A 144179-nucleotide genomic window follows, 5' to 3' on the forward strand; every position below is an offset into this window, starting at 1 on the left:
AGGGTTGGCTGACTGACCACCTGTTCTGAGCTACCGGCACGTTACAAGCTACAGAGGCTCCCTGCAACTGCTCTGCTGACCTGTTGCCTCGACCTGCACCAAGACTTGCAACTGGACCTTCCTGAGCCCTGCTGGCCTCTGGTGGAGTGAGTTACTGACCCCCAAAATGTACCTTCTGTGATGCCTGACAGGTTCTTCTCATTACAACGATGACCGTCCACGACACCCAACCTGCTCTTCATGCTACATTGATGACCATCCACAAAACTCTCCGTGCTCTTCGCGGGCCCTTCCAATGCAAACAAAACTCTTGGAGCTGGACTTTGAAGGTAACTCTTTCAGCTAGACTAACCTGGTCCCTGTATTCAGCCCGCACTCCATCGTCGGCCTGAACTTGTAACCCTCAACTGGTCTCAACCAGAAAACCACAAGTGACGCTTTGTTCTTTTTGGTGCTACACTTACCTGAAATCTTTAAAATTCCTTATCTCCAGTTCTACTGATTGTTTTGTTTTTGTTATTTTCATCTCAAACAATTTATTAGATTTAATTATATTTTTCTTCATTGGTGTGGAATTGTTCTGGTGTTTTTTCACTTTATTACTATTCACAGAGTTTCACATATATTTTACACATTGCCTCTAAGTTAAGCCTGACTACTTTAGGCCAAGCTACAAGAGGGTTAAGCACAGTTAGTTTTGGGTTTGCATGTAACTTCGCCTTCAAAGGATTTGTGGTTTCTGCTTGGATAGGGTTTCACCCCTCCTCAACCAGTAACCCAATTTCCAATAAAAGGTATCACAGCTTAAATGAATTCATTATTGATTTAGCGCTTTTAATGCATTTACCCACCGGGGTGTAAATTATGACTGTGCTGAGAATGATGCAAGCCTTATGTAAACAAGACTTGGAGACACTCTTTGCCAAGCACAGGTTTGAACCAACTTGATAATTATTGGCAGAATAGAATGACAAGTTACAATCCATGTGTCTGCTTCAAATTACCTGGGGATAACGCCTATTGGGTATGTAATAATGCTAGAGACTGTCAGGCATGTTTATTTATCAAGTTTTAGCAGGTTTTCGTCAAAACTGCACATAAGATTTTTATTGGCCTTTATTTTCAAACAAATTTTATTGCAGAATGAATGAAACAAAATAATTGCAGAAATCAATACAACAGTACCAAAAGCATAAGTGAAAAAGTAAATAGTATGAAACTATTCAACATATTAGGGTGCATTTATACTAATTAAAGCGTTCAGTTTGAGAAAAATGTGCCTTCTGACATTGACGAATGGTAGGAGAAGTAATGTGAGAACTCCTTTAAATACTCATGTGCATGTGTAAAGCTTTCGCCTAACCACCGACTTCGAAAATGAATACATACATATGCGAACAAAAAACTCAAGAAATTAAATGCACGTTGTTTTTTGGTAATAAAATAAATGCATCAGTAATTGCAAATGAAAAAAGATTTATATAGCTAAATGAAATTAACAAATGTACAAAATAGGGCGAACCATAAAAGACACAATTGCTTTGCTTGAATAGGCGAATGAAGTCTGAGCTATAACTAAAAGCCTTGTACATCCAGGGCTGGGGATGAGGAAGACCAAGGAGTCACATTCATCAAGGTTACAAGTAAGGGCCCACACTCACTTTCTCTCCACATAGTCCCAGGTCTTTATTCTAGGTTGAGTGCTGCTCCAGCAGGACAGGTGAACTGCACTTCTTTGTTCATGACTCATTTTAGTTGATCTATCAACCACAACAGTGCATTGTAGGCCCTCAGAGAATTGTGGGGGAAAAGTAGGATTTTAGGACTCCAGTGTGTAGTGTCTTCACGCATGACCCCTATTGTGAAGTACATCATTGCGCTCTAAGGTCACGGCAGGGAGGAGAGGCCGGGTTGAAGGAGGAGCAGACAGAGCCTCACTGCACAGAGGAGAAAGATGGGGCTCTACACAGCTCTTGTTTTAGGATCAGCTGTGAGAGTCTTTCGCTAAATTCACTCACAGGCCAACTTAAAGATAGAAATGTCTAAGTAAAATGTTTTTTTTCAATGCAACCCAAGATACAGCTTGAATGCTTTTGATTAACCTACAGGAGTTTACACACTGCACCATCTTTCTCTTGAATATCCTCTGATGTAGCACAAATTTGAGGATGTTGTCTTTTGTGGATGCCTTAAAACAAAATGATTGTTATTATGAACATATGAGTGGCAATGGACTGCCCAAATAGATTTGTAATTCATTGATAAATGTGGTCTACTTAAGATCATGGATCGATAGTTGTGATGTAGAAGAACACACAGTGTGCCAGTGTTCCATAAATCTAGAATTTTAAGGCATGCTATATTGTCTTAACCGTACAGGTTGTCCAGTATGCGTATTGACTGTTATTTGGGCATAGAAGAGTGCAGAGGGGAGAACTCTAGCACAGAGTGTATTCCATGTATATTTCACGCCCAACTAATTTGACGGTCATACCACACACACACAACTGCTGCACAACACCTTTGGCTTAAACTGCTTCCTGCATTTGGCTCTGCTTTTGGTTTAGGCCTTTTTGCATGTAGGTCGCCTGGTGGACTGGCTTCCCTTGCGATTTGATAACCTAACATTTCTTTATGTGGCACCTTGGCAGCCAGCTTAGGCTAGCTGGTGCCGTCTCAGTACTCTCCACCCTAGCTACTGCATGCAGTGTCTGTAGTGCCAATTCTATCCTTGCCATATTTTTGGCCACTTACTGGGTGTCTTACAAATAGTGAAATTCATCCTTGCTCACGGCTGGCGTCATTCCGGCATCCTGAACTACTGGTCCTATAACCGCTCCCGATGACAATGTATGCACTCTTCTTTTCATCCGACCTAGTCCTGTTTGGAGGTGTCTCTATTGACTGTCCCTCGGTTGCTTTTTCTTAGACCCTGTCCTGATGATGGCCCTGGTCAAGTTAGCCTTTGGAGCCGAAACATGTTAATTCAATGACCAATTTGTGGACTGTTTGGTCTTTTAATAAGATGTATTGCATGTAGTAGTGTGTCAAAGCTTCTACCAACTACTGGCATAAGATAACCTTTTTTTTACATACACCCTATTGCATTTAAAAAACATTATTTAATATGAATATATTGTATTGCTTTGCACCTTATTTGCATATTAACACACTGTTAGGAGATTTTCTTAGGAGATTTTCTTTCCTTTTGTGTGTTCTTAAATATATAATGACTTTCCAGCTAAGAATGTTTGTTTGTGTTGTTGGTTCTTCTCTCCTAGGTGGCTCACCTCTGCAATTGCTGAATATATTCACACCTTCACTTTGGGGCAAAAGGAATCTGAGAGATGTATAACTGTGTTACTTAAATTATGCTTCCATGTAACCTCCTTCCGAGTGAGCCATTGTTTTGTTGCATAAAAAGTACTACACGTTTAATGCAGAACAAGGTCTAGGAGCTCCAATGTGTCGTTGAGTTATTGGTGAGTACTCTCAGTCAGGCTGACTTTAGCCTAAATTACTTGTGCATAAAACAATTAAACGTAGAATGCATGGAAGGTTAAAACAGATTTTTGAGAAGCCTTTTTTCCTGTCGTGTGTGGCAAATAAGGGAAACCGAATATGAAGTTGATTGCATCGTCTTACCAGACATACGTTTCCTAAATTGTTAATCGTAATAATGATTTGCTTGTAGAAGGCCTGATTAACGATAATAGTCTGCCTGCCCAATTGCAACCAATTGTAATCTAGGTGTGAAAATATATGCATTTACTGGAAAACTGTTTTGTTACCAATTCACAGGACCTGGTGGAATTTTGTGCTTCTGAACAGGATTCTATCAAACATAATTTCTGCCAGTTCAGTGGTATTTGACGATAAGGACATCTGATGTTAAAGATGCGACACATGGCCCAAACCTGCAAGTTAACATGTATTGACCAACGTTTTGTGATTAGTTTTCAACTCAAATTACCCTTGTAGTTTTATTGTTGTCACCTGTAAGGGTGTCCACAGTTGCCAACTTGGCTATGTCATAGCTTGTATAATTGTTAGTAACATCTTTGTAAACGTATTGAAGTACACGGCCTATGGAGAATAAAACTGGAGGCAAATTGCTGCTCTGGACAAGGGGTGATCTGGGTCCGATGTGCAGCAATTCTAGCAAAGTCCAGTTTTAGTTCTCTCACAGTTCTTTGACGCTTGTAGGTGAGAGCTGGTCGCAATGTTCGGTGTTAATTCAGATGTGAAAAACTGAGTCTGTTCCTCAGTCACTTTGTTGATAAAAGTATGGGTCAGGTATACGAATATGATCACTATTTGTGTGCCGAATTTTAGCGAATCCAGTGTTTTGAGAACCAGCCTATGTACTTCGGGTCGCAAAATATGAATCTTAGTGAAGTGCAATTCATTAATATTAATGGAGTAGGTTGAATTGCGACCTGATATGATTTGCTGCCATCACATTGATGGTGGCCTGTTAAGGTCAGCAGACCTCCATGTCTGTGATTGCTTTTAAGACTAAGCAACTTTTTTTAGATGCATCCCTTTTACCTTAAAGGAAAACGGAATGTGTTTTTAAAAAAAAAAAAAGAAATTAATAACGTTTATGAACTTTTCTAAGACTAGGCTACACCTAAAAAATGTTTTTGACCATTCACAAAGGGGAAGGAGTCACTGTGGAATCCTTTCCCGTTTGTGATTGGGTTACCAGTATCTTCATGTAGTCAGTAAAACAGTATTGTTTTGCGACTGGATTTCAATCACAAAACCTCAATACAACTCATTGTGAATAGCTATTTGAAAAGGATGCCCTAAGTGCACTCCTTCCAAATAGAGATTTGGAATGTACTCCCTATCCCAAATTACGATTCTGTAACATGTTACCGAATAGCAATCTGAGTTTTGTACATGCCAAAAGGTAATTTTGCACTTGCTAAGGGTCCGATTTTTCTAATCGTACCCTTTGTAATCGCAAAATCTGTTCGCACATCTGGCTCCCATATGTTTTGTGCTTGCACGGTTCAACACATTAAAGCTAGACCTATTTGCTTTGCAATGCTTGGTTTGTGTATAGACCTCAAACAAAGGTGTCAAATACTAGTCTGTGAGGGCGGGAGCCATGGAAGATTTTAAAGATCTCAACGTGAGGTAAGGTAAGATATTACAGGGCACTGAGCTCTTTATGCCAAAGTCTTTCATACGATTGATTCAACTGCTGATACTTCTGAGTCAGATAAACCAAGTACAAATTTCAACTGAGTGATAATATTTGTGTAAATAACATTTTCATTGCAATGTATTTCGGTGAATCCTCTATATAAGCAACATCTTATTATTGTTAGAATATATATTAAATTAAAATGGGAATCATTTACATTCAGTGGTTATCATGAAAAAATATGATGATAGCACAGCAGCAAGACAAACACCAAACATACCCAAAAATAGCTCATACCAAATTAAGTTTTTTAGTATAAGCTACATTTGAAAAATTGTGGTTACAGAACAATAGGTCTTTGCAAACAGCTCTTGAAGATAAAATAATTGTTTAAGGTTTTTCCAATCAAGTGCTCACTGGTAATTGCAGCTGGTGCCCAACCTCTTGTATTTTCCTGTAAGGAAAGTTTTAGTGAAGGCCTATTTCATTTAATGCTTTGAGGAAGAGTGGGATCTAGTGAGTGTGTCCACAGTGGGACTTCAGGCTCTGATGTCACCAGGAAGTTCATTTCTAATTGTCTTCACAGTCCAAAAACAGTGTAGTATGTTTTACATGCTTGGGGAAGCCAGTTGGAAGCAACGCTGGTTCACCGTGGACTTATTTAGTGAAACATTAATACATATGGTGACATGTCTAACTCATTCGCAAGTGGGCAAATCATCAACGTACAGAAAAGCCTGGCCAATATTTGTATATTACCTACACATACTTTAAAAGGTTGTTCAAAAATATGTATTCATTCATTCACTTAGCAACAATATAGTCCTCATAGAGAAGTAATCATACAGTGCAGGAAACATGATAATGTGATGTATGTATTCAAATACAACAGATCACCCTAGACTGGAAAATTCATAAATAAACATCGCCATCTGAGTCTAAGGGCCTCATTAAAACCGCCAGGGTCGCGGTGGCGGTCTGACCACCACTAGAACAGTGGTCCGACCGCTTTGGCAATGGTCTGACCACCACATTAAGACTGTGGCGGTTGCGCCACGGTAGGACCGCCAGTTTACCTCCACAGGGAGAGCTGGTGGTCGTAATCCCCAGGGTGGCACTGCTTGCACCGCCATGCGAAGGCTGGGGGAGATGGATTGTATGGGGCCCCAGGTGGGTGCCTGCACTACCTATGCACCTTGCATGGGCAGTAGAGGGGCCTCCATGGCCAGCCTGTCACGCTGTTTATTGTCTGCATTGCAGGCAGTGAACAGCACAACTGGTGCTGGTGCACCCTACGCACTGCAACATTGCCGCCGGCTCAATTATGAGCTGGCGTCAATGTTGTAGGCTGTTCCCTGCTGGGCCAGCGTGCAGAAACACCGTTTCCACCTGCTGACCCAGCAGGGAACTCATATTGGGGCCCGCGGTAAGGTGGCCGCACTGGATGCAACATGACTGCGGGAGTTTGGCGGACGGCCTTTTCCATCCGCCAAACTCATAATGACCCCCTAAGTGTATATTAGACAGTGTTTGGACCTCTGCATGTATTTAAAGGCTTGTAATTGGCCTTAAGGGTAGAATTTAGACCTCTGCTTCTTTGGCTGAGGGACAAGGCTGATACCACCACCTTCATGCAATTAATGCCAGGAAGGAGGGCACTAGACGAGGAGGGTCTCCAGGAGAAGGATGAACAGTGCATCTGCCCAGATGATCAGTGAAAAGGCCAGGACTGAATCCAGTTTTAAAATGTAATTGTCATGTGTTGTGGGGAGATAAACATTTCATGCTGTGCAAGTTTTTCCAGATGCTGGTGGCAGTAGATTCGATCTATGTGGGCATGAAATAACTTTTCCCCTAGAGATCATAACACTTGTGGATACACAGGACTTCCACCTTATTTATTATTCCTTTAGTAAATAAGTACCCAGTGAACCACTATCACTTGAACCGAAGTTAAATACTCTTGTTTCCTGACTGACACACTGTGTATCCCTTGTGTTCATTTACCAGCAGAAGCCAGGGCATTGTCCCCCATTCATGGAGAAATTATCATATTAATGAGGAGTTAGTCCTTAAAATATTCCTGAAATCAGCATTACAATCCGAGCATGAGGTGCTTGCATTCCATTAAAGGCTGCCTTTTGGAAGTTTCATTATATACATCACTGCCTGAGTGTTTACAATCTTCGGATAACATATCATACCAGGAAATGGAAGTTAAGCATTGTGATTCTCATGATCAATGCAACTCAGTTAGTTGACTTTTGAAAAAAGTACCAAGTATAATACCTCTGATAGGCTTCACAAGTAGTTTTTAAGTGTATACCATGGAAACATTCATGGACAACACTTCTTGCTGCACAGAGACCACGGTTATTAATCTTCACAGGTCATCCCGAAAAGTGCATAATGTGTGTAAATCTGTGTCTAAATGTTTTCAATGTTCCTTTTTTACTGCACTGTTTTTTCCTGTTTGTGCTGCCACTATATCTGTACACACGGCATTTGGCTTGTCTTAAAAAATATATATTTTGTATTTTCCTCCATCTTCTGAGAGGTCTATTGGACAAACTGATGGACCGCTGTTTTATTTAGAGTCACTGCTGTTGGTGGACCACTCTCATGGTGTTTGTGGTAGAAAGGTTCCAAATATTGAGCTGTTGTTTTTAAACTGTTCAATGCCTCTGATTAAGGATGGACTGTACTTCCACAGAATTGTGTCCCTAATTAAGGATTCTTTTGGTAACTCGGGTTTCATAGCTTGTCTGCAATGATGGGTAAATGCAAACTCACTAGGCACCACCAACCGATGTCCGTATCCTTTTAAAACAGTGTGAACTGAAATCTGTATCACTTTCCTGGGATTGACTATCATTTTCTCATGATAAGGGGTCGCTGGTTCCCTGTATACATGTTGCAAGAGGTTAAATCCTGGTATTGCTCTCCATGCTGAGACATTCAAAGTTGAGTCTACCACGTTGTTGGGGAAGACGCGGTTTTGAAAGAAGAAGATACCGGTACTTGGATATTGCTTCTTGAGATCATCCATCATGTCTGCCCAATTAGTGTGCTTTTTGGGGACAATAATTTCATCCAAGTCATTGATTACCACATACTTGCTGCTATACATATTTCTGTAGACACAGTCATTAAGGGTTGCCAGTTGTCCGTAATAACCCAAATCTCTTGGGTAAGGCTCCATTCTAAAGTGCCAGTTTGAAGAGACATCAAGATATAAGTCAATCGGCCAAGGAATCACCTCAACAGTACCTTCAGAGATATAATACTGTAAGACCCTGTCTACCAGTAAGCTGCAGCTATGTTTATATATCATCACTTTCTGGGCACCAAGCACTTTGTACATCTCTATGGCTTGAACGAGTTGTAAAACGTTGGTTGAATTTCCAAACATAGTGGAAATACACACCGTGAAGTCTGCAGACATTGTATTGGGTGCGCGGTTTCTTATCTTAAATACAGGCAGCTTGGCAATGTCGCTTTTGTTAGACCAGTGAATTGACACATATTCTGGGGTGCAATTGATGACATCTGGGCAAAGCAAATGCGCAATGACATAAGGGTATCCAAAATCATGGGCAATAAAATCGATCACTGCCTTGTTTACGGTCATGTAGCCCTTAATTGTACTGCAGTTGATCCAACAGTAGAGTTCTTTTACATCCTGCCGATGAACAATGCTGATCAATCGTACCAGGTTTTTTTCTCGGTTATCGTAATAAGCTCCCATTATGAAGGTTCGGTTGTTACTCAGGGGTGTAATACTTGCACTGGAATGTTCTTGTTCTTTATTTTTTGTAAGGATGGAAACTTTTTGTAGCACATGGTGCATCACAGATGTCACTAGTATGACACCCAGTAAAATGCACACCCACCATTTTGTTAGCGAAAACATTTCCAAATGGTTTACTTCTCTTGTACAGCAGTGTCCATATACCTGTAAATGAAATAAAGGCACATGGTTTAATGAAAAAATAAAAAGTATTGTTAACTCAAAGGTGTTGGACCTGACATCCTTGTTGTGGTTTCTGCCCTACTTTTTGGCTTTCAGCCTCCTGTTTTTGCTGACCTTGTTTAGCTGCCCTTAGGATTCTGCACATAATACCACTGCTAAATAGCGCTAACGTTTTTGTACTCACTCCTTTAAACAGGGTAACATTGGCTTACACCCAATTGGCATATTTAAGTTGCTTAGACCCTAGTAAAGTGGTACTACATGTACTCTGGACCTTTAAATTAAATCCTACTAGTGGGCCTGCAGCACTTTTTGTGCCACCCATTGAAGTACTTCTTTAAACTGTCTCAGGCTTGCCACTTCAATCTCTGTGTGCAGTTTTAAACCGAGATTTTGATTTGGCTTGGTAGGAGGTGTACCTTGCCAATCTCCCTTTTTATTACATATAGGTCGCCCTTAGTTTAGGCCCTAAATAGCCCAGAGAGCAGGGTGCAATGTATTTAAAAGTTGGACATGTACTTTTAAGTTTTACATGTCCTGGTATTTAAAAACTCCTAAATTATATTTTACCACTAAGAGGGCCTATCTCTCCCATAGGATAACATTGGGTTAACTTATTACACATAATAATTGATAACCTCAGTCAATAGCAGATAGGAATGCCATGTTTGGAATCTGAGAAATTGTAATTAAAATCCTCATTAATGTAAAGTTGGATTTAAAGTTCGAATTTTGAAAATGTCACTTTTAGAAAGTGCCTGCCTCCTGTTTCAGGGTCACATGACTGGGTGTAGTTGACAGTTGAAATTGGTTATTCCTCCCAGAGAGCCACACAATAGAGAGATTAGGTGTGCCTGGATGGGCCATCAACTGGTAGGATGAGAGGCACAGCAGTACACAACCTCACATTTGCAAATGAATAGGCTGTTCCTGCTCTCACACAAACTACTTGTCGCCACTGCATTGTTCATGCAGTCAGCTAGGATGGGGGAGGCAGGAACCTTCAAGGACTTCAAAGGGAAAACTCCAGATGCTTTTCCTACTGCAAAGTGAGCACCGTATATAAATATTGGACCCTCAGACACAACTCTGCAGTACATTACTGGACCTGTGGGTACTACAGAAATAGGACTGCTGTGCTGCTTTTCTGCCAGAAGGACTGCCACTCTGCTGCCTGCTGCTTTGCTGCCTGCTGCCCTGCGTGCTGAAAAGGAAGACTGGGACTGCACCCTTCAGGCTAAAGTGACTCCAAGGGTTGGCTGACTGACCACCTGTTCTGAGCTACCGGGACGTTACAAGTTACAGAGGCTCCCTGCAACTGCTCTGCTGACCTGTTGCCTCGACCTGCACCTGGACTTGCAACTGGACCTTCCTGAGCCCTGCTGGCCTCTGCTGGAGTGAGTTACTGACCCCCAAAATGTACCTTCTGTGATGCCTGACAGCGTCTTCTCATTACAACGATGACCGTACAGGACACCCAACCTGCTCTTCATGCTACATTGATGACCATCCACAAAACTCTCCCTGCTCTTCGTGGGCCCTTCCAATGCAAACAAAACTCTTGGAGCTGGACTTTGAAGGTAACTCTTTCAGCTAGACTAATCTGGTCCCTGTATTCAGTCCGCACTCCATCGTCGGCCTGAACTTGTAACCTTCAACTGGTCTCAACCAGAACACCACAAGTGACGCTTTGTTCTTTTTGGTGCTACACTTACCTGAAATCTTTAAAATTCCTTTTCTTCAGTTCTACTGATTGGTTTTTTTTGTTATTTTCATCTCAAATAATTTATTAGATTTAATTATATTTTTCTTAATTGGTGTGGAATTGTTCTGGTGTTTTTTCACTTTATTACTATTCACAGAGTTGCACATATATTTTACACATTGCCTCTAAGTTAAGCCTGACTACTTTAGGCCAAGCTACGAGAGGGTTAAGCACAGTTAGTTTTTGGTTTGCATGTAACTTCGCCTTCAAAGGATTTGTGGTTTCTGCTTGGATAGGGCTTCGCCCTTCCTCAACCAGTAACCCAATTTCCAATAAAAGGTATCACAGCTTAAATGTATTCATTATTGATTTAGCGCTTTTAATGCATTTATCCACCGGGGTGTAAATTATGACTATGCTGAGAATGATGCAAGCCTTATGTAAACACGACTTGGAGACACTCTTTGCCAAGCACAGGTTTGAACCAACTTGATAATTATTGGCAGAATAGAAAGAGAAGTTAAAATCCATGTCTCTGCTTCAAATTACCTGGGGATGAAGCCTATTGGGTATGTAATAATGCTAGAGACTGTCAGGCATGTTTATTTATCAAGTTTTAGCAGGTTTTCGTCAAAACTGCACATAAGATTTTTATAGGCCTTTATTTTCAAACAAATTTTATTGCAGGATGAGTGAAACAAAATAATTGCAGAAATCAATACAACAGTACCAAAAGCATAAGTGAAAAAGTAAATAGTATGAAACAATTCAACATATTAGGGTGCATTTATCCTAATTAAAGCTTTCATTTTGAGAAAAATATGCCTTCTGACATTGACGAATGGTAAGAGAAGTAATGTGAGAACTCCTTTAAATACTCATGTGTAAAGCTAAACGTTCGCTTAAGCACCGACTTCGAAAATGAATACATACATATGTGAACAAAAAACTCAAGAAATTGAATGCACGTTGTTTTTTTGGTAATAAAATAAATGCATCAGTAATTGCAAATGAAAAAAGATTTATAAAGCTAAATGAAATGAACAAATGTAAAAATAGGGCGAACCATAAAAGACTCAATTGCTTTGCTTGAATAGGCGAATGAAGTCTGAGCTATAACTAAAAGTCTTGTACATCCAGGGCTGGGGATGAGGAAGAGCAAGGAGTCACATTCATCAAGGTTACAAGTAAGGGCCCACACACTTTCTCTCCACATAGTCCCAGGTCTTTATTCTAGGTTGAGTGCTGCTCCAGCAGGACAGGTGAACTACACTTCTTTGTTTATGACTCATTTTAGTTGATCTATCAACCACAACAGTGCATTGTAGGCCCTCAGAGAATTGTGGGAAAAAAGTAGGATTTTAAGACTCCAGTGTGTAGTGTCTTCACGCATGACCCCTATTGTGAAGTACATCATTGCGCTCTAAGGTCACGGCAGGGAGGAGAGGCCGGGTTGAAGGAGGAGCAGGCAGAGCCTCACTGTACAGAGGAGAAAGATGGGGCTCTGCACAGCTCTTGTTTTAGGATCAGCTGTGAGAGTCTTTCGCTAAATTCACTCACAGGCCAACTTAAAGATAGAAATGTCTAAGTAAAATGTTTTTTTCCAATGCAACCCAAGATACAGCTTGAATGCATTTGATTAACCTACAGGAGTTTACACACTGCACCATCTTTCTCTTGAATATCCTCTGATGTAGCACAAATTTGAGGATTTGGTCTTTTGTGGATGCCTTAAAACAAAATGATTGTTATTATGAACATATGAGTGGCAATGGACTGCCCAAATAGATTTGTAATTCATTGATAAATGTGGTCTACTTAAGATCATGGATCGATAGTTGTGATATAGAAGAACACACAGTGTGCCAGTGATCCATAAATCTAGAATTTTAAGGCATGCTATATTGTCTTAACCGTACAGGTTGTCCAGTATGCGTATTGACTGTTGTTTGGGAATAGAAGAGTGCAGAGGGGAGAACTGTAGCACAGAGTGTATTCCATGTATATTTCACGCCCAACCAATTTGACGGTCATACCACACACACAACTGCTGCACAACACCTTTGGCTTAAACTGCTTCCTGCATTTGGCTCTGCTTTTGGTTTAGGCCTTTTTGCATGTAGGTCGCCTGGTGGACTGGCTTCCCTTGCGCTTCGATAACCTAACAGTTCTTTATGTGGCACCTTGGCTGCCAGCTTAGGCTAGCTGGTGCCGTCTCAGTACTCTCCACCCTAGCTACTGCATGCAGTGTTTGCAGTGCCAGTTCTATCCTTGCCATATTTTTGGCCACTTACTGGGTGTCTTACAAATAGTGAAATTCATTCTTGCTCACGGCTGGCGTCATTCCGGCATCCTGAACTACTGGTCCTATAACCGCTCCCGATGACAATGTATGCACTCTTCTTTTCATCTGACCTATTCCTGTTTGGAGGTGTCTCTATTGACTGTCCCTCAGTTGCTTTTTCTTAGACCCTGTCCTGATGATGGCCCTGGTCAAGTTAGCCTTTGGAGCCGAAACATGTTAATTCAATGACCAATTTGTGGACTGTTTGGTCTTTTAATAAGATGTATTGCATGTAGTAGTGTGTCAAAGCTTCTACCAACTACTGGCATAAGATAACCTTTTTTTTACATACACCCTATTGCATTTAAAAAATATTATTTAATATGAATATATTGTATTGCTTTGCACCTTATTTGCATATTAACACACTGTTAGGAGATTTTCTTAGGAGATTTTCTTTCCTTTTGTGTCTTCTTAAATATATAATGACTTTCCAGCTAAGAATGTTCGTTTGTGTTGTTGTTTCTTCTCTCCTAGGTGGCTCACCTCTGCAATTGCTGAATATATTCACACCTTCACTTTGGGGCAAAAGGAATCTGAGAGATGTATTACTGTGTTACTTAAATTATGCTTCCATGTAACCTCCTTCCGAGTGAGCCATTGTTTTGTTGCATAAAAAGTACTACACGTTTAATGCAGAACAAGGTCTAGGAGCTCCAATGTGTCGTTGAGTTATTGGTGAGTACTCTCAGTCAGGCTGACTTTAGCCTAAATTACTTGTGCATAAAACAATTAAACGTGGAATGCATGGAAGGTTAAAACAGATTTTTGAGAAGCCTTTTTTTCCTGTCGTGTGTGGCAAATAATGGAAACCGAATATGAAGTTGGTCGCATCGTCTTACCAGACATACGTTTCCTAAATTGTTAATCGTAATAATGATTTGCTTGTAGAAGGCCTGATTAACGATAATAGTCTGCCTGCCCAACTGCAACCAATTGTAACCTAGGTGTGAACATATATGCATTTACTGGAAAACTGTTTTGTTACCAATTCACAGGACCTGGTGGAATTTTGTGCTTCTGAACAGGATTCTATCAAACATAATTTCTGCCAGTTCAGTGGTATTTGACATAAAGACATCTGATGTTAAAGATGCGACACATGGGCCAAACCTGCAAGTTAATATGTATTGACCAACGTTTTGTGATTAGTTTCAACTCAAATTACTCTTGTAGTTTTATTGTTGTCACCTGTAAGGGTGTCCACAGTTGCCAACTTGGTTATGTCATAGCTTGTATAATTTTTAGTAACATCTTTGTAAACGTAGTGAAGTACACGGCCTATGAAGAATAAAACTGGAGGCAAATTGCTTCTCTGGACAAGGGGTGACCTGGGTCCGATGTGCAACAATTCTAGCAAAGTCCAGTTTTAGTTCTCTGACAGTTCTTTGACGCTTGTAGGTGAGAGCTGGTCGCAATGTTCGGTATCTGGTGGGCTCTTTTCAATCTCTTTGCTACTAAATTGATGTCTAACCTTTGTGATTTATCTGTGCATTATACCTCTACATATTTGGCAATGAGTTGATGGTGGCCAGAGGTGCAAGAGGGCCTGCCACTCGGCCCAAGGACCCAACCATGCTCTAGGTCCCCGGGGCAGCTGTCTGCAAGGGGAGATGATGTATCTACAGCCCAGGGGAACAGGGAGGCGGGACTTGAGAGAGGGATGTGGATAGAATACTCAGGACAGAGTGAATACAGTTTGTATTGACTTGCAAGGCATGAAATACAGGATACTGTTCACCTCCGTTGTTGTTGTCTTGTTTTTAGGCTGCAGAAATGGGGACATGATAGCTGGCGACGAGGCAGCCTGACCCACCAGAAGGCCCAGCTGGCCCTGCTCCATACTACACGTGGTCGGCCCCTCCATCCAGGGCACAGGCACCCGCAGCTTGGACCACAGCTCGCCAAGGTGCCACAGAGTTTCCAAAGCATGGGCCCACCACTGCAGCTTCACCTCAGTTAACAGGCCGCCACTCAGCACCTGCCGAACCCGCTGTGTATACATGCAACAAGTTGGCCAGCAGCCTCACTAACACCGTCAAACAGCACTGCATGTTAGCCCCACCCAGAACAAGCAAGGGTTTTGACCCTGCAATAAAACCCTAACAGACCGGTGAAATCTCCTAAAGGTCGCCTGAGACCAAATCCAATCAGCAGCCGCCATTTCAGATTGGGGAAGTATGTTATGTTATTTGACTTATATAGCACCTAACTACCCAAAGGCCTCGTAGCGATAAAAGGACAACAACATAAGCCGTGGGCGGGGACAGTAATGCCTAAAAGAGCCAGGTTTTAATGGCCTTTCAGAAGTCAAGTTCATGGCTAAGTAGCCGGATCCTGAGAGGGAGAGAGAATTCCACAGTTTTGCCCCTAAATATCCCATCGTAGTGCTGCCCCATCAGGCTTTTTAAAAAAGTTTTAGGCAGTATGGCCAAAGCTGATGTGGCGGATCTAAGGACTCTATTGGGCTTATAGAAAGTGGCCAGGCTTTTTAACAAATGAGGACCCCCTATTGTGTAGTGATCTATGGATGAAGCATAAGGTTTTAAATGTTATATGTTGCTCCACAGGAAGCCAGTGGAGGGAGGCCAAAGCCAGTTTTGCCGAAGTTTACCTTGGAATGTCTAGTAAAAGGCGTGCTGTGGCATTCTGGACTACCTGCAATTTCCTAATCACAAATTTGGGGAAACCAAGGAACAAACTATTGCTATAGTCAAGTTTCGACATGATAATTGCTTGAATAGTAAGCCTTTTCACGAGAGGAGTGAGTATTCCAAAAACCTTTCTTATAAGTCTTAGTGATCCAAAGCAGGCACCAGAGACTTTCTTGGCGTGATGTTCTAGGGTGAGAATGGGATCTAACCAGATTCCCAGACTTTTAAGCTACTTCTTAGGAGCAGGCAATTCCTCCAGAAGGGAAGGAAGTAGAGGAATGTCAACTGGATCGGAGTAGTGGCCTAGGATTATTATTTCTGTTTTGTCCCCATTCAGTTGGAGCATACTGTTTGTCATCCAACCTGCAACTGCTCGTAGACATGAAGACAGAGAAGATCCTGTTGCCCCTCCATTTTTCGGAGAATGAAACCACTAGCTGGGTGCCATCTGCATAGAAAACCAATGAGAGACCAAAGGATTCCACTAGCTCCGCCAGGGGGGCCATGTAATTATTAAATAGCATAGCGCTAAGTGATGATCCCTGTGGCACCCCACAGCTCCTGTCCTCAAGAAATGAAGTAAGCCAGCTGAGTGCTAAACCTTTAATTACTATATCCCTCATCCTATGTGCGAGTGTGTGGTGCTCCACTGTGTCAAGCGCCACACTCAAGTCCAGGAGAATGACAGCTGTCACCTGACCCTGATCCATCCGCATCTTTGCATCTTCCATAACGGCTATCAAAGCTGACTCACTACTGTGAAGAGGCCTGAACCCCATCTGAGTGGGATGGAGGATATTGTTACTTTCCAAGAACGTGGATAATTGGGAGTTGATGTACTTATCCAATAATTTAGCCATTACAGGAAGTAATGATATGGGCCTATAGTTATTAAGATCAATGGCGTCCAGGTTGGATTTCTTCAACAAAGGCTTAGCTATAGCGTGTTTCCACTGTTCAGGGACAATACCGGGGCCCCACAGGATAATATGGAAGGGGAGCTGGATCAAGAAGGGAACCGTAATTCAATCCAGTCAGAAGAGAGACAGTCTGGTCTTGAGAAAGAGGGGGGAAATGAGATATAATAGCTTTACTATTCAGAGGTGGTTTAGTCTGTGCCACCAGCTTGGCCTTCTCCTTTGAGAGATTCGAATGGATGACACTAATTTTTTGTCGAAAGAACCTAGCTACGTTATTACTGTGTTCTTCTGAGGCTTCAACTAGATTACCCTCTAAAGGGGGATGAAGAATTTCTTTAAGCACCTGAAAGACCTCTTTAGGGGAGCCAGAGGCCTGCATAATTCTACTAGGACAGTAAGCCCCTTGTGCAGATCTTATTTCTGCATGATAAAGTCTGATTGATTTCCTATATTCCTACCTAGTCATTGGGTCTAAAAATTTCCTCCACCTTCCTTCAAGAGCCCTGCACTTTTTTTTAAGCGATAACAAATCAGGGGTAAACCACTGACCGCCAATTTTCTGACGAGAGCCAGTAATTGTCTTGTGTGGGAGAAGGGTGTCTAGACAGTTGGTAATCTAATCATTGAAAGGATCGGTATCTTTCTCATTTTCCTTAAAAAACAAAACGTTTTTCCCGCTGGCCAGAAGCCTAATCAATTTCTCTGTATTGAGGTTCTACCAAGGCCTGCAGGACCAAACTGTGGGTTGGGGGAGGACTCTTGCGGTAGAAATGGCTACCTTTAGTGGAATTAGGTAATGGTCAGACCATGCCAGAGGGAGGGAAGGACTAGAGGATAGAACAGCTAAATTACTAAAAACAAGGTCAATGGTATGCCCCTTTTCATGTGTCAGACCTTTGATCAACTGTCTTAAACCCAGAGCTTCCACATCTGCCAGAAGGCGTCTGGCCGGAGTCTGATCTACATTGTCTACCTGAATATTAAAATCGCCTAAGGTAGTCAAATGTGGTCTATTACATATTAAATTGGTAAGTTGGTCAGGGAGAGAATTTAGGAAGTTATCTGGGGGTCACGGAGACCGGTAAAGCAATACTCCTGTGAAAGTAAAGTGAGGATTAAGTATGTAGAGTGGCCATCTTAAATTGGGCTCCAGCCACCCAAAAGAGACACACACCAAATGGCACACCCAGAAACTCACTTCAGTGCTGCCACTTTGGGATTCTCAGTGGACCAACAATCATTATGACTGAGGACAGGAGAGCCACATATGATGCTAAAGTTTTCCTGAAACCACCACCCCCATTTGAAATTACAAAAATACACAACGTAGGCGCAAGATGGGCTGACTGGTTTAAAACGTTTGACAACTTTATTGAGGCACCAGAAGAACAAGATTATGCTAAAGTGATCTAGTACCTTAAGATGCTAGCAGGAGATGCCCTCAAAGAGACCCTGAAGAATATCCAGCAAGAGTATGCCACCAAGTACAAATGGTGAAAGACACACTTTCACTAAAGAAGTTTGACCCTGCTATGAAAGTGGACTATGAGAGATTCTAGTTCAACAAAGTCTGCCGGCAGCCAGCTAAAATGATGGACAAATTTGTTGAGCTCCACAATCCTCTCCTTAACAATTCAACAATGAAGAAGCCATGAGACTCAAGACCATCTACAGGTACCAGTAAAAGGCATTCCGAAGACGCATGCTTGGAGAAACTCTCTCACTTGAAATAAATGCTAGCCACAGCACTTGCGGAGGAACAGAGTGAGAAACAAGGGGCCACAATTGAAACAGGGATGACCCACTAAGAGACTGCACTGACCGTGAGGAGCAGTCACTGAACACACAAAGGCAAACACAAGGCCACGCCCAATGGGCCTGCATGAAGAGATTACAGATGTGACCTGTCTTACCTTCATGAGGCCATAACAGGTGTGCAAAGGGTGTGGGAAAGAAAACCACTTCAAATTTGCCTGTCAGGCTCAGGACAGGCTAAAAATGTCCGAACACTACAGACACAAGGAACAGCTGAACAGAGAGAGCAACCACCGCCGCAGGTCCAACGACAAAGCAAGGCAACATGTGCAGAACATGGAATCATCATCTAGACGTCCACCATTCACCAGCGCATCAATACATGTAATAGACATGCACAATCTTGCAAACCTACCAGTCCACCCACATCTGATTGAGACTCAGAAGAAGATCTTCTTGTGGGCTGAGGAAAACCACTGGACTGCCTAGGGAAGTTCACCACTGTCCTCAAGCACAAGAAACGAGAAGCAACTGTCAAATTCTAGGTACTGGAATGACAGACGTGTGCACCCAGAGTTCTGCGCTTGGCCACTGCCACTAACCTGGGGATCATCGTATACTCCTGGGGGTGCTACAAAACTGCCAGTGAAGCTCAAAGACTATTGTACAACAGAGAGTGAATAGCCACAACATATCAGTCATAATTGACAGCGGGCCTCCATCAATGTGATGCCCCTCGATCAAAGATTTCAAATCTCCAAGCCTAAAACAATCTGACATCTAAATCTACACATGGGCCACATTCAAACCCCGCACAGCCGAGGATCATTTACAACAACTGTGAAACATGGTGAGATAGCAATCCAAGTAACTGCAAGACAAAACAATAGGCGCCTGTCTCCTCATCCTGACCACAGTTGCAGAAATGGACCTGATCTCCATCAACTACCACGTACAGGTAAGAGATGGATTTCGAACAAACAATCCCTGTGCTCTGAAGCAGCCCAGGTAAACTGAAAGGTATGCATGTCAATCTCCACATTGAAAAGGACGTCTGCCCTATCGCACAAAGTTTCGGACGAGTGACGTTCCATCTGCTTTAAGCACTAAGAATCCATAGAGAAGGCAATCAAAAACCTCCTTCATCTAGACATCATCAAGCTGTCTACAGGCCCCATCCTGTGGGTGTCTCTGATCGTGGTAGTGCCAAAGAAAGACAGACTGGGAGATGTCAGGACTTGCGTTGTCATAAGCCTGCCTGATAACGCAATTGAGCGAGTAAGTCACTGAGGCCCACACATTGCGGACATGATTGCTCAGCTTAATGGTGCTAAAACCTTCTCTAACCTTGACCTAAATAAAGGGTATCACCAGATAGAACTTGAAGAATGTTGCTGATATATCACATCTTTCCCCACACACCTGGGCCTCTTCCGAGATACACGCCTAACCTTCAACATTTTGTCAGCAGCTGAGATCTTCCAAGATGTTATTCGCAGTGTTGTCCAACTGGTGACCAATGCACTGAACTACAGAGGCGACATTCTCCTATTAAGAACCATGCATGTGATACACGATGTGGCACTTGAGAAAACCTGTCAACCACTAAACCAAGCTTTCACCCTCGATTCCAAGAAATGCGATTTCCACAAAACCAAACTGAAGTTCTTTGGTCACATACTCCCAGACACAGACAAAGTTCTAGCCCTCGCGGTGCTAGCCTGCCACGAGATGCAAATATGCTATGATACTTCCTAGGGATGACAAGTTACTGTACCAGATACATATGCAATTATGCCACTATCGGGGCCCGCTCTGACACCCAACCAGAAAAAATGTGATCTTCCAATAGTCACCGGAATTTGAACAAAGCTTTCAACAGATAAGTACGGCAATTGCAAATGCAACCATTATGACATACTTTGGCCCCAAGCAGGCCACAGACTTCACTGTAAATGCCAGCCCGGCAGGGCTATAGGAGCCATCCTAGTGCAACACTCAGGGACCCGAAGTTCCAGAAATATATGGTAGCATATGCCAGCAGAAGCCTATTACACACTGAGAGAGCATACTCCCAATCTGAGAAAGAGTCTGACAGTAGTCTAGGCCTGTGAACATTTCCATATTTTTCTATTTGGAAAACAGTTCACCATTATAACCGATCACTAGGCCCTCCTAACAATTTTTGGGAATCCGGAGCCAAAAGGGCTTCTGGGATTGAAAGGTGGGGGATTTGCTTCCTAGAATGCGACTGTCATCATCCACAAGCCTGGAAAAGAACACAACTCTCAACTATTTCTCAAGGAACCCAATATATTAGTTGAGGCAGCGCACACCCATTACTGAAGAATACCTCCACTACATGGTCAACATAAGCATACCCCCAGCACTCACCCCCAGGTAGTCGTCGCCACAGAGGATGATGGGGACTTCACACTTGTCAAACATCTGAACAACACCCAAAAGTAGAAGTACTGAAAGTACAGCAAGGACTGGGGTTGTGCCTTTGAAGAAATCAAAGCCTTTCACAACATCAAGGAGGAACTTGCTGTATGATAAGAAGGACTTATTTTCGTACTCCCCGAGAGTCTATGCAGATGAGCCATCAAACTGGCACATGAATGACACTTGGTAGTAGTCACGGCCAAACAAGCCCTGAGAGAGTCAGCGGTGCCCTAAATCAGACACCTTTGTAGAGACCGAACTGCAAGCATGTCAAATGTGCGTGCACCTACCACCTGCTACGAGATAATTACAACTAGAGATGTCCAAACTACCGAACAGCATGTGGGATGCGATCTTGTGGTTGTTGACTTCTTTGGCCCGCTGACCACCGCAAGTACCTCCTAGTGGTGGTAGATGAATATTCATGATTCCCTGTGGCCAAAATGATCTAATGACCTAGTGCTGTCAAGTTAACCTGTATACCAGAAGACATCTTCGCAACATGGAGGCTCCCGAAAGTCCTGAAGTCAGACAATGGGACCCTTTTTAGCAGGGAGGATTCAAAGACTACCTGGACTTGTTGGTCATCAAGCACCACAGGATAACCCTGCTGTGGCCCCAAGCCAATGGAGTAGTGAAATGATTCTTGAGCACACTCAAAGAACCACGCGGAGGGGTACCGGAGCAGGGCATAGCCCTTGAGAAAGCACTGTGCCAAGTTCAGCGCACTTATCGCACCACCCCTCCTTCGACAGGAGAAAGTCCTGCCACACTCATTCAAGTTCAGGCTATCTGTCAGAATCAAACTCCCACAATGGATGTCGTCTTGCCCTGATGACGCCAACAAGATCAGGGTCAATGACAGGGTGAAGAAGCAGAAAATGAAGCTATGTGCTGACGCCATACAACAAACATACAATGCCATCCCTGAAACATTGTGGGTGGTATGCAAACAAAAACAGAGGAGAAAAGCAGACACCCTAAGCGATATCTACCCTCTTCAAGACGGTCGCCCCTTTGCTCAAGGAAGACAAGCAGGTCTGAGAAATAATGAACCAAGAACGGACCACAAACCCTCCTGTGAACCGTCAACAGAAGAGCAACCTTCTCAAAGACTACCATTCATTAGAACAGCCCGGTGACTCAATCCTGACAACGAATTGAGGAGATTTAAGCTCAAAAGGAACTGTGGTCTGTTTTTAAAATAGGGAGGTGTAGAGTCAGAATCTAGGACCCTGGGGCTGCTTGCTGTAACAGGAGATGATGCATCTGTAGCCTGAGGAAAAAGGGAGGCGGGACCTGACGGAGAGGAGGGGATAGAATATGAAGGACGGGGAGAATACAAATAAAAGGTACCATTAAAATAAAAGGTACCAGTTCCTGGTGGGGAAATGGAGTCACAACACCTGCTTGGAGCATCTAGGGTTACCACCTTTCCCAGAGAAAAATACCAGCCTACTGTTCACAGTTTAAGTTTCTGCAAAGGGCCATAAATTATTTTTAGGTAGAACTTAATATGAAGTCCTCTGTATTCATTTTTATCATAGTCTTTCTGCCTTTGTTTACTGCAATTAACAGTCAGCAGTCAATAGGGCAGCAGTAGAACACATTTCATAGTGTTTTCTTCTACAAGTACTGTTTGAAGTTTGTACTAAAAACGGAAAATTGCCTGCTTTAAATGATTTGTCTAATTTTTGAACCTGCAAGGGTATTAAGTACAGGCAATGGCGGTATTAATCCAGCCTGATGGTGACCCGAGGAGCTCCCAGGGAGTGGAAAGGTGGAACACCGCCGCTCAACTTGGAAAAAACATGGCCACTTTGAAAGAAGCAAACACAGTTACGATAGAAATTTGTGGATTTACTGACAGGCAGGAAAGGATCACCAGAGAGGGTCCCACCTTCGTCATGGGGGAACTGTGTGCCAATATTACAAGGGGCACAGCAGGAAGCTGTCTGTCTTAATGTCATGCAAGCAGCAGCTCGTCCATCCCACTAAATCTCAAGTGGGATTCCGTTAAACACTTTGCAATTATCCCTTAATGTACCTCAGCATAATTGTTAGCCCCCTCATCAATGCCCTGCCCTGCTCCCACCTTCTGACATCACACCGCAACAACTCCCTGCCCCCACAACAAACACCAAATTTTCTTAGCACCCAGGGTGCTGTCCTGGTCAATCCGAATTAGGGCCAGCCCTGCACCAGAGTGAGTCATATTTCAGGAAACAGGCTGCGGTTGCTGTACATCAATAGGAGAAATGCACACATCAGAAAGTCAGCAGTACAATGCACACACCATACCATGTGGTCGCTTAGAATTACATTCAACAATGATTGGTCACTAATGCAAGGAACTATAATGTAAGGGGATTACTCTTTTTGCATGTTCACCCACACATTTTTGGACTGATGCTGCTGGTTTTCTGACTCTGAGAGTGCAATGAGGCGTGTTAACCAGACCTCAGTGCCAGTGTTCTGACCTCATGCAAAGTATATGTTGAATTGCATGCACCCATTTGGCAAGACCTGACTTACTTATAAGTCCCTAGTATGGGGTACCCAGAGCATGTAAGGCAGCGTACCCAATCGGCTGCAGCACCGTTTGTGCCACCCTTTGAGTGTCACAAGGTACAGAATGGCTCCCAGCCTGCCACTGCAGGATGGTGTTTTCACTGTCAGTTCAACTTTGCCATTCAAATCAATGGCAAAGCCACCCTCCCCCTTAACATTATATACAAGTCTCCCCTAAGGAAGGCCTATTGAGCCCTTTGGCAAGAAACTGTATTTTTTTAATGGAGACACAGCAAGACATATATGTCTTGACACCAACACTTCCAAATTGTTATTTTGCTGTGGGTAAAGTTGGTAGCTCCTTTGGCTAACACAGGATTTCTAGATGGCACTATCACCCAACTAACTTTTGACTGGGACTACTGAACTGGGTCATATGAGGTATCCAATTAATAGTGATATTAAATGTGATCTGATGCTCAGGTCGAAATTAATGTTACTATTATTAGTTGGTTACTTTTTACAACCCCCACCCCCGACCACCTAGGGAGACATGTGAACGACTCCCAAGTCCAGAGACAAAGTCAGTGCCGCAGTGACGAGGTGTCTTCCTCCTCTGCCAGGATGATCACTCTGGAGATTAGCGCAGAGGCATGCTTCAAAGAGAAACCACATTTGATGGGCGGCTTGGCCCAACAACCCTTAGCATGATGCCTTTTGTCTTGTAGACAATGTGGAGACAGGGCCAGAGAGGGGAAGCTCACCCCCCAAACTGGTTTTACCAGGGGCATGTTGCTCCCAGGTAGCAACACCTTTAAGGTTAGTGCGACCTATCTTGCTCCTCACCACTAAGGAAGGGTTGTGCCATCTTGAAAGGGGCAAGAATGTGGCATTCTGGGACATCTAGATGTCACACATCACAGGAACTTCGTCACCCAGTAACCCATTGGCTAGTGACTGTGTGGTCCTCTCAGGGCACTTTCCTGGGATAAATATGGCACCCCTGGCATGCTGACTCTCAGTACTTGCTGGGAAAAGGATGAGAAGAAGACTACTCTGCACCCGTTGGAAGCACATAAAGAGAGGCTGCGATGCTGAAGGGACTGCACCTACTTCACTTTGGGCTAGTGCAGTTTGAACCCTGTGCCTTTTGGGGGAAAAGCTGGTTCCCAGTCCGAAACGGAGACTTACAGTGTCAGTTGGCTGACCCCCTAGAACAGCATTGGAAACATTAGAGCTGAAAGAGCCTAAGTCGCACCTCTGGCAGTCACCACAGAAGTCTTGCAGTTACTGTATGATGGGCACCCCCAAGCACCCATCGTCTGCTGGACTCATGAGTGTTGGTTGTGACCGGATTCATCACCCAAGAGGGACACCATCCTCTATGAAAGATTTGCACCATGACCACTGTGTTACTAAAGATCAGGGTCTGTACTTGCAGACCTTGGAACTCTGGAGAGAGGACTTCGTGGGACCCTGAAATCCATTGACAGAGTTGCTCCCACTCACCTGTAGACCGGGGAATCGACAGGATTTAATCCCTGTGGACTGCACAGCATCCCGAGCATCCTTGAGCATCTTTGGGCCTCCATACCTCAGCATCAGGACCACTCCATTATGGTCTGTGGCTGTCATCCTGTAAAGTTTGTATTTGCTCTAAAAACACTCTGGTGGCCAGAAACTGTCCAAAGTATCCTCTCTAGTGGCTCTGGACCTCTGTCCTGCTGGACTTGGCTGCTCAATTTGGTCCGGAGTTGCCAAACTAATTTTCCAAACGTTTCAAAAGTTTCAAAGTTTTTTGTTGACCAATGGTTGGTTGTGGTTGATGCTAAAGTTATTTATTCCTTTAAAAATCTCTATCTCTGGAACCCTCCGGTGGATTTTGATGATCAAGGTCTCTAGAGATTCATAAAATCTCTGAACTGTTTTTCTAACCTGGTGTCCCATTTCTTTTGTGTTGCGTGACTATTATTTTGTTCTTTGGTGTTGTCACGTGCTTTATACATTGTTCCTTTGCTAATTCTTACGGCTCGCAACCACAGCTACCAAGGGTTGAGCTTAATGTTTAGTAAATGTACATTACTGGACCCAAAATGGTATGTGTGTGTGTACTACACGGTAGGGATACCCAGCCATACCAAACAGTACTCCCCAAATCCTCACATGTAAGAAGTAAAAAAGTTAACCATTTCAGATATTATGACTAGTCATTTTTTTGGTTTTCAGCGCAATTTGTATATTGTGCCTTTGGTGCTATGACTAAAAAAATAGAGAAAATGAACATTTCATGCTCAAGCCACGTCAGCTGTTACTTGATGACATTGTGATTTTGGATTACCGAGTGTTCGTTTATAGGTGCATAAACTTTAAACACTATTCATGACTAAGCTGTGGAGTTGTCATTTAGTTATTAATTTAAGGATAGTATCACAAGTGGTAGTCATGTGCAGCAGTCAATGTATTATTTTGCAAAGCCCAGGACCCAGTAAAAAAATGGAGATAATACCATAGATTATTCCAGAATTATCTTGTAGCTATCAATAACATAAGGTACAAGCCAGAAAGAAAACTTGCTCAGCTGTTTAACTACCTGGGCAGGAAGGTGCAAAAAAGATTTGATCCACTATCTGCAGGGTTGGACTGGCCTAGAGGGCAATCAGACATTGCCGGATGGGCTTGTCTGGCAGATAAGTGTGTGGGCCGGATTATTAGCATTTGTGGACCAAGTTTAATGGCGGATCGGTTTTCACTATTGATTTCTCTTCTTTTACTACAAATATTGCCTGCAGTAAACACAAATGAATACAATATCCTATACCCATACAGTTCAAAACTGGCCTGGTAGGCAAATGTAGGCCACTTTTTTAGCTATCTAGTTCACTAATGAGGGCCACTTTTATTTTATTGCAGGGGTCAATTTTTTGTTTCATTCCAACCCTGCCTACATGTACTACAACCCACATAAGAAGATTTCTGCCAGTGGAAATTGTTGAAGCTGAAAAAAGGCTCTTCAAGACAAACCAAGTGTCGTAGTGGGAAGATTTAACTTTTATTCCATGCAGCTTATTTGTGAATATATCACAGTCTTCAAGCTACTGGCTTGCTCGAGTGACTTTCGAAAGAAGAATCCAAGCAAGAGGAGTCTTTTTCCATCATCCATAAGCACATGAAGTTGCATCACTGGATTTCCCCTCATCCATCTGTACAGCCACAGAGAGAATATGTAGCAGACATGTACTGCGGTTGCAAAATAGGTGCACCAAAGATGTGCCAGAGGCAGCTCTGTCTCCACCCTGTGCCATAGCCTCTTATCCTCCTACACACATCCCCCTGGCCCTTCTCCAATGTGATCCTCCTTGCCCTGAGCCAAGGGTGTGCGGGCAAAATATCAGAGAAAAGCTACTGTGTTCAAAATATCGTATCAACAATATCGAGGACAAAAATATCGTATCCATAGATAAGCAACGTTTTACTATGCATAGCTCCACATAAAGGTACCTTGATGTTGTATATCTTCAAGATAGGCAAATGTTTGGCTAAGAATAGTAAATCGATACTTAAGTATTTGCACTTATCTTCTTGATATATTGTTCTTGATATTTTTGGCACAATATTCTGCCCCATGATATTTGTGTTTCCTAAAATTCTGTTGGTGTTCTTAGCCTAGGTCACATCTTCCAGTGCTGCTATGCCTTACTATACAACACTGTCCGTGCTTTCTTCTGTGCCACTTGCAATTTTATATGTACCCTTCCTTACCACAACCAAAGATACTGAACGCACACATCCACACACACTTGACCCTCACTACAGTACACCGCTCCTTGTCCTTGATGCTCATCAACACTAGATTCCTCCATGAACCCACATATGTCCCTCAATGCATGCAAAGAACCTCAGAATAATAAACACCCAAGCATCATAACTGGCCAAGTGAACACAGTCTCCATCCCCTACCTACACACACTCAGGATGCTCAAAGAGATCTTTAAGTAGCTCCCCGCTAGCACCCACAGAACCACCACTCAAGACTTAATCACAAGCAAGCTGGTCAACTGCAACGTACTCTGTCAGGATCAACCCTCAATTGACCAGAAAATCCTAGACCATAAAGTGGCCAGAAGACTCCAGACCATAAACAAACTCAGCAACCAGGCTCACTCTCAAACTTTCGCCCCACACTCAGATCCACCTGCACCTCCAAGAGCTCCATTGGTCCAAATCCACAAACGAGCACTCTTCAAACTCCTCATGCACACATAGAAAGCCTTGTGCAGCATTGGCCCCACAAACCTCACTAGCCACATTAACGCCTCCACAAACTTACCAGCGAGTACCAGATATCTTCACTCAGGTGGATGCCTAGTTGCAGAGCTGTGTCCTGTGTTCTTGAATTCCAAAAGAAACTCAAGACATGACAGGAAAGCTGTATCTTATGGGGAGCATAAAAGGAAGACTTTAGGTTTTTTGGAGGATATTGTGGAATTGGTGGTATGGAAATATTTTCCAAGAATTATGCTGCCATTGGTCAAAGAGAAATTATGGATTGGCTTGACCAAGGAAGGTTGAAAGTAAATCTAAAACCAGAGAATAACACTCTTGTAATTCTTGCAGAAGAGCAGAGAATTAGAAAGTATTATGCAGAAGTATTATATTGTAGTTTGTGATAAAGTAGACAAAGTAAACATATTCAAGCATCAAGTTATATTGAAAAAAGTGTGATACCAGTGTAACACAAGGCCAGAGATGTGCCTTTAAGCATTAGAAAGGATTTGAAAAAACATTTAGAGCAATTTGTGCAAAGAAGAGGCATTAATAGAACATGTTAATGCATTACAATGGGTCAGTGCTGTGGTTATTGCTAAGACGAAAGGAGGCCAATTTTGATTAAGTGCTGTCCTGCGATCTTATTCCATGAGTATTGTGGTGAACTGCTGTCGCTCCAAAATATTCAGGAGATGTTCACAATAATTGGTAAGGACAAGTGCTTCACTACAAATTACTTAGGAGCTGCTTACCATCAAGAGAGATTAAAATTCATGAATACAAATTACCTTTTTTTACACCATTTGGTGATTTGGTGCATTTAAGCTTTTTCATTTACTATTCAGTCTGGCCTCTGCTGCAATCTTTTTCCAAAAGCTAATGTGCTGTTTAATTAAAGATGTTGCAGGGTTACAGGTCTTCACCTACAGATGAGAGCCCCAAACAAGCAATAAACACAATTCTTGTTACGGTGAACCCCAAAAGTCACTAAATAAACCTGTGTTTAACCCTCTTGTAGCTTGGCACACTATCATTCGGGCTTAACTGAAAGGGAATGTATAAAATATTTGTGCAGTACTCCAACTGTAATAATATAAAACCACAACAAAAGAATAACCTCAAACAAATTTAGAAAAATTGGATAATTTCAGACCAACTGGATTTATGTGTTTGCACAGATACAGCAATTTTCAAATAATTACATTTGCGATTATCCATCATCTGTTGCATAATCTTCAGATTTTCTCCCAAAAATTGTTTCTAGCTCAAATGGTTCAAAAGTTAGTAAAAACATGACACAAGTCGTCTGGTCACATTTCTGTAGTTTATTGATATATTTGCGTGTTAAACTGGTACTAGTGAGGTGCAACTAACGCCCAGTGCTAACAAGAAAATAATTAAGTAATACTATCACAAAACATGCTGCATGGTGCCTCATAATTTGCCTTTTCTTGTTGTACAATACTTAACCTTGCTGCATAATTGAACCCTCCCCTACCGCATAATTCCCGTGACCCTGGATAATTTTAATTTTAAAAAATGACAGCTAAAATCCAATAGGTAGAACCAAAGTTATTAATTTTTAAACTGTTATGCAAAAATAGCACTAAGAAGCACAAAGCCGAAATACCAGTTACCTGTTCAAGCTAGACCGGGTCAAAGCCTAAAGTTCAGGCCAACCACACTGGAGTGCAGGTCAAGTAAAGGGACCAGGTTCATCTAGTGGAAAGTTTACCTTTTCACGCAGTCCAGTTCCAAGCGAGGAGCCAGAGCTTTGCACTGGTGTGAGCCCAAGGAGTTCATTGTCAGCGCGAAGGGCAAGTTGTCATCGGAGCTTCGTGTTGTCGGGAGACATGGGTGGTGTTAGAAATTCGGGCCCTGATTTATACTTTTTGGTGCAAAACTGCACTAATGCAGTTTTGCACCAAAAAGTTTAGCACCGGTTTGCACCATTTCTGAGCAGCAGCCAGGTACCATATTTATGGAATGGTGCAAGCTGTTGCAAAGGGTAGGCTAGTGTAAAAAAAAATGATTTTAGCCGGGTGGTGCTGGTGGTATGGAAGAAGGGGGTTTTGCACCCAAAAATGATGTTAGGCAGGTTAGAGTAAAAAAAAATGACTAGTGTCATTTTCTGAAGCAAAACCATCCATACCACATGACCCCTGTCTTAGAAAAGACAGGAGTCATGCCCACCACCCCAATTGCACCCAGTACCATGTAGGGGGACCCACTTCAGGGCCCCAAATGGCACTTTAAAAAAATTAATACTTATCTGTACTTACCTATACTTACCTGGGATGGGGTCCCCCATCCTCCAATGTCCCTCTGGTGTGGGTGGGGGTATCCCTGGGGACTGGGGAGGGCACCTGTGGGCTTATTTCATGGTATTCAACCATGGAAATAGGCCCACAGGTCCCCTAAAGCCTGCCCTGACCCAGGTGTTAGATAATCGTGCAAAGGAAGCTTTGCACCATTTTTTGACCCCCTCCTCCCCCCATGCATGATTTTAGCATGGGGGGTAAATATGGCGCTAAGGCGTTAGTCACTTTTTACATAGGAACGCCTAATTTGATTCTCATTGACGCAATGTAGGTTTCCACATCCCAAAAATTATTTTAACCCTCCATAAATTTGGTGTTAGATGGGTCTAGCTCCAAAGTATAAATATGAAGTTAGTTTTTCACCGAGTTTGCGTTAAAAAAAATTATGCAAATTTGGCGCAAAACAAGTATAAATATGCCCCTTGGGCTCCAATTGGCAGAGGCATGCACCCTATCCAAGTAGGGACCACAAGCTTAGTCAGGGTAAGTAAGCAACACAACCTAAATCATCCTGTTCTCACCCTCTGGTACCTTGGCACAGAGCTGGCAGGCTTAACTTAGAATGCAATGTGTAAAGTTTTTGTGCAATAACTCATACAGTAACACAGCAAAAAAAACGACACACCAGTTTAGGAAAATAGATTTATCTGAATAAAATAAGACCAAAACGATATAAGTCCAATATGCACAAGTCAAGATATAACTTTTTAAAGGATTAAATGAATCTCAATCCTTAAGAATCAGTGGTTGTATGCTTTTAACACACTGTACTCGTTATGCATAAAAAAAGGCATAGCTGGGCCACAGAGGAGAGAAGATGCGTTCAAAAGTAAAGCAATGCGTCAATCTTTCTGGCACAGCAAAGTCAATCTGTTGTTCCATTCCATGCTGCAAGGTGATGTGTCGATTTCCAGGAAAGCAGCCTTGGTTCCTCACTGCAATGCAGGGATATTTTGATGCTCAGGGATGATGCATGGAAAACCCAGAATGTGTTGAGAAAAGGCAAAAGGTGCTGCATCGATCCGGCAGGTGATGCAGTGATTTTTCAGCTGCAAAGCAGGCGTCGTGTAGATCAGCAGGTGTTGCATTGAATTTTGCAGGCATTGTGTCTTTCCAGCAGAGTCAGGGGTCAACAGGCAGCAGGGAAACCGGCAGGCCAGCAATCTTTCCATCAAAGCAGTCCAGATGAGTCTTTGGACAGACCCTCTGACAGAGTCCAGTTATAGGTCTAGACGTGTCTAATTTGGTGGGATCACAGACTTAGTATATATACACCCAAAAGTGCTGGTCCCAGGATGCTTTTTTCTGGTCCAGGGAGGACCTGGTCTGGCAGTTCGGGCTGGACTTTTCCCATGAGGAACAGGGTCAAGACTGATATGCTTATGGCTGGGTCCAAACTGGAATGGCATGGTAAGCAAAAAAACTAGTGGATTAAACCCAGATCTGTTACTGGGGTTGAATGTTTGATTTGTTCTGCAATCCGTCCATCAACTGTTCTTTTTGCATTTGTCGCCCCAAGTGGGAAGGGTATGCCCAGATGTGGGTCCCATGCTCACTATGCCATCAGATTCAAACTAGACTAGCTGAAGAGGGGTGATACCCGGAAACCAGTCCCAGGATGCTTGTTTCTGGTCCAGGGAGGACCTGGTCTGGCAGTTCGGGCTGCAATGTTCCCATGGGGAGCAGGGTCAAGAATGATTTGCATATGGCTGGGTCCAAACTGGAATGGCATGTTGAGCAAAAAAACTGATGGATTAAACCCAGATCTGTGACTAGGGGTGAGTGATTTGTTCTGCATTCCATCCATCAACTGTTCTTTTTACTTTCAAAAAGTGGCATTTCTGAAATAGTAAAGTAGAATCCAACTTCACCAAGTAGGATTCCTTGCTACTATTCCAATCATACCAAATATGACAAGTCTATTCCTCTTAGATCAGAAATTATCATTTAAAATCATATAGGGGAATCTCTAATGCTAGCCCATGAGAGGAGCAGGCCTCACAGTAGTGAAAAACGACTTTTGGGTTTTTCACTAGCATGATATGTGAAGCTTGTAAGTACATGTCCTTCCTTTTACTTACATAGCACCCTGCCCTATGAGTTACCCAGGACCTACCTTAGGAGTGACGTATGTGTAATAAAAGGGGAATTTAAGGATTGACAAGTAGTTTAAAATGCCAAGCCGAAGTGGCAGTGAAACTGCACACACAGGCCTGGCAGTGACAAACCTGAGAGATGGTTAAGGGGCTACTTATGTGAGTGGCCCACTAGGAGCATTTAATTTACAGGCCCTGGGCACATCTAATACACTTTACTAGGGACTTGTTAAGTAAGTATGCCAATTGGGTATGAGTCAATGTTACCATGTTTTAGGGAGAGAGCACATGCACTTTAGCACTGGTTAGCAGTGGTAAAGTGCCCAGAGTCCTTAAGCCAATAAAAACGAGGCCAGAAAAAGAAGAGGAGGAAAGCAAAAGGTTTGGGGTGACCCTTCAGAGAGGGCCATTTTCCAACAGGTGGTCATTGCTAACGTGAAGAGGAGGTTCCCGTTGGATCTTCGCTTTGGCAGAAGTTGCAGAAGTCTTTAGGCATCGCAAAGAGCTAAAAATCCTGGATTTTCACTTGGAGACTAGTTGTTGCAGTTTGCAGGCTTAAAGAGGACATTCTGACACCAGCCAAGAGACCAGGACCTGGGGAGCCACCTTTTGGGGGTCAGGACTTAGTTCAGCAAATGCCAGCAGCAGGATTTAGGGAGATCCAGTTGTTGCTGGTCAGCTAGGCAGTTGAAGGGAAGGCCTCTAGAAGTTTGTTGTGACTCTAGCTTGAACAGGAATTCAGCCAACTGACTCTTTGAGTCACTTTTGGGTTCTTGGGTTCAAAGCAAGGAGGTCCATTCTTTATTTTCCAGAGAGCAGGGCAGTCCTTCTGAATCTTCACAGGTTCAGGAGTTTTTATGAGAGTTTCTGGAGGTGCCATGTTTTCAAAAAGAGCCAGCCTGTGTGTGGGGTCGCTCTCTTTGTTTAACTATAAACTGGTTCTGTTAATTTCTTCTTATTCTCCTGGCTTTGGCTCTAAACTGTCTCGGGCGACAAAGGGCAGGCTGGCCCAGGTGTGAATTGCATTTTCTAGTAACAGGACAGGCAGCTTCAGATGTCAGAAAAGGGGTGGGCACAACCCTCAATTTACTGTTTTAAGCTTAGGAAGGGGTGAGTAAAACCCCCGGGCCATCCTGCTCAGGACAAGAAAAATCCTTCTCACACCCAATGCCCCTTTGTCCCTTACCTGGTGGGAAACACATCACACACATGAGAGCCCTTATCAGCCCTGTAACCCTGGACACTGGCAGAAAGGCACATTTGGTTTAGGCAGAAAAATTCCAACTTTCTAAAAGTGGCTTTTTCAGAAGATCAGTTTGAAATCTGACTTTACCATGAAGAGGGAATTTAAATTACAATTCGTAGGATTGGAAAAGGTATTTATCTGTCTGTTCCGAAACTGAAGTTATCACTTATTAAGTCCAATAAGGTAACTCGGGCCTGATTTAGAGCTCGTTGGATGGGTTACTCTGTTACAATGTTGGTGGATATCCCGTCTACCAAAATCTAAATCCCATTATATTCTATGGAATTTAGATTTCAGCAGACAGGATATCCGTCACTGTTGTGATGAAGTAACCCATCCCCTGAGTCCTAGATCAAGCCCTTAGTGTTAGTCTCCATGAGAGTTAGCCTTCCTATTGTGAAAAAAATGAAATTAGGAGTTTTTCACTCTCAAGACATGTAAAACTTAAATGAATGTGTCCCGGTCTTTAAATACCATGCACCCTACCCCATGAGCTTTTAGGGCCTAAGTTAGGGCTGATTTAGAAGCATTAAAAAGGAAGGTTTAGGCCTGGATAAAAGTTAGTTTTCCCAAAGCAATATGGCACTTTAAAACTGCACTACAAGCTGCAATGGCATGCCTGAGACATGTTTTACACTCCTACTTTAGTGGGCTGTGCAATAATACTGCACTAGTAGCATTTAATTTACAGACTCTGGATACATTTAGAACCATATACTATGGATTTATAAGTAAATTAAGTAATACAATTGGGTCTATAGCAATTTTACCATGTTTGGGATATAAGGCACTTTACCACTGATAGCAGGAGTAAAGTGTAAAGAATCCTAAAAGCCAACAAAAAAATGCGTTCAGAAAACAAAGGCAAAAGTCTAGGATGGCCCTGAAGAGAGGGCTAGGTCCACCATGACACCCCTCCAGTAACAGGTTAGGGTAGACTAATCTATACCTTAATGGACTTTCCTAGCTTAGGTGATGGAGTGAATAGTTAGCCTCTTCTGTAGTGGCACTTGTCACTAGTCTTAGTTGAGCCCCTTTGGCAACATCATCCTAAGTCACTTGGCTGGCCAATGAGCACCCTTCTCCTTATCTGTGGACCCCATCTATGAGGCACCTGGGCTTAGTTTGCCCACAGAGGCATCTCAGGCAATCTGTGGTCAATTACGCCCCCTGGATCAGATGTTTGTCCCCCACCCAGAGAAAACTTTGCCCAAAAGGAAAACAGCCAAAAGAGGACAATGACTGCTGTCAGTGTCAAGACATAGAGGCCCTCATTCTGACCTTGGCGGGCGGCGGAGGCCGCCCGCCAAAGTCCCGCCGTCAGGTTACCGTTCCGCGGTCGAAAGACCGCGGCGGTAATTCTGACTTTCCCGCTGGGCTGGCGGGCGGTCGCCTTCAGGCCGCCCGCCAGCCCAGCGGGAAAGAGGCTTCCACGATGAAGCCGGCTCGGAATCGAGCCGGCGGAGTGGAAGCTGTGCGACGGGTGCAGTTGCACCCGTCGCGTATTTCACTGTCTGCGCAGCAGACAGTGAAATACATTTAGGGGCCCTCTTACGGGGGCCCCTGCAATACCCATGCCACTGGCATGGGCACTGCAGGGGCCCCCAGGGGCCCCGCAACCCCCCCTACCGCCATCCGGATCCCGGCGGTCGGACCGCCGGGATCTGGATGGCGGTAGGGGGGGTCGGAATCCCCTCGGCGGCGCAGCAAGCTGCGCCGCCTTGGAGGATTCAATGGGGCGGCGGTACACTGGCGGGAGCCCGCCAGTGTTGCCGGTCCGACCGCGGCTTTACCGCCGCGGTCGGAATCCCCATTGGAGCACCGCCGGCCTGTCGGCGGTGCTCCCGCGGTCCTCCGCCCTGGCGGTCTTTGACCGCCAGGGTCAGAATGACCGCCAGAGTCCTGATAATCCACTACCACATGGAGGTTCCAAACTGGGGCCTCAGGTAGGCCTTACTGCCAGATTTGGAGCTGCCGAGGAGCCCCTCCACTTGCTCTTGAGGTTTCCTTGACCTCTAAGGTTTCTTAGAGTGGGAAGCAATAGCTCCAATGATAGGCACCATACTGCCACTTCCTCCCCTGCCATCTCAGTGATGGTATCCTGAGACTGTCCTATCCATGCCTGTGGTCTGTACCCTGTGATTAAACAAGTGCCTGGCAAGCCAGTACTTCTAGGGGGGGTGACACCCTCAGTCTGTGTCATGCAGGGGTCTACCTGATGCAGAGCTCCTCTCTCTTTTCTCTGGGACACCTCCAGTTCAGAAGTGGCCTCACCATGGCCAGTCTTAGGGTTCTTTTCTCTCAGAGCACGTAAAACCCACATCCCCTGTTCCTCCCACTGTGGATTGTCTTCACCTCCTAATGACTCACACCCTAAGGAATCACAAGCTTACTATATGAGCCTACCTCCCAACTAAGAGGCACTAGCGCATATTCTACTCTGCTCCTGGGGATTACCTTCTCCCAAGGCCACACTGGACATGCCTGTAGAGTTCCCACGAATGAATGGTCTCTTGTTACAGATATGGTCTACTTGCTAGTGCCCAAACTGAAAACAGTCAAAGCACTTAGGTTTAAAAAAGAACACCTTGGCCCCGGCCAATCAGAATCTCCACCCCTTTTTCAGAACATCCCCCAAACCCCCTCCTATTTTGAGAATTGGCATGTGAATCCTTCTCCCACAAGCTAGTTTGGGGCCTTTTTGTGACTTATCTGTTTTACCCTGGACCTCCTCATTGCACTGCTGGGGATGGTGGGGTGCTGAACCACCGATTTTGGGGTCACTCCCAGGTACCTTTTTGTTAACCCTAGTGCTGATCCAGAGGTCCGCTTCCTTGGCAAGCTTACTGGGTGCAATGAGTTTGAATTTAATAAGGTGTTGGAACAACTCCGTAAAGCAATTACTGAGCATGTGCCCTCTCAAAAGTAGAGTTTGCAGCTCATCACAACTACACACTTTATTGATGTTCACATTACTAGATTACTACATCACAAAATCTACCCAGGACTGGCTTGATAGCTTTTAGTTGTCCCTAAACGTCAACCTGCACTTCTCAGGAGTTAGACAATATTTCCTGAGAAGGGCTTTCTTCATGAGAGGAAAGAGAGGGCCAGTAGAGAAACCGTCCACTCAGGGGAAAAGGCTCCCCAATCCTCTTCATCTACCCTGTGCATCTCTAGAGCTACCTCATAGGTCTTAAACCAATTGTCTATATCATCCTCCACTTCAAAGCTAGGCATCAGGTCTTTGGGTATGTTGTCCTTTTTGTCTACTATGGACACTGAATTGTTGCTGCCACCATTGCTGCTGGACTCTGAGAACTATTTGGTTTTTATGTCCAGCTCCTTGTGACTCAGTTCATGAGCCAACATATTTTCTTTTCTGTCGAGGTTATTGTCCTTTCCTTCTAGGCCTTTGCAGCCTCACCCTTCTTTCTGCCAAAGCCCTTTCTACCTCCGTCTTTTTCTCATCTGCAGCTGCCTCAATGGCATAACAAAACATAAGCCCCCCCCCCTGCAAAGTACTTGGCAGGACCCTGCTCCGGGCTCACTTGGAGCTCTCAATCCACAGTTCTGTGCAGAGGGGGGCCTTTGTTACGCCACTGAGCTTCCTTCTTTTAATTTCTACCCAACTTCAGCTTGGCCAGCTTCAGCTCTCTTTCAGCTCCACTGCCATCCAGTTCCTCAGGGGTTACATTGTGGAAGGACACACTAGTCCTGGCCAGGGACTTGTGGGCAGGAACAGCTCTGAGCCTGTGGCCAGATCATCTCCTTCATCTTCCTCATCCTTCTCATCCACCTCTACTTTCTCAGGACCATCACCCTCCTTCACATTTGTTGCAGTGTGCATCTTCCAGGCATCTTCAAAGGCTCTTAAGGCTACTTGAAAGGCCACTTTTGTGCTTCCCTTTCCAAGGTTAGGCCTCTGTCCTTGCAGACCTTCCTCAAATCTGTTACCTTGAGGCTCGCACTACTGCTCCATTTTAGCACAATCGAAGGTGAATTTAAAATTTGAAAACAATGGAATTCAGGTAAAATCAGAAAAAATGGGCAATTAAAAAGTAAAGTGGAATAAGAAAAACATATTCTGATGTCAGATTATTAAGGGATTTTTGGTTCTACATAAATCACTAAGCGGCACTACACAAAACGAGTACTGGATCCCACCACTCAATACAAATGTAAAAATTGAGTTGTTAGTTGTGACGGGTGAGAGCCCCACTCAAGTAATAAACACAATCCTTGCCAGGATGAACCACAATAACATGAAAATACAGCACAAGAACAGTCCCAACCAAATTTAGACTAATAGAGTACATGTTCATAAATAAAATTACACTAAAACAACAAAAATCTAATAAGCAGACCCTGAGTTATGAATCTTTCAAGTTTTACGTACAAATAGCAGAAAGAAGCACAAAATGTCTATCAAGGTTATTTGATCTCGCTGGACCAGTAGAAAGTCAAAAGTTCAGGCCGATATCATGGGTTGGATACAGGGACGAGGTTTGTCCAGTTGGGGAATTTACCTTCTGAAACAGCTCCTGCTTCTGAGAATCTTAAGCCGGAGCTTTGCAAAGGCAGGAGCCACAAGGAGATCGTGTAACACAGCACTTAACTGCAGCCTCTGTTTTTTCAACAGCGGTCAGACAGCGACTCCGATTATCGGAGCGCCGTCCTCCATATTTCTGGATACCATTTTCAGCGCGTTTCAGGAAGCACAATTCATGCTCCCTGTTGCGTCGTCCTTACCTGTCTTTTTAACATTTCTTGCTGGTTGGTGGTGTGCTCCTCTTCTTTTCTTTTTCTTCTTTCCTTCTGTTTTCTTCTGTGCACTTTTTTCTTTCTCCTGGTATCCATGCTGACTTCTTGCTGGTTTCCATGTTGTCTTCTTTCTGATCCTTTTTCCCAGCATGCATTTTTCTTTTATACTGCTACTCTCCTCCCATTCTTTTCTATGGGCCTTTTCCAATCCAAGATGATGCTGTTTTCTCTTTCTGTGTTGTCACTTCCTGTCTTCCAGTATATAAGTCACTCAGTCCTTATCTGCTTTGAGTTGCAAACACTTCCTCTTCGTGGTGATCTTAGCTCCTGTTCGTCATGTTTTTCTCAAGTTCCTGTTGTTGTGATTGAGATTTTTCAATTTTTTCCATCTTTTTTAGGAGTTCCTGTTTTGAGGTTTTTCCCATATTTTTGGGATGTTTTCCCCTGGGACTCCTTCTGGAGGGTGCGGTCTGCTTAGGTGTTTTCCTGTCAAGCAGCACCGTGGCTACTAGAAAGGGTCACCCTTATCTTGGTCTATCCAGGACCAGCAGAAGACTGGGTGCTCTTTCAAATCCTTCAGTCAAAGGTGAGAAGCAATGCCAAAAGGATCCGCGTTGTGAGAAAACAACGGAAGGACCACAGGGAGATGTAGTAGAAAACGCAGAAGCCATGCTGCAGACAGTCCATCAACAAGCTCAGGAGTTACATCAATTGTGGGATGAAAATACTGCACTAAGACAAGTCCTGTCCTCCCGTTCAATGGATGTACCACCCATATCTGCTGCTACACCTCGATAATCTGGGGATCCTCAGAAGATAAAGGAGTTTCTAGACGCCCTAATGGTATTTTTTGACTTTCGTCCGCTGCAATTTTCTTCCGATAAGGCTAAGGTGGGTTATCTGATCAGTGCCTTGTCTGGCCCTGCATTAGCTTGGGCGACTCCCTTGGTCTCCGTGGAAGATCCCGTACTCGATAATTAACCTGCTTTCTTGAAACTTTTCAAGCAGATGTTTGAAAGGCCTGGGTTGGAAGCATCGCCAGAGGAGGCCTTATGTGATATACAGCAAGGCAATCAGGACGTTTTGCAATACATAACCCGCTTCAAACAGTTGGCAGCCGAAACTGCTTGGGTGGAACGCACTTTTGTAACCTTGATCCGCCGAGGACTACGTGAAGAAATCAAGGATGAGTTAGTGTGTTCTACTCCAACCCGTTCCTTGAAGGAATTAATGGACCAAGCCATGAACATAGAATATAGATTACGAGAGGGCAAGATGGAAAGAAGAAGAACTTGTGTACCATGTCAGCCTGGCATTAATCGTACCATCAGTCAGCGAACTGACAAAGTCCATTCTGAAGCTTCTCCATCTTCTACAGAAGAACCCATGCAGATTGGTCTCGTCCGTGGTCCGTTATCTGAGCCTGAAAAGGAGGATAGAAGACAAAAGGGTCTTTGCCTTTATTGTGGCAAGGCTGGTCATCTGATTCGTAGTTGTCCTGTTCGTCCTTCCAGACCTTCGGGAAACACCAGCTCCCATCCCCGGTAAGGAGGAAGGGGACTGGAGGAGCTGAGGTACCGTCAATATGTTCCTCCAGAGAAACTATGTCCACTTTGTTTATCCTTTCGGTCACATTACAATGTTGACAGGGTCAGGAAGAACAACTTTTTGCTCTTGTAGACTGTAGAACCAGTGGAATCTATTTAGATGAGACCTGGGCTAAGAAAAAGGGTGTTCCACATATTCCTAAGGAAAGCCCGGAGCAAGTACGTAGGGTAGATGGCTCCCCTTTAACCACTAGGCCTGTATTTGCTTCAACTCCTACACTCTGTTTGAATTTTGGAAGGCACCAAGAACATGTTGCTTTTGATCTTATATCCTCGCCTAACCACATGATGATTTTAGGAATACCTTGGTTAACCCGGCACAACCCCTATATCAATTGGGAAATAAGAACAATATCCTTAACATCTCAGTTTTGTCAGCAAAATTGCTATTCTACCAACTCATATTGGTCTCCCAAAGGATTTTATCAGTCCTCTAAAAATACAGACAACACTATATATACGAATCAAGGGGTACTGGATTGTTGCCAGGAATACTTTGACATCTTTCCGAAACCTAGTAGTCCCATCTTACCTCCTCATCGTATCTATGACTGCTATTCCTTTGGTTCCGAACGAAATAGTTCCATTTGTTTGAAAGTATTCTTTGACAGATTTAGAAAAGAAGGCACTCAAAGAATACTTTGATGACAACGTAAAGAATGGGTTAATTGCTCCTTCTTCTTCTTCTGCTGGGGCTCCTCTTTTCTTCATTCCCAAGAAGATGAAAGATCTGCGTCCATGTGTCGACTTTTGTAGACTCAATAAAATAACAATCAAAGATCGTTATCCTTTACCTTTATTTAGGGATATACTGGACGCCATCCAAGGAGCCAAGATGTTCACTAAATTAGATCTAAGAGGTGCCTATCATCTGTTGCGTATCAAGGAACAAGATGAATGGAAAACAGCCTTCCATACTCCATTCGGACACTATGAATATCGTGTCATGCCCTTTGGATTAACTAATGCACCTTCTGTTTTCCAATGTGTGAGAAAACAGGGCTGATTGCAGAGGCCCCATAACTTTTTGCCCCCATTTTCCACTTTTTGCTGGTGTTTTCCTGACTTTAAAGGTGCCCTGGGTACTGCTAACCAGTCCCAGGGCCTGTGCTCTGTGTAAAATGGATATGCAAATTAGGCTAATTATAAGTGGCTAAGTTAACCTACCTATAAGTCCCTAGTATATGGTAGGGCATGTAGGTTTAGGGACCACAGCATAAGTGGTGCACACCTAGGTGCATTGCTGAGGTGCCCAGTGTCATTTTAAAAGCAAGCCTGCCTTGCTGGCTGCTTTTAAATTAAAGTTATATGCAAATTCGACTTTGGAATTAAAGGTACTTCCAAAGTCCTAAACTACCTTATTTTTACATATAAGTCACCCCTAAGGTGTGCCCTATGTGCCCCTAGGGCTGGGTGCCATGTAACTATAAGCAGGGACTTTATAAAAATAGATTTATAAGCCCTGGTGAGGTAAAAACAGCCAAATTCGTTTTTCCCTCATTGAAGTAAATGGCCTCCATAGGCTAGAATGGGCAGACTTTATTTTAAATTTTAAAGTCTCCTTAAATGTTGCATACCAAGAATTTGGTATCAAATTAATTGTTGTAATAAATCCTACAACTTCCAGTTGTTGGATTTAATATAACTAGTTCAGGTAAAAAGTTTAGACTTTACCTAAAAAGTTGCCAATTTCAGCTCTGCATTGTTTTTGCTGCTGTGCTCTGATTGGCCAGCCTGCAGCAGCTTCTGCCAGGCTGCCTTGATGAGGTGTGAAGTGGCCAGGCTTCACACAAAGGAATGTGCTTGGGGGAGAGAATCTCCCCTCAGCAGATGGTGAGGCAGGAAGAGGGAGGGCTGCCAAACTGGTCTTCAAAGGCAGAGAAGGACATTTGCAGCACCCAGCAACACCCCCACATCCTGCAACCCCAGACAGCTAGGTGCCCCCTTGATTAGATTAGGAGAGGGCAGGAGAGGGGTGTGTTTATGATTTTTAGCCACACCAGTAGGTGGGCTCAGCCAGATGTAACCTCCAAAAATCAGATTCATCCATGTTGGATTTTTAGAGACTGTTGCCTTCTGGGATGGATTTTTGCCACACTTCCCAGGAAGTGGTCATCACAGGGGGACGACCCTGTCCCTGATTGGAGAACCAGGGCCCCCCTGCTTTTCACCCAGGAGCAAGGATAAAACTGGCAGACCTGCACCCACACCTCAGATCCCCTCCAGAATTCAACAAGAAAGGAACTAAAGAAGAAGAAGGACTGCCCTGCTGGACCCCTGGCCTGCACCTGGACCCTGCACTCAGAAGGACTGCACCAGCTGCACACTTGGGCTTCACCACAAGAAGGACTTTGCCTGGCTTCAACTGGTTCAAGGAGGGACTCCCTGTTTGCTACAGGTGAAAAATTGCTAAACCAGAGTCCCCTGCACCAACTCCTGAAGAAAGCGACCAGCTGACCACTGTCCAGTGGCCAAAAAGGAGTTTGCGCCAGGTGCATTCTGGGAGTTGAAGTCTGCACCCCCCAAGGACCATCACAGAACTTCTGGACCCTTGGGGTGAGCTGTGGACCCCAAAAGAACCTTAAAAGAACATCTGGGTGAAGCCCCAGAAGTTTTGAAAAGATTTGAGAATTTTTGGAAAAAAGCTCCAGAGAGGGACCGACCCGCCGCGGAAATTCTAGCCGGCTTGCCTCAACCGCGACCCGGCCTGACTTCGTGGTTCGTCCCGGTAAAGAAAAACATCCAGAAAAGAGACTAAGTCCGAACGTAAAAAGTTGACCGGGACCTCCCAGCCATCGTATCCGAGAAGGGCTCCATGGACGTCGGATCAAGATCCAGGTTTACCCCGGTCGAAGGATTTTCATCTCGAAAAAACGACTTAGTCCGAAGGTAAAAGTCTCCACCGAGGAAACCCACATCGCGTATCCGGACAAGGGCTCCAGGAGGTCGGATTCAACTGGCAGGTTCGTCCCGGTGAAGAAAAACTTCAAAATAAAGACTAAGTCAGAAGGTAACTTTTTAACCGAGGCCTCCCGCGACCTGTAGCCGAGCAGGGCTCCATCGCGGTCGGCCTGAAAGTTTGACTTTGCCCCGGTCGAGGTGCAACCAGATGACCCGATTGGCGCTTTTTGTTTCTAAGCGCTAGAAAAGTAATAATTCTTTAAAAATTCATATCTCCGGTTCCCCTGAACCGATTTTAATCGTTTTTGTGTCATTTTAAAGATAAAAATATAAACTATTTTTATAAATTGGTTTTGGATTTTTAAACTGTTTCCTGTGTTTTATTTAATTACTGTTTTGTGATATTTGAATGCTTTACACTTTGTCTCCTAAGTTAAGCCTTGACGCTCGTTGCCAAGCTACCAAGGGTTGAGCTGGGATTAATTTACTGAGACCTAACTGTACCTATGTGGAGGTTAGTGGCTTGTTGCTAGGTGTATGTACCTACCTGCCCTACCAATAACCCATTTTCCAACACAATGATTCCTGGTTTCTTTGTTTTCTGACTTGTTAAATCACACTGTAGTAATCTATCTGGACGATATCTGTTGAGACGGGGCCACTCACTTGAAAAGCAGGATGTCTGCAGGGGCGATGGTATGCCCCCTGACTTCCTGGAACACCTCTTGGCACATCCTGGTGGACACAGAAACCCAGGCAGGTGTCCCAAAAGGAAAGGGGGAGTGGAACAGAAAGAGACAAAACACTTCCACGTCTTGCAGGTCCAGCCAGGCTCCCTGTATCTTCGGGGGGCAGGTCGTTGTTGACAGAGTGCACTCAACTTCCTTGAAACTGAATCTCTCTATCTGATATGGGCACAGGAGCGGTAGAAGAACACCGGGATGCTCCAGCACTTTTCTTGGATAATAATAACTGTTGGCACAATTACTAACACTGCATTACCAAAAACCCAAACTGAGTACTATAACAATAAGCACTACGACACTGGGGCTGGATTCACAGAGATTCACTGTTGCACCCTACAATTAGAACTGTTGTTGCACTTATCATGCACAAGAAAGACAAACAAGGGCATTAATTATATCACATATAACTTTCCTGCATGCATAGGGTTAAACTAAAAGGAACAAAAACAATTCAAGAAATACAAATGTCCACTCTGGGTTCAAACAGTTAGGGTGGTACAGTTTGGTTTGGTTTCACTACGTGTGTGAAAAACCCTGCAAAAAGCAAATTCCTCAAACCTGAAAAAAGGCATGAATGACACAATTTAAATCCAAGAGTTACGCTATTAGAGAAAGAAAAGTCACGTAAATGCTCTTTTTAAATTGCACTGTCACTATTTGTAGTACTTGAGCTCAAACAGATTTCCTGAAGCACATTTAGGCACGTAACTACAAAAATAATGTAGAATGTTCAGAAATGCATTTGTCTCTTCAAGATAAGCACTCTGCCAAAATACGAGGTCTGAAATACACCAGCTGTTCTAGGAAAGCACAGCGCTCAAAGAGCAAACTCCATGAAGAATACTAGTCACTTAGCTGCAGTCTTTTCTGGAGTGCTGGAGGAATGCCTGGTATCAGCTGGTCAGGAACGAAGAAAATAATGTTCTCAAAAGTCCTGAATACGAGGATGACAGCAGGGGCTGAACTGCCAAATCAGATGTTGAGATCAGGAAGCAAAACAAAGCCAAGCAGGGAGGCATGCTTCACTCTGCTATTTATAGCCAATCAGGAAAGCAGTTGAGTTTCCACATGTGGATGAGTCACCACACCCAATTAGAAGCACATGTCTACATCACACCCAATTAGAAGCACATGTCTACACCTCCTCACTTTAACAAACAAGCACTGGTAAAACAAGCATTGATAAAACCAATTGTGTAACACAGCACATTATGTTTACTTAGAAACATGAAGGTTTAACCAAGAACAGAGATAAGATTTAACCCTAATCCCTGGGGATGCTGACAGATAATGCAGGAGGCACCTTGGGGATTCCTGACAATATCTTGATATATTCACATTATCATGAACAACATACTGCACATGTACTACAGGTTTTGGAAAGACTCAAAAGGAACCAATTATCTTGCAAACCAGAGAAAGGTGAATTTCACAAGACCGAAGTGATGTATTTGGCGTTCAGTATCAATCAAACAGGAATATCCATGGACCCAGACAAAGTAAGAGCCATCCTTGACTCTCTGTCTCCATCTTCTGTAAAGGAAACTCAATGTTTTCTTGGGCTTTCCAACCCTTATCGACAATTCATTCAGGATTTTGCCCCCAACAAAGTTTCATCACCCAGACTATTAAAAAAGAAAATTTGAAGAAGGGATTTGTGTGGACCGAAAGTACTGAACGGGCCTTTCAGGAGCTAAAGAAGTCCTTCACTCAAGCACCCATTTTGTGACATCCTGATACTACTAAGAAATTTATAGTAGTGACTGATGCGTCTGATAGAGCCATAGGAGAGGTTCTACTTCAAGAATAAGACGATGATGGATTGGAACACCCTACCTCCTATCTCTTTCACATTCTGACTGAAGCAGAACACAATTACTCAGTACTGGAACGGGAATTGCTTGCTCTCAAAGTAGCATGTAAAGAATGGAGACATTTCTTGATGGGCAGTAGAGAGCCTTTCGAGGCCAGGACTGACCACCACAATTTACAATGTCTTCGAAGCTTCCAGTGCCGTAATAGTCATTAAGCAAGATGGGCCTTCTTTTTTAGTCAGTATGATTTTGTGATAACTTACATACATGGGTCCCAGAATTTAGTGGCAGATGCATTATCCTATCGATATCCTGACATCGCCAATACCTCCTCTCCACACATCACTGATTCCAGTAGAATTAATCTGAGTACCAGTTCCTTCCACTTGAAGAGTGGAATAAAGTGACACCTCTCTTACGAAAAGATCAAGACTACTTCTATCATCCAAACACCCTTTTCTTACCTACTAAAATGTACAGACCAAGACATTACAAATGTGTCATGATTCTCCGGTAGCTGGGCATCGAGGAATCAAGAAGACCCAGGAACTGCTTCAACGATCTTTTTGGTGACCTTCCCTTAAGAAAGATATAGAAACCTATGTCTCAGCATCTCCTGTACGCGCCCAGACCAAGATACCCAGAACTAAACCAGCAGGTTTATTGATGCCTTTACCTGTTCCCTCAGCTCCTTGGTGTAACCTGTCCAGAGGTTTCATTTGTTCCCTACCGTCTTCTTCTGGTAATCATGTCATCATGGTAACTGTTGATTCCTTCACCAAGATGGTGCATTTCAAAGCCCTAAAGAAATTACCAACAGCCCCTGAAATGACTCGCATGTTCCTGTGAAACATTTTTCGCCTCCATGGTCTTCCGCAAGAGGTCATTTCTGATAGAGAGCCACAATATGTGTCACGATTTTGGAGAGCTTTTTGTGCCTTATTAAACATTGATGCGTCCTTGTCCTCTGGTTTTCATCCACAAACCAATGGTCAGACTGAACATGTGAATCAGGAACTTCAACAATACCTGAGATGTTACTGTAATGCCACTCAAAGTAATTGGTCGGATTTTCTTGCCCTTGCTGAAGTCTCCTATAACAATACAGTATATATTGCAACCGGAGGAACATCTTTTTATTGCACCTATGGTTACCATCCTAGGGCCATGTCCCTATTTCTTGTAAGACTTTGCTTGTTCCTGCAGTCACTTCTTTTGCACAATGAATCCGCCAAATCCAAACCCTAATACATACCACTCTTTTAGCTTCTAAACAAGCAATGAAACGGAAGGCGGCACCCTCATATCAAGCAGAACACAAGGTGTGGCTTTGCTCCAGATTTCTGCCCTCTCAGTTTTCTCTAAACAAATTCAAACCTCGTTTTTATGGACCCTTTCGGAACCTGCAAGTGTTGAATCCTGTTGCTGTTCGACTAAGGTTGCCTCCTACCTGGCGAGTTCATCCTGTTTTTCATGTGTCCCAGTTAAAACCTTTTATTCCCGATCTGTACAACCAACATTTTCAACGACCTCCTCCTCTTTCTGTGAATGGACATCCTGAATATGAATTGCAGGAAATCTGTGACTCTCTAGTCTCTCGGAACAAACTGCAGTTTTTGATTCACTGGAAGGGTTACCCCCTCAGTGACTGCTCTTGGGAGGATGCCTCCTCCCTCCATGCCCCCCAATTGGTTTGCCTTTTTTATTCCCGTTACCCTGACAAGCCTGGGCTCTCGGGAACGCAGCGCTTAACTGCTGCGTATCTCTTTTCAACAGCGGTCGGACAGTGACTCCGATTATCGGAGTGCCGTCCGCCGCGTTTCTGCATACCATTTTCAGAGCGTTTCATGAAGTACATTTCATGCTCCCTGTCGCGCCGTTCTTACCTGTCTTCTTAACATTTCTTGCTGATTGGTGGTGGTCTTCTCTTCTTTTCTTTTTTTCTGTTTTTTTCTGTGCATTTCGTCTTTTCCTTTCTCCTGGTATCCATGCTGTCTTCTTGTTGGTTTCCATGTTGTCTTCTTTCTGTTCCTTTTTCCCAGCATGCATTTTTCTTTATACTGCTACTCTTTTCCCATTCTTTTCTATGGGCCTTTTCCAATCCAAGATGGCGTTGTTTTCTCCTCCTGTGTTGTCACTCCCTGTCTTCCAGTATATAAGTCACTCAGTCCTGATCTGCTTTGCTTTGCAAACACTTCCTCTTGGTGGTGATCTTCGCTCCTGTTCGTCGTGTTTTTCTCCAGTTCCTGTTGCTCTGATTGAGATTTTTTAATTTTTTCAGTTTTTCACTCTTCTTTATTTTGTTTTTTTTTTCCTCTGGGACTCCTTCTGGAGGGTACGGTCTGCATAGGCATTTTAATGTTAAGCAGCACCGTGGCTACTAGAAAGGGTCGCCCTTATCTTGGTCTATCCAGAACCAGCAGAAGACCGGGTGCGCTTTCAAATCCTTCAGTCAAAGGTGAGAAGCATCGTGCAGATCGTGACAGATCGTTGTCAGCATGAACAGCAGGTCGTTATCAGAGCTTAAGGTGGTTATAAGATACGGGTAGTTGTTGCTGACATGAAGAGCAGGTCGCCATCGGAGCTTCAGGCTGGTGGGAGACAGGGTTGATCGTTTGTGGTCAATAGGAAACTAAAGCTTCTGGATTTTTACCTGGGGTCTAGTTCTTGCTGTCTGCAGGTTGGGTTGGAGGAATACATTCTGACACCAGCCAAGAGTCCAGGACCTAGGGAAGTACTTCTTTGGGATCAAAACTTATTCCAGCAGAGCCCAGCGGCAGGGTCCAGGCAGGTCCAGTTTGTGCTGGTCAGCCAGGTACTTGCAGTGAAGGCCTCAGGAAGCTTGACATGTTCCTGTGGCTCAAACAGGAGGTCATCCAGCTGACCCTTAGGATCTCTTCCTTCTGGGATCCTGTTTTCAAGGCAAGCAGGTCTAGTCTTCCTTTTTCAGACAGCAAGGTTGTCCTTCTGAATCTTCAGAAGTCCAGGAGTGTTCTGATGAGAGGTCCTTACGGTGCCACAAATTCCCAGCCAGTGTGGTGTCACTGTCTTAGTCTAAACTAAAACTGTAATGTTCAGTTCTTCCTTTTAACCCTTGGGTTTGGCTCCAAACTGTCTAGAAAAAGGGCAGGCAGGTTAAGGTGTTAGCTGCCTTTGCTAGTGCTAAGGAAGGCAGCTTCAGAAATCAGGAAGGGGGAAGGCACAGGCCTCAGTTTCCCCTTTGAAGCTCAGGAAGGGCTGTGTACAACCCTCCAGGCCATCGCCTCGGTAGAGCAGCACCCTTCTTCACATCCAAAGCCCTAGTGTCCCGTTTAACCCCTTCACTGCCAGGCCTTTTCCCCCTCCTATGCCAAACCTTTTTTTGTCTATTTGGGGCAGTTTGTGCTTAGGCCCTCATAACTTTTTGTCCACATAAGCCAGCCACACCAAATTTGCGTCCTTTTTTTTACAACATCCTAAGGTTTCTGGAGGTACCCAGAGTTTGTGGGTTCCCCTGGAGGAGACCAAGAAATTAGCCAAAATACAGCTAAAATGTTGTTTCTTTTTTCAAACAAATGGGAAAAAGGGCTGCAGTAGAAAGTTTGTGGTTTTTACCCTGAAAATAGCATCAACAAAGGGTTTGCTGTGCTAAAATCACCATCTTCCCAGCTTTCTGGAACAGGCAGACTTGAATCAGAAAACTACATTTTTCAACACAATTTTGGCATTTTACTGGGGCTTACCACATTTTTACTATTTTTTTGTGCTTTCAGTTAGTGACAGGAATGGGTGTGAAACCAATGCTGGATCCCGGACAGCTAAACATTTCTGAAAAGTAGATAAAATTCAAAATTCATCAAGGGTTCATTTGTGTAGACCCTTGATGGTTTTCATACAGAAACTAACAGCTAAAATAAAAAATATTGAAATTGAGGTGAAAAAAAAGCCGCTTCTGTTCACGTTTTCTTCTATAACTTTTTTCAGCTATGGCAGGTTTATAAAAGCAATATATCATTACATCTGCTGGACTCTTCTGGTTGCGGGGTTATATAGGGCTTGTAGGTTCATCAAGAACCCTTGGTACCCAGAACCAATAAAGGAGCTGCACCTTGCAATGGGGTTTCACTGTATACGGAGTACACAGCAATTCATTTGGTGAAATATAAAGAGTGAAAAATAGGTATCAAGGAAACCTTTGTATTTTCAAAATGGGCACAAGATAAAGTTTTGAGAAGCAGTGGTTATTTGCACATCTTCAAATTCCTGGGTCCCTATACTAGCATGTGAATTACAGGGCATTTCTCTAAGAAATGTAGAGCAAGACAAGGGGCAATAAGACTTCTTCTGTAAGTCTGTGTTCACCCTAGTCTCCCGATAAAAATGGTACCTCACTTGTGTGGGTAGGCCTAGTGCCCGAGGCAGGTAAAGCCCCAAAACACGACATGAACCCCACATTTTCCCAAAGAAAATTGACCAGTTTTTTGCAAAGTGCCTAGCTGTGAGATTTGGCCTCTAGCTCATCCGGCACCTAGAAAAACCTAGCAAACCTGGACATTTCTGAAAACTAGACACCTAGGGGAACCCAGGATGGGATTACTTGTGGCGCTCCCACCAGGTTCTGTTACCCAAAATCCTTAGCAAACCTCAACATTTGGCAAAAAAAACCACTTTTCCTCATGTTTCGAAGCTGCAGAGTTCTGGAGTCATAGGGGAGCCAGAAATGTCCCTCTACCCAGAATTCCCTTAAGTCTTATGATAAAAATGGTACCTCCCTTGTGTGGGTAGGCCTAGTGCCTGTGACAGGAAATGCCCCAAAACACAATGTGGATACATCAATACAAAACTACTTGTTTTTGCAAGGGGGTGGTGCACCTGTGATTTTGGTCCTGGGCTCAACAGCCATCTAGGGAAACTTACCAAACCCAGACACTTCTGAAAACTAGACACCTGAGGGTGACCAGGGAGGTCTGACTTGCATGGATCCCCCAGTGTTTTCTTACCCAGAATCCTCAGCAAACCTCAAATATAGCTGCAAAAATCAAATTTTCCCCACATTTCTGTGTGGGATCACCACAATTTTCTACCACCTAACGTTCCCCTCAGTCTCCTGATAAAAATGATACATCACTTTTGTAGGTGGGCCAAGTGCCTGTGACAGGGATGCGCCAAAAACCTGTTGAAATTGAGGGGGAACCAAAGCGGGTCCAAAAGGGCAGTTTGAAAAAAAAAAGGTTTTTAGGCTGACAGGGCAGTATTTTAAACAGTATAGATGCAACAATGCTGGGAGGTAGGAATTTTGTGGATTCCTGCAGGTTCCATCACAAAAATGTGGAAAAAATATGTGATTTCAAGCAAATTTGGAGGTTTACAGGGCATTGTGGGTAAGAAAATGGTGCCGGTGCATGTGAAGCACACCACCCTGGACACTCACAGATGTTTAGTTTTCAGATGTGTCTATGTCTCATAGATATTTCTAAATAGCAGCGTCCCAGAGTCCAAAAAATGCAGCCCTTACGATTCCATTTCGATTTTGAGAGTTAGACAAGCTCTCATGGGCCAAACGTAAAACCATAACCCAAAATAATCAACTGTCCTCTTGCTTGCCATTGGGATAAGATATTTTAATGTGCAGGGGGAAGAGCTGGAAGACTGTTACCCCCCTCAGTTGGGGTGGGGGCATAATCAAGTCCATACTGGTTGGTAGCCACCACCCCACTATTTTTTGTTTGTTTTTAAATTCCCTGGCATCTAGTAGGATTTCTACCCCCCACCCCGGTAGTGGATCAGTTAATTGCCCCATCTGCCCACAGGTGGGCAGAACAACTTTGTCCCCATTCATTTGGGGTAGAGGTATAGCTATATCCCCATCCTATTTTTTTGAAAAAAAAATCTTCCCTGGTCTCTGCTGGGCTTTCTGCCTTACAACAATAGGCCGATCTGCCCCCAAGGGGCTCAGAAATGGCCAGTAATGTACCCCCATGTGGAGCGACCATTGCCCAAAGGGCTGCCCCCCCAAACAAAAATCACACACTCCAATCCCTGGTGCATAAGTGGTTTCTGACCCCCCTGGAGACAGATCGTCCAAATAGAAATAGGATGATCTGCTCCCAAGGAGGGCAATAATGGTTTAAAATAAATTTGCCTCCCAGGGGAGCAACCCTTGCCTAAGGGATCGCTCCCCATCTGTAAAAATAAAAATAAAAAATCCCTGGGGCCTACTGGTTTCTGCCCACCTTTTGCGCAGATAGGCCTAATTAAAATAGGCTGAAATTTGTGCCATGGGGGTCGCTCCTCTTGGGGCAGATTGGCGTAAAAGGCCAATCTTCCCCCAAGTTGGGCAGAAATGGCCTGAAATAAAATTGCCCCCAAGGGAGCACCCCTTGCCTAAGGGGTCGATCCCCATCTGTAAAAAAAAAAAAATCACTGGTGCCTACTGCCTTTTATGCCCCCCCACCTCTATCAGACTAATTAAAATAGGCTGATCTGCCCCTGGGGGGGACAGAAAAGGCCTCATAAATAACTGCCCCCCCAGGAGTGCATCCCTTGCTCAAGGGGTCAGACTCCTTCATTGTTTGTGTAAAAAAAAAAAAAAAAAAATCCTGGTGTCTCTTGGCTTCTGCCTCCCCTGGGGGAATATCGTCCTAATTAAAATAGGGGGCAGAAATGGCCTAATGAAAAATTGCCCTCCAGGGAAATTATCATTGTTTATTTATTTTACTCCCTGGTGTCTAGTGGGCATTTCCAGAGCCCGATCGCTTTACGATCCGGCTGCAGAAATGCTCAGAAAGACATGAAAGGAAAGAAAAGGCCTTTCCTTTCCATTCATGTCTCTCTGCCCACCCCCCCTACCAAATCAGAAGAGAAATGCTTTAATTTCTCTTCCAGCGTGATGGCGGCGACCTCTGATGAGGTCAGCGGCAACTGCGTACTGACATCATCAGACGTCACTGGGTGGGTGAGGAGGTGGAAGGGGAAGTGATTTCCCCTTCCATCCCTGCCCTTAGGCCAATGGGGGAGCGCTAGCGCTCCCCCCATTATCCTGATGCAGGACTTAACAATTACTTTATGGGCAACTGAGTGGTGCTGCCGTGGACGTAACTGTTATGTCTGTGGTACCGCAGGGGTTAAAGGAAATACACATTACACCACAGGAGAGCCATTACAAGCCATGTGACTCTGGACACGTACAGAAAGGCATATTTAGTTTAGGCAGAAAAATGACAACTCTCTAAAAGTCTGTAGTATACAAAAAAAGTGATGGGTAGAATGCTTAATTAGTTTCAGCCACTGTTACTCACATGCATCTCAATATATTGGTATTTTGCACACCATACCGCCTCAGTTTGGGATCAACCATATGCATATGTGTCTTGACCCTGCTGCAAAGGGAACAGTCTTGCTTGAGCTGCTAGGCCAGATCCTCCCTGAACCAGAACACAAGCAACTCAGGACCTTTTCACCCTTTTTATGGCTCATCTGCCTATTATAGCTTGGTTCATGTGACACAGTCCGCATGCGACCCACATCTGGGCATACCAATCTCACTTAGACTGATACACTGAAGTAAACTAAAAGTGATAGATGGAAGTCTTAAAATAATCTCAGCTACTGGTAATCCCAAGGGCCTCATCTCAATCCATCGTAATTTTGCACACTATGACACCTCATTTTGGACCCAGCCATATGCAAATCAGTCTTGACCTTGCTCCAAAGGGAGCAGTTCAGTCTGAACTGCCAGGCCAGGTCTTCTCTGAACTAGAACGTAAGCAACCCAGGACCAGTTTCACACTTATCAGGGCTCCACAGCCAGGTATAGCTTGGCTCCTGTGGCACACTGTGCATGGGACAAGTGTGATAGTTTTGTGTATAATTTAAACTTCCTAAAAGTGACATTGTCAAAATAACAACTTAAATCTGACTTTACAATTAAAGTGGATTTTAAATTACCGTGGAAATGAGTGGAAGAAGAATTTCTATAGTTGCTTCAATACTAAACTTGGTAGTGTCAGGTTATGGGGAATTAGCCTTGCTACAGTAAAAAACAAATTTAGGAGTTTTTCACTGTGAAGACATGTAAGACTTAAATACACATGTCCTGCTCTTAAACTATTATGCACCCAATCCTGCAAGCCTTTAAGGCCTATCTGAGGGGTGATAGAAAATTATTTTTAAAGACTTTTTTTGCCAGGTTGAAATGAATGGCAGTTTAAAACTTCACTAGAGGCTCTAGTGGTATCCCTGAGATATGTTTTACAGTGCTTCTTTAGTGGGTGACTCAATGAGTGTGCAACTCACTGGTAGAATTTAATCTACGGGCCCTAGCCACAGGTAGTACCATAAACTGGGGAGGGAAAGAAAAGTACAATCAGGTGCATTCCAATTTTTCTACGTTTGAAGGGAGAGCACACACACTTTAAATATGGATCAAGAGTAAAGTGTGCAGAGTCCTAAAAGCCAACAAAAAGAGGCTAAGAAAAGGAAGGAAAAAATGTGGGGTGACCCTTCAGAAAGGGGCCAAGTTCAACAAACATGAACATAATTGTATCTTGGAAAGCGTTCTATTAATCCTTGTTGAATATGGTATGACTGTTATTCGTGATAACTGGAAGTTATTGAGAGTCTCAGTGGATTACCTTGGACACAGGATAACAGCAGAAGAGATCTGATCAAGGCCATCAAAGGATGCACCAGTACTTACAAGGAAAAGTCAGTTGATGTAATGTATTAGTCTGAGTGACTTGTTATTCTACATTTGTGGAGAGGTATGTGACACTAACGAGACCTTTGAAATGTTTATTGAAGAAGAAAGGAAAGTTGATCCGGACTGGAAGGGAGCAACCATTTTTGATAAAATTAAAATATTGTTGGCCAAGGAGCCTCCTTTGAAAGCTTACATTTCAGGTTATAATTATATCTGAACAGTAGCTGCCAGTGATTTGGGTATTGGTATTGTAATTTGTGATTGTGTTAGAAACATAAAAAACTATTAATTTCCCATTCAGGACCATTAAAGATGCTGAGGGTGTATTACCATTGAATGACAAGTTTCAGCTTGCACAAGTAGAAGTGGGAGATTCAAGGTTTATGTACTTTACTTCATATACCGACCACACACCATTAACATATTTGGTGGGCAAGAAAGATACAGGTAATGCTTACTTCAGATCCATCAGGATTTCATTGAAATTACAGGACTATAACTTTCCTCTTCACTATATTGTGCAAGGTGCAAGTGTACACGCAGACTGCTTGTCTAGGTTGCCATTGTATGATGAAAAATAAGAATGATAAGAATGAGGAATGTGTTGTGGCAATGCTGGATGTTGTGACCAGGAGTAGAGAAAGTATTGCTAATGTGATGAAATCTTTAAGAAGGTACATTAATATTTGCAAATTGATTGGTGTTGTACCTGGCCCTTTTTGCAGGGTCAGCCACAAACTTTTTGCCTCCTTCCTCCTATTTTTTCTGACCAGTTTGTGTTGGCTTTAGGACTCTGGGCACTTTACCACTGCTAACCAGTGCTAAAGTGTATATGTTGTCTGTGTAAATTGTATTGGTAATTGGCATTTCCATGACTGGCATATTTAGTTTACTAGTAAGTCCCTAGTAAAGTGCACTAGAGCTGCCCAGGGCCTGTAAATCAAATGCTAATAGTGGGCCTGCAGCACTGATTGTGTGACCTACGTGTGTAGCCCTGTAAACATGGCCCAGACCTGCCACTGCAGTGTCTGTGTGTGCAGTTTTAAACTGCCAATTCGACCTGGCAAGTGTACCCACTTTCCAGGCCCAAACCTTCCCTTTTTATACATGTAAGGCACCCCTAACGTGGGCCCTAGGTAGCCCCGTTGGCGGTGTGCAGTGTATGTTAGAGGTGGGACATGTACTGATAAGTTTTACATGTCCTAACAGTGAAATATTGCCAAATTCGGTTTCACTGTTGCAAGGCCTATCTCACTCATAGGTTAACATGGGGACTGCCTTTAAATAGCCTTAAAGTGCAGTTTCCCTTTAAGAGCAGATGGCAATGTGGAATTTGGGGTCTCTGAACTCATGATTTAAAAATCAAAAATTGTTTTTTAGATTGTTAGTTTGAAAATGCCCCTTTTAGAAAGTAGGCATTTTCTTACTTAAACTATTCTGTGACTCTGCCTGCTTGTGTATTCCCTGTCTGGGTCAGACTGACAGTCAGGTTGTTTGTGAATCCCCTCTAGACAGTGAAACAAAGGGAGGTGGGGTGTAGAAGGCATATCCTGATGAGCCATCTGAGCTAGAGTGGACGGAGGCGTAATCACACCTGAATGGGCAGTACCTGCCCTCACACAATGCAGTTCCAAACCCCTGGTGTGTGTCTGTAGCCAGGCCTGGGCAAGGCAGGCTCCTGTAAACAGAGACTTTTGTTGAAGTTGGGCAACTTCAAAGTCAGAAAGGGGTATACGTATTGGACCCAAAACCCCAGACTTTAAATTTTCTTCAAGATTTGCTTCTGGAACCAAGAGGAACCTCTGCCAAAGAGAAAAGCTGAGGACAAGTGATGCCCCTGACTGTGACTGTGCTTTGTCGGGCTATCCTACAATTGCTGCTTCTGCCTGTGAAAGGGCACAAAGGCTAGACTTGGTGGTATAGCCATGCTTGTGAAGAATCTCCAAGGGCTTGGACTAAGCATGCCTCCTGTTTTGAAGTCTCAGGGCCATCAAAGACTTCCTCTTCCAGCACCTGGACTCTCTGCTGAGACTCCTTCCATGCCAAGGGGTGCCCTATCCAGTCCCTGGGCCCTTGAAGGTGAAGCTGGTAGAACAACGACTGAAATCCAAGCACAGGAAGCCATGCAGGGAAAATTTTGACAATGCTGTAAAAATGACACGCCACCCGCTTCACGGCTGAAATCAACGCACCACCCACATCCCAGCTGGGAAATTGACCCATCACCTGCATCCCGGCTGGAGAAATGACGCAAAACCTGCTTGCAGCTGCTAAAAACGATGCAGTGCCCCACATAGCGTGTTTTTTCATCACCATGCAACCGAATTTCTCACGCATCACTGCTGGGCGTCAAAATTATCATGAACTTGCACGGATCCTAGGTACCCTGTCCCGAAATTGATGCGTTGTTCTCTTGCGGGAGAGAAAAAAATGCATTGTCTACCCAACTGAAGAGGGAACGAATCATGGCCTCACCTGCGAATAAGGAATTGATGCATCGCTGCTTTATTTTTGAGGCAAACCAGGCACTTTGTGTAGCAACAACGTTGCCATTGTTTTCTATTAGATAAGACTCTTTTTATTTTGAAAATTCATAGCTTCACTTATGTATGTTGGATTTTTATTGTTTTGTTCTTGTTTTATTTAGATAAATATTGCTTATTTTTGTAAACTGGTGTAGTGTTCATTTTGTAGTGTTTTCACTGTATTACTGTGTGTGTTGGTACAAATACTTTAAACATTGCCTTTGAGATAAGCCTGACTGCTTGTGCCAAACTACCAAAGGGATAAGCAGGGGTGTTTTAGGAGTGTTAACTCCCTTACCCTGAGTAGAGTGAGTGTCCCTGCTTTGACAGAGTGCAAACTGATTGCCAACTGGAGACCCCATTTCTAACGGTATCATTATGTGACACCTTGTTCCCTTCACCGCACAATCCAATTCATTATAACTCCACTTTCACATTTATATTAACTCCAGGTCATTTTGATAACTTTGAAAGCGAGATTGTGTTAGGGCATCTGATATGTTCCAAGGTGGAAAAACTCTCTCCTTTGATGCCTGCATGCACATCAACCAGTTAGATGAGGTTGAGCATTTTCATTATGTGCAGTTGAGGCACTTAGGGCATAATTCTGAGTTTGACAGATGGGAATGCGTGTGCGTCAAACTCCCGTCAGGGTGGCCGCTGCCGACGTGTCTACCTCCCCCCGGAGTCATTATGAGTTTCCCACTAGGTCGATGGGCGGAAACCTAAGTTTCCACCTGCCGGCCCAGCGGGAAAAAGGCTCCAACATTGTCTCTGGCTCGTAATCGAGCTGGCTGCAATGCTGTAACCAGCAGGGTGCACCAGCCCCTTCTCAATGTTCAACCTCTGCACAGTCCCCCTGTGGTCCCCTGCACCTGTTCTCTGTCAGCCTTTTCATAGCATTGTTACCACCATGAAAAGGCTGGTGGAGATCAAGGTCATAATCCATCTCCGCCAGGCCACTGGGATCCATGATTTTGGCGGTTCCCTGGTGGTCTAACCGCCAGGATTTTAATGTGGCAGTCAGACCTCCAGCGCGCGTGTAGCTGTCTTAAGACCGCCACACTCGTAATGATCCCTTTAGTCTTGAATCCCATTATTAACAAAGCACCTACCAGGAACTTAACTCCTTTGGGAAAATTTGTGAAGATGGCCAATGGATTAGAGGCTGTATATACATGCCTGCTAGATATTGATCAACCACACTACTGGCCTCATAGACGAGGAGGAGTGAAGGCTTTCAGGGATGAGATAAAGGAAATGTGATAGTCACACGTATGGTGAGTAGTAATACAAAACTGTGCCTCTCTTCTGCAATGAGAGGTACGCTCTAAAGTAGCATCTGAATGCTACCTATACCCAGACAAATTACACAAAATCTACCCATTTTCAATTAAATTTATTGAAGGCATGTGGTCTTCTAGGGAATTTTAAACATATCTGGAAGGACTCCCCCCACATCCAACCGTTCTAGATGGAGTTCCTTACAGCCATTAAAACAATACTGGACTAACACAGCTCTTGCTTCTGTCTGACTGGGATTTTGGTCCCTCAGCCTAGTCTACCAAGGTCGAGCTGACCACATACTCTTGTGGAATTGATCACCTGATAGGTCATCTTGGCGTCACATTGAAGGAAGAAAGTTTCATAACAATCACGCATTGGCATCTGAGGATGTGGGTCATGATGGAAAGACAGAGGCTATTGAGGGTTGTGGTGGACCAGTATAAGGACATTAAAGCATTATAGGGTCCACTTTTATCCTGCCTGTTAACAGGTCTCCTGAATCTTTCTTGTCCTTTTATACTTTTGACCCTGGAGCAGTTTATATATTGATGACTTAGTCAATGTGCACAACTGCTGATCTTCTAGTTGCTAGCTAATGAGACTGAGCCCATGCAACACACCCTAAACCTACTGCACAATTTGATACAGCCACACTTCTTGATAAGATTACTCATAACACGCAATACTGCCTGACATATTTATAGATGTTAATAATAATATGGGGAGGTAGGGCATAGAGGAAAATTGGTAAGAGTAATGTGTGGTATCTCCTAACTTTTCATCCATAGAACGTATCGCCCTTCAGGTTCCATGGAGTGTTAGTATTCATGGAACTCTGAGGGACAATGAGATTCTCTGCGAGGTCGGTGTAATCTTTGTATATGTGACAGTATCACGGAAAATTATATAAGGGTGTAAACCTGCTGCTACAACACTGATAATAATAGACACTATGTTGCACTGAGAGCTGGCAAACGCCTTGAAGAGATGGACTGTGTCACCCGTGAGTCAGCAAGACACTGGTGAGTTAGCGTGGCCCTGCTTGGAGTGATTTACTAAAAAATTAATTAGTGCTGTAGTGGGCTTATGCAAGGAGGCTTAAAACTTCAGTATTATTCCATTAGCCCTGTGACCCTCACTCGGGCAAGCCACGCGCAGCTTAATTTCAGGTACCTCCGCTTGCTATCTTAAGGCCTACCTACAGTGTCTTTTACATCGTAAGTTCCTGAATTCCATTATACGAGATGCCAGATCCCAAGATGCACCATGCCGCTAGCCATCCCTCTGGTGCCACAGTGCTCTCTTCAGATCCCAAGATGCCAGACAGTGATAGACACCTCTCTTGTGCCACAGTGCTCGTTTGACTTTCCCACGGATTCAAGGCATGTGTGACCACGTGACGGTCTTCACTAGACGCACTTCACTGACATGTGGCAGGGTTACCTGGCGTACTGTAAACAGTTTTGGAAGTGCAAGTATTGGGGCGTCTGTGGCCATGTGACACTCCATGGAGGATGCGTTTTCTTGAAGCCTGTTCGCAAGGGTTACCACAAATAATTATTTATATGTAGCAGTGCTTAAGTGATCAGTTCAATGCCGGACTCGGAGACACGTATTGATGCGTGTGTGATCACTTGTTGCCAGGATAACTCCAGGAATACAACAATTTTCTGTTGAACTTGTTTTCACAGGAAACAACGGTGGAACTGGTACTACCATTTTGAAGTGCACATAGGAATTGTTGGTGTACATTATAGAAAATGTAGGTGGTGCAAAATCTAATTTATTTTTTGTTACGAGTGAAGGTGTTATTCTAATTCCAACATTTGTTTTTTTATTGCACTTCATATAATAATTTGTTTACTACTCAGTTGGTTCACAATGCAGAATGTGACACCTCCACCATTTTTTCTGTTCAGTCCAGGTGAGCCTCATTTGAAATGAGTAAAGTGGAAACATGTGTTTAATCATTATGGAAGACTGTGTGGAACATCTTTGAGTGTGGACCGGAAAAACTCTTTATTGTTGCACTGCGTGGGACCTTAGGGACAAGAGGTTTAGGAACACATGCTGGATTTAATTCAGGAAGAAGCTTGTGACTTGAATGAGTATAAGATTTGTTTAAAAAATAGATGTGTCCCTGAAAGTTATCATTATGGTAAACGCATGCAGAGGTGTGGAGAATCTCTGGAAGAGTACATGCCTGTTTTCAGAAAACTAGCTCCACTTGTAATTTTAGGATGAACTTTGAGGAGCAGCTGAGAGATCAAATCATGTTCGGGTGCAGCTTAGAAAACGCCAAAGAGTTCTTTTGACAGAAGGACAATCCATCTCTGACAGAGGTGGTTATAGTAGCCAAGGCTTGTGAGCTTATTCAACCTTGTGTAGATGACATAAAAAAATGGTGTGCTAGTAACAGGATTGAAAGTGATGTAAATTTTGTGTGCTCTCTGAAGAAAAGTAATGAACAAGTTTCTCATCAAAAAGGTCGGAAGTAAACTGAAAAGGATAATAAGAAACTTCAAGGATGCTGTTTTACGTGTGGTGAATATGGACACTTTGCCAACAATAAAATCTGCAATGGTTGGAAAACCACTTGCAAAAAGTGTGGCAGAATGGGACATGTCAACATATGTTGTAGGACTGGGGATACAAAGAAGAGAGTTCAGGAAATAACCTGTGAGCAAGATCTAGATGGTGAACAGATAATTTTGTAAGTGAAGGATGGGGGAGTGGTCCGATGGAAATAGTTCAAATTGAAGATCTGTCGGTCTGCATGCTATTTTATTCTGGTGCACAGATAACTTTGATCCCATGGGAAGTTTATGAGAAAGAACTGAAGGGGAAAATTAAACTCCACAAACCAGATGTTTGTCCTAAGGGATAATAGTTGAACATATCAAACTGTTGGGTTATTTTAAAGGTTACTTAGACTTCAAGGGTAGATATACTGCTGGTAAAATCTATGTATCTTCTCTCATTAGCTGTTTTCACCAAAAAGATTCAATGATTTATCTTGATCCAAATGAGACCTCTTACATGAGGTTAAAGACAGTGTGCAGGTGAATAAAGCTGTCTTTGACAAGCTGACGTTTAGACAAGATTTCCTAGGGTTAGGCTGTCTCAGAGGCTACATTAATATAGAATCAAGATAAAAAGAGGTGCAAAACCTGTTGTCAGCAAAGTAAGGGGGTACCCATAATGGTCAGGATAAGATGTAAATGGCACTAGATAAATTAAAGGACTGTGGCATAGTTAAAGAGGTAGAAGCTAATGATTGGCTTGCGTCAGTGGTCTTGGCAGATAACGCATAAGGGGATGTAAGATGATATGTGGACTTGCGTGACTTGGATAAATGTGTTGTGGTTGATCATTATTCCAAATGTTCTCCATGTTGAGGGGGCCAAAATGTTTTTAATCCATGGATCTCACATCAGCATACCACCAAGTGAGATTGCATCATGAGTCCCAAGACTTGACAGCCTTTAGAATGCCTTTAGACTCATTTCGGCTGTAGCAGCATCCCAAGGATTGATGGAGAGAGTATTGTGTAGTCAGTATGGGTGTCAAAATATATCAGCAATATATATTGGTGTTTGGGGACAATGTTGCGGAGCCTACTCAACGTGCATGATTACTTCTCAATAGGTTAAAACAACATGGTTTTACTTTAAAAGACAGGAAGTGAAAGTTCAATTAGACTGAAATTGATTATTTGGGTCACAAAATCACTCAGTTAGGAATTGAGCCAAGGAGTGAGTTAATTCTCACACTTTACAATATGGCCACTCCAGTGTGTAAGGAAAAACTAGTCAAATTCTTGGGCATGACCAAATATTATTGTAAATGTGTTACAAATGTTGATCAAAAGACCAAGAATAAGAGACACCTGTTAAGGGGATGTTTTTTTGTGGAATTCTGAGTGTGAAAGAGAATTTGCTTTACTAAAGTTGTTAAATCTGGACATGTCATGGTGATTACATCTGATGCCAGTCCGAAGGGGTTAGGAGACATGAAGGTGTTGAATGCACTATTTTATTTATCTCTAGGTGTTTGAAAGGAGCAGATTTGAACTGGTTGGTTATAGAAAAAAGGGCTGTAATAGGACGATTCCTGTCCTGGGAAGATCTGTGTAATATTCTGGAGGTATACACATTGACGTTGCAGTGGGGATGTGAAACAAACTGATTAATTTTATTTCCCTCCAGAAGTTTAGATGTTTTGAGATTGCTTTTTATTTTTATACTCTATTAAGAGGTTTGGGTTTTTTAGTACAGGTCTTGGTCTTCTGTCCCCTGGTAACCTCTTTCCACTTTTTTTCCCCACAAGTACCAGATTCGCTGCTTATCAGCTCCCACGTCGCCAGCGGGAGAAGGAGAGAAGAGAAAACAAAAAGTCTCTATTAGATACATATTTTCACATCCACTTCTGGTCTTGTTCTATTTTTTCTTTAATGTTGTGCACTTTAAGATGGGGGTGCCTATTTTAGTGAGGGGGTAATAAAGGATAATAGTCAGCTGAGTCACTTCTTTGGTGTCCTTAGATGAGAAAAAGAAAAGGAAAAGAACAACAGTGCTCCCCTAAAGATAGGTGACTTACATCATGCTCATGTTTTGGCAGTAAACAGAGCGCAGTAATGGTCCAGACCATGAAGTAAAGCACCAGTGCTCCCCTAAAATGTGGTGTAGTTGTTTTTACTCTCAGAGGACCTGGCCCTCTTTCACTTTAGTGGTGTGCTTCCCAGTTGCCCATACCATCTCCCTGCTTCCCCTCAGAAGTCCCGACTAAGTTACAAAATGAACCATATAAATGTTCCCATACCTGCGAGAGCCACGTCCCTCTGGGAACGTGGCTGGCTCTTCCGCTCGCTCCCTTCTCTCCTGCTGGGTCTGGTCTCTTCCCTCTTCTTTCACATGATGTACCCGTCTTATTCCTGCTCTCCTAGGTTTCCGTTCCACGTCTCTCCTCCTGCTTTCAAGGTCCCTCTGACTCCTGCTCCTCCGCCTTCTCCCTCTTTCCTTCCAACTATCTGCTTTTTTCAGGCTTTCGGCCCCATGAGCCCCGCTGATGTCAGCACGCTCAGTCGTGCTTGACGGAAACCTGTTCCCGTCAGTCCCCCAGGGGAACTCAAGGATTGTCCCTGTCTTTGCCGGCTTTGGTGCCCTGGCACACCCGCTCTCCCCAGAGAGTGGCTGTTGGAGCCATGAGTCCGTAGGATAACTGGGCATATAATCAGCATTGCTCAGCAAAGAACCTGGTGTGTGTTTGACCTGAAACATAAAGGGTTGGAGGGATAAGAACCATCAGAGAACCCTTGCATTTGAATCTTTATGCTTGGCCAACCATGTCAAAGGAGCATGATCTGTGAGGAGGCCAAATGGCCTCCCTAACAAGTGATATTGGAGAGACTCAATAGCCCACTTGATAGCAATTTTTTTTTTTTTCAATGTTGGATAATTCTTCGCTCTAGGCAATAAATTCCTGCTAATATACACAATAAGATGTGTTTGTCCATCATCATCGTCTTGCGAAGTAGAGCCTCTAGACCTTGGTGTTTCTGAAAGTTGGGACATTGTAAAATGGGTTTGGTAGTGAGGAGGTTTTTTAGGATCAGATAAGTTTGAAATTGTTCATCAGATAAACTGTTTATCTTGATGGGACCGACTTCTTCTAAACAAGGTTAATGGGGCTGCTATGGTGGAAAAATCAGGAATGAATCGCCTATAATACCCAATAATTCCTAAGAAGGCTCTTATGTCTTTTTTGCATCTGGTACAGATGTCTGTTTTATAGCCTCGATCTTATCGACTTGGGGTTTAATACATCCGTGTTCAGTGACATAACCAAGAAATTTAATAGCAGTCTGTCCTATGTTACACTTCTTTGAATTTGCTGTTAACCTTGTTTCTCGTAAGGCCTGTAGGACTTTAGACACTTGATCTAAGTGTTGCGCCCAAGTGTTACTATAGAAACCAATGTCGTCTAGATATACTACTACATATTCTTGATGGGGTCTTAATACAATGTCCATTAATCTTTGAAATGTAGCAGGGGCTCTGTGTAATCCGAAGGGTAACACAGTAAATTGATATAGCCCCAAAGAGGTAGCAAAGACTGTTTTCTCTTTATCGGAAGGGTTTAGGGGAATTTGCCAGTACCCTTTCGTCAGGTCTAGCATAGTCAGAAACCGGGCCTGGCCTAGGCACTCAAGCAAATCATCAACTGGAGGCATTGTATAGGTATCAAATTGAGACAGGGAATTAAGCTGACAGAAATCGATACAAAATCTAACATTTCCATTTGGTTTGTGGACTAAAACCACTGGGGAACACCAAGGACTAGAGGACGGCACTATGATGCCTGCGTCTAGCATTTCCTTTACCTCTTTTTCGACTAGCTTTTGTCGAGCTTCAGGTAGTCAATAGGGATTTTGTCTAGAGACCTTTCCTTCAACAGTGCGAATATCATGTCGAATCAAATTGGTTTTACCTGAAGTTTAAAAAAAAAAACTCTCTATTGTTTTTCACTACCAGCTTCACATGGGTTTTCTGTACTTCGGTTAACTTTGGCCCATATGTAGGTTCAATCTGTGGGTCTTCTTCCTCCAGTGTGGGAAGAACAGGTATCTCTAAGGGCTGGGTCATTGTAATGAACAAGGTGGTATTGTTCGTAGGAGTAGGGGTCTCATTCTCTTTCCATTATTTTAGTAAATTTATATGGTAGACTTGACTTTTATTGGAACCTTCGGGTATCTCTATTCTATAAGTAACTGGGGTTATTTTGTCCATAACTCAGTAGGGACCTTGCCGTTTTGCTAGAAGTTTGTTTTCGGAGGTGGGCAACAGGATCAAAACTTTGTTACCTATAGTCAGTTCGCGTAGTTTCTTGCCTACATCATATTGCTTCTTCTGTCTTTCCTGACTCTCATTAAGATGGGAATGTACTTCATCCCAGACTGAGTTTAGGTTTTCCTTTAATTCCCTAGTATAAGTTAGAATGTCTCCAGCCTCTTTGTTGGTTTCTTTCACTGTTCTGCTGTCATGTTGAACAGAGTTTGTGGTTGCCTCACAAGTAACAGCTCAAAGGGGCTATGCCCGGTAGAGGTCTGGACATGGGTTCGGATAGCATATAGGACTAATGGTAGTTTTTTGTCCCAGTCTCTCCCTGTCTCATTTATGGTTTTTCGTAACAAATTCTTGGTGGTTTTATTGTATCTTTCGACAAGGCCATCTGATTGTAGATGATAGACAGATGTTCAAATCTGTCTGGTCCCTAGTAATTGACAGACGTTGGCCATTAATCAAGACATAAATGGGGTTCCTTGGTCCGTAAGAATTTCCATCGGAAACCCCACTCTAGAGAAGAACCCAATCATGGCCTGCGCTATGCTCTTGGTTGTCATACTGCTGAGGCGAATAGCCTCCGGAATTCTTGAGGCATAATCAACCAGGGCTAAGTTGTCTTGATAACCCCTAGAAGAAGCCAATGGTGGTCCCACTAAATCCCTACCTACTTTTGTGAAAGGAGTTTCTGTAATCAGCAAGGGACATAAAGGGGCCCCTGGCTCATTACTGGGGTTCACCAATTGGCACTTAGGACATTATTGACAGTGTCTCCTAATATCCCTGTATACCCCTTGCCAATAAGGCCGCCTTAAGATGTATTCTTCAGTTTTGTCTCAACCAAAATGTACTCAATAGAAAAGTGCGCAAGGATTTTCAGACGGCTCCATTCGGTTAGATGAAAACAAAGTCTATAACGCTCTTTGTCTGGGCCAATCCTTTCTAAAATTGCCTTTTTGATATCTGTATATGGGGTAACCCCACCAGGATTTACCGATTAATAAGCCGATTGCAAATTCCCAGTTAACAGAGGGGCGATATATTGTCCCCAATAATCCCGTGGCCAACTGGCGGAAGTGGCAACCCTCTCAAAGTTAGTAAGGAAAGAATGTGGGTCCTCCCCTTCCCGATATTTTTGTAAGACCGACCTAAGTACATTGGGATGTACTCTAGTAGTACCAATAGTCTCAGTGAGTTTTTCTAAAGCCGTTTCATGAACTAATTGATTACTTGCAATTATTGTGGCATGGTTTTGTAAGGTATTCTACAGAAGCGTCTCTATCAGAACGTGCCTCTTTCACTTGTTCCTCCCATAGGAGCTGTAAATGTCTCTGTCCCTGGGACAGCTGCGCTATCAAGTCCGCAAGGGTGGGCTTTACCGCCAGACAGGTTCCTGTCTGTAGAATGGGATATCCCACTTCTAACACCACTGTAATAGTATGATTCCTGTCCCGGGAAGATCTGTGTAATATTCTGGAGGTATGCACAAAGACGTTACACTGAGGTTGTGAAACAAACTGATTATTTTTATTTCCCACCAGAAGTTTAGATATTTAGCAATTGTTTTTTATTTCTATAGTCCATTAAGAGGTTCGGGGTTTTTAGTACAGGTCCTGGTCTTCTGTCCCCTGGTAACTTCTTTCCACTTTATTTTCCCCACAGGTACCAGCTTCACCGGTTAACAGCTCCCACGTCTCCAGCAAGAGAAGGAGAGGAGAGAAACCAAAAAGTCTCTATCAGGTACATATTTTTACATCCACTTCTGATCTTGTTTTATTATTTCTTTATTTAATGTTGTGCACTTTAAGATGGGAGTGCTTATTTTAGTGAGGGGAGTTAATAAAGGATAATAGTCAGCTGAGTCACTTCTTTGGTGTCCTTAGATGAGAAAAAGAAAAGAAAAAAAACAGTGCTCCCCTAAAGATAGGTGTGTCGCACCATGCACGCATTTTAGTGTTTGTTCCCAGACCCTTACATCCTGCTCATATGGGACATTTGATTTAGCAGTAAACAGAGCGCAGTAATGGTCCAGACCATGAAGTAGAGCACCAGTGCTCCCCCAAAACCTGGTGTAGTTGTTTTTCCTCTCAGGGGACCTGGCCCTCTTTCCCTTTAGTGGTGTGCTTCATAGTTGCCCATACCATCTCCCTGCTTCCCATCAGAAGGCCCCACTAAGTTATAAAATGAACCATATAAACGGTCCTGTACCTGCGAGAGCCACGACCCTCTGGGACGTGGCTGGGTCTTCCGCTCACTCACTTCTCTCCTGCTTGGTCTGGTCTCTTCCCTCTTCTGTTGCGCGGTGTACCCATCTTCTTCCTGCTCTCCTCAGTTGCTATTCCGCATCTCTCCTTCCGCTTCCAAGGTCCCTCCGGCTCCTGCTCCTCCGTTGTCTCCCTCTCCTCCTTCCTACTTCCTGATTCCTGCATTTTCCGGTCTCTTGGCCCCGTGACCCCTGATGATGTCAGCACGCTCCGTCATGCTTGATGGAAACCTGTTCCCGTCAGTCCCCCAGCACAGGGGCATTGGCTGTTAACTGGGCTGCACACAAGTTAAGAAAACCCATTTGGGGCAGAAGATTTGAGATAAAAAATGACCATAAGTCCTTAAAGGAAATTTCGGAGACAAAATGGTTGGATGCCATTTCAGAAAGAATAATACAGTGGTTGGTGTCTTTACATGAATTCCAGTTTGATCCAACATACATACCTGATATAAAGAATAACTTAGCTGTCTGCTGCTGTCAGCTTGTGAAAGCAGGTGGGAAAGAGGATGTTGTAGATGTGGATTATGTGGACGACTATGTAGATGTGTGTCTGATTATACATGGTATCATAAAAGAGGATGATTGGTTGGACAAATTAGAAAATGACTTAGTTTTGCAAAATGTGTTGACATAGCTCAAGGATGTTTGGGATGAGAGAGATAAATTGTAAGGCCATTTAAGTGGTTTTAGTAAAGTTAAAGAGGAACTAGCTATTCAGAGTGGGTTATTGGTGAGGGGGACCAGAATCTTTATAAGAAGATTTCATTTCCTTAGCTCATCACAGCCACCCAGACATTCAAAAAACAAAAGAGAGACCCAGACATATGTACTGGTGGCCAGGTATGGCCATTCAAGTTGAAATATCAGTTAATAATTGAGTGGAGTGGTTGAATAGCAATATGTCACTTAAATGCAGGATACCACTCATGTCTTTGAGAAGGCTACCTAAGGAACTTTGGGAGGACAGCATCTTAGATATTTTAGGTCCTATTGGGATTGCAAGTTCAGATAAGTATTTCATAGTTTTGATTGACATGTCTTCAAGGTTGCCAGAAGTAGAGATCACCAATTCAGTAGAAACACATGGAGTCATTGATTTTTCCTGATCATGTCTTTGAACATTTAGGTTTTCCTAGCACTATTCTGATGGATAATGGGTTGCAACTAGTGACCCGAAATATGGACAACTTCTTGGAAAACAGGATAATAAGCACAAAAAGGTCTTGTTGTACCATCCCAAGCCCAACAGCATAGTAAAAAGGTTCAACAGGATGTTGAAAGAAGCCTCACAGAGAGCATTAGCGAGTCAGGTGTGTTAGAAGAAAGAATTACTTAACAAAGGGAGGAATTACAGAATGACACCCCAAGCTATGAATGGAGTCATGCCATTTGAGTTATTTCGGAAACTATGGGCTAACACTTTTGTTAGTCCCTCATGTGTGAATACTAAAGCGGGAAATAATAAGGTTGATGGGCAGAATTCTATTGAGAAAAGAGTGAGAGAGTTTAAGAAAATGTCAGAAAGAAAAACTAGATTTGACGCTTGCAAGGGGGTGAAGAAAACTCTAGTGCAAAGCTTGAACTGGTGAAGATAAGAAATCTATGACTGGGGCTCTCTCAATCTCAATTCAAATTCTCAACAATTAAAGTTTTTTAAAATGCAGTAAGGGCAGAAGACCATAGAGTTCGGAATCTCAATAGAGTGGCTTAGGTGGCACAAGCTTCTACTCAAGCCTCCACTGCTTGAGGGGATGAGAGCTTATGTTGGAGTGATGACTTGGGCAAAAGTGAGAGCTTTAAAAGAGGGAGACCTAAAAGTGAGCTATCTTGCAAATGGCCAGGTTACTTAATGGACTATGTATGATGCTAACTTGCAAGAGACCAAGTCAATCAAAGGACCATATTTGATGGTGTTCCAATACATTGATCTGAGGCTCCCGTGATATGTATATTCTTTATATGTGTAAAGGGTAAATTTGCAATACGACGCACCATGGTGGTTGTTAGCACAATAGCATCAAAAGGTTTTCCGCTATTGTGGCTCTTTGCTGCACTAGAGCCAAAACGTTTGACGCTAGTGCAGCAAAGCACAGGGAGCCCCATTGAATATAATTGGTGTGTCATTTGAACTCCTGCTCTGAGCAGGCGCTAAAATGAAAGAAAAAATGGTGCAGTGAATGGTGCAGTGAAATGTTGTAAATTTCACTGTGCCATTTTTTTGGTCCTCCCTGCACCAAAACGTCGTTCTTGCATACATTTTGCCTGAGGGAGGAATTTCGAGGTGCAATGGGTTTCAAAGTGGTGCAATGCAAGCATTGCACCACTTTGTAAATATTGTGCAGCAGAAAAGCCACCTTAGTCCTGCCTTAGCACCAAAGAAATGAGGCTATCTTGGCGCACGGGGCTTGTAAATATGCCCCATAATGATCCTGCTTCCACTCACATCGAGTAAGCCAGCAACCACAACTGACCACATCTTTTCTAATTAAGTTATGTACATTTGGGTATTCTTTGTAAGTGGGGAGTGAATACACAACATACTATGGAACCCATTTCTGCAGCATGGCCATTGCCTCATTGGTTTCCAATTATATATAGAATTTCCTAAAGTCTGGCGTAGGACACATCTGTCTTTCTGGCTGGACAACCTATGTTTGAGGGAGCATAACATAAGGTAAAGACCAACCCTAGAGACCATCTTCAATATTTTAGTAACAACGGCCAGTAATTTGAAATTCACTCCCTAGATACATTGTTTCTCACCTCCCTGCCAGTTTTCTCTTCAGGAAGCATGTTAAATCTTGGTGTTTGAATTCATGCACTATAAGAGTCTCTGACGTCTAGAGAGGATCAAGAAGTGGTATTACCGCACTCTGTGAATCACTCACCTTGTTCTCATGCGATCTTTTTTTTTTCCCCAAGCAGAGAGCAATTTTATAGACAACAAAATGTGCATCCTACTTTTAAAACAAAGTAGTATTAGAGACTTCACCCCATCCCCAGGGCTTTATCATCACAATATTGTTGGTTCAGAAGAAGAGTGGTGGTTCCCGCCTGGTCCAAAACCTTAAGCATTTTAACTCTTGGATAGTGTACCACCATTTCAAGATGGAGGGCATTCATTTGCTGCAAGACCTATTACAAGAGGGCGATTGGTAGGTACGTCTTGACCTCAAACGAGTATTTAACAGTTCCCATGTTTCCCCTCATTGATGGTTCCTCCAGTTTCATTGATAAAACCGGAGGTACGAATTCACAGCCCTTCCCTTTAGTCCTTCATCAGCCCTGTGGTGTTTCACTAAACTACTATGCCCAGTGGTTCAATGCCTCAGGGAGAGGGGAGTATGTCTCATTATATATCTGGACAATATTCTGATCATGGCGCAAAGCAATGATATGATCCTTCTTCATCTTTCTTGGACTACACAACTACTTCAAGATTTTAGGTTTGTCATCATCTTGGAGAAACCGATCACAATTCCTTCGTAAACCATAGAATTCTTAGTCTTTCAGGTGGATTCCATCAATGCCCAACTTCAATTGCCCTTGACGAAGCAGATATCCATCAAGAAAGAGTGAAGTAGAGCCCATGCCTCCCCGACTATATCACTGAGGAGTCTTGCTTTTCTAGTGGGTCTTTTGGCGTCATCCATCGAAGCCATCTTTCCTGGTCCCCTTCATTATCGAACTCTTCAACAACTTAAAATCTTACATCTCCAGAAGGGTCTGTCTTATTCTAAACAGATTGTATATTCGCCGGAGGCAAGGACAGGGATGTCCTGGTGGTTGGATCACATTGATGCGTGGAACTGCAAGGCCATTTGTGCAGCAACTCTGGAAGTTATCATAAAATCAGATGTCAGCCATTGGGGTTTGGGGGGGCTCGTGTGGTTTAGTGGAGATGGGTGGGCAGGTAGACTCCTGAGGAATTACATCTACACATCAATTTCCTCAAATTATTAGTGGGAGCCTTTGCAAACAGGTCTCTCTGACCCCCAAAGTGAACTGCTGCATTCTACTCCCCATGGACAATCTTTCATCAGTATGCTGCGTAAATCGGTTAGGGGGGACAAAATCACATTTTGGTGGAGATTGCGAAGTACCTCTAGCATTATTGCCTCAAACATCAGATCTTGGTGACCAGGGGGTATATTCCAGTCGCTCCAAATGAGATAGCGGACTGGAACTCTAGCTTCCTGAGTGATGCCAGTGATTGGAAGCTCTGTCCCCGTGTTTTTCAAGCACTGAATTGGCAGTGGGGGCATGCATACTGGAGACCAGATCCTACAGCAGTGAGCTCAGATGCCTTCCTCCAACCCTGGTCGGAGGATCTCCTCTATGCATTTCCTCTTTTTTCAATGATTCAGAGAGTACTCTCTCAGTTGAGGAGGCAACTGGCAGTGACAGTCATAGTGACCCCTTGTGGGAAGGCCCATCTTGGTTCCCACTAGCAATTATGTCTTATACTCCTCCAGTACAGATTCAATCCTTCCCACATCCCCAATCTCATCCCATGGGTCTTCCTCATCCATTAGTGGTTCAGGATTGCTTGTCCCTCATGACATGGAGACTTTCTGGCAACCTTGGCAATGTCACAGTCTTGGGCTCCCTCCATTTATAAGCGATATGAAGCAGCCTGGAGGAGATGGTCACATTGGAACAGAGTAGTGATCCCTTGGGGGCAGGAATACATTTTATTGTGCATTTTTTTATGTGACCTAGCTACTCATGATTTAGCATACTGGACGGTTAATAACTTACGTTCTGCTGTTTCGGCAAGACATCCACATTTGGCCCGTGGACGAACGTCTCTTGGTTTGTAAACTCCTCAGGGGCAAAAGAATGATCCCACTTCCACAATCAAAATATTCAGTGTTATGAAATGTTGATGTGGTATTACATTTTCGAGGGCTTGGCCTGCTAATGACATTTGCAAACTGTAAACAATTTTTTGCGAAGTTGACACTTCTTCTATGTCTGATTTCCTGTAGACGTGTTTCGGATGTGCGAGCTTTGGATATATAGTAAGTAGAGTATTTACTCCATCTGGAGTTTCATTCTCTATTTCAAGACATACTAAAACTGCCTCTCGTTGTGTTCCATATCCCACCTTTCCTCATAATCAGAAATTGTGTGTGATGAATGCCTGAAAGCTTCAGAGGAATGAACGTGGGAATTTCACAGAGATCCCGAAGGTCAGCTACTCATTTCCCTGCAGAGACCTTTTCATCTAGTTTCAGCTGCAACTTTGGCCTGCTGAGTTAAATGGTTGTTAGGGGAAGCTTGGATTGATGTTTACCTCACTTGGGCTTACTATGAGCGTTTACGTGTCAAACATTTTGAGTTCTATTAAGGACACTGAGGCAAGGATTATCCCACCCACAAGAACATTATATTGTTTCAAATACTTAATGTACAGTCAGAATATTATGGTATTAATTATGGCTATGTTGACTTTGCCATGTTGTTTATTTGAAATGTTCCCACCTGAGATTCCTTTAACCCCTGGGTGCCCTGGACGTAATGGTTACATCCAGCACCCGGCCCATGGCTAGCCCCGGCTAGCGCTCCCCGTGGGCCTCCCACTCCCCTCCCCTGGGCAGGGATGGCAGGGGAAGCGCTTCCCCTGCCACCCCCAACCATCCCTCCCAAACCCCTCAGTGATGTCTTATGACGTCAGCACACAATCGTGCATTGACCTCATCAGAGGTCACCCCCATGGAGGAAAGGAAATACTTTTTCTTTCCTCCGATGTCTCTTTGATCATTCCTGCAGCACAATCGCTATGGAATGCCCAAGAGACACCAGGGATTTTGTTTACTTGTTGTAAACAAATATGGGGAACGGCCCCTTGGGCAAGGGTTGCTTCCCCAGTGGGGCATTTTTTTAAGGCCATTTCTGCCCCTCTTGGGGGCAGAGCAACCTATTTTAATTAGGCTCATCTGCACCCAAGGGGGGGCAGAAACCTCTAGGCACCAGGGACCTTTTTTTTTTTTTACAGGGGGGAGCGACCCCTTTGGCAAGGGTCGCTCTCTGGGGGAGCAAATTTATTTTAGGCCATTTCTGGGCAGATCTGCCTACTTTTATTAGGCCAATTTGCTCCCAAGGGGGGCAGAAACCACTAGACACCAGGGATTTTTTTTTGTTTTTAATTTTACATAAGGTGAGCGACCCCTTAGGCAAGGGTCGCTCCCCGGAGGGGGGCATGTTATATTAGGCCATTTTTGCCCCCAGTGGGGGCAGATCGGCCTATTTCTATTTGGCCCAGCTGCCCCTAGGGGGGCAGATACCACTTAGGCAGGAGGGATTCTTTTGTGTGTGTGTGTGTTTTGTTTGGGGGGGGTGGCCCCTTGTGCAAGGGTCGCTCACCATGGGGGCACATTACTGTTGGCCATTTCTACCCCCCTTGGGGGCAGATTGGCCTATTGTTACTAGGCCATTCTGTCCCCAAGGGGGACAGAAAGCCCACTAGACACCGGGGAATATATTTTGTTTTTAAAAAGGTGGGGGCTATGGCCATACCCCCACCCCAAATAAATGGGGACTAAGTTGTTCTGCCAAGAAAGCCTACTAGATGCAAGTTAATTAAGGGAGCTGCCAACCCGTATGGGCATGGTTAAGCCACCTACCCCAAGTGAAGGGTGTAACAATCTTTCAGCCCCCCAGCAAACTAAAGGATCCTTTCCCAGCGGCAAGCAAGAAGCAATTTGACTATTTTGGGTTTTGATTTTACATGTGGGCCAAGGGAGCATGGCTAACTCTCAAAATCGTCCCACTTGGAATGATGAGCAGCTGCACTTTTTGGACTTTGGGACGCTGCCACCTAGAAAAATCTACCAGACCTACACACATCTGAAAACTAAACATCTGGGTGAGTTCAGGGTGGTGTGCTTCACATACACTCCACACCATTTTCTTACCCACAATGCCCTACAAACCTCCAACTTTGCTTGAAATCATGCATTTTCCCTGCATTTTTGTGATGGAACCTTCCGGAATCTACAAGAATCCATTAAATCCCTACCACCCAGCATAGTCACATCTATACCAATGAAAATTCTGCCCCACTTGTCAGCCTAAAAACGTTTTTTCTCAACCTGCCCTTTTGGACCCGCTTTGGTTCCCTCTCAATTTTGACATGTTTTTTGTCCTTCCCTGTCACAGGCACTTGCCCCACCTACACAAGTGAGATATCATTTTTATCAGGAGACTGTGGAAAAGGTGACCCCTTGCAAAAACAGGTAGTTTTGTAATAGATAATTTTGATGTGTCCACGTTGTGTTTTGGGGCATTTCCTGTAGCGGGCATTAGGCCTACCCACACAAGTGAGGTACCATTTGTATCATGAGACATGGGGGAATGCTGGGTAGAAGGAACTTTGAGGCTCCCCTTGGATTTCAGCACTTTCCATCACCAAAATGTGAGGAAAAAGTGTTTTTTTTGGCCAAATTTTGAGGTTTACAAAGGATTCTGTGTAACAGAACCTGGTGATAGCCCCACAGGTCACCTCATCCTGGATTCCCTCATGTGTCTAGCTTTCAGAAATGCGCAGATTTGCTAGGTTTTCCTAGGTGCCAGTTGAGCTAGAGGCCAAAATCCACAGCTAGGCACTTTTAAAAAAACACGTCAGATTTCAATGTAAAAAATGTGATGTGTCCTTGTTTCATTTCCTGTCGTGGGCACTATGCCTACCCACACAAGTGAGGTACCATTTTTATCAGGACACTTGGTGAAAGAGAGAATAGAAGAACAAGTGTTATTGCCACTTGGCTTTCTCTACATTTTTTACTTCCAAATTTAAGATATTGTGTAAAAAAAAGAAGTCTATTTGAGAAATAACCCTGAAATTCACTTGCTAGTATGGGGACCCCGGAATTCAAAGATGTGCAAATAACCACTGCTTCTTAACACTTTATCGTGTGCCCATTTTGGAAATACAAAAATTTCCTTGATATCTATTTTTCACTCTTTATATTTCACCAAATGAATTGTTGCATACCCGGTATACAAGGAAACCCCATTGCAAGATGCAGGTCATTTATTGGCTCTGGCTACCTAGGGTTCTTGATGAAACTACAAGCCCTATATATCCCCGCAACCAGAAGTATCCAGCAGCCGTAACAGTATATTGCTTTCAAAAATCTGCCATAGCGGGAAAAAGTTATAGAAGAAAACTTGGAGAGAAATGGCTCTTTTTTTCACCTCAATTACAATTTTTTCTTTATTTTAGCTGTTACTTTCTGTAGAAAAAGCTTGAAGGATCTACACAAACAACCCCTTGCTGAATTCAGAATTTTGTCTACTTTTCAGAACTGTTTAGCTGCCCGGGAACCATCATTGGTTTCACACCCATTTCTGTTGCTAACTGGAAGGAGGCTCAAAGCACAAAAAATAGTAAAAATGGGGTATGTCCCAGTAATGCCAAAGTTGTATTGAAAATTTGGTTTTCTGATTCAAATCTGCTTGTTTCCTGAAAGATGGGAGGATGGTGATTTTAGCACCTCAACCCCTTTATTGATGCCATTTTCAGGGAAAAAGCACATGCTTTCTTCTGCAGAACTTTTTCCCTATTTTTTTTAATGAACCTTTACCTGTATTTTGGCTAATTTCTTGGTCTCCTCCAGGGGAACCCACAAACTCTGGGTAACTTTAGGATCCCTAGGATGTTGGAAAAAAAGGACCCCAATTTGGTGTGGATAGCTTATGTGGACAAAAAGTTATGAGGGCCTAAGCACGAACTATCACCAAATAGCCAAAAAAAGGCTCGGCACCTGAGGGGGAAAACGGCCTGGCAGCGAAGTGGTTAACCTATAGGGTTTGATGTTATTCCTCGCATTTATTTTTATTGTCCTGAGGGTTGGAGATTAAATACACGTGACCTTGTCGTAAGGATCTGGGGATGATGCTTTGTTGAATTGCTGAGATGGAAGTTCCTTTGTCTGCTGAGTTGGACTTGCCGGTGTGGTGGCCAAGTTGATGTTTCAGGAAACTGTTTGCTGGATTCAGGTTGTTGATGTATTATTGTTGAAGTTTGAAAAGAAAGAGGAAGGACTGTAGTGACAGGGGCATAAATACAGGGATCAGGCCCATGATTGAGCAGTACGCTGAACTACTGGGGCTCATGTGTTATGTAGTTTAGGTTTTCAAGTTTTTTAATTGACTGTTGTGATATATTCAGTAAAGAAAGAGAAGCATAATCCATGTGTCCTTAACACAATTGAAAATACTTGCAGCGTAAACTAGAAACTTGTTTATCCCTTCCCAAAAGAAGGAATTACAGGATTCAGCATGCAAATCTGGGCAAATCTCTTAGGGCCATATGTACAAACACATTTTCCCATAGACACAGAATGGGTAAAACCCTTTGATACATCTGGCCCTTACTCTCCCCTGTCAACTGGACAAGTCAGTCTAATCTCTGAAAATTCCGATATCGTTTCTAAGCCTACTTTCTTCTCTGTAGCTTAGACATGTATTTTTATCATTATTTAAACTGTTTACATTTCAGACAACACATTGTAATGTAGTTTACAACATATAAAAGATGTCCGGACGAGTACCTCATATAGCCTCGCTTTTTATCCTTGAATTTATGATGTTTGGCTTCCTCAATTGGAAATGCAGAACTATAACTTCCAAAGAAAAATATGCGACTTGATGATCAACTAGAATTCTCCATTTATATAAGAACCTTTATATTTTTGTGAAATCAAGTGTAAAATAAAGATGTCAGATTAGAGAAATATAGTTTCACAATCAAACAACATCTGTCTTGAAGTATTGTTCTTCAGCGATCCATTAAAATTCTAGATAAATGAATGTATGCATGTATGTATGGAAATAGTGTTTACTTTGAGCCAGTGGATGCCAGTGGGGCCCACAAGCACTTTTGTTTCAGGGACAGGCACTTTTTTCCCTCATCAGACACTTGCCAAGTGCAAGAGAGGAAAAAACAGGCAGATCGGAAAGACGGCGTAAGAGAAATACCGCAAAACTGCTGTACAATGAGAAAGCAGGAACTTGTAAGAGTGATATGAAGAGGCAGAGAGTGTCTGGTAGTGGATTGAAGAATACTAGCTGTGCTATTCTGCAAGCAGAAGTTTACTTGCAATGGCCGGTGGCTTTTGAGAAAACATTCAGGCACCAGGGCTCTTTCTTTCACTGTATGTATATGTTATTTCTGTAGCATGAATCTAGGCAAAAAGCAGTGGACTGCAGTACATTGTCAAAGGCAAGCATAAAGTCCCATGGACGGTTAATGCATTGCAATGTAGTGTTTATTAAAGAGGTGAGACTACAACTGTTCTTTAAATTGGAGCTGTGTTGGGCCAGTCCTGATGGATACAGATCCTGGTGCATAGATGGAAAAGGCCTGTTGTCCTTTTTTATTGTTTACACTTCTTAGTCTGCAGTCCAAGGGTGTCCTGGCTTCAGATATGTGGAGAACCACCAGAGATGATGAGCTTCTCACCAAGACAAACGAGGAGATGTGATGGCTTTGTAAATGATGCATTTGGTTTTGAAGATGGTGCAGGCTAGAAACTGGAGTCAAGTGAGTTTGATAACAATGGGGGCGATGTGATCATATTTCTTCAGGCCCTGGTTGTGAAATGCTGTAGCATGTAGAATAAACCAAAGGAATGTCAGTATGCAGTCATGGAGGCCAGATGCAAAAGTACAATAACTTGAACAGCAGTTCTGAAGTTGCTTTCTGGATAGATGCTTTGAATTTCTTTAGACGAGACAGCCCATACCAGACTGTCTTAGTTTTGTTGGCAGTGTGTTGCTTGCGGTAAAGGTAGGTGTCCAACATGAATCCAGGTGATTTGACATTTGATGAGAGTTGGGGTTCGAAGTTGTTAAGGTTCATGTCATTGAGCCAACTTTTGTACTCTATCTAATTTGTAGTTCTTGGCAAATAATTGTGCCTCAGCTGGGTTGAGCTTGAGGTAGGAACATGACTTACAGATGATGTGCAAGCTGGTTTCATGAGTCCGATGTCTGAAGTAGAGGTCTCTTTAAAGTTCTATATCATCAGCATATTGGTGAATTGTGATAAATGATTCAGCAATTTAAATTAAACATTTTCACACTTTTGAAGAAGCTGGTTAATAAGCATTTCCCTTCCTTAGCAAAATTTGCCCCTTGTGTTAAGAAAAGCACAATTAATTATGTAATGGAAAATAAATGTCCCCAGCTCATTTTTGAAAGAATTTCACAACTAAGCCTGGCACTAGCAAAATTTATGTGAAGGATTTTTACTGAAGCATTCTGACTTTTTTTACTTACTCAATTAGCATGGCACAAATGTTTAAAAGTAAAGTAAACAAAGAATAAATATGGATTCAATGGTAGGATAAAATGTAGGGCTGGATTCAGTTTGGCAGATTGATCGTCCAGCACACATATGAAGGACACCCTGTCATCCCTGTTAGAAGTGCAATATATCTTCTGGTACTACCAATAAGGTGAACAGGATGTGTGAAGATTACCAGTCCACCAAACTATAAATCAGGCCAATAATTATTACCATCAGTAATTTCCAAGTTTTGATATACAATGTTGTCTAGTAAAAAATGTACATTTATTGTGTTTTTTCTCTTTATTTCATTTTAATTTAATTTGTAGTTCAGGTCTCGACCAGGTAAAATGCACATTTTCAGTTCACTATTGGTGATGTGTGAATAGACAGCAGTTTTCTAAAATTGAGTATTTTTTCTCCACAGTCCCCAATTATTTCCTCATTTATATCAGAGGTCGTTGCATTTGTAGAACAATGTCTTTCTGTAAAATTATAAAATTAGTTTTCTCCTTCCATTCTGAAATAGTGTGTGTGGGAGGAGTGCAGTTGTGTCATCCTTCTAGAGCTCTGTAGTTGGCAATCTTGCTATCAAAGTGTCATAGAAATATTGGATTCTGTTCAAATTGGACCCAATTACAGCTTCAGGCATTAATTGGTGCAGAAGTCTCCAATCTTTTGAGCTTACGTCTAGCCATGATTGCCTTTGTGGTTTCTTCCTATGTCTCACTTCCCAGAAGAAGTACCTCAATTAAACTTCATATTAAGTTAGAGCAGTGGTTCCCAACCTGTGGTCCGGGGACCCCTGGGGGTCCACAAAGCCTCCTCAGAGGGTCCGTGATGTTTAGAAAATTAAATAATATTAACAGATTAGGTCCCCAGCTTTCAGTAATGACTCAGTGGGGGTCCCTGGGTTCCAGTAATGATAAAGTGGGGGTCCACAGAAGTCAAAAGGTTGGGAACCACTGGGTTTGGGATATAGCCTTTTGTTTTTTCCCGTTGTTTTGCGATCTCCGGTCTGCCCCCGTATGCTCGCTTGCTCTATCCACCAGCTTTGCAGCCAGAGATACTAGAAAAAAGTAAGGGGGTTAACTTGTATACTTTTCTGTAACGTAATTACACAAAATTACAGCAATATTATGTGAGCTTTAGCAAAATTATATGAGGATCTTTAGAGTTAAGAAAATAGAGCTAAATGGAAAAGAACACAATCAGCAGCAACCAGCATTTGCTCACACTTGCTAAGTATGTTGTTCCTGCTCTCCGGCTGTAAGAATTTTTTAAAAACATTTTCATTTATAGAAACGGGTGATATTACATAATTTTCGATAATTTCACTTCAAAAGATTAACACAAAAATACCAAAAGTGCTCTGATTACCGTGGAAAAACCCTTTTGAAGGATGATTTTATTCTGCTTTCTCCTCAATGAATGATTTTAAATTTCTCTTTATTAATTTTTCAAGAGATGAGATGCTATTGTTGGCTTAGGACTGAAGTGCTCCCTTTCTAATTTGTTCTAGTAATTCAGGTTTATTCCAAAATGGAGTATATATATGCCACCAGGGGATTTTAGCATATTTTTCAAGTGCCAGCCCTATTTTACAGAAACCCACTACTACCTTGAATTTGATTTAATTTAAAAACTTGGCATTCTGAAATTTGAATACCTTTCCTCACAAAAGATTTTCTTGTGCCGCTAACTGTTTCACTGTTGAGGCCACCTCTAATGCTTCTACAAAATAATATGTACGATTGCTTGTCCTGGTATGAATCCTACCTGATCCTACTTGCTCCCTGATTGCTTTCCCATGTTGCCCTATCACGATTTTCATTAGGATCTTATAATCACATGCGACGAGTGCTATGGGATGAGATGAGACACATTCTAAAGGGTCATTGCACTTTTTGAAAACAATCTCTCAAAGCCTTTTCTAAAGATGGCTTTTAGACCCCCTCGAGAACTGACCAGTAATACTAGGAAGAGAGATAATTTTTCCTGCTTTCCATTTAGACAGGGTGCTCTATTCTACCGCCCTCCCCTGGCAGCTTCCTTGAGGGCTTTCCTGGATCATTGCTTGTTGAGCAATCTTCTCTCTCAAACTCTGTTGTATGTTAGCTTTTAATTTTGACAATTTTATGTTTTGTTTAAAGTCTCTTTTATTTCAGGTCGACCTCGGAATCTTTTTTCTGAAGCATGGAAGTCCCCAAATGTCCTACTAATGTCTTCCTTTTCTTTTAGTATATACCTGTTTCTGGGTTCTCTAATTCCACTGATTGCTATTTTCCCACCCTCCTCTGTCCATGTCTGTGGTTTTCCTATCAAGTTAACCCTTATAGGTCCTGTGCTTATGTGTTCTACAATTTACTATTTCATTTTGTCCAAAAGCTGTTTCAAATTGTTGCTTCAAAGACTCATATTGAGATTTACCGGTTGCAGTGAAGTCACATAAATGTTCTTTATAAATCTTATAAGGAGAGATTTTCTTGTATGATTGTCATTCCTACTCATTTGCTCCTAATCGTTTTTGAAGTTACAAGCTCTCAAAAAATTGTGTAAACGCCTTCCACACTGCCACAGTCTCTATAGTCCACTAGTTTGTTTAGATACATTATACTATTTGTTAGTTACGCTTACTTTTAAATTGCACACTATGAAGAGAGTGGTATTGAATCCAATTGTTCAAGGGCCTGAGCCTATAATGACCTGAAAACACTTTCAAATTAATATCAGCTTGCATGTTTTTCTACATCTTTAGAGAGTAATCCTTAGAAAATACAAGTAATTCATCTGAGATCTGATCTTAGAAAAGGCACCACATTAAGAATATAGAAATTTCACAGGATTCAAACTTCTCCATATGTCACTCAAGGCTAACATTTTCGTAGCCTCCATTAGGCATTTACAAACTTCAGGTTTGCATGTTGCGCAGTATTTGTAGTCGTTAGGGGTCAGTCTTTGCCTTTCTTTCTGTGTTTATGTCAAACTGAAATCTCCTCCAAAAATGATTGGGTTTGTGTAGTTAGGAAGATAAGTACTGGCTCTTGTAAAGACATTGAAGCACCTGCGTAGGAGTGCAGAATGTGGATATCATAACATTTGGTCCCACTTTTTTTTAATTTCCCTAGTTATCCAGCATACCAATGAGCCTCTTTTATACTTAATGTATTAAATGAGAAACAGTAATATTAGGTTTCTTTCTTTTCTAGAGAAGATGTACTTTTACTATTTGAAGTTTATGCTGTAATTCATCTGCACTACAGGGATTTTCCCCTTTTTTGCTGATTCTCTGTTTCTACTGCTCTCTATTAAAGAATTGAAATTGTTTGGTTTCTCTTCTTACATCCGGCAACATTGGCAAGGTCTTGTATCATACACAATTCTAGTGATCTCTGTAAATCCTTTTGCTTCAGTTTGTAGGGTACAGCACAAAATAGGCATGTTGCCCTTTTTAACACCTCTTCCTTGATCTCTTTTGTCCCTTTCTTCACATTTGAGTTGCAGTCTTTCATGTGTTTACTACTGATTATGATACTGATGTTAACTATGAATTAGTGTTCTCTTTGATTGGCTAGTCTATCTTAAGAGGCTCATTTGTTTGCTCTATATCCTTGCTTTATATTCTTATGTCTTTGGTGTCTTCCATAAAATTTCGTACATTTTTGGCACAGCAGTTCAATCCGTCTAATGTCTCAATATTCTCCAAGACCACTTTATTAAGTTCTTAGCTAGCTTGGTGCTGGTTATTTTTCCTAGGTAGGTTGGGGTTGTAGAAGGCATTTGAAGAGTTTCTGTGACCCCAGTGCTGTGTACTTACTTCTGCTGTGACCTCAGTGCTGTGTACTGAGTTTTCAACCTTGGTATCCACCTTGCTGGTATGGTAACGACAAGCTGATTGTATTTTCTGTTTTTTCCCCTTGTTTTGTTTTTCTAAGCCCTCCTGGGTCCACCAACAATCCCTCAGACTAAGCCTCCTTCTCCTTTCTGATTATCCTTCATCTTTGTTTTGATTTTCCTTTTCTAGGTCCCACCATCTGTATTCTTAGGTTGTTCAAGTCATTTCATTTTTTTAAATCTCATCACATATTTATTTGTTACTTAGTTTATTTCTTTGATCAATTTAGATAGTATATTCTATTGCATCCTCTGGTGATGGTGTTACGGCTGTTGAAATGTCATGTGCCTTACCAGATATCTACAGAGCTTGCTTGGCCTTTCTTTCTTCTAGAGCTATTCCTTCTTACCCATTTGTTGATGCTACTCCGACAGTCAATATTTGTTTAGAACACTAATCTCTAGTTGCACAAGCAGTTATACCAGACTCCCTCTGCTGTTTATCTTTTCTATCCAACTATTGTGAGGGGGTGGGCAAAGAAACTATTTCACAAAAATGATTCCCACCATCTAGTCATGGAATGTATTTTCCTGCACCCTTCCTGACAGCATTTTGGGGCTGTTGCAACAAAGTATGCAACTTGTAATGTTTTCAGTACACCCTTTTGCAAGCCAAAGGGATCCAACAAAAACAATATTTTCTTCAATCTGACTCTCCCCATCTCTTTGTAGTCATTAGAAGTTCTAATAATAAATGTCAATGAAGAGGTTTTATATCCTACATTCCTCAAGTCATGGTTCTGCAAAGCCACTCCTACCCTCTCTTATTGAATCAAGTCAGATTGACTCCTCAGCTTTCTATGTTAGATGTTTTCATAACCACATTTATATTTACAAGTGGCAGCCTGCAGGCCCATATCTACAAGGCCACGAAAAGCCACTTTGCGTGGCTTTTCAAGGCCTTGTAGAAATGTGTAGGAGGCTGGCCCTCTATGTAGTGTGCAAAGCTAGGCACACTTTGCGGAAGGTCCAGGCAACCACACGTTGGTTTACAGGAGTAAAAACGAGATCACCTAATGCTCTAATTATTAAGGTAGCTTGGTCGAACATTTAGGCCAATCTTGGAGAAGTACAAAGCATTTGTTTTACTCACAGTATCAATCGTGCAACTCACTCATTCAAAAGAATAACTCAAGACCAATTTATAATAATACTGCGGATTTTTATGTAATTTTTAAGACCAAGATTATCAAAATTGGTTAAGTACTTATTGAGATATGGATTTTTGAAGTTTAAGAAAAATTGTCTTTTTGTGCGTAATTATTCACCATAGGAATCAATGGAAAGTCACCTTTAAAAATACATATAAATCACACAGTTGCTTTACCGAGTACTTCTTTTGCAGGTTGGTCTAGGTCATCAGTGGGCACACTGTGCCAGATGGAGAAGTTAGGGTGGCTCCCAGTTTCAGCGGGAGCAGTGGTGAGAAGTCTCTGGTGCAGGGCCACTGTGGGGGACCACTTGGAAAATGTCTGTGCAGGTAAGTTTAGAGGTGGTTCCTTGGGGGGCCCCTTGGAGTGTCGAGGTTGCAAGGGATGAGGGACCCTTACGGTACAGCAGGTTCTTCATTACAGGCCACAGGGCAGCCGGGTGCAGAGCAAAGCAGTGAGCCAGTAGCTGTGCGCGAAGATGCCCTTTGGATCTGGAAGTAAGTCACTTCAAGGATTGTTTGCAGGACAATGGGGGCACTCTGCTGGGAGGTCCGTGGTGTTCCTGAAGTCCCTTGACTGGGGATTCCTATTGGTCCTTTTTCAGCCCTGGGCGAGCTGGTTTTCTTGGTGTCCGACGTCAGCTGACCAGTACCCAGGGTGTTAGTATGGTTCGGCCCCTGAAGGGCACAGTGCCACCAAACTTGGCATACTTTGTTTGTCCTCATGGTCGCTGGTGTCTTGCCGGGTCTGGCTGTGACTTCCGGTTCGGGAGTTAGCGGCCGGTCAGTAGAGTGACCTTCACTGGTTTGCTGGTTTCTTCTTTGTTGTAGAGTGGTACCTCCACTCTGGAAGGAGTTCTTCGGCGATTGGTGAAGCCTGGAGGTCCTCTGGGGTTCTTGAGGTCAGTCTAGTTATCCAGCTTCTCATCAGCGGCGATTGTCTGGTCCTAGGTGAAACAGGCATTTGGTGCCTTTTCTTTGTGGAGTAGGTCCACAGATCTTGTGCCTTGGATCTTCTTTCTGCTGGTCTTCTTTGTGTCCTTCGTATCGGATTACCTGTCTAGGGGTGCCCACTAAATACTGAATTTAGTGGGCATTTTAGGGGGAACCTGGTAGTGTCCAATGGGACACTTACCTTTGCGTGGCTACACCCACTATAGTGACCACTTCCTTTGGGAAGGGACACCTCCGTATCTGATTGGCTATTTTCCTTCCATCTAAGATGGAGGAAAATTAAATGGATTTTCCACCTCGCAGACAACACCTTAGGGGTGGGGCATGCCAGGTGGGGCCACTCCTCCTACCCTTTGTGTAGTTTCCCTCCTTTGCTCCCGACAAAAGTGGGGGTTTGCAAAGGGGTTGGCCATCTGCTGCTAGTAGCAGGCCTGGGGGTTGAGTTTCAAGGCAGCAAGCCCTTTGTAGCTCGCCGCCAGGGCAGTGCACATTCCTGAGGGAGGGGGGTGTTAGCACCTCCACCCAGGCAGGGCATTGTTTTACAAACCAGAGAGACGGGGCACTCCCCCCAAGGTTTGTAGAGTGGGTGTCTGGAGGTTTCAGGCTGGACACAACCAGTCAGCAACCATGACAATTAGTTTAGGCATAAACCCAATACTGGTACTAGTTTGGATTTTTCATTCTGAGTTGTTTAATACTAAACATCCCAGGGTTCACAGTGGCCATCATATAGCTGGGAAACTCATGGTGACCAGTGTCGAGCACATGTATTAAAATGGCTGCTCTGTTTGCTCACTATGTCCCAGGCTTGGCAAGGACAAAGTGGGGGCACACTGCTCATGTAGCTATGCCCTTACATCTAACATGGTGCACACTGCCTTGCGGCTGTATGGCCTGCCAGAGGAGTGTCTTACCCATGGTATATGCAGTGTATGGTGGACAGGGCACACAGGCAGTGTGCCATGTCGAGTTTGAATTCTATGTTTGCACCAGTAGACCCACCCTACAATGGCAGTGCTGGGGGCATCTGGATGCATGGCCCTAGAGGGTGGCACACTCAGTACTGCTTCCTTGAGAGGCCTACCCATAGTACCCCATTCCCTAGGTACCTAAGTACCTTTTACTAGGGACTTATAATGGTAGCTAAAAGCGTATCCAATTGTGCCAATGCATCAACAGTTTTGGGGAAAGAGCTCTGGCCCAGGGAACCTGGTTGGCAGGGGCCCTGGGCACTACAAATTCTCGGCTGCATCATACATCAGGCAAAAAGTGGGTGCTAACTATGTCAAAAAGAGGCCTTTTCTCTCAAAATGGAGTAAGGACAGCAGCCCAAGTCACTGTGTTGCCTTTCTCTGCGTCAAAGAGGTGTCCCATGGGCGTTGCAGTGGGTGTTCCCAAGCAACACCCATGGAGTTTGACGCATTCCCAGACTTACAAGGATTTGTAAACCTGGGAATGTGTCAAAAGTATGCCTCCCTAAGTAATTAAATGGGAAGGGGAGATTAACTTATTAGCCCAAAATCACAGGATGTTGAGTCGATGGCGAGACTCAAACCTGGTTCCCCCAACTTTGTAGTAGCAGCTCAGGCCATAGGCAATGGCTGATTTACTTAGGCGTTATAGACACAGATGCCAAAATAGCTGGGCTGCAAGCTGCCTTGCAGAAGTCATCATGCTACTAAAGTATTCTCACTTTCAAAGCAACTCATTTATTATTCATGTATATCATGTCTAAAGACGTTGAGAAACTTTTGCAAACATTAATTCATTTATTTAACTTTTTATTTGCAACCCTTGCAAATAGGGAGTGTCAGGGTGACTGCGCCTCCACCTTCAGTGAGCTTGTGCAATCCATAAGGCTGTAAGGTAATTGAAATTAAATGTACGAGTACAATGTGAGACGGCTTTGTAGAAACAAATTTCCATCTGGTAGTTTTATTGTTTGAGTCACATTTTAAATTAAGCTTAATTAAATACTACTCTGCGAGGATGGCACTATAAAACCAATTTGCTTTAGTGTCATAGGTAATGTGCGAAATTTGGTAGGTTTGTTAAGGTCAGCCCAATTTTGTAATACCGATATAATATATGGGATTCTGTAATCCCTGTCCAAATCCCCATCTGTAATCTCTTTATATTCAGTGACTTGTGATGCACCCAGTCGCCAGTTATAAAGAAAGGATATCAGATATTGAATATTATAAATTATTACATTCGTGTTCTCGTGTCACAAAGTCTGCTGGAAGAGCCAGAGGCAGGTCACGTCATGGGGCAAATTTGAAGCAGTTTTTTCAAGCATTAAAAACTGAACATTGCATTTCTTTCTTCTGCTCTTTTTTTCTAGCATACAATGACAAGCAGAAAGAATATGTTTATTTTTTGCACTCCTTAGATAGAGAAAAGCTAAACTCTTTCTGCTTGTTTCTACATAATCTTGAACTATTGCAGCTTTTTCTATTTTTTAAAAACTGATTTATCAAATTGTTCCTAATATCAGTTTGCCACAAATATCCTACAGGGTTTTGATGTGTTTAGTTTTCCACTAGAGTTTTTTTTTATTCTTTATGTTTACAAACATGCTCACTCTTTCATGTGAAAGGTTTTAAGTGGTTTGTGGGAAAGGTGATGGTGTGACCATTTATAATATGGGATAAAGTACCTTCTGGCATACATGATACGGATATTGCAAGTCACCTTGGAGTTCCATAACCTTATAAAGGAACTCGATCTTCGGCCTCATTTCTCTGTATGGTTATGGAACTCCTCAGTGACTTACAATATCCTTGTAATGTATGGCAGTGGGGTACTTTGTCCCTTATATCTTTACAACTGCTGCAGGCACCAGGTCAGAAAATCTAAACATAATAATGTTTATAAAATATTAAGTTAGAGGCTTGGGAAACTTCAGTGTAAAGCAGTGTGAGAAGAGCGAAAGAGAAATTGCTATTTCTCAGTGTGCACTTTATAAATTCCAAGGTGGAATGTAAAATGAATATGGAAACAGTACATTCCTTCCAATTTTTCTTTACGTTCACCTCTATGTGCCCCACTACACTGTGTCCTCTCATCTTCTTACCTTTTTCTCCCTCATCTCCCACCTAATTAAGCTGCCAGACTTTCCTACACATGATTACCAACCTCCTCTCCTACCTTGGTGTTGGGATGGAATGAGAGAAGAGGAAAGTCAAGAGGACTCACCTAATAACATACCACGGTCCATACCACTCAAGGTCCCGGAAAAAACTCAACAGCCTGTTATCTGTCTTCAGGAGAAGCCGGAAACAAACAATAGACAAGGTCAGGCAGTAGCTTAATGGACAACAGGAAATCCTGTTTCCATTTGTGAAATGGACTGGAAGTGGGAGGAGCTTCCGATTTTCATGACACTGGTCAGGCCCTTTAATGAAGACCCGGGACCTATGGAGGACACGGCCGTGCCAGAGGAGACTGAGGGAAGAGGAAGCATGAGACCCAGTGTATTGCACCAGGATCCGACGCGACAAGAGGAGGACGCAGGAGCTGCTCAGCAGCCAGGATGCCACCTGTAGGATGCTAAACCTAAGCTAGACTCATGCAGGCCCTCTTGCACTATGGTGCAAAGGTGTGTGCATGGCGCACAGCAACAAATTTCTGCGCCGGTGCTAGGGAGAGTGGAAGAGAGTGCCATATCTCTATAAATATGCCACTCTCTTGCTCTCTCCTTCTCATGCAGCACAGCTCAGCCCAGCATTTTTGGCTGCTGCAGTGTGTGAAAATTTAGTAAATCTGGGCTTAAGCCTTCCCATGCCTGCATGCTTTGCTAACGGCCTGGAGGCCTTTTCCAGAGCCTAAAAATAAAATTCCTGGTAAACACAGGACAAGAAATGGTTGGATCACTTAAAAGGAGGCCGAATTCTTCACAATCCAGTGCCATTGCTGTACATTCTCCGAAGATACACACGGGTGTCTATCCCCACCAGGAAGACCCATAGTATTAGGGATTGGTTCGGCTTTGCAACTGCTTTCCAAATTTTGTGATTGGTTCTTGAGACCAATTGTGGAGCGGACCATGACCTATTTGGAAAATACTAAGGAGCTTTTGAATATCCTATCTGATTTTGGATATGACATTGACAATGAAAACTGATGATCAGTATGGACATGGAAACACCCTACACCAGTATTCCACAGGAAGAAACTTTGAAAGTGCTGGATTCAGTTATGTCAAATCTCCAATAGGATTTCATTATTCTAAAAGAATTTGTAATGAACTGTGCCCACATTGCTCTGACAAGGAACTACTTTGAGTTTGAAGAAGAGTTTTACCTACAGGTCTATGGGACTTCCATGGGAAGTAGCTTTGCTCCGAGTCTAGAATGTTTCTTTGTTCATGATTTTAAATCCAAGGTGATTTTGTGTGACCTAACCGCAGTCAGGAGTAAGATTAAGGTATGGAAATGGTACATATATGGCACCTTTATCATATGGCAGGGCATTAAGAGGAAAGAGAAGACTTTGAGCTGGGATAAACTATATGAATGACTTTTTGAAATTCACATTCACTATAAATGAGAAAGAACTGAATTTTCCAAGTTTAAGAAATTGGGTTCAGGGCCTTAACTCTGAAGTTTTTTATAAACCCACCAATAGAAATACACTGTTACGATTTGAGAGCTTTGATCTGCGAAGCGTCTGAGAAAACCTTCCTGTGAACCAGTTTTTGCGAATGCAATGATAAAATGGTTTACAAAAAAACAAGCCAAAAACTCTGTCAAGAAAGCTCAGGCAATGGGAGTGCCCCACGAAGATTATCTCTACGGCAGAAAAGACAGCACGAAATACAGACCGGGATTCATCACGCCAGGACAGAGTACAGGAATCTTGTTAAAAACTAATGTGTCACCACATTTAATGCCTTGTCCAACAAGGTCAAAAAAGTGATAAACAAGCGTTGGATCTCTGGACCCGGAATGACCGATGTTCACCTTTAGGAGGGTGAGAAGAATAAAGAACTTAGAGCCAGATGTACAACCTTTTGTTTTGTGACTCGCAATTTGCGATTCGTTTGGGAATCGCAAATTGCGATGCGCAAAACAAAATGTACAACAGTGTTAAGTACATTGTTTGCTAGTAATGGGGTTGCAAATGACCTACCTCATCAATATTCATGATGTAGGTCGCAATATGCGACCCCCATTGGGAATGACCACACTCACAGGGATAGTGGCCTGTTAGGGACAGCAGACCACCATGTCTGTGACTGCTTTTTAAATAAAGCACTTTTTTTTTAATGCAGCCCGTTTCCTTAAAGGAAAATGGGATTCATTTAAAAAAAAAAAAAAGAAAAGTTTTCTTTTAATTTTTTCAGAGTAGGCCGTGGTCTGTGGGACCAGTAGTTGCTCTGAAAAAATATTTTCGCTTCCATTCACAAAGGGGATGGGGTCTCTTGGGGACCCCTTCCTGTGAGAGAAAGGGTTAACACCAATTTGAAATTGGTGTAACTATGATTGTTTTACGACCACATTCATGTTCACAAAACAATTGAACATACCACTGCAACTCGCAATAAGGAAGGGACACCCTTGGAACGGCACTTCCTAATTGTGGCTCTCTAACCCTTTTTGCAATTCAGTAAATAGATTACCGAATCCCAAAATTGGGTTTGTATTTTGGGAAATGCTTTTTTCTTGGCGCAAACAACAAAAAAAGCTTTGTACTTCTGGCCCTTAGAGGTGGATACGAAACCTAGGGATCAAGATGTGTCATCAAAACAAAGTAAAGCAGTTACGGGGCACCATTCATATGGTCATTGCAATGCATGTCAATTGACAAAAAGGATAACACAGATTTATTTATGCCTTTTAACACCTTCGATCATTAAGCACCTTTCCAATTGTAACACTAGGAATGTGGTCTACATTATGACCTGCATGTGTGCACTAAGATACATAGGCAGACCCTCCAGGACTTTGCGATTTGCAAAAAAATCATGAAATCATTAGTTTTGTAAAAAAAGCCTCCATGCAAAATTTGAAGGAATGCGACCCTCCTGTAATTGGTAATTGTAATTGTAATTGGCTCTTGCGTTACTGGGATAATAGAATGAGGGTTTCATAGCATGCAGGCGAGGTAGTGTATATTTACTCCTCACCTGCACCTGCCCTGCCTGCTGTTCATTCCTTTTGGGCCACACACCACGACGGACAAGCAGACAAAGACTGGGCACCACAGGTAGGGTTCCCTGATCCGTTGTGTTTTGAACGTTTCCTCGCCTGGGGCACCATAGGTGCCGTGGGTGGGGAAATGTGATGCTGTTTTGGGCCTGCCAGGCACAGGACATGGACAGGAGGCCCAGGGCCATTTCTGTGCTTTTAAAAATGTATACAGCCAGCCGCCACTGCATGGGCGGCGGCTGCATACATTAAAAAAAAACAAATTCCCCCAGGCCCCTTTTTCGTGCCCTGTGCACGGAAGGCTCTAACATAAATAAATGCTTCCCCCATGGGTATTTATTGTTTACATAGGGCCTGCTGTGCACAGGGCGGCTGGCAGCATACATTTAAAAAAAAATAAGCAATGCCCCCGGGCACGCCGCACATGCCCTGAGCGTGGCGGGCCCTAAAATAAATGAAAGCCCTCCCCCAATGGGCCAAGTGGCATCTCTTGTTCATTTAAGTCCGCATATTTATTTTAATGTTTAGGGCCTGTTGCTCACTGGGCAAAGGTGGTGGGGGCTCTGAAGGGCATGTTTTTTATTTTTTTTTATGTTTAGGGTCTGCCACCCACTGGGCAAGGATAGCACACCCTGGGGGGCATGCATTGTTTTATGTTTAGGGCTCTTGCCCACTGTGGGATGCTGAGGGGTGTGTATTTTTTGGGGAAATGTTTAGGGCCCACTGTCTACTGAGCATGGGTAGCGGGGCCTCGAGGAGCATGTCATTTTTTTTTTAATGTTTAGGGCTGTTGCCCACTGGGCATGGGTGCATGGCCCCGAGGGACATGGATTTTGTTTTTTAAATGTTCAGGGCCTAACTCTTTTTTATTTTTTGTTGAGTCTCGGAGGAAAAAATCTGCTGGTTCTAGAACCATTGGGCAGTCTGGTTACTACAATATATGCTTGCTGCTGCACAGTGCGGATAAGTCTTGCTTTCTGTACACTTCTGAGGATATAATATAAATTATGCATATGCTGAAGCGCAGAACCTTCAGGTCTCCACCTAGATTTGTGAAGTCCTACTTGCAATGGGTGGGAGGAAGCAGTTTGCATCATTTCTATCCCAGACAATCTTTGATTGTGCCAAAATGGTATGCTTTTCCCAGGAGTAGCCCAAAGTTAACTCATAGTTTTGCTGCGGAATTCCTGCATCTCTTTTTTTAAAATTTGTATTCATGTATTTATTTATTTATTTATTTTTTTACAAATTAATACACTCTTCGGAGGTTTTGTATACACACGATTTATAACATTTGACCAAAAGGCATAAGATATGCAATTTGTTTAATTGCTTTGTTTTGGGCAGTTTGAAACAGCTTTTGGATTTTCCCTACGAATCCTTTTTGTCAAACAAAGGAGGGACAGAATCATACTATCCTGCTATGATCTAAGGTAATTTTGTGATCGTAATGAAGCTACATGATACCAACTTTCTGATGACACGAATGATTAAGATATAACAAACGTGAGTATCTGGTGACATGATAATTTGTCCATTTAAGTTATATAGGGTCTGTATTGACCCGCCTCATGCTTGAGTGTAGAGGGAGCAGCACCTATCTGTATTAACTCGCATACATAGTAAAAAAATGATACATTGACAATTTTCCAAAATGGGAAGTACTGGTGCCCCAAGAGGATTTACAATTATGATTTACTGTCCGGTCCCACTAGAAGATAGACTGGTAGGATTAAGACTAACACAGCCCACCCCTTATTTTTATTATGCACTTTTTTGTAACACTATGATAGTAAGACAGAGAGCAGCAACTGTCCCAATCACTTATATGTTATATAATTGATATACATAAGTATTACTGGTGAATTTCAGTGTTTTTTTTTTAATTTTAAAACTTTACGTTGTCACTGAAATTTTCAACTAACTATAGTGTCACTTTAACTTTTGTTTTTTTCCAGGGCACACACTATACACAACATTAGGACTGCGTGGGGAGTCCCAGGGCCCGAGGTCCCAATCGGATTCCCTACATGCTGTGGGAGCTAGCATTGTTCCTGCCCGTAGGGAGCAGCTATGTATCCTGCTCCCTCCAGGCAGGAGCAATCTGTTCATCTGTTTCCATGCCTGCATCAGCTCTCTGACCTGCTGGGAGTAGACTTTGTGTTTGCTCCCATTTGATGGGAGTTTTAAAATGCTCCCGCCAGGTGGGAGCAAACACAAGTTTCCCTGCTTGAGCCAGTGCCTGAGCCAGTGCAGGCAGGAAAAATGCTGTGTCCTGGGGGTGGGCTCCCCGGGCCACAGCATGCAAGCCAGCCCCATGGGATGTGGTCCCCAAGACCATAAAAGGCTGAGGGAGGGGGGGCACGTGCCCCCCCCTACCTTTTAATTAGCGGCCATGGGGGATGAGGTCAGGGAGGGGGGTTGCATCCCCATCCCTTTTTTTGTAAGTGTTCAGCCCCAGGGTTGGGCTCCCCAGGGCAAATATAAATGCTCTTGGGGCCTGGGGCCCCAGCTCCTTTAATCAAATAAACTGTCCCTGAAGGTAGGCTCCCCTGGGCCTTTGAAGGCTCACAGAGGGGTGGTGTGTGCCCCCTCCTCTTGCGATCCACGGCATTGTGGAATGTGGCCCCAGCTGTGTTTTTTTTTTTTGCCACCATCCAGCAAAAGTCCTGCAGAAGTCATACGAGAATGCAGCTAAATTTGCTGATTTTCTTGCATTGTGGCACCAGGTGGCCCACTGGGTCTAGGGCCTAGAGGGTCAGGCTATCCCTACACTGCCCCCTTATGTTAGATATATTTTTTTTTACTTCAGGATAGGAGACTAAGTCATTGAGTCCTGTAATGGCTGCCAGCAAAAATTTTCTCATGATGCTGACAGCCAATCAGAAACCACGCTCCCGCAAAACTCTGAACCCTGCAGAAGTAAGATGGACCAAAGAAAAAAACCTCTCTGGTCCAATCAGAGTGCTCGAATTTTAAATTGGCACTACCGCAAGCCTCTCACAAGCCTCTCCTAGACATACAATTATTTTTTACTCTTAAAAAAACCTACCAAACAGATTTACACCAAATCACAAAAAACACAGTGGACCAAGATCTAACTTCCTGCCAAATTTGGTGTAAGTCCATTCGGATGTTTTTGCTGTAGTCCTGCCTAAAGAAGTCTATGGAAAATGCATGTGAATTTTGTGTTTTGCACCCCCCCCCCCTTTTTTCTTATAACCCTCTTGATGTATCACCTCAAAGCTTTCAATGCACAAACCAGTAAAAAAGTAGCACCTTTTTGGAATAATTTGTAGAGGTTGCTCAAATAGGGCCAAAATCATTAGCAACACAAAACTGACTTCTCTTTTGGAACTACTGACCTAATTATAGCTACCCAGTGGTGACATAGTTATATATTACTCATTTCAAGAAATCAAGAGAATACTGACCAGTTTGGCTCTCAAATCAGTTCTTTTAATAAGAAGGCCTCTTAAATTATGATTTAAATATAATGTCCGTTTAGCAGACTACTATTCTTTCAAATGAATAATGTTTGCCAGATTAACGAAACACTCTTGAAAGGAAATATCCACTGATAAGAAGATGTGTATAGTACAGGCAGTATAACAAAATGCCTGTTAGACCTAACAGCATTAGGATTGTCTTCTCCCAACTTTTTGTCTGCCTCCCTCCATTTTTCTTATTTAATTTTTGCTGGTTTTAAGACTCTGCATACTTTACCACTGCTGACGTGCTAAAGTGCTTGTGCTCTAGCTCCTAAACATGGTAACATTGGCTCCTACCCAATTGGCATATTTAATTTACCCATAAGTCCCTAGTAAAGTGCACTATATGTCCCTAGGGCCTATAAATAAAATGCTACTAGTAGGTCTGCAGCACTGTTTGTGCCACCCACATACGTAGCTCCTTAACCATGTCTCAGACCTGCCTTTGGAAGGCATATGTGTGCAGTTTTACTGGCACCTTAACTTGACACTTAAAAGCCTTTGCCAAGCCTTAAACTCCCCTTTTATTATATATGTCACCCCTAAGGTAGGCTCTATGTGACCCACAGACAGTGTGTAGTATATTGAAAAGGTAGGGCGTACTTTTAAGTTTTACACGTCTTGGTAGTGAAAAGCTCCCAAAGTTGTTTTTCACTATTGGGAAGTCTGCTCCTCTCACAGGCCAGCATTGGGAATTCCTTAATATACTTTTAAGCTGTAATTCCTGATCAGAAAGGAGTAGTTACTTCATGTTTCAAATCTTTTGATTGGTAATGATAAATCCTCTTTACTGGTAAATTCAGATTTAACATTACTATTTTAGAAATGCCACTTGTAGAAAGTAGGCATTTCCCTGCTCTTACTGCTCTGTGTGCCTTAAAGCCTGTCTCCAAAACACGCCGGGTCTGCGCCGGGTTACAGCTCTCTTTGTGCATTCCATCCAGACAGCCACAAACACAGGACACTCAACTGCATCTGCTTTCATCTGCATACTGATGGGTCTTCCTGGACAGGAAGGGTGGAGAGGCTCACACTTACACTTCAAAGTGTAGTGACCTGACCCCACACAAAGAACTAATAACCACCCACAGACAACCTGGCAGACTGGATTGGGCTGAAAGAGAACTGGAGCACTTCAAAGCCACTCTTTGAAGTCTCTCCCACTTCAAAGGCATTTTTTATGTACTAGGTCTCTGACCCCCTCAAATAAGACATTTCTGGAACTGAACGTCTGTCAAAATAACTGCTGAGCTGCTCAAAGGACTCAACTGGAATGCTTCTCTAGAAGGATTGCTTTTATGCTTGATGTTGCCCTGCTGCCAGTGCTCCCAGAACCTTCTGGAAGGACTCTGCCCTCCCCCCAGAGTGATCTTCAAGGGCTTGCTGGCTAGCCTCCTGTTCTCTTGCAGTCTAAGGGACATCAAATACTGCCTACATTTCTTCTGGAGCTGCTGGACTCTGCTCTCTGTGAGTTTAACCCTTGTCTGAGGTGTCCCCTCCTAGCCTGGGCCTCAGAAATGGGTTCTGCTGCTGAATTCTACAAAAATCTACGCATCGCTCTGTGAGGGGGCAGAAAAATTGACGTACTGCATCTCCGCCACCGATGCAGCAGTTGCCTGACAACAGTAGATACAAAGCCTGCGTGGCTCACCGACGACACTGCATGGCCCCATAGCGATGCATTGCCTTCACTTCAGCAGAGCCCGCCAACAAGAAGTGATCCGACTGCATGAAAATACTGACGCATCATGCCCTCTGTGTCAGCGCTTTGCTCCATCCAAGGTACTGTTTGGATTATGTAGCCTGCCTACCTTCCAGCATGGTCAGCCTAAACCCTAGATTTGTAGCGGTCCCTCGTGGCCTCAAGTAACCTTGTGACCGCTAGTAGCTTCTAAGCACTGTTCTCACATTTAATCTTTAAAAATTCATATCTCAACTTCCACAGGATGATGCTGTTTTGGCCTTGTTTTACTCAGATAAATATTCTCTATTTTCCTAACATGCTGTGGAGTCATTTTGTGGTGTTTGAACTGTGTTAGTGTATTGCACAAATACTTTGCACATTGCCTGCTAGGTTAAGCCTGCCAGCTCTGTGCCAAGCTACCAGAGGGTGAGCACAGGATCATTTAGATTGTGTGGTGACTTTCCCTGACAAGGATTGTGGTCCCTACTTGGACAGGGTGCATACCTTTGCCAACTAGAGACCCAATTTATAACAAAGCTCTTCCTCTCTCTAGCCATTGCACATACCTGAATAAACAATGGTCTTGGTGGTAGAAAGGGCCAGTGCTGTCACTGTTTCCTTCTGGTGCAACGTATGATATGGTCTGGCTCTGCACCTGCATATATCTGGCTGGTTAATCTTCCAATCAGACAAATGTTGGGGGGGTGGGGAGGCAGGCCGGCAGAGTGCTTTTTGGTCTAACAGTTAGTCCAGCATGTCTGCTAGGGTGTTGGCAAGCCTCACAGTTACCATTTGGTGTGATAGTCTATTGCTTGGTTCTCACACTAGCAGACTACGGCAAAATGTGAGGAATGGTATTGGTCCCCTCCCCGGCTCTCTATCCTTGAGGTGTAGTCAGGGCTGGTCAGTGGGTTGCAGAGTGATGGTCACGCAGAATGGTGTTCTTGGGAGGAGAGGCCAGGCCCTAGCTCTACACTCTGGCCAGGCAGGTAAACAGAGGCACCCAAGGCAGCTCACTATGTTGTTGGCTATTTGTGCAGGTCACTGGAGTGGAGGCTTGGCAAGCGGGTAATAGAGTTACTTAAGCCCAAGCTAAATATAGTGGTGGGTGACAGCAGGGACTCCTGATGGTGTCCTGACAGAGGGCAGAGGAGTCCACTCCTGGTCAGGTCAGGAAGGGGCAGGATACTGGAGACTAGACAAGGCATGCCTCAGGAGCCAGGGCTGGGATCGTACAGATGCCATAGTCTGAAGGTGCATGGGCCCATGGGCACTGGATTTCCAGTTGGGGGTGAAGCCTCATGGTCAGAAAGGCCATTTCATGGCCATTGCAGACTAACTCTAGGAGCCAGGGCTTATCTGAACCGATCCAGTAAGGCACTGCAAAGGCTTGTGTACACTTTACTCACCATAAAAAATCGACATTTGCCATTAATTTTTTTTCCATGTGAGAATAGTCGTGGAAGGCAGAAAGTACATTTCTGCAGATGGTTTTCTGTTTGTGTAGCTCATATCATCTCATCTGCAAGGAGGCAATCTCAGGGTTTCATTTCTATCACTTCGTTAATAAAAAATATATATCTACGGATAGTAGGGGGAGCAACCAGAGAAATCCTTGACTGACTTTTATTTCATTTGGGAAGGCTCCTGTGACTTCCTGATTTATCTCCGGTGCCATATAGTACCACGCCGGACCATACCTGTAAGGGGCCATCTACCTGTGGACCTTTTACATATTCCCTTTAGAATCACCGGAGACATTATGGCTGGCCTTGCCACAATACCATTTGCTCAACTTTTGAAATATAGCAGTTTTTTTTTTGAATTCATGTCTCCCTTCTACATGCACCTTAAATTCCCGAGAAAATCTTGGTCTGTCTTCTTTTGGAACAAATCTGGCAATGGGAGTGACACTTATGGATGCGACTGTGAGAGCTGTAAATGTTTCTCCTTCCAAAAGTTATTTCCTGCATGAAATAAGGGAAACATAGAGGATGCCTTTGAATGACAGCTCAGTGTTCGAGGTTTAGTAGCAGATGTCTGCTTGTGACCAGCCCTTACAGGTTTGACGCCCACTCTCATTCTTTCTTGGATTATAGGGTCAGCGTTGCAATAATTACTATTATTTAAGTGCATTGAGACAACGGAGTTTGCAGCGTTCTGGGGACAATCATAAAAACATGAATCTGTAAAGAAACACTAGATTTACAAAAGGAGTCATTGTTGTCGTCGCATGGAATGCTTTAACCTGCAGGGCATTTGCATTCATGAAAGCAGGGAGGATAGATCATTCGTTTTAATTATTTGCATTGATTTCGATGGCATTATCCAACGTGTGCAGTTGCATAAGGCGTGTAGTTTATTCCATGTGGCGTTTCACAGATGGAGTTGTACAGTTTTCCATGCTTGTATCGTTTACTGTAAATCCACACAATTAATACTGAGGGTTTAATGCTCGCCTTGTATAGTAGGCCTTTCTTGCCTTCGTGTTATAAGAGTCCTGGTGCATCCTATTCTCAGTGCTATCCTAGTGGAGCTGGGCTGATTCTGAAAATAGCACACACCCAACACTGTAACTTAGTGGAGATGTGCACAATCATGCATATGGGTCATGCATATGTAGCATATTAAATACAAAATTATAATATTTAGAACCAGGGCCTGTATTAGGGCGGTGTGACCAGTGCGCACACTGGACGCTGACCTGAGGGCGTTGGTGATGGGGTGGGGGCACTGTACTCGGAGGGGGAGAAGCTGTATGGAGCAATAACAACGATTTCAAAGCCCCTGCTGTAGAGTTCCTTGTGTGTCCAGCTTTCAGGCAGCAATAAAAATTTCAACATAACTCTCGTGATTAATGTACCTGCTAGAAAGAGAGATCGGGAGTTTTCTCTAGTGGCAGCTTTGACTCCCCATGAAGTAGCGCAGGTGGTTCATACACCTGTTGCAAATAACAAATCAGTATTTTAAGTGGATAGCTAAGTGGATTAGTAAAACTAACCTCTACCGGCGCTTTGAAACCAACGAGATGTGACGAAGGGGCTATAGAGACGAGTGAGAGAATCCGAAAAGGAGGTCATGGGGAGGGGGCGCCAAAAAGATTGTCACCCCGGGCGCACCAGCGCTAAAGCAGGCCCAGAGCAGGATGGAGGCAGGAGGCTGGTTAAATGGCGTCGCTCCACTGAAACCCGCACCTTGGTCAGCGTCGGAGGGTCCGCTGCTCCGAAGTCCGGGTGGCTACAGTGGCAGTTCGGGCTCAGGCTGGCATCTTAGGCGGAGACTGGCATCTTAGGTGGAGACTGGCATGAGGGAGCGCGGGTTAAGTCCGGGCAGGAACGCAAACAAGATCAAAATGCAAACCTAGATGACTTGCCTGCCAGATTTCTTCTTCTGTCTCTTTCTCCCTGGATGCTCAGCTTAGCCCACAACAGCGTCACACAGCGGGGTCGACAGGTTTTCCTTCTCCTGGCAGGAGGAGGGCAGTGTTGGCCCGCGCACCAATTTTTCACTTAAAGCCGAGCTGACTTCCTGCTGGTTTGTCTCCTTCGGTGCACAGCAAGACACAGCAAACATTGTACCTTTTCCTTTGGAAAAAAACAGTGGGGATTGGATTCGAGCTGAGGTAGAATAAACAAAAGTGAAACACTCAACATGCTCCGACCTGGCTGCTTAACCTGGAAGGAGGCTGCACAGACCTCTAACCTTAGGCCCTCGCTATTGAGGTGAATAGCGCTGCCTTAAAGAGGCCCTGTGCCATTACAAATAATGGCCAAGAAACAAACTTCTACTTCCAAATAAACACTGACGATTCCCGCTGTCATGTCACCCAATACCTGGCATAAGCCCTCAGAATGAGGAAGACCTCAGCTGCCAACCCATGCCTGAAGGCCTCGGGCCATCCATCCAGCCCCTCTCACCAGCCAAAAGCAACATTGAATCAAACAGGTGTGTGATGGAGCAACAAATGCAGTGATATTCCCTCATCATCTGCCATTATTCCCTGGTGGCCAGCTGAGCATGGGCGTAGGAAGTTTGGGGGATGCGGGGGATGTTTCCCCCCAGATTTTGGAGTGTGGGGGATACAGTAGACGAGGGTAGGGGGGACAAAACAATTTCCCCTCTCACTTCTGTGATTTACAGGGCCATTAGAGTGCAAAAGCTCTACTCATAATGGCCCTGCACTTGAACTGCTGACCTGCCTCCAATCTGATGGTTACAGAATGAAGGTGAGTCAGGAGGCCCACTACACCCTCTGCCCTTTTGTTTGTCCTGTTTACAGCTGTGGGCGTTAAGCACCCCTGTAAACAATGGGATCGAGGAGGAGAAAACACTTTATGATGAATGCTGTCTGCATCCTCCGACTTCCCCCCACCTGCCAAGAGGAGGAGCACTGAAGGATTATGACGAATATCTAAAGAGGAAACAGAGGCCCATTCAGCCTGACGCCTGCAGGCTAGAAAGAAGACTCCATGAAACACATTATTTGTATTTGCGCAGGATCAGACCAGTTGGTGAAACAGGCCAGGCGAGATTAAGCCCTGATTTTACCTTTCACACTTCACAATTTAGCTATTAGAAGGGTTTTTTTTTCTAACATTTAAGCGTAATGTCTTTTTTTATCTAAGTAATGAAAGTTGGATTACAGCGTAGGTAGCAGGTAGAAGCCATGTTTTGTTTTGGGCTGTTTTGCCTAGCGTTATTATTTATGCTGTTGTTATCGTTACATACTAAAGCACATTGAAGTATGTTATCTTTTCTGTTTCTAACATTCTCATTTGACTTATATTATAATTTTTTAATTAATTTTGAAGTTTAATAAGTACAGACAGAACCAAATTGGCAAATAACAAAGAATAACAGTTACATAAGGATACACTGGTGAGAGCCAGGGCCACTGAAATTATGGGGCAGGAGAAAGTGAAAATATGCCTCAAGAAAAGGCAAATTATGCGGTGTATTGTGACACAATTTGTGATAGTATTTTATTATTTTGTCATTTTTGCACTTGTTAACCCTCTCAGGGCTTATGTTGCACCTCGTTAGTACCAGTTTACAGTCGCGGCTCACGCTAAGCAGAAGGGACGGGGCGGCACGCGTGCCGGGGGGTAAAAGAATTAAATTAAATAAAAAACTAATTTAAAGAAAAAACAAACCCTTACCTCCTCCGCTGCGCGCCGCTCCTCTGTCCCTCGTCAACTGTAGGCACAGGCTCCCAGCCTGCCCTGCAGCCAATCATGATGCTGCTCAAAGCAGCGTCAGGGTTGTCTGGGAGCGCCCAGCCAGGGTTAACACCCAAATTAGTAACATGCAAAAGAAAGTTTACCAGTCAACTTTTTGCAAAGGGGCCCTCCACTGCGCAGCAACACGTCACCTCGTTTCAGTAACGTTTGAACTGCTTGAGCTAGAAACAATATTTTTGTTGTTTAAATCTGCAGATTATGAAGCAGATGATGGATTTTGTGTCAAATGCAGCAAATTCATAATTATGTGAAAAACACTGCAGTGCACAATCACATAATTCCAGTGGCCTCGGTAATAACTGACCAAGGCATCAGCAATACAGTGTTTGTATCAATGCATTAACATAAATTTGCAGACATTTCACATTACAGGAAAATACAGTGAGTGCAGTCCATACACATAGGAGTCTGTTGAAAGGCCATAAATAGCAAGGTACAGTTTGACTGTTGCAGTGGTTTGATGACATATTTTAGTCTAGTCTGTCAGATCTCTGAGTAGTGGCAGCATTAATTTCATGGGCATAGAACCCTTATTCTGATGTGTAGGTTGAGTCGATGGTTCAACATTGTCGTCTTTAGCAGTGTGGAATAAAAAGGTACATAGCAGACTTAAGATATCTTTAGGTTCCAAAGACGGGTGTGGTAGTTCTGCATATATTTTAATCTGTTACAGAGGGCGAGATCTCTTAGCCACTCTTCTGGCGTGGGTCAAGACTGATTTGCATATAGCTGTGTCCAAACTCGAACGGCATGGGTGGCAAAAAAACGATGGATTTAGGCCCAGATCTCTGTACTGGGGGTGAATGTTTGACATTGTTCAGCATTCCGTCCATCGCTTGTTATTTGTGTATTATAATTGATTCATCATGAATATTCCATTCCACACAGTACCCCTTCAAGTGAGGTAGGGGTGGTGGATGGTGCACAGGTCCGAGAGAAGGGGCTATGGAGGTTCAGTGTGCAGGCTCAACCAGCTTTGCATGAGGTTATAACTTTCAGTACACAGTTCCTCACATGAGGGATAAAGTACCCCCGGCCATACCTTATAAGGATTTTGAAAGTCACAGAGGAGTTCCACAATCATATAGAGGAACGTGGCCAAAGGCTGAGTACATTAGGTCGAAGACTATCTGGTTTGCTAAAAACATTTAGGGGACATTTGTAAAGCTTCCCTGGTGATGCATACTGCCCATTGCTTACCACTGGCTTTGTGGTTTGTAACTTACAATTGCTTGGTTTCTATTTGCTAGCTGTATTTGTTTTAGGTTGTCCAGCTTGGGTTTGTCCCACCTAAAGAGCATCTCATGTTTACAATATCCTTCCACCAGTGTTTGATTTCTGTAAACAGCCCTTTAAATCCTGTTCTAATTTTGTCACACTTGCTGTGCATTCAAAGAACAAGGTCAAGTGACAGGTTCTGTTTTCCCATAGAGCTTGGTGTTTATGTTTCTTTCTCTGGGTTTAAAGTAAGAAGATTTATAGGACAATCATGCTGGCTACTGGGGGTGTGCTGGAGGAAGGCTGTAGGAAGCAAATTTTTTTCTACCACACAACAAAATTTAAATGTCTGTAAATTAAATGCGCAGATATCTAAGAATATTTCAGTTTAATCAAAACAAATCATTACACTACGTGATGATATTTCCACACATTAACATTTGTGCGCTGTATACTTTTATCAATAAAACTGTAGTCTGTGCAAACGTAATGGTCATTTCAATTGAAGATGTGTTGTCTTTAATGGCAGTGTGCTACCACACCATGAATACTCCACTTTATGCCACTCCACTCTACTCTGCACCACTCCACTCTACACCTCTCTACTTTAATCTGTACCACTCTACTCTATGTCAATGCACTCTAGCCCTCTCCAGTCCAGCTGCTCCACTCTGCTCTGCACCACTACACCTTACGCCACTCCACTCCACAACACTGCACTCTCTGCCAGTATACTCAGCATTAATGCACTCTACTCTGTACAACTCCACTCTATGCTAGTGCACTCTATGCCAAACCACGGACGCCACTCTAACCTCCTCTGCACCACTGTACTCTGCACCACTCTACTCTATGCCACTACACTCTACCCTGCACCAGTCCACTCTATGCCACTTCTTACTACTCTGAAACAATCTACTCCATGCCGCTGCACTCTACACCACTTTTCTTCACTCTGTGCTACTCTACGCCAATGCAATCTATGCTGTACCACTCCACTCTCCACCATGCTACTCTGTAGCATTGTGCACTACACCACCTCAATCTATGCTATTCCACTCTTACCAGTGTACACTACACCACTGCACTCTACGCCAGTGCACTCTTAACCACTTTACTCAAAACCAATGCACTCTATGCTACTGCACTCTATGCCAATCTACACTGCAGCACAGCACTCTATGCCACTGCACTCTGCACCACTGAACTATGCCAATGCACCCTACGACACTACAAAACAACACTGTACTCTACGACCCTCTAATCTGTAACATTGCACTATTCGCCACTGAACTCTACTCTACTCTGCACCACTGCACTCATGCCGCTGTACTCATCCCACTGCACTCTGTTCTGCACCACTGCACTCTAACCTACTCTACACTGCTCCACTCTACGACACTTTACTCTACTTTGAAACCACCTACTCTATGCCACTGCACTCTATGCAACTCCACTCTATGCTATGCCAGTCCAGTCTACCCTGCACCACTCCAATCTACCCTCCGCCACTCCAGTCTGCTTTGCACCACTCTATGATACTGCACTCTACAACACTATACTCTACTCTACAACACTCTAGTCTTCACCACTATACTCTACTCTGCAGCACTCCACTCTATGCCACTGCAATCTATGCCACTCTATTCTATTCTGCACCTCTGTACTCTACTCTGCATCACTCTACTTCACTGCACTCTATGCCAATGCATTATATGTCACTCTGCTCGACACCGGTGCCCTTTATGACACTCTACTCTGCAACACTGTACTCTGCCTCTGAACTATTCCCCTCTTTACTCTGCACCTCGGCATTCTACTCTGCACCACTCAACGTTATGCCACTCTACTGCTCTCTACACCAATGCACTCTATGCCACTACACTCTATGCCACTCTACTCTGCATCACTGCACTCTTTGCCACTGCACTCTGCACCAGTCTACTCTACCTTGCACCACTCCACTCTACCATGCACCGCATCACTCTACGACACAGCACTCTGCACCACTGCACTCTGCGCCACTGCAACCTATGCTGCGCTACTAAACTATGCGCCCCTCTCCACTACTCTGCGCTACTGCACTCGACTCTAAACCAGTAGACTCAATACCAATACCCCATCCTTTAAGGAAAACGGGCTGCAAAGAGAAAAAAAAACTGCTTTATTCAAAAGCAGTCACGGACATGGTGGTCTGCTGTCTCCAGCAGGCCACCTTCCCCGTGAGTGCCTAGACTCGCTATGGGGTCGCAAACTGTGACCCACCTCATAAATATTTATGAGGTGGGTGTTTGCGACCGCATAGCGAGTCGCAGAAGGTGTCTGAGACACCTTGCTGCATACCAATTTGCGAGTTGCAAATTGAGAGTCGGAAGGACTCGCAATTTGCAAATCACAAATTGGTTTCTACCTACATCTGGCCCTATGTCCTCAAGGGGCTGATTATATGGTTACACTGAATTGTACTTTATGATTCTTTTTTATTTGATCATGCCCTCTAGGGACTGAAATATGGGTACATGACCACGTTTCTTCCAAATGCTATTTTTACTGTGGTGCTCTGTAGGGTCTGTTCAGACCATTACAGTCTAATGCCAAGCATATGAAGGAAGGCCAAACACAGTTTATTTCTGATAAAGGTTTAATGTGCTTCAAGGCTAAATATTTATACAGTCCCAAATGCGAGGCTGTCATTATCATTTACAATGCCAACAGCTCTGACTCTTTCTAATGCAAGACCTATTGCATTGCAAATGCTTATTACTTTTTTCTTGTAATTAGTGACATTGGGTCATCCAGATAACTTGTGTAATGCCTGAATACCAAAGTCTTTCTCGATTTCCCCTGTTGATGTTTTCCCACTACATGTGATCTTTTATATTTTGATTGAATAAATGCACAAAACCTTCCATTTGTATATTACTTTAAGATCATTGTTTATTGGAGTGGTGTTGCATTTTACTCAAGGGACCCCTTTTCCTTTAGAGTTAGTTTACTACTTCATTCTACGACACTCTAGTTACTCCATGACACTACATCACACCAATCGACGACACTATGACACATCATTCTTTTTTATGCCATTAACTTTTAGCCATGCTGAATAGCGGTCACACTAGTGTGCAGCATGGCTAAAACACATTGGCAAAGCCAATAGATCTTGCATAGGTGAGACCTATTGGCTTTACCAATGCCTGTTTATGAGGTATGATCTCCGAGGTGACTTGCAATATCCTTATTTACGCAGGGGGGACTTTCTCCCATATAATACATGGTCACACCACCAACTTTCCCACACACCACTTAAAACCTTAGTGCATAGCTTCCGTCATTGCAAGGTATTAAAATAGAGCAGAAGAAAGAAAAGCAACATTCCATTTGTTCCTTTAAACAGCTGCATTAATTATGCTCTGTCACCTGATCTGCTGTTAGCTCTAGCAGAAGACATTTGTGAAGTCAGAACTACTCAACTGTAATAACCTTATAATAGTCATTTTCTGATGTATTTTGTTTATAATCAGTGAATGTTTTTTCTTTATAATCAGTGACTTGGTGTGTCACAGATAGCGGATTCTAAAGAAATTAGTGACTGCCGTTTATACAGGAATTACAGAATCCAGTGTTTTGTATAGCCTGTAACTCCAAGAGCTTCTTCAGTGTAAATGCTCCCAGTTATGACTGATGTGGAGCTAAGCTGCCCAAGACCACACAGAGGAGTAGAAGTGTTATTAGAACTATGTTTCCAGAGCACAGTTTACAATTGTTGTACCTGATTGCTTTTGATAACTTTGGTGCGCTTCCAATTGGCATGAGGCGAGGGGCACGGTGGGAGTGGGGCGCCAGTGGCGTAGCGTGGGGGGTCCAGGGGGGGGCGGCCGCACCGGGCACAACATCTGGGGGGGGGGGGGGCGCGCTCGCACTCGCAGCTCTTAGGGGCGCAAATTACTTGCCTTGCCCCGGGTGCTGACAACCCACGCTACGCCACTGTGGGGCGCAAAGGGTTTGTTCTTTCCTTCTACCCTTCTACCATTATTTGCTTTTTACATGAAGATGCAAGGTTAATCAACATGTAATTTTCACATTTGAGCTAATTACTTTGTGAATGTAAATAACAATAAAAGATACTTTCAGACTGTGACAGCATGCCTTTCTTTCTGTTTACATTCAAACTATATGATTGAGTACATTTATCAGAGCCTGCAGTTCGCAAACAACGGGCGATTTGTATAGGGTCGATTGAAAAGTCCCCAAGGCTGTCCGCTCAAAAATTATATTGTCTCCTACGCCCCTGTACCGGAGGATAGAAGGTGGAGGGAACAAAACACCTGCGTGCATGGGTGCGGTCGGGGAAAGCTATGTTTACATTTGTAAAATTGGAGTAAGTTCATCAGCAACAACCATAATCACCAGCCTGCTAATAAAGCAACACAACCTAAAACCCTTTCTGTTCTCCTTCGTTGCCCTTGTGCAGTCTGGATTAGCATTCGCTGACAAGAGCATATAGTGCAGCCATTTTATAAGTTTGGAGTGAGAGTTTTCCCCCTTTTATATTTTGCATCTGGTTACCACCTGCTTCAAACTCATAGTATTTTGCACACGCAATTTCCATCGCTTGCGACTATTCCATAACTGCAAATGTTTAATATAATATTATTCGCTAAAACAGAAGTATTATTTATTTAGGATAAAGTAGCATGCAAAATACGGATTTGGTAATTTTTCGGTTCGGTGTGCTACTTTACCAAATTCTTCCTTAGAGGCCTTTGTCACATTGAAAATGCAATTTTTGCCTCTGTACACCCATATGCGCCCGATTACCAATTCTTAAATCCTTCCTATATCAGGCCGGTAATCGGATAATGCTTCAAATAAAGAGAAACTTTTAGAGCTCTTTCACCACCTTTAGAGTAAGAACCAGAGACTCTATAATACGTTTAACTCAGTCTGTCGCAGGTAAGGAAGTGCTGCAGATAAAGTGAATAGACATCTCACTGCCCAAGCTGCAAATGAGTCGGCAGAACAGAGCGTCTGCTCGGTCTCTGGGGTACCAAACAGGGGCGGCTCCTCCATGTGGGCGGAGGAGAGTCGCCCCCCCCCCCCCCGCCAGCAGCAACCACTGCGAATCCTTTCACAAGGAAGGGATAATTAACTGTGTTTATTATCCCTTCCTTGTGAAAGGGACGGGGGCCACGGGGGTGACGAGCAGACGGGAGTGCACTGTGCACTCCCCTCACTGCGCATGTATGTTATGCCGGCCGTCTGCGGCCAGCCAAACGTACATGCGCAGTAGGCTGTCTCCAGTCTGGCATCGCTGTCTGCCTGGGAGCGCCCAGCCAGAGTTCACCTAGCCAATCCTGACGCTGCTTTGGGCAGCATCAGGATTGGCCGCAGGGCAGGGTGGGGGCCTGTGCCTGCAGCCTTCACTCCAGCGAGGAGCAGCACGGCGCGGGAGCCGAGGTAAGTTTTTTTTTTTTATATATTTTTTTTTTATTATTATGCGACCCAGTCCCCCACATACTCCTCTTCCCCCCACCATGCCCTGAGGAATCCCAGCGAGGTGCGACTGGTACCAAATGAATGCCTATACCAAAGCAGGCTCAGAAGAGACCCCACAAACTCAATTTACACACAAGAGAGAATGATTACGAAAGCACGTGCAGGTGCACAAAAACAAATTGCTGTTCAATCTCTGCTTGTCATTAACGTAGGAGACAGCACCAAAAAGACAATGGAAGGTGAATGGTTATGATGGTGGGAGAAAAGAAAGTATAAGGTGCGAACGAATGAAGAGTAGACCATCATCTGACAAGGACTCATTTGCCTGTTGGTGTTACTCCACGCACTCAAGGGTAATGAGGCCAAATGCTGTCACTCACACTGAAGGCAGCCAGTGGACGAAATGGGCTGATATTCTGTCTCATGCAATGCTTGCTGGGGGAGGCAGGAACAAATGGTAATTACACTATAACAGACCAATGGAGTAAGAGGCCTCATTGCAAGCCCTTCACTGTATATACGTATATTTGTTTGTTTTGAGAATTTTTTAGAAAACAAAAGGTCATGGCTAATGCCAGACCTAAAGACACAGCATGGTTAGAAGTCTCTATCTAGTTAGGATAAGGCACTGATCTGCTCACTGTCTGCCACGGACTGGATCAGATAAGCTCAAACAGACTGTGGGCAGCAAGAGAGACTCTGGGCTGAAACGGTGTCTCCCAGAGCTGACCTGCACCATGCTTGATCCCAACTTGGTGCTGTTGTCAATTTGTTCCCTGAGATGTGCAGCACTAGGGGCTGCACCTCCATGATGATTTCATTTGGTAGGCTGGAAGAGTCAGCAGAAGTCAGACAGGGCACACCACACAGCCTCTCCGCTGCCCTTTTTGTCATTTTATTTACTTCTCTGGGCCCAAAGGGAAACGTGTGAAAGAACAGATGAGTTCCACATTAACTTCCACACCTTAGTCAACACCAAGGAAGCAATCTGGTGTGCAGCATTCTAGGAACAAGTCCAAAACTAGATTGAAATATTATTACAGCAAATAAATGAAAAGCAAGAACAAAGTCTGTCATTTTTAGGGGGAGCCACAGAAAAATATAGGCTGGACCGGGCAGTTCAGCCATTCTGTAGCTATGACCTGAGAGGGATCTGCTGTCCAAAGCAAATCAGGATTTCCTAAATTAATGCAAATTTGTGATATTTGCCTATTACTTTCCATTAAACAGGCATTCTGTGGGTGGTACATGGGTGTTCCATGCAACTACATATGGGTTTTGCCACATATCCCTGTCTACTAACATTGATAGAGATTTGAGCCAAAACCTAATACCTCCTTGAGGCAGGCGTAAAATAGAGAAATGTTTTCATTTCTCCTTGTTTTTCCAACTTTGCATGTGTGCTCCCCAATATGATTATAATATGAGTAAGACCGATATTCTTTGTGTCTCTTTCTCTAGTAGACTGCTTCCCAAATTCGTGCACTGTGTGAATAATAGGCTGAAAGGATACCTTAGGATTAATTTTTTCTCCCGATATAGGAGATTTGTATGATCTCAATTACACACCTTTTCTCTTGAAAACCCAGGCTCTGCTTGCGCACTGGGGGTCCCTCCCTCTCTCTATTCTTGCCCAAATAGCATTGATTAAAATGTCTATTTTACCATTGTTTAACTTTTTGTTTTCAGCAATTCCTTGCGTATTAACGTCTTTGTTTTTCAAGAAATTAGAGTCAGTGTTTGGCTCATTTATTTGGCAAAATCAGAAGGCACGTGCTGCGCTAAGTACATTATATGCTGATAGAGAAAAGGGGCGATTAGCATTACCAAACTTCAAATATTATTATTTTGCTTTCTTTGCACATTATTTGACCAATTTCAAAGCCAATCAACCCACGGGCTGTCTATTTTCTCAGGATGTTCGCGATTTAATCTGCAGCGAGCATAATATTAGGAATCCTGCACTATTGGTGAAATCCCCAAGATATGTTCGAAACAAGATTCTTAGAAGAAAATCAGATTTTTTTAATAGATACTCAATCTCATATTTGCACTTTTTTACTCCTCCTACACAGCTTACTTTGCGTCCTGGTTCTCAGCTCAAGCCGGAGATGTGTGATTATGTAGGTTTTAGGGAGGTAGGGGACTTTCGCAGCAACGATAACTGGAAAATGCTGTCAAATATTCAGACGGCTGTCCAAAATGATTTCCTTTTGGTGAGGTCATATAGTATTATGCTCCATAGTTTGAAGGACCTGGATATCGATTTTATCTTCAATACACAGACATTAGTTGCCAAACTGGCAGGCAGACCCTCTCAGGGTAAGGCGAGCTGGTGCATGGAGAAGGTTACTCCTAGAGCAGGAAAAGACTGATCTCTAGACAAAGGCGGCAAGAAAATGGGATTGTCAAGAGGGCTTCGATCTGTCAAGGGAGTGTTGGGAGAAGATCAATTATTTAAAGTTTATAGTACTTAGAGGCGCAAATTGGCATTGTATGATATGTTTTAGTAAACGGCTATTATATCGCACCCTGCAAGCCTAATCCCGGATGGTGCGCAGCTGTCTTGAGCTCTGTTTTCGTTGTAAGGCAGTAGGTGTGGCCAGTTAGACACACGTGATTGGCACCTGCCCACGTATCCAGGAATATTGGGTTGGAGTATTTAAGACATTAACAACTATCGCTCAGATCTCTATATCTCCCAGCATCTGGTCGGTGGGCTTCGGCTATGAAGGCTTCCACCCAGGTGGGAAAAACTAGTGTTCATTGCCACTGCGGTTGCTAGATCTATCTTGTTAAGAAACTGGCGCACAGATCAAACTCCCTCTCCAGGAGAGTGGCTGAATAAAATGGTGCCGGTAAGAAATCAGGAAATGAGGTGTACTAGGAGAATGGGCAGTGGTAAAAGGTTTTCTCAGATTTGGGGTGAACTTTTTCAAGACAATCATGCATAATTATATCCAGGTCCAATAATAAAATTAATCTGGGTCGTTACTTAGCCTGATGGTATTCATCTGGTATCATCCTGTTGGAAATTATTGGAAAGGATGTCTATGATAAGGTATGTAATTGAAAGGTTTTTTTTTTGGTTATTGTGTTGGATCTTGATAAAAATCAATAAGAAAAAAAAAATTAAAACAGCCTTCCATATCTTAGTCAATACCAAGGAAGCAATCTGGTGTACAGCATTCTAGGAACAAGTACAAAACTAGATTGAAATATTATTACAGCAAATAAATGTAAAGTAAGCACAAAGTCTTTCATTTTTAGGGGGAGCCACAGAAAAATATAGGCTGGACCGGCCAGTTCAGCCATTCTGTAGCTATAACCTGAGAGGGATCTGCTATCCAAAGCAAATCAGGATTTCCTAAATTAATGCAAATTTGTGATATTTGTCTATTACTTTCCATCTAACAGGCATTCTGTGGGTGGTACATGTGTGTTCCCATGCAACTGCACATGGGTTTGCCACATATCCCTGTCTACTAACATTGATAGAGATTTGAGCCAAAATCTAATGCCTCCTTAAGGCAGGCATAACATAGAAAAAATGTTTTCATTTCTCCTTGATTTTTCAACTTTGCATGTGTGCTCCCCAGGTCTGATGGAGGAGTGGTGCAGTCCCCCGAACATGACAATATGATTTTGGTCTACTTACTGTTAGTGGTAGTAGCCCGATTTGGACATAGATACCCATTTTGGGCTACACCTCCACCAGTTTGAAAAAGGTGACCTGGTGGTTGGTTGTGATTGTTGATGGAGTAGAGAAAGTTTATGAAAGTGGTGTAGCAGGATGGAAAAGGGTAAGGTGTCACAAGCACTGTGCTTGTTGCTGGAAGCAGAAGTGCCTAGATTTGGTGGTTGCCAGTGCAGAGGCGGTTTCAGGAAGCCTGCTGCGTAGGGAATCGGGGAGGGTGGCAGCCGTGGCCTGGGCTTATCTTCTACCACAAAATCTACATTTTTCATTCCATTTTTGCTTGTGAGAATAGTCTTGGAAGGCAGAGAGTCCATTTTTGCAAAGGGTTTTCTGCTTGTGCAGCTTGTACCATGTCACCTGCAATATGGCAATCCCAGGGTTTCATTTTTAACTTCACTTCATTAGGAAACAAATAATGTCTCTGGATAGGAGGGGGAGAAACCAGAGACATCCTTGATTGATTTTTTTGCATTTGGGAATGCTCCTGTGACTTCCTGCTTTATCTCTGGTGCCATATTGAACCACGCCGGACCATACCTGTAAAGTGCGGTCTACTTGGGAACCATTTTCACATTCCCTTTTGCATCATCGAGACGTTTCCGATGCTCTTGACACAATTACACCTGTTCAGCTTTTGAAATGTAACAGTGTATTTTCAAAATGCATACCTCCCTTCTACACGGACCTCAAAATCGGGAGAAAATCTTGGTCTGTCTTCTTTTGGAACAAATCTGGCAATTGAAGTGACACTTATTGATGCGACTGTGAGAGCTGTAAATGTTTCTCCTTCCAGAAGTGAGTTTCTGCATGAAATAAGGGCAAACATAGAAGATGCCTTTGAATGACAGCTCAGTGTTCGAGGTTTAGTAGCAGATGTCTGCTTGTAACCAGCCCTTTCAGGGTTGAAGCCCACCCTCATTCTTTCTTGAACTGTAGTGTCAGCGTTGCAAGGGGGGATATAATTACTATTATTTAAGTGCACTGAGAACTGAGTTTGCAGCGTTCTGGGGAAAAATAATAGAAATACAAATCTGTAATCAAAAATCAGCTTTACAAAAGGAGTCATTATTGTCATCGCATGCAAAGCTGGAACCTGAAGGTCATTTGCATTCATGAAAGCAGGGAGCATAGGGTAATTTATTCTAATTATTTGCAGAGTGTGAGTTGGCATCATCCAATGTGTGGAGTCATACAAGGCGTGCAGTTTTCTCCACCTGGCATGTCACAGAAGCACAGTATCCACACAGTTATTACTATGGGTTGAATGCTCTCCTGTGTATTCGTGTTGTAAGTTCCCTGGTGCACCCTATGATTAGTACTGACCTAGTAGAGCTGGGCCAGTTTCGAAGATAACAGACATTCAAAACTGTAACTTAGTCGAGATTTGCGCACTGCATATCGGCATGCATATGTAACACAATAAACACAAAATTATTATATTTGAAACCAGGGCCAGGTTCAGGGCCCTCTGACCAGGGCGCTGACCTGAGGGCGGGGACAGCCACTGAACTCAGAGGGGGAGAGACTTTATCGAGCAATAACTTAAGATTTCAAAGCTCTTGCTGCAGAGTTCCTTGTGTGTCCAGCTTTCGGGCAGCAATACAAATGTTAAGATAACACTCGTGATTAATGTACCTGCTCGCAAGAGAGATCATGAGTTTTCTCTAGTGACAGCTTTGACGCCCGTGAAGTAGCGCAGGTGGTTAATACACCTGTTACAAAGAACAAATCCGTATTTTATTTGGCTAGTTGAGTGGATTAGTAAAACTAACCTCTACCAGCGCTTTTAAAACAACCAAATGTATGTGACAAAGGGGCTATGGAGAGATGAGCTGTACTTTTACCGGGTGGTAGTGAGACAATCCGAAAAGGAGGTCGTGGGGGGAGCAGGCGCCATGAAGACTATCACAGCGCTAAAGCAGGGCCTGTAGTTTAAAACTTACTTTCGAGTGCAGGATGGCAGCAGGAGGTTGGTTAAATGGCGTCGCTCCACTGAAACCCGCACCTTGGTCAGCGTCGGAGGGTCCGCTGCTCCGAAGTCCGCCGTGGCTACAGTGGCAGTTCGGGCTCAGGCTGGCATCTTAGGCGGAGACTGGCATCTTAGGTGGAGACTGGCATGAGGAAGCGAGGGTTAGCCCCGGGCAGCAATGGAAAAAAAATCAAAATGCTTCTGCTGTCTCATCGTCCCTGTACGCCCAGCTTTAACCTCAAACCATCTTCTAGCTCACAATAGCAGCACACGCCCAATTGCGACAGGGTACCTTCTCCTGGCAGGAAGAGCGCAGGGTTGGCCCGGGCACCAATTCAAAAAAATTATTCACCGTTCAGTTAAAACCAACCTGACTAGCTGCTGTCCTGACACGTGTAAAATCTAGCTGGTTTGTCTCCTTCGGTAAACAACAGCTCACAGCAAACGTACCTTTTTCCTTGGGAAGAAAAACACAGTGGGGACTGGATTAGAGCTGAGGTAGAATAAACACAAGTGAAACACTCAACATGCTCCGATCTGGTTGCTTAACCTGGAGAACTCCACCCTTAAGCCCTGGCTTTTGAGGTGAGAAGCGCTGCCACAAACAGGCCCTGTGCCATTAAAAATAATGGCCAAAAAACAAATTTACACTTCAAAATAAACACTGACTACGCCCACTGTGTCAACAGATACCCGGCAGAAGCCTTCAGAGTATGAAAGACCTCAGACAACACATGCCTGAAGGCCTCAGGTCATTCTTTCAGCCCCTTCCACCAGCCAAAACAAGCATTGAACCAAACAGGTTCGTGATGGACCAACTTTAACAAATTCTTCCTTTGAGGCCATTGTCACATTGAAAATGGCATTTTTTGCCTGTGTAAATCAATTTGAGACCGATTACCAACTCTTAAATCCTTCATTTATGAGACCAGTAATTGGATAATTCTTCAAATAAAGAGAGGTTATCGGGGCTCTTTTAAGACATTTAGAATAAGGAAAATACCATAGCCACTATCATACATTTTAACTCACTCTGTCGCAGGCAAGCAAGTGATGCGGGTAAAGTGAATAGACATCTCACTGCCCCAGCTGCAAATGAGCGTCTCGTCGGATTCCGGGGTACCATATGAACGCCTATACCAAAGAAGGCTCAGAAGAGACCCCGCAAACCAATGCTTAATTTGAGTCGATGATTTCTGGTGAGGGGCATTGGCACTTATTTTTGAGGGACGGCACTCATTTTCCCGACTCAAGGATTTATTGCGGACAAAAGACACATATGGGAAAGGCGGAGGAAGAGAGAGGCGAAAATGCGTCAAAGGGAGAAAGCTGCAAGAGTGAGCTGAAGGGGCAGGGAGTGGCTGTAAATGAATTAAAGAGGCCCGAGATGGCTTCAGGATTATGCTGTCTCAGTATTCAGTGCTCACACATTTAATTGCAGCAGATGCGTGTTTCAGAGGAGAGCTTTGGGCACCAGCACGTTTTTTATTTATAAATTAAGCACTGCTGCAAACTCAATTTCAAAACGAAAGAGGCTGATTATGATCATATGCATAGGTGCACAAAAATAAATTGCTGCTCAATCTCTGCTTGTCATTAGGGTAGAAGACAACAGCAAAAATTAAATAGAAGGCGAATGGTTATGGTGGTAGGAGGAAAGAAAGTATAGGGGATGAATGAATAATAGACAGATCGTCTGACAAGGACTCATTTGCCTGTTGTTGTTACTCCATGCACTCAAATGTAATGAAGCATAATGCTGTCACTCACAACGAAGGCAGCCAGTGAATGAAGTGGGATGATCTTCTGTCCCATCAGGCATGGTAACTGGGGGGTGCAGGAACAAATTGGAAATTACACTATAACAGACCAGTGAAGTAAGAGGGTTTACCATAGAAGTAGATTCGCCAATGCCAGTGGTGGCGGAAGTGACATCACTGCCGTGTAACTGCTGCCTGATTGTAGGAAAGTACCATCTTGCCTGGCATGTTAACCCCATATTTCACTGTATATATGTTGTTTTAGTCTATGTGTCACTGGGACCCTGCCAGCCAGGGCCCTAGTGCTCATAAGTGTGCCCTGTATCTGTTCCCTGTGTGATGACTAACTGTCTCACTGAGGCTCTGCTAACCAGAACCTCAGTGGTTATGCTCTCTCTGCTTTCCAAATTGTCACTAACAGGCTAGTGACCAATTTCACCAATTCACATTGGAATACTGGAACACCCTTATAATTCCATAGTATATGATACTGAGGTACCCAGGGTATTGGGGTTCCAGGAGATCCCTATGGGCTGCAGCAATTCTTTTGCCACCCATAGGGAGCTCAGACAATTCTTACACAGGCCTGCCAGTGCAGCCTGAGTGAAATAACGTCCACGTTATTTCACAGCCATTTACCTCTGCACTTAAGTAACTTATAAGTCACCTATATGTCTAACCTTCACCTGGTGAAGGTTGGGTGCAAAGATATTTAGTGTGTGGGCACCCTGGCACTAGCCAAGGTGCCCCCACATTGTTCAGGGCAAATTCCCCGGACTTTTTGAGTGCGGGGACACAATTTCACGCGTGCACTATACATAGGTCACTACCTATGTATAGCGTCACAATGGTAACTCCGAACATGGCCATGTAACATGTCTAAGATCATGGAATTGTCACCACAATGGCATTGGGGAGACAATTCCATGATCCCCCGAGTCTCTAGCACAGACCCGGGTACTGCCAAACTGCCTTTCCCAGGGTTTCACTGCAGCTGCTGCTGCTGCCAACCTCAGACAGGTTTCTGCCCTCCTGGGGTCCAGCCAGGCCTGGCCCAGGAAGGCAGAACAAAGGACTTCCTCAGAGAGAGGGTGTTACACCCTCGCCCTTTGGAAAAAGGTGTCAGGGCTGGGGAGGAGTAGCCTCCCCCAGACTCTGGAAATGCTTTGATGGGCACAGATGGTGCCCATCTCTGCATAAGCCAGTCTACACCGGTTCAGGGATCCCCAGCCCTGCTCTGGCTTGAAACTGGACAAAGGAAAGGGGAGTGACCACTCCCCTGACCTGCACCTCCCAGGGGAGGTGCCCAGAGCTCCTCCAACGTGCCCCAGACCTCTGCCATCTTGGATTCAGAGGTGTGCTGGCACACTGGACTGCTCTGAGTGGCCAGGGCCAGCAGGTGACGTCAGAGACTCCTTCTGATATGCTCTTACCTGTTTTACTAGCCTATCCTCCTTCCTAGGTAGCCAAACCTCCTTTTCTGGCTATTTAGGGTCTCTGCTTTGGGGAATTCTTCAGATACCGAATGCAAGAGCTCACCAGAGTTCCTCTGCATCTCCCTTTTCACCTTCTGCCAAAGGATCGACCGCTGACTGCTCAGGACGCCTGCAAAACCACAACAAAGTAGCAAAGACGACTACTGCAACCTTGTATCGCTTCATCCTGCCGGCTTTCTCGCCTGTTTCCTGGTGGTGCATGCTCTGGGGGTAGCCTGCCTCCTTCTTGCACCAGGAGCTCTGAAGAAATCTCCCGTGGGTCGACGGAATCTTCCCCCTGTAACCGCAGGCAACAAAAGACTGCATCACCGTTCCGCTGGGTCCCCTCTCAGCACAACGAGCATGGTCCCTGGAACTCAGCAACTCTGTCCAAGTGACTCCCACAGTCCAGTGACTCTGCAGTCCAAGTTTGGTGGAGGTAAGTCCTTGCCTCCCCACGCTAGACTGCATTACTGGGTACAGCGTGATTTGCAGCTGCTCCGGCTCCTGTGCACTCTCTCAGGATTTCCTTTGTGCACAGCCAAGCCTGGGTCCCCTACACTCTAACCTGCAGTGCACAACCTTCTGAGTTGTCCTCCGGCGTCGTGGGACTCCCTTTTCTGACTTTGGGTGGACTCCGGTTCACTCCTCTTCTAAGTGCCTGTTCCGGTACTTCTGCGGGTGCTGCCTGCTTCTGTGAACCTGTGCCTGACTTCCTGGGCGCCCCCTCTGTCTCCTCATCCATGTGGCGACATCCTGGTCCCTCCTGGGCCACAGCAGCATCCAAAAACCCTAACCGCGACTCTTGCAACTAGCAAGGCTTGTTTGCGGTCTTTCTGCATGGGAACACCTCTGCAAGCTTCTTGACGAAGTGGGACATCCTTTCTCCAAAGGGGAAGTTCCTAGTCCTCTTCGTTCTTGCAGAACACAAAGCTTCTTCCATCCAGTGGCAGCTTACTTGCACCCTCAGCTGGCATTTCCTGGGCATCTGCCCACTCTCGACACTGTCGCGACTCTTGGACTTGGTCCCCTTGTCTTACAGGTACTCAGGTCCGGAAATCCACTGTTGTTGCTTTGCTGGTGTTGGTCTTCCTTGCAGAACCCCCCTATCACGACATCTGTGCTCTCTGGGGGTTGTAGGTGCACTTTACACCTACTTTACAGGGTCTTGGTGTGGGCTATTTCTCTAACCCTCACTGTTTTCTTACAGCCCCAGCGACCCTCTACAAGCTCACATAGGTTTGGGGACCATTTGTGGTTCGCATTCCACTTTTGGAGTATATGGTTTGTGTTGCCCCTATACCTATGTGCTCCTATTGTAATCTATTGTAACTTTACACTGCTTGCATTACTTCCTTTTGCTATTACTGCATATGTTTGGTATTGTGTACATATATCTTGTGTATATTTGGCATCCTCATACTGAGGGTACTCACTGAGATACTTTTGGCATATTGTCATAAAAATAAAGTACCTTTATTTTTAGTATATCTGTGTATAGTGTTTTCTTATGATATTGTGCATCTGACACCAGTGGTATAGTAGGAGCTTTGCATGTCTCCTAGTTCAGCCTAAGCTGCTCTGCAATAGCTACCTTCTATCAGCCTAAGCTGCTAGAAACACCTCTTCTACACTAATAAGGGATAACTGGACCTTGGTAACCAGTACAAGCCCGGCCAGCCTCCTACATTGGTTGTGCAGCGGTGGGATAAGTACTTGCAACTACTTACCACTTTGTCATTTTGTACTTTTCATAAATGAAAAATATACAAAACAAGTTCAGTGTATATACACCTAACCAAAAAGTTTTGCTTTTCTTCTCTTACACTATCTGCTAAGTGCTGAAAAGTACTTCAAAACTTTCAAAAAGTTTCAAAAAGTTGAAAAAGTTTTTCTTCTGTTCTTTAAAAAAGTCCTGAAACTTTTTCTCTCTTTTTTCTGTCTCGAAACCTTCTTCTATCATGTCTGGTGTAGGAACTCCTCTGAATTTGGCCAATACAACTTATGACCACCTTAACTTTAAGAGCCTAAGGAGTCTCTGTATTGATAGAGGTTTAGTGGTAGGAAAGAACCCTTCTAGAGAATTACTGTCTAACATGCTCATTAAAAATGATAAGGCCTTAGCTGGCAGTTCAATTGAGAAGTTAGGAGATAGCTCACACTCTGACTCAGGGGAGCCCCTTGAGAGAGTGGTACAGGGTTCACTTCCTAATCTGCCCCTTAGCAGAACACCTAGCATTGCTGGTAGTAATAGAAGCTCCCATCATAGTAGGGAAGGTTTTGTTCCTGAAGGCCAGGTTGTTAGGGTGCCAACTGTTAGGGGCAGGTCTCTCTCTGCTCATTCCAATATTTCTTCTGTGTCAAAACATTCCCAACCCACCCTGATGACAAAATGTTAGAAAGGGAACTCAATAAGTTGAGAGTGGAAGAGACCAGGCTGAAGCTAAAAACAGCAACAGCTGGCTCTAGACAGGGAATCCCTAGACTTAGAGAAGGAAAGACAGAGGTTAGGGTTAGGACCCCAGGGTGGCAGCAGCAGTATTCCTGATAGCAATCCTGTGAAAGGACATGATTCCAGGAATCTGCACAAGATAGTTCCCCCTTCCAAGGAGGGGGATGACATTAACAAGTGGTTTGCTGCACTTGAGAGGGCCTGTATGGTACAGGGGGGTCCCTCAAAGGCTGCTATCCTATGGCTATCGTTCAGTGGAAAGGGTAGGGATAGGCTCCTTACTGTTAGAGAAAGTGATGCCAATACTTTTACAGTTTTGAAGAATGCACTCTTGGATGGATTTGGCTTAACCACTGAACAATACAGGATTAGGTTCAGAGAGACCAGAAAAGAGTCCTCACAAGACTGGGTAGACTTTGTTGACTATTCAGTGAAGGCCTTGGAGTGGTGGTTACATGGCAGTAAAGTTTCTGACTATGAAAGCCTGGACAATCTAATCCTGAGAGAGCATATTCTGAATAACTGTGTGTCTGATTTGTTACACCAGTATCTAGTGGACTCAGATCTGACCTCTCCCCAAGAATTGGGAAAGAAGGCAGACAAATGGGTCAGAACAAGAGTAAACAGAAAAGTTCATATAGGGGGTGACAAGGATGGCAAGAAGAAGGATGGTAAGTCTTCAGACAATGGTGGGGACAAATCTAAAAATGAGTCTTCATCAGGCCCACAAAAACACTCTTGTGGGGGTGGTGGGTCAAAATCCTCTTCTAATCAAGTAAAAAAACATGGTGCTATTTATGTAAAGTAAAAGGCCATTGGACAACTGATGCCAGTTGTCCAAAGAAAAGCACCAAACCTCCCACTACCACAACCCCTACTGCAACCCCTAGTGCCCCTAGTAATAGCAGTAGTGGTGGGAGCAAACCTACTAATAGCCAATCCAAGGGAGTAGCTGGGCTCACTTTTGGTAATTTAGTTGGGGTTGGTCTTGTTAGGGAGACCACAGAGGCTGTGCTAGTCTCTGAAGGTGCCATTGATTTGCCCACCTTGGTTGCTTGTCCCCTTAATATGGATAAGTACAAGCAACTCCCCCTAATCAGTGGTGTTGAGGTTCAGGCCTACAGGGACACACGTGCCAGTGTTACCATGGTAATAGAGAAACTGGTACACCCTGAACATCACCTACTTGGTCACCAGTACCAAGTGACAGACGCTCATAACAACACTTTTAGCCACCCCATGGCTGTTGTGAATCTCAACTGGGGGGGGGGGGGGGAGGGGGGGGGTTACTGGTCCAAAGAAAGTTGTGGTTGCTTCAGATTTACCTGTAGACTGTCTACTAGGAAATGATTTAGAGACATCAGCTTGGGCAGAAGTGGAGTTGGAGGCTCATGCAGCAATGCTGGGCATTCCTGGGCATATTTTTGCTTTGACAAGGGCTCAGGCCAAAAAACAAAAAGGACAGGGTGACTTGGATCCTGGAACAATGGACCAAGTGCTCCCTAAAGCTAGGGTTAGTAAGGGTAAATCCCTACCCACTATACCTCCCTCTACAGATGATTCAACTTCTGAGGAAGAAGAATTTCCCCCCTGTGCAGAACCTTCACCAGAGGAGCTGGCAGCAGACACTGCTGAGCTTTTGGGTGGAGGGGGGCCTACCAGGGAGGAGTTGAGTGTGGCAAAGCAATCCTGTCCCACATTAGAGGATCTCAGACAGCAAGCTGTCAAACAGCAAAATGGGGATGTCAGTGACTCACATAGAGTTTACTGGGAGGACAACCTCTTGTACACAGAGGCAAGGGACCCAAAACCTGGAGCAGCCAGGAGATTGGTCATTCCCCTGCAGTACAGAGAGTTCCTCCTAACTCTGGCACACGACATTCCCTTGGCTGGACATTTGGGTCAGATGGAAACATGGGAAAGGCTTGTCCCCCTGTTTCACTGGCCTAGGATGTCAGAGGACACAAAAGACTTTTGTAAGTCCTGTGTGACCTGCCAAGCCAGTGGCAAGACTGGTGGCACTCCAAAGGCTCCCCTTATTCCACTACTTGTGGTTGAGGTTCCCTTTGAAAGGGTAGGGGTTGACATAGTTGGCCCCCTTGACCCTCCTACTGCTTCAGGCAATAGGTTTATCTTGGTGGTAGTGGACCATGCCACAAGATATCCTGAATCTATTCCTCTAAGGACCTCTACAGCTCCTGCAGTGGCAAAAGCCCTCCTGGGAATCTTTTCCAGGGTGGGTTTCCCAAAAGAGGTTGTATCAGACAGGGGTAGCAACTTTATGTCTGCATACTTGAAGGCCATGTGGAAGGAATGTGGTGTAACATACAAATTCACCACACCTTATCATCCACAAACAAATGGACTGGTAGAGAGGTTTAAAAAAACTCTCAAAGGAATGATAATGGGACTCCCTGAAAAACTCAGGAGGAGATGGGATGTCCTGTTACCTTGCCTCCTTTTTGCTTACAGGGAGGTACCCCAGAAAGGAGTGGGCTTCAGTCCCTTTGAACTCCTATTTGGACACCCTGTAAGAGGTCCCCTAACACTTGTAAAGGAGGGTTGGGAACAACCTTTAAAAGTTCCCAAGCAAGACATAGTGGACTATGTACTCGGCCTAAGATCCAGAATGGCTGAGTTCATGAAAAAGGCCAGTAAAAACCTTCAGGCCAGCCAAGAGCTCCAAAAGCAATGGCATGACCAGAAGGCTGTTCTGATTCAGTACCAACCAGGTCAGAAGGTGTGGGTATTGGAGCCTGTGGCCTCAAAAGCACTCCAAGACAAATGGAGTGGACCCCATCTCATTGTAGAAAAGAAGGGCGAGGCCACCTACTTGGTTGAACTGGGCACTGCCAGGTGTCCCCTTAGGGTGCTCCATGTCAATCGCCTAAAACCCTACTATGACAGGGCTGATCTCACCCTGCTCATGGCAACAGATGAAGGACAGGAAGAAGAGAGTGACCATCACCCTGATCTCTTCTCTTCCACAGAACAGGATGCTCTAGTGGAAGGTGTAGTTTTGGCAGAATGTCTTACTGCTGAGCAAAAAGACAACTGCATAAATCTCCTAGGTCAGTTTTCTGAGCTCTTTTCTACTGTGCCAGGCACCACATCTTGGTGTGAGCACACTATAGATACTGAAGACAGCATGCCTGTCAAAAGTAAGATCTATAGACAGCCTGACCATGTCAGGGACTGCATAAAACAAGAAGTTCAGAAAATGCTTGAACTAGGAGTGGTTGAACATTCTGAAAGCCCATGGGCCTCTCCTGTGGTGCTTGTACCAAAGCCTCACTCAAAAGATGGGAAAAGAGAGATGAGGTTTTGTGTAGATTACAGAGGTCTCAAACAGGTAACACAAACTGATGCTCACCCTATACCCAGGGCAGATGAGCTCATAGATACACTGGCATCTGCCAAGTATCTAAGCACCTTTGATTTGACTGCAGGGTATTGGCAGATCAAGTTATCAGAGGATGCTAAAGCAAAAACTGCATTTTTTACTATTGGAGGGCACTACCAATTCACAGTAATGCCCTTTGGTTTGAAAAATGCACCTGCCACTTTTCAGAGGTTGGTGAATACAGTCCTGCAAGGGTTGGAGGCTTTTAGTGCAGCATATCTGGACGACATAGCTGTCTTTAGCTCCACATGGGATGATCACCTGGTCCACCTGTAGAAAGTTTTGGAGGCCCTGCAAAAGGCAGGCCTCACTATCAAGGCTTCAAAGTGCCAGATAGGGCAGGGAAAAGTGGTTTATCTGGGACACCTGGTAGGTGGAGAACAGATTGTACCACTTCAGGGGAAAATCCAAACAATCATGGATTGGGTTCCCCCTACAACTCAGACCCAGGTGAGAACCTTCCTAGGCCTCACTGGGTATTACAGGAGATTCATTAAAAACTATGGCTCCATTGCAGCCCCACTTAATGATCTCATTTCCAAGAAGATGCCTAAAAAGGCATTGTGGACAGCTAGCTGTCAGAAAGCTTTTGAGGAGCTGAAACAGGCCATGTGCACTGCACCTGTCCTAAAAAGCCCATGTTACTCCAAGAAATTCATTATTCAAACTGATGCATCTGAATTAGGGGTAGGGGCAGTCTTATCACGACTCAATTCTGAGGGCCAGGATCAACCTGTTGCTTTTATCAGCAGGAGGTTGACCCCTAGAGAAAAGCGTTGGTCTGCCATAGAGAGGGAGGCCTTTGCTGTGGTCTGGGCACTGAAGAAGTTGAGGCCATACCTGTTTGGCACTCACTTCATTGTTCAGACAGACCACAAACCTCTACTTTGGCTAAAACAAATGAAAGGTGAAAACCCTAAATTGTTGAGGTGGTCCAGATCTCTACAGGGAATGGACTATACAGTGGAACATAGACCTGGGAGTACCCACTCCAATGCAGATGGGCTCTCCAGATATTTCCACTTAGACAATGAAGATTCATCAGGTCATGGCTAGTCTTATTGTCCTTCGTTTGGGGGGGGGGGGTTGTGTAGGAAAGTACCATCTTGCCTGGCATGTTACCCCCATATTTCACTGTATATATGTTGTTTTAGTCTATGTGTCACTGGGACCCTGACAGCCAGGGCCCCAGTGCTCATAAGTGTGCCCCGTATGTGTTCCCTGTGTGATGACTAACTGTCTCACTGAGGCTCTGCTAACCAGAACTTCAGTAGTTATGCTCTCTCTGCTTTCCAAATTGTCACTAACAGGCTAGTGACCAATTTCACCAATTCACATTGGCATACTGGAACACCCTTATAATTCCCTAGTATATTGTACTGAGGTACCCAGGGTATTGGGGTTCCAGGAGATCCCTATGGGCTGCAGGAATTCTTTTGCCACCCATAGGGAGCTCTGACAATTCTTACACAGGCCTGTCACTGCAGCCTGAGTGAAATAACGTCCACATTCTGGCACTGGGGAGACAATTCCATGATCCCCTGAGTCTCTAGCACAGACCCGGGTACTGCCAAACTGCCTTTCCCTGGGTTTCACTGCAGCTGCTGCTGCTGCCAACCCCTCAGACAGGTTTCTGCCCTCCTGGGGTCCAGCCAGGCCTGGCCCAGGAAGGCAGAACAAAGGACTTCCTCAGAGAGAGGGTGTTACACCCTCGCCCTTTGGAAAAAGGTGTCAGGGCTGGGGAGGAGTAGCCTCCCCCAGACTCTGGAAATGCTTTGATGGGCACAGATGGTGCCCATCTCTGCATAAGTCAGTCTACACCGGTTCAGGGATCCCCCAGCCCTGCTCTGGCGTGAAACTGGACAAAGGAAAGGGGAGTGACCACTCCCCTGACCTGCACCTCCCAGGGGAGGTGCCCAGAGCTCCTCCAACGTGCCCCAGACCTCTGCCATCTTGGATTCAGAGGTGTGCTGGCACACTGGACTGCTCTGAGTGGCCAGGGCCAGCAGGTGACGTCAGAGACTCCTTCTGATATGCTCTTACCTGTTTTACTAGCCTATCCTCCTTCCTAGGTAGCCAAACCTCCTTTTCTGGCTATTTAGGGTCTCTGCTTTGGGGAATTCTTCAGATACCGAATGCAAGAGCTCACCAGAGTTCCTCTGCATCTCCCTTTTCACCTTCTGCCAAAGGATCGACCGCTGACTGCTCAAGTTCCTAGTCCTCTTCGTTCTTGCAGAACACAAAGCTTCTTCCATCCAGTGGCAGCTTACTTGCACCCTCAGCTGGCATTTCCTGGGCATCTGCCCACTCTCGACACTGTCGCGACTCTTGGACTTGGTCCCCTTGTCTTACAGGTACTCAGGTCCGGAAATCCACTGTTGTTGCTTTGCTGGTGTTGGTCTTCCTTGCAGAACCCCCCTATCACGACATCTGTGCTCTCTGGGGGTTGTAGGTGCACTTTACACCTACTTTACAGGGTCTTGGTGTGGGCTATTTCTCTAACCCTCACTGTTTTCTTACAGCCCCAGCGACCCTCTACAAGCTCACATAGGTTTGGGGACCATTTGTGGTTCGCATTCCACTTTTGGAGTATATGGTTTGTGTTGCCCCTATACCTATGTGCTCCTATTGTAATCTATTGTAACTTTACACTGCTTGCATTACTTCCTTTTGCTATTACTGCATATGTTTGGTATTGTGTACATATATCTTGTGTATATTTGGCATCCTCATACTGAGGGTACTCACTGAGATACTTTTGGCATATTGTCATAAAAATAAAGTACCTTTATTTTTAGTATATCTGTGTATAGTGTTTTCTTATGATATTGTGCATCTGACACCAGTGGTATAGTAGGAGCTTTGCATGTCTCCTAGTTCAGCCTAAGCTGCTCTGCTATAGCTACCTTCTATCAGCCTAAGCTGCTAGAAACACCTCTTCTACACTAATAAGGGATAACTGGACCTTGGTACCCAGTACAAGCCCGGCCAGCCTCCTACATTGGTTGTGCAGCGGTGGGATAAGTACTTGCAACTACTTACCACTTTGTCATTTTGTACTTTTCATAAATGAAAAATATACAAAACAAGTTCAGTGTATATACACCTAACCAAAAAGTTTTGCTTTTCTTCTCTTACACTATCTGCTAAGTGCTGAAAAGTACTTCAAAACTTTCAAAAAGTTTCAAAAAGTTGAAAAAGTTTTTCTTCTGTTCTTTAAAAAAGTCCTGAAACTTTTTCTCTCTTTTTTCTGTCTCGAAACCTTCTTCTATCATGTCTGGTGTAGGAACTCCTCTGAATTTGGCCAATACAACTTATGACCACCTTAACTTTAAGAGCCTAAGGAGTCTCTGTATTGATAGAGGTTTAGTGGTAGGAAAGAACCCTTCTAGAGAATTACTGTCTAACATGCTCATTAAAAATGATAAGGCCTTAGCTGGCAGTTCAATTGAGAAGTTAGGAGATAGCTCACACTCTGACTCAGGGGAGCCCCTTGAGAGAGTGGTACAGGGTTCACTTCCTAATCTGCCCCTTAGCAGAACACCTAGCATTGCTGGTAGTAATAGAAGCTCCCATCATAGTAGGGAAGGTTTTGTTCCTGAAGGCCAGGTTGTTAGGGTGCCAACTGTTAGGGGCAGGTCTCCCTCTGCTCATTCCAATATTTCTTCTGTGTCAAAACATTCCCAACCCACCCTGATGACAAAATGTTAGAAAGGGAACTCAATAAGTTGAGAGTGGAAGAGACCAGGCTGAAGCTAAAAACAGCAACAGCTGGCTCTAGACAGGGAATCCCTAGACTTAGAGAAGGAAAGACAGAGGTTGGGGTTAGGACCCCAGGGTGGCAGCAGCAGTATTCCTGATAGCAATCCTGTGAAAGGACATGATTCCAGGAATCTGCACAAGATAGTTCCCCCTTCCAAGGAGGGGGATGACATTAACAAGTGGTTTGCTGCACTTGAGAGGGCCTGTATGGTACAGGGGGGTCCCTCAAAGGCTGCTATCCTATGGCTATCGTTCAGTGGAAAGGGTAGGGATAGGCTCCTTACTGTTAGAGAAAGTGATGCCAATACTTTTACAGTTTTGAAGAATGCACTCTTGGATGGATTTGGCTTAACCACTGAACAATACAGGATTAGGTTCAGAGAGACCAGAAAAGAGTCCTCACAAGACTGGGTAGACTTTGTTGACTATTCAGTGAAGGCCTTGGAGTGGTGGTTACATGGCAGTAAAGTTTCTGACTATGAAAGCCTGGACAATCTAATCCTGAGAGAGCATATTCTGAATAACTGTGTGTCTGATTTGTTACACCAGTATCTAGTGGACTCAGATCTGACCTCTCCCCAAGAATTGGGAAAGAAGGCAGACAAATGGGTCAGAACAAGAGTAAACAGAAAAGTTCATATAGGGGGTGACAAGGATGGCAAGAAGAAGGATGGTAAGTCTTCAGACAATGGTGGGGACAAATCTAAAAATGAGTCTTCATCAGGCCCACAAAAACACTCTTGTGGGGGTGGTGGGTCAAAATCCTCTTCTAATCAAGTAAAAAAACATGGTGCTATTTATGTAAAGTAAAAGGCCATTGGACAACTGATGCCAGTTGTCCAAAGAAAAGCACCAAACCTCCCACTACCACAACCCCTACTGCAACCCCTAGTGCCCCTAGTAATAGCAGTAGTGGTGGGAGCAAACCTACTAATAGCCAATCCAAGGGAGTAGCTGGGCTCACTTTTGGTAATTTAGTTGGGGTTGGTCTTGTTAGGGAGACCACAGAGGCTGTGCTAGTCTCTGAAGGTGCCATTGATTTGCCCACCTTGGTTGCTTGTCCCCTTAATATGGATAAGTACAAGCAACTCCCCCTAATCAGTGGTGTTGAGGTTCAGGCCTACAGGGACACAGGTGCCAGTGTTACCATGGTAATAGAGAAACTGGTACACCCTGAACATCACCTACTTGGTCACCAGTACCAAGTGACAGACGCTCATAACAATACTTTTAGCCACCCCATGGCTGTTGTGAATCTCAACTGGGGGGGGAGGGGGGGGGTTACTGGTCCAAAGAAAGTTGTGGTTGCTTCAGATTTACCTGTAGACTGTCTACTAGGAAATGATTTAGAGACATCAGCTTGGGCAGAAGTGGAGTTGGAGGCTCATGCAGCAATGCTGGGCATTCCTGGGCATATTTTTGCTTTGACAAGGGCTCAGGCCAAAAAACAAAAAGGACAGGGTGACTTGGATCCTGGAACAATGGACCAAGTGCTCCCTAAAGCTAGGGTTAGTAAGGGTAAATCCCTACCCACTATACCTCCCTCTACAGATGATTCAACTTCTGAGGAAGAAGAATTTCCCCCCTGTGCAGAACCTTCACCAGAGGAGCTGGCAGCAGACACTGCTGAGCTTTTGGGTGGAGGGGGGCCTACCAGGGAGGAGTTGAGTGTGGCAAAGCAATCCTGTCCCACATTAGAGGATCTCAGACAGCAAGCTGTCAAACAGCAAAATGGGGATGTCAGTGACTCACATAGAGTTTACTGGGAGGACAACCTCTTGTACACAGAGGCAAGGGACCCAAAACCTGGAGCAGCCAGGAGATTGGTCATTCCCCTGCAGTACAGAGAGTTCCTCCTAACTCTGGCACACGACATTCCCTTGGCTGGACATTTGGGTCAGATGGAAACATGGGAAAGGCTTGTCCCCCTGTTTCACTGGCCTAGGATGTCAGAGGACACAAAAGACTTTTGTAAGTCCTGTGTGACCTGCCAAGCCAGTGGCAAGACTGGTGGCACTCCAAAGGCTCCCCTTATTCCACTACTTGTGGTTGAGGTTCCCTTTGAAAGGGTAGGGGTTGACATAGTTGGCCCCCTTGACCCTCCTACTGCTTCAGGCAATAGGTTTATCTTGGTGGTAGTGGACCATGCCACAAGATATCCTGAATCTATTCCTCTAAGGACCTCTACAGCTCCTGCAGTGGCAAAAGCCCTCCTGGGAATCTTTTCCAGGGTGGGTTTCCCAAAAGAGGTTGTATCAGACAGGGGTAGCAACTTTATGTCTGCATACTTGAAGGCCATGTGGAAGGAATGTGGTGTAACATACAAATTCACCACACCTTATCATCCACAAACAAATGGACTGGTAGAGAGGTTTAAAAAAACTCTCAAAGGAATGATAATGGGACTCCCTGAAAAACTCAGGAGGAGATGGGATGTCCTGTTACCTTGCCTCCTTTTTGCTTACAGGGAGGTACCCCAGAAAGGAGTGGGCTTCAGTCCCTTTGAACTCCTATTTGGACACCCTGTAAGAGGTCCCCTAACACTTGTAAAGGAGGGTTGGGAACAACCTTTAAAAGTTCCCAAGCAAGACATAGTGGACTATGTACTCGGCCTAAGATCCAGAATGGCTGAGTTCATGAAAAAGGCCAGTAAAAACCTTCAGGCCAGCCAAGAGCTCCAAAAGCAATGGCATGACCAGAAGGCTGTTCTGATTCAGTACCAACCAGGTCAGAAGGTGTGGGTATTGGAGCCTGTGGCCTCAAAAGCACTCCAAGACAAATGGAGTGGACCCCATCTCATTGTAGAAAAGAAGGGCGAGGCCACCTACTTGGTTGAACTGGGCACTGCCAGGTGTCCCCTTAGGGTGCTCCATGTCAATCGCCTAAAACCCTACTATGACAGGGCTGATCTCACCCTGCTCATGGCAACAGATGAAGGACAGGAAGAAGAGAGTGACCATCACCCTGATCTCTTCTCTTCCACAGAACAGGATGCTCTAGTGGAAGGTGTAGTTTTGGCAGAATGTCTTACTGCTGAGCAAAAAGACAACTGCATAAATCTCCTAGGTCAGTTTTCTGAGCTCTTTTCTACTGTGCCAGGCACCACATCTTGGTGTGAGCACACTATAGATACTGAAGACAGCATGCCTGTCAAAAGTAAGATCTATAGACAGCCTGACCATGTCAGGGACTGCATAAAACAAGAAGTTCAGAAAATGCTTGAACTAGGAGTGGTTGAACATTCTGAAAGCCCATGGGCCTCTCCTGTGGTGCTTGTACCAAAGCCTCACTCAAAAGATGGGAAAAGAGAGATGAGGTTTTGTGTAGATTACAGAGGTCTCAAACAGGTAACACAAACTGATGCTCACCCTATACCCAGGGCAGATGAGCTCATAGATACACTGGCATCTGCCAAGTATCTAAGCACCTTTGATTTGACTGCAGGGTATTGGCAGATCAAGTTATCAGAGGATGCTAAAGCAAAAACTGCATTTTTTACTATTGGAGGGCACTACCAATTCACAGTAATGCCCTTTGGTTTGAAAAATGCACCTGCCACTTTTCAGAGGTTGGTGAATACAGTCCTGCAAGGGTTGGAGGCTTTTAGTGCAGCATATCTGGACGACATAGCTGTCTTTAGCTCCACATGGGATGATCACCTGGTCCACCTGTAGAAAGTTTTGGAGGCCCTGCAAAAGGCAGGCCTCACTATCAAGGCTTCAAAGTGCCAGATAGGGCAGGGAAAAGTGGTTTATCTGGGACACCTGGTAGGTGGAGAACAGATTGTACCACTTCAGGGGAAAATCCAAACAATCATGGATTGGGTTCCCCCTACAACTCAGACCCAGGTGAGAACCTTCCTAGGCCTCACTGGGTATTACAGGAGATTCATTAAAAACTATGGCTCCATTGCAGCCCCACTTAATGATCTCATTTCCAAGAAGATGCCTAAAAAGGCATTGTGGACAGCTAGCTGTCAGAAAGCTTTTGAGGAGCTGAAACAGGCCATGTGCACTGCACCTGTCCTAAAAAGCCCATGTTACTCCAAGAAATTCATTATTCAAACTGATGCATCTGAATTAGGGGTAGGGGCAGTCTTATCACGACTCAATTCTGAGGGCCAGGATCAACCTGTTGCTTTTATCAGCAGGAGGTTGACCCCTAGAGAAAAGCGTTGGTCTGCCATAGAGAGGGAGGCCTTTGCTGTGGTCTGGGCACTGAAGAAGTTGAGGCCATACCTGTTTGGCACTCACTTCATTGTTCAGACAGACCACAAACCTCTACTTTGGCTAAAACAAATGAAAGGTGAAAACCCTAAATTGTTGAGGTGGTCCAGATCTCTACAGGGAATGGACTATACAGTGGAACATAGACCTGGGAGTACCCACTCCAATGCAGATGGGCTCTCCAGATATTTCCACTTAGACAATGAAGATTCATCAGGTCATGGCTAGTCTTATTGTCCTTCGTTTGGGGGGGGGGGGTTGTGTAGGAAAGTACCATCTTGCCTGGCATGTTACCCCCATATTTCACTGTATATATGTTGTTTTAGTCTATGTGTCACTGGGACCCTGACAGCCAGGGCCCCAGTGCTCATAAGTGTGCCCCGTATGTGTTCCCTGTGTGATGACTAACTGTCTCACTGAGGCTCTGCTAACCAGAACTTCAGTAGTTATGCTCTCTCTGCTTTCCAAATTGTCACTAACAGGCTAGTGACCAATTTCACCAATTCACATTGGCATACTGGAACACCCTTATAATTCCCTAGTATATTGTACTGAGGTACCCAGGGTATTGGGGTTCCAGGAGATCCCTATGGGCTGCAGGAATTCTTTTGCCACCCATAGGGAGCTCTGACAATTCTTACACAGGCCTGTCACTGCAGCCTGAGTGAAATAACGTCCACATTCTGGCACTGGGGAGACAATTCCATGATCCCCTGAGTCTCTAGCACAGACCCGGGTACTGCCAAACTGCCTTTCCCTGGGTTTCACTGCAGCTGCTGCTGCTGCCAACCCCTCAGACAGGTTTCTGCCCTCCTGGGGTTCAGCCAGGCCTGGCCCAGGAAGGCAGAACAAAGGACTTCCTCAGAGAGAGGGTGTTACACCCTCGCCCTTTGGAAAAAGGTGTCAGGGCTGGGGAGGAGTAGCCTCCCCCAGACTCTGGAAATGCTTTGATGGGCACAGATGGTGCCCATCTCTGCATAAGTCAGTCTACACCGGTTCAGGGATCCCCCAGCCCTGCTCTGGCGTGAAACTGGACAAAGGAAAGGGGAGTGACCACTCCCCTGACCTGCACCTCCCAGGGGAGGTGCCCAGAGCTCCTCCAACGTGCCCCAGACCTCTGCCATCTTGGATTCAGAGGTGTGCTGGCACACTGGACTGCTCTGAGTGGCCAGGGCCAGCAGGTGACGTCAGAGACTCCTTCTGATATGCTCTTACCTGTTTTACTAGCCTATCCTCCTTCCTAGGTAGCCAAACCTCCTTTTCTGGCTATTTAGGGTCTCTGCTTTGGGGAATTCTTCAGATACCGAATGCAAGAGCTCACCAGAGTTCCTCTGCATCTCCCTTTTCACCTTCTGCCAAAGGATCGACCGCTGACTGCTCAAGTTCCTAGTCCTCTTCGTTCTTGCAGAACACAAAGCTTCTTCCATCCAGTGGCAGCTTACTTGCACCCTCAGCTGGCATTTCCTGGGCATCTGCCCACTCTCGACACTGTCGCGACTCTTGGACTTGGTCCCCTTGTCTTACAGGTACTCAGGTCCGGAAATCCACTGTTGTTGCTTTGCTGGTGTTGGTCTTCCTTGCAGAACCCCCCTATCACGACATCTGTGCTCTCTGGGGGTTGTAGGTGCACTTTACACCTACTTTACAGGGTCTTGGTGTGGGCTATTTCTCTAACCCTCACTGTTTTCTTACAGCCCCAGCGACCCTCTACAAGCTCACATAGGTTTGGGGACCATTTGTGGTTCGCATTCCACTTTTGGAGTATATGGTTTGTGTTGCCCCTATACCTATGTGCTCCTATTGTAATCTATTGTAACTTTACACTGCTTGCATTACTTCCTTTTGCTATTACTGCATATGTTTGGTATTGTGTACATATATCTTGTGTATATTTGGCATCCTCATACTGAGGGTACTCACTGAGATACTTTTGGCATATTGTCATAAAAATAAAGTACCTTTATTTTTAGTATATCTGTGTATAGTGTTTTCTTATGATATTGTGCATCTGACACCAGTGGTATAGTAGGAGCTTTGCATGTCTCCTAGTTCAGCCTAAGCTGCTCTGCTATAGCTACCTTCTATCAGCCTAAGCTGCTAGAAACACCTCTTCTACACTAATAAGGGATAACTGGACCTTGGTACCCAGTACAAGCCCGGCCAGCCTCCTACATTGGTTGTGCAGCGGTGGGATAAGTACTTGCAACTACTTACCACTTTGTCATTTTGTACTTTTCATAAATGAAAAATATACAAAACAAGTTCAGTGTATATACACCTAACCAAAAAGTTTTGCTTTTCTTCTCTTACACTATCTGCTAAGTGCTGAAAAGTACTTCAAAACTTTCAAAAAGTTTCAAAAAGTTGAAAAAGTTTTTCTTCTGTTCTTTAAAAAAGTCCTGAAACTTTTTCTCTCTTTTTTCTGTCTCGAAACCTTCTTCTATCATGTCTGGTGTAGGAACTCCTCTGAATTTGGCCAATACAACTTATGACCACCTTAACTTTAAGAGCCTAAGGAGTCTCTGTATTGATAGAGGTTTAGTGGTAGGAAAGAACCCTTCTAGAGAATTACTGTCTAACATGCTCATTAAAAATGATAAGGCCTTAGCTGGCAGTTCAATTGAGAAGTTAGGAGATAGCTCACACTCTGACTCAGGGGAGCCCCTTGAGAGAGTGGTACAGGGTTCACTTCCTAATCTGCCCCTTAGCAGAACACCTAGCATTGCTGGTAGTAATAGAAGCTCCCATCATAGTAGGGAAGGTTTTGTTCCTGAAGGCCAGGTTGTTAGGGTGCCAACTGTTAGGGGCAGGTCTCCCTCTGCTCATTCCAATATTTCTTCTGTGTCAAAACATTCCCAACCCACCCTGATGACAAAATGTTAGAAAGGGAACTCAATAAGTTGAGAGTGGAAGAGACCAGGCTGAAGCTAAAAACAGCAACAGCTGGCTCTAGACAGGGAATCCCTAGACTTAGAGAAGGAAAGACAGAGGTTGGGGTTAGGACCCCAGGGTGGCAGCAGCAGTATTCCTGATAGCAATCCTGTGAAAGGACATGATTCCAGGAATCTGCACAAGATAGTTCCCCCTTCCAAGGAGGGGGATGACATTAACAAGTGGTTTGCTGCACTTGAGAGGGCCTGTATGGTACAGGGGGGTCCCTCAAAGGCTGCTATCCTATGGCTATCGTTCAGTGGAAAGGGTAGGGATAGGCTCCTTACTGTTAGAGAAAGTGATGCCAATACTTTTACAGTTTTGAAGAATGCACTCTTGGATGGATTTGGCTTAACCACTGAACAATACAGGATTAGGTTCAGAGAGACCAGAAAAGAGTCCTCACAAGACTGGGTAGACTTTGTTGACTATTCAGTGAAGGCCTTGGAGTGGTGGTTACATGGCAGTAAAGTTTCTGACTATGAAAGCCTGGACAATCTAATCCTGAGAGAGCATATTCTGAATAACTGTGTGTCTGATTTGTTACACCAGTATCTAGTGGACTCAGATCTGACCTCTCCCCAAGAATTGGGAAAGAAGGCAGACAAATGGGTCAGAACAAGAGTAAACAGAAAAGTTCATATAGGGGGTGACAAGGATGGCAAGAAGAAGGATGGTAAGTCTTCAGACAATGGTGGGGACAAATCTAAAAATGAGTCTTCATCAGGCCCACAAAAACACTCTTGTGGGGGTGGTGGGTCAAAATCCTCTTCTAATCAAGTAAAAAAACATGGTGCTATTTATGTAAAGTAAAAGGCCATTGGACAACTGATGCCAGTTGTCCAAAGAAAAGCACCAAACCTCCCACTACCACAACCCCTACTGCAACCCCTAGTGCCCCTAGTAATAGCAGTAGTGGTGGGAGCAAACCTACTAATAGCCAATCCAAGGGAGTAGCTGGGCTCACTTTTGGTAATTTAGTTGGGGTTGGTCTTGTTAGGGAGACCACAGAGGCTGTGCTAGTCTCTGAAGGTGCCATTGATTTGCCCACCTTGGTTGCTTGTCCCCTTAATATGGATAAGTACAAGCAACTCCCCCTAATCAGTGGTGTTGAGGTTCAGGCCTACAGGGACACAGGTGCCAGTGTTACCATGGTAATAGAGAAACTGGTACACCCTGAACATCACCTACTTGGTCACCAGTACCAAGTGACAGACGCTCATAACAATACTTTTAGCCACCCCATGGCTGTTGTGAATCTCAACTGGGGGGGGGAGGGGGGGGGTTACTGGTCCAAAGAAAGTTGTGGTTGCTTCAGATTTACCTGTAGACTGTCTACTAGGAAATGATTTAGAGACATCAGCTTGGGCAGAAGTGGAGTTGGAGGCTCATGCAGCAATGCTGGGCATTCCTGGGCATATTTTTGCTTTGACAAGGGCTCAGGCCAAAAAACAAAAAGGACAGGGTGACTTGGATCCTGGAACAATGGACCAAGTGCTCCCTAAAGCTAGGGTTAGTAAGGGTAAATCCCTACCCACTATACCTCCCTCTACAGATGATTCAACTTCTGAGGAAGAAGAATTTCCCCCCTGTGCAGAACCTTCACCAGAGGAGCTGGCAGCAGACACTGCTGAGCTTTTGGGTGGAGGGGGGCCTACCAGGGAGGAGTTGAGTGTGGCAAAGCAATCCTGTCCCACATTAGAGGATCTCAGACAGCAAGCTGTCAAACAGCAAAATGGGGATGTCAGTGACTCACATAGAGTTTACTGGGAGGACAACCTCTTGTACACAGAGGCAAGGGACCCAAAACCTGGAGCAGCCAGGAGATTGGTCATTCCCCTGCAGTACAGAGAGTTCCTCCTAACTCTGGCACACAACATTCCCTTGGCTGGACATTTGGGTCAGATGGAAACATGGGAAAGGCTTGTCCCCCTGTTTCACTGGCCTAGGATGTCAGAGGACACAAAAGACTTTTGTAAGTCCTGTGTGACCTGCCAAGCCAGTGGCAAGACTGGTGGCACTCCAAAGGCTCCCCTTATTCCACTACTTGTGGTTGAGGTTCCCTTTGAAAGGGTAGGGGTTGACATAGTTGGCCCCCTTGACCCTCCTACTGCTTCAGGCAATAGGTTTATCTTGGTGGTAGTGGACCATGCCACAAGATATCCTGAATCTATTCCTCTAAGGACCTCTACAGCTCCTGCAGTGGCAAAAGCCCTCCTGGGAATCTTTTCCAGGGTGGGTTTCCCAAAAGAGGTTGTATCAGACAGGGGTAGCAACTTTATGTCTGCATACTTGAAGGCCATGTGGAAGGAATGTGGTGTAACATACAAATTCACCACACCTTATCATCCACAAACAAATGGACTGGTAGAGAGGTTTAAAAAAACTCTCAAAGGAATGATAATGGGACTCCCTGAAAAACTCAGGAGGAGATGGGATGTCCTGTTACCTTGCCTCCTTTTTGCTTACAGGGAGGTACCCCAGAAAGGAGTGGGCTTCAGTCCCTTTGAACTCCTATTTGGACACCCTGTAAGAGGTCCCCTAACACTTGTAAAGGAGGGTTGGGAACAACCTTTAAAAGTTCCCAAGCAAGACATAGTGGACTATGTACTCGGCCTAAGATCCAGAATGGCTGAGTTCATGAAAAAGGCCAGTAAAAACCTTCAGGCCAGCCAAGAGCTCCAAAAGCAATGGCATGACCAGAAGGCTGTTCTGATTCAGTACCAACCAGGTCAGAAGGTGTGGGTATTGGAGCCTGTGGCCTCAAAAGCACTCCAAGACAAATGGAGTGGACCCCATCTCATTGTAGAAAAGAAGGGCGAGGCCACCTACTTGGTTGAACTGGGCACTGCCAGGTGTCCCCTTAGGGTGCTCCATGTCAATCGCCTAAAACCCTACTATGACAGGGCTGATCTCACCCTGCTCATGGCAACAGATGAAGGACAGGAAGAAGAGAGTGACCATCACCCTGATCTCTTCTCTTCCACAGAACAGGATGCTCTAGTGGAAGGTGTAGTTTTGGCAGAATGTCTTACTGCTGAGCAAAAAGACAACTGCATAAATCTCCTAGGTCAGTTTTCTGATCTCTTTTCTACTGTGCCAGGCACCACATCTTGGTGTGAGCACACTATAGATACTGGAGACAGCATGCCTGTCAAAAGTAAGATCTATAGACAGCCTGACCATGTCAGGGACTGCATAAAACAAGAAGTTCAGAAAATGCTTGAACTAGGAGTGGTTGAACATTCTGAAAGCCCATGGGCCTCTCCTGTGGTGCTTGTACCAAAGCCTCACTCAAAAGATGGGAAAAGAGAGATGAGGTTTTGTGTAGATTACAGAGGTCTCAAACAGGTAACACAAACTGATGCTCACCCTATACCCAGGGCAGATGAGCTCATAGATACACTGGCATCTGCCAAGTATCTAAGCACCTTTGATTTGACTGCAGGGTATTGGCAGATCAAGTTATCAGAGGATGCTAAAGCAAAAACTGCATTTTTTACTATTGGAGGGCATTACCAATTCACAGTAATGCCCTTTGGTTTGAAAAATGCACCTGCCACTTTTCAGAGGTTGGTGAATACAGTCCTGCAAGGGTTGGAGGCTTTTAGTGCAGCATATCTGGACGACATAGCTGTCTTTAGCTCCACCTGGGATGATCACCTGGTCCACCTGTAGAAAGTTTTGGAGGCCCTGCAAAAGGCAGGCCTCACTATCAAGGCTTCAAAGTGCCAGATAGGGCAGGGAAAAGTGGTTTATCTGGGACACCTGGTAGGTGGAGAACAGATTGTACCACTTCAGGGGAAAATTCAAACAATCATGGATTGGGTTCCCCCTACAACTCAGACCCAGGTGAGAACCTTCCTAGGCCTCACTGGGTATTACAGGAGATTCATTAAAAACTATGGCTCCATTGCAGCCCCACTTAATGATCTCATTTCCAAGAAGATGCCTAAAAAGGCATTGTGGACAGCTAGCTGTCAGAAAGCTTTTGAGGAGCTGAAACAGGCCATGTGCACTGCACCTGTCCTAAAAAGCCCATGTTACTCCAAGAAATTCATTATTCAAACTGATGCATCTGAATTAGGGGTAGGGGCAGTCTTATCACGACTCAATTCTGAGGGCCAGGATCAACCTGTTGCTTTTATCAGCAGGAGGTTGACCCCTAGAGAAAAGCGTTGGTCTGCCATAGAGAGGGAGGCCTTTGCTGTGGTCTGGGCACTGAAGAAGTTGAGGCCATACCTGTTTGGCACTCACTTAATTGTTCAGACAGACCACAAACCTCTACTTTGGCTAAAACAAATGAAAGGTGAAAACCCTAAATTGTTGAGGTGGTCCAGATCTCTACAGGGAAAGGACTATACAGTGGAACATAGACCTGGGAGTACCCACTCCAATGCAGATGGGCTCTCCAGATATTTCCACTTAGACAATGAAGATTCATCAGGTCATGGCTAGTCTTATTGTCCTTCGTTTGGGGGGGGGGGTTGTGTAGGAAAGTACCATCTTGCCTTGCATGTTACCCCCATATTTCACTGTATATATGTTGTTTTAGTCTATGTGTCACTGGGACCCTGACAGCCAGGGCCCCAGTGCTCATAAGTGTGCCCCGTATGTGTTCCCTGTGTGATGACTAACTGTCTCACTGAGGCTCTGCTAACCAGAACTTCAGTAGTTATGCTCTCTCTGCTTTCCAAATTGTCACTAACAGGCTAGTGACCAATTTCACCAATTCACATTGGCATACTGGAACACCCTTATAATTCCCTAGTATATTGTACTGAGGTACCCAGGGTATTGGGGTTCCAGGAGATCCCTATGGGCTGCAGGAATTCTTTTGCCACCCATAGGGAGCTCTGACAATTCTTACACAGGCCTGTCACTGCAGCCTGAGTGAAATAACGTCCACATTCTGGCACTGGGGAGACAATTCCATGATCCCCTGAGTCTCTAGCACAGACCCGGGTACTGCCAAACTGCCTTTCCCCGGGTTTCACTGCAGCTGCTGCTGCTGCCAACCCCTCAGACAGGTTTCTGCCCTCCTGGGGTCCAGCCAGGCCTGGCCCAGGAAGGCAGAACAAAGGACTTCCTCAGAGAGAGGGTGTTACACCCTCGCCCTTTGGAAAAAGGTGTCAGGGCTGGGGAGGAGTAGCCTCCCCCAGACTCTGGAAATGCTTTGATGGGCACAGATGGTGCCCATCTCTGCATAAGCCAGTCTACACCGGTTCAGGGATCCCCCAGCCCTGCTCTGGCGTGAAACTGGACAAAGGAAAGGGGAGTGACCACTCCCCTGACCTGCACCTCCCAGGGGAGGTGCCCAGAGCTCCTCCAACGTGCCCCAGACCTCTGCCATCTTGGATTCAGAGGTGTGCTGGCACACTGGACTGCTCTGAGTGGCCAGGGCCAGCAGGTGACGTCAGAGACTCCTTCTGATATGCTCTTACCTGTTTTACTAGCCTATCCTCCTTCCTAGGTAGCCAAACCTCCTTTTCTGGCTATTTAGGGTCTCTGCTTTGGGGAATTCTTCAGATACCGAATGCAAGAGCTCACCAGAGTTCCTCTGCATCTCCCTTTTCACCTTCTGCCAAAGGATCGACCGCTGACTGCTCAAGTTCCTAGTCCTCTTCGTTCTTGCAGAACACAAAGCTTCTTCCATCCAGTGGCAGCTTACTTGCACCCTCAGCTGGCATTTCCTGGGCATCTGCCCACTCTCGACACTGTCGCGACTCTTGGACTTGGTCCCCTTGTCTTACAGGTACTCAGGTCCGGAAATCCACTGTTGTTGCTTTGCTGGTGTTGGTCTTCCTTGCAGAACCCCCCTATCACGACATCTGTGCTCTCTGGGGGTTGTAGGTGCACTTTACACCTACTTTACAGGGTCTTGGTGTGGGCTATTTCTCTAACCCTCACTGTTTTCTTACAGCCCCAGCGACCCTCTACAAGCTCACATAGGTTTGGGGACCATTTGTGGTTCGCATTCCACTTTTGGAGTATATGGTTTGTGTTGCCCCTATACCTATGTGCTCCTATTGTAATCTATTGTAACTTTACACTGCTTGCATTACTTCCTTTTGCTATTACTGCATATGTTTGGTATTGTGTACATATATCTTGTGTATATTTGGCATCCTCATACTGAGGGTACTCACTGAGATACTTTTGGCATATTGTCATAAAAATAAAGTACCTTTATTTTTAGTATATCTGTGTATAGTGTTTTCTTATGATATTGTGCATCTGACACCAGTGGTATAGTAGGAGCTTTGCATGTCTCCTAGTTCAGCCTAAGCTGCTCTGCTATAGCTACCTTCTATCAGCCTAAGCTGCTAGAAACACCTCTTCTACACTAATAAGGGATAACTGGACCTTGGTACCCAGTACAAGCCCGGCCAGCCTCCTACATTGGTTGTGCAGCGGTGGGATAAGTACTTGCAACTACTTACCACTTTGTCATTTTGTACTTTTCATAAATGAAAAATATACAAAACAAGTTCAGTGTATATACACCTAACCAAAAAGTTTTGCTTTTCTTCTCTTACACTATCTGCTAAGTGCTGAAAAGTACTTCAAAACTTTCAAAAAGTTTCAAAAAGTTGAAAAAGTTTTTCTTCTGTTCTTTAAAAAAGTCCTGAAACTTTTTCTCTCTTTTTTCTGTCTCGAAACCTTCTTCTATCATGTCTGGTGTAGGAACTCCTCTGAATTTGGCCAATACAACTTATGACCACCTTAACTTTAAGAGCCTAAGGAGTCTCTGTATTGATAGAGGTTTAGTGGTAGGAAAGAACCCTTCTAGAGAATTACTGTCTAACATGCTCATTAAAAATGATAAGGCCTTAGCTGGCAGTTCAATTGAGAAGTTAGGAGATAGCTCACACTCTGACTCAGGGGAGCCCCTTGAGAGAGTGGTACAGGGTTCACTTCCTAATCTGCCCCTTAGCAGAACACCTAGCATTGCTGGTAGTAATAGAAGCTCCCATCATAGTAGGGAAGGTTTTGTTCCTGAAGGCCAGGTTGTTAGGGTGCCAACTGTTAGGGGCAGGTCTCCCTCTGCTCATTCTAATATTTCTTCTGTGTCAAAACATTCCCAACCCACCCTGATGACAAAATGTTAGAAAGGGAACTCAATAAGTTGAGAGTGGAAGAGACCAGGCTGAAGCTAAAAACAGCAACAGCTGGCTCTAGACAGGGAATCCCTAGACTTAGAGAAGGAAAGACAGAGGTTGGGGTTAGGACCCCAGGGTGGCAGCAGCAGTATTCCTGATAGCAATCCTGTGAAAGGACATGATTCCAGGAATCTGCACAAGATAGTTCCCCCTTCCAAGGAGGGGGATGACATTAACAAGTGGTTTGCTGCACTTGAGAGGGCCTGTATGGTACAGGGGGGTCCCTCAAAGGCTGCTATCCTATGGCTATCGTTCAGTGGAAAGGGTAGGGATAGGCTCCTTACTGTTAGAGAAAGTGATGCCAATACTTTTACAGTTTTGAAGAATGCACTCTTGGATGGATTTGGCTTAACCACTGAACAATACAGGATTAGGTTCAGAGAGACCAGAAAAGAGTCCTCACAAGACTGGGTAGACTTTGTTGACTATTCAGTGAAGGCCTTGGAGTGGTGGTTACATGGCAGTAAAGTTTCTGACTATGAAAGCCTGGACAATCTAATCCTGAGAGAGCATATTCTGAATAACTGTGTGTCTGATTTGTTACACCAGTATCTAGTGGACTCAGATCTGACCTCTCCCCAAGAATTGGGAAAGAAGGCAGACAAATGGGTCAGAACAAGAGTAAACAGAAAAGTTCATATAGGGGGTGACAAGGATGGCAAGAAGAAGGATGGTAAGTCTTCAGACAATGGTGGGGACAAATCTAAAAATGAGTCTTCATCAGGCCCACAAAAACACTCTTGTGGGGGTGGTGGGTCAAAATCCTCTTCTAATCAAGTAAAAAAACATGGTGCTATTTATGTAAAGTAAAAGGCCATTGGACAACTGATGCCAGTTGTCCAAAGAAAAGCACCAAACCTCCCACTACCACAACCCCTACTGCAACCCCTAGTGCCCCTAGTAATAGCAGTAGTGGTGGGAGCAAACCTACTAATAGCCAATCCAAGGGAGTAGCTGGGCTCACTTTTGGTAATTTAGTTGGGGTTGGTCTTGTTAGGGAGACCACAGAGGCTGTGCTAGTCTCTGAAGGTGCCATTGATTTGCCCACCTTGGTTGCTTGTCCCCTTAATATGGATAAGTACAAGCAACTCCCCCTAATCAGTGGTGTTGAGGTTCAGGCCTACAGGGACACAGGTGCCAGTGTTACCATGGTAATAGAGAAACTGGTACACCCTGAACATCACCTACTTGGTCACCAGTACCAAGTGACAGACGCTCATAACAACACTTTTAGCCACCCCATGGCTGTTGTGAATCTCAACTGGGGGGGGGGAGGGGGGGGTTACTGGTCCAAAGAAAGTTGTGGTTGCTTCAGATTTACCTGTAGACTGTCTACTAGGAAATGATTTAGAGACATCAGCTTGGGCAGAAGTGGAGTTGGAGGCTCATGCAGCAATGCTGGGCATTCCTGGGCATATTTTTGCTTTGACAAGGGCTCAGGCCAAAAAACAAAAAGGACAGGGTGACTTGGATCCTGGAACAATGGACCAAGTGCTCCCTAAAGCTAGGGTTAGTAAGGGTAAATCCCTACCCACTATACCTCCCTCTACAGATGATTCAACTTCTGAGGAAGAAGAATTTCCCCCCTGTGCAGAACCTTCACCAGAGGAGCTGGCAGCAGACACTGCTGAGCTTTTGGGTGGAGGGGGGCCTACCAGGGAGGAGTTGAGTGTGGCAAAGCAATCCTGTCCCACATTAGAGGATCTCAGACAGCAAGCTGTCAAACAGCAAAATGGGGATGTCAGTGACTCACATAGAGTTTACTGGGAGGACAACCTCTTGTACACAGAGGCAAGGGACCCAAAACCTGGAGCAGCCAGGAGATTGGTCATTCCCCTGCAGTACAGAGAGTTCCTCCTAACTCTGGCACACGACATTCCCTTGGCTGGACATTTGGGTCAGATGGAAACATGGGAAAGGCTTGTCCCCCTGTTTCACTGGCCTAGGATGTCAGAGGACACAAAAGACTTTTGTAAGTCCTGTGTGACCTGCCAAGCCAGTGGCAAGACTGGTGGCACTCCAAAGGCTCCCCTTATTCCACTACTTGTGGTTGAGGTTCCCTTTGAAAGGGTAGGGGTTGACATAGTTGGCCCCCTTGACCCTCCTACTGCTTCAGGCAATAGGTTTATCTTGGTGGTAGTGGACCATGCCACAAGATATCCTGAATCTATTCCTCTAAGGACCTCTACAGCTCCTGCAGTGGCAAAAGCCCTCCTGGGAATCTTTTCCAGGGTGGGTTTCCCAAAAGAGGTTGTATCAGACAGGGGTAGCAACTTTATGTCTGCATACTTGAAGGCCATGTGGAAGGAATGTGGTGTAACATACAAATTCACCACACCTTATCATCCACAAACAAATGGACTGGTAGAGAGGTTTAAAAAAACTCTCAAAGGAATGATAATGGGACTCCCTGAAAAACTCAGGAGGAGATGGGATGTCCTGTTACCTTGCCTCCTTTTTGCTTACAGGGAGGTACCCCAGAAAGGAGTGGGCTTCAGTCCCTTTGAACTCCTATTTGGACACCCTGTAAGAGGTCCCCTAACACTTGTAAAGGAGGGTTGGGAACAACCTTTAAAAGTTCCCAAGCAAGACATAGTGGACTATGTACTCGGCCTAAGATCCAGAATGGCTGAGTTCATGAAAAAGGCCAGTAAAAACCTTCAGGCCAGCCAAGAGCTCCAAAAGCAATGGCATGACCAGAAGGCTGTTCTGATTCAGTACCAACCAGGTCAGAAGGTGTGGGTATTGGAGCCTGTGGCCTCAAAAGCACTCCAAGACAAATGGAGTGGACCCCATCTCATTGTAGAAAAGAAGGGCGAGGCCACCTACTTGGTTGAACTGGGCACTGCCAGGTGTCCCCTTAGGGTGCTCCATGTCAATCGCCTAAAACCCTACTATGACAGGGCTGATCTCACCCTGCTCATGGCAACAGATGAAGGACAGGAAGAAGAGAGTGACCATCACCCTGATCTCTTCTCTTCCACAGAACAGGATGCTCTAGTGGAAGGTGTAGTTTTGGCAGAATGTCTTACTGCTGAGCAAAAAGACAACTGCATAAATCTCCTAGGTCAGTTTTCTGAGCTCTTTTCTACTGTGCCAGGCACCACATCTTGGTGTGAGCACACTATAGATACTGGAGACAGCATGCCTGTCAAAAGTAAGATCTATAGACAGCCTGACCATGTCAGGGACTGCATAAAACAAGAAGTTCAGAAAATGCTTGAACTAGGAGTGGTTGAACATTCTGAAAGCCCATGGGCCTCTCCTGTGGTGCTTGTACCAAAGCCTCACTCAAAAGATGGGAAAAGAGAGATGAGGTTTTGTGTAGATTACAGAGGTCTCAAACAGGTAACACAAACTGATGCTCACCCTATACCCAGGGCAGATGAGCTCATAGATACACTGGCATCTGCCAAGTATCTAAGCACCTTTGATTTGACTGCAGGGTATTGGCAGATCAAGTTATCAGAGGATGCTAAAGCAAAAACTGCATTTTTTACTATTGGAGGGCACTACCAATTCACAGTAATGCCCTTTGGTTTGAAAAATGCACCTGCCACTTTTCAGAGGTTGGTGAATACAGTCCTGCAAGGGTTGGAGGCTTTTAGTGCAGCATATCTGGACGACATAGCTGTCTTTAGCTCCACCTGGGATGATCACCTGGTCCACCTGTAGAAAGTTTTGGAGGCCCTGCAAAAGGCAGGCCTCACTATCAAGGCTTCAAAGTGCCAGATAGGGCAGGGAAAAGTGGTTTATCTGGGACACCTGGTAGGTGGAGAACAGATTGTACCACTTCAGGGGAAAATTCAAACAATCATGGATTGGGTTCCCCCTACAACTCAGACCCAGGTGAGAACCTTCCTAGGCCTCACTGGGTATTACAGGAGATTCATTAAAAACTATGGCTCCATTGCAGCCCCACTTAATGATCTCATTT

At 44.2% G+C, this 144179-nt stretch overlaps 2 protein-coding genes across 2 annotated transcripts in view; both read right to left on the reverse strand.

The window, feature by feature from the left end:
* Positions 1-487, reverse strand: part of LOC138301336 (glycosyltransferase family 92 protein F49C12.5-like) — an 8159-nt gene extending 7672 nt beyond the window's left edge. Inside the window, exon 1 of the mRNA XM_069241704.1 lies at positions 1-487. This exon is cut by the window's left edge and continues 7672 nt beyond it. The gene's annotated coding sequence lies outside the window, so the exon portion shown is untranslated.
* Positions 488-2727: 2240 nt separating this feature from the next.
* Positions 2728-113429, reverse strand: LOC138301337 (glycosyltransferase family 92 protein F49C12.5-like). The gene is made up of 2 exons (XM_069241705.1): positions 113045-113429; positions 2728-9113 (listed from the first exon to the last, which is right to left on the reverse strand). Exon 2 carries the CDS (start codon positions 9069-9071, stop codon positions 7779-7781), a length of 1293 nt encoding a protein of 430 aa, XP_069097806.1. The 5' UTR covers positions 9072-9113; positions 113045-113429; the 3' UTR covers positions 2728-7778.
* Between the last annotated feature and the right edge of the window lie 30750 nt (positions 113430-144179).

The sequence above is a fragment of the Pleurodeles waltl genome, chromosome 6 (genome assembly GCF_031143425.1).
Source record: "Pleurodeles waltl isolate 20211129_DDA chromosome 6, aPleWal1.hap1.20221129, whole genome shotgun sequence".
NCBI classification, from domain to species: domain Eukaryota; kingdom Metazoa; phylum Chordata; class Amphibia; order Caudata; family Salamandridae; genus Pleurodeles; species Pleurodeles waltl.

Bases quoted from the DNA above. Each gene is read 5' to 3' on its own strand.
- LOC138301337 (XM_069241705.1), bottom strand. From the start codon at position 9,071: ATGTTTTCGCTAACAAAATGGTGGGTGTGCATTTTACTGGGTGTCATA.